At 33.5% G+C, this 144179-nt stretch overlaps 1 protein-coding gene across 1 annotated transcript; it reads right to left on the minus strand.

Moving 5' to 3' along the window:
- Positions 1-4170: 4170 nt before the first annotated feature.
- On the minus strand, positions 4171-116971 carry LOC129230613 (uncharacterized protein CG43867-like). Its single transcript, XM_054865032.1, has 24 exons — positions 116797-116971; positions 112838-112910; positions 112143-112234; positions 110508-110718; positions 108209-108333; positions 104814-104924; positions 104544-104630; positions 103302-103371; positions 103103-103191; positions 102938-103018; positions 98571-98744; positions 90094-90199; positions 88922-89034; positions 87432-87605; positions 83997-84232; positions 82544-82721; positions 80639-80794; positions 73757-73854; positions 71748-71889; positions 70135-70262; positions 68207-68336; positions 32986-33069; positions 17836-17985; positions 4171-8099 (listed from the first exon to the last, which is right to left on the minus strand). The coding sequence occupies exons 1-24, from the start codon at positions 116866-116868 to the stop codon at positions 7830-7832; spliced, it is 3150 nt and encodes a 1049-aa protein (XP_054721007.1). The 5' UTR covers positions 116869-116971; the 3' UTR covers positions 4171-7829.
- Between the last annotated feature and the right edge of the window lie 27208 nt (positions 116972-144179).

Here is a 144179-nt window from a genome sequence, read left to right on the forward strand (position 1 = left end):
GAATAAAAATGAGGAACTTGATCTTAAGAATTTAGTTGAATCGGTTTATCAGGACGATGAAGGGGTTCTTGTGCGAGGGTGCATATCAGCATTAGGACTTGGTAGTTTGGAATTTCTTGATGAAATAATAAATCATGCTGTTCATTTAAATATTTTGAAAACCAATTTTAAACTCTTAGCCAAAAGTTTGGTTATCGGAAACAACTGTTTTTTTTATCAAGATAATGATAAGAAGCACACGGTTTTCAACGTTTGCGTCTAGTGCCTCAAAAATTGTCCTAAAGTTTAGAAAATACCCCTTCAATCAAATGTAACATATTTAGAGATATCTGGAGGCTAGATTACTAAAATACGGCTTTGAGAAGAAAATAGAGCTAGAAACAGTAACACTCGAAGTGTGGTTGAACACTTGCTCAGAAATTACGCAAAAAAAAAAAAAAGAAAAAAAAAAGAAATACATTCCCAGACGTTTAAAAGGTGTTGTTGATACTGCATGACATTCTACTAAATCTCTCAGCGTTTTTTAATTTCTTTTATTTGTGGAATCCTTTTTAATGCTCGCTTTTTTTTCGCGGAACCCTGGTTTTTCGTTAAAAGTTTGCGATGGCGTGGCGTAGCCAGGATTCTGTTTCAGAGGGGCCCAGGTTCTTACCTCAAACAGACTAACGCATCACCTACTTTTTATTAAATCGTTAATTAAATAGACTTCATTAACAATCATGCTAATTATTGATAACTGCTTGATTATTACAGTGGAATTCGCTTAATCGGACCAGCCGCTTATAAGAAACAAATCTCATTACACAAGCCTAATATTCTTCGCTTATTGGGACCAAAAATCCGTTTAATCGGACCGAGGACCATGGAAACAAATTGGAAAAAAATGAAAATCGCCCGCTTGAAGCGAGTTTCAAGTATGTTTTAAGTAGTAAGTGCAGAAAAAAAAAAAAAAATAATAATAATAATAATAATAGTTCCTTGAAACTTGCTAATAATTTAGAAGTATTTACAGGAAAAAAAATGGTTAACGAAACTTCCATTGCACGGCTCCGTTCCAATGTGGACATATTAAACGGAACCAACTGTATTTGTTACTGTAAAACACCAATACACTCCTATTTGTACCTCTGAATATTTTTCAAAGGGGCAAATATCCTCAGAATTTATGAATGAGTTATATGATTAAAATATTTTTTCAATTAGGAAAAGAAATACTTACCTACAATAGCATTAATAATTCACTTAAATTTACTCAAAAAGAGTTTTGAACCTTAAAAATTGAAATGTCTTTAATTTTTCAACAATTTATTAATCGTTTATAAATCATGGACTTGGATGTTACTATGTGTTGACGTCAGACAGAGTTAGAACATTTAGATGCCTTTGACCAATACTGCTTCTTAAATTGGTCCTCACTCGCTAAATGCTGAAATCGTCCTTTCAACTGCTGCCATAGATACAGGGAGAGTGGCTAATATCAAAGAGCAGAAAATATGAAATTGACGTCAAAAATCGTAATTTTAGGCAATATTTTTTGTAATTTAGGGGTGATTGTGACTCCATGAAAAAATACCTGAACTTTTTTTTCCCCAAGAAGAAAAAGTGTTTTGGTGGGCATATATATACACATTACGTGTATGTACACATTATATTATGTATATAAATAATTTAGATTCATAATTATTTGTTGGGGCTAAAACTCGAAGTTTTAGTTGGACTTAATACGTCCATGTGCATGGTAGGAATTAAATTCTTTTTAATTTTTCTCATTTTTTAAAATTTTTCAAAGAATGTTTTATTTTCCTCCTTTGTATCTGAATCCTTAACCATTAATTACATTCATTAACTAATACACTAAACCCAAATACACCAGCATTTTTTAATGATTCCCGGTTTCTTTTATGAGTATTTGTAGAAGGATGTTGCATTGCAATAATGCCTTCACACCATCATTAGCATATGTAAAGGGCTTGTTGCAAAAAACACAATACCAAAATCCAGCCCTATCAATTTTTTTACACCATATTTCCATCTTTTCATTGTAGGAATCCACTCTGTTTAACCATTCCCAATTAAACTTGTTCTTCTTTCCTGCATCGATGGAGCCAACATCTTCAGATTTATCCATATACCTCATTTTTTAAATGAGAACATGCAAAGTTCAAATGAATAAATTTATCAACCAAAAAAAGTAGCGAAATGAAAAGTAAGAGTTAACTAGTAAAATTTAATTAAACAAACTAATTTATATTTACGAGTAGCATATTAATAACGATAAAGTATAATTAGAATTAGTTCAATAACAACAGAACGCACGCAGATAAAGATCATAAACCATAATATAAAATAAAGAAAATATATGCATACGATCAATTCCTCTAACTGCCAAAAAGAACAAAGACAGGAGTCGAAGCTCTTATCACTTTTCTCTTCCTACCTTCCCCAGTTTACAAAACATGACCGTAACTTACGCTTTATATGTCTTCAATTTGGATTTTTTCGTTTCATTAAACATTGCCCTAAATTTTACTAAAGTGGGTTTTTCTGAAAATATAGAAGTTCCGGTATTTTCGAAGATGAAGATACCGGAATTCAAGATGAAAATACGGGAAATCCGGTAAAATACCGGAACACAATCACCCCATAATGTTGTAAGAAGAAGTGTTTAGTGTACACTCCCAAAATATTTTCAACATTGAATTCACTTTTAAAATATCTTTGTTAATATTAGGAGATCAATAGCTTCTTCTGGAAAAAAATTTCGAAATAGAAGTTTTTAAAATGCAATTTTAAGCTATCTTTGGAGACATTAGGTGAGAAGGAGGTGGTTTGGAATTGATCTAGGAAATATTATAAATTGAAATCGTGAAGGCACAATTTTTGGCTGTTTTTATAGTCTAAAATTTGCATTATTGAAGGCACCAAATAAAATTATTCCTACAGTGGCAAACCCTGATGAATAATAACACTCAGATTGGTATATAAAAGTAAAATTCTTTTTAATTTTGAATAAGCGTTAGTTTTATCGATTTTTTAAAGAACAAATTTGAGAGGTGGGAAATGAAAGCATGCAAGTCTCGTGGAACCCTGGGGTTCCACGGAACACAATTTAAGAAAAGCTGTACTAAATATTAACTTATAATAAAAAGTTAGATTATTAAATAATATATAGGCATTTTTTAAAGTGTACGAAGACTTTTGTGAGATAAAATTTCCGGCACTTTTTGGTTTTTGATTTAAAAAAAATTAAGTTTAAATATTTTTTTAAAAATTTTTATGTAATTTTGTTGAAAATTGATCATAGATCTTATAATTGAATACCTATACCGAAATAATTATTCCAACCAATGGATAGGGTCCTATTTCATTGAAAGTCGTAGGTGTACGAACATTTTTGGGAGCCACTGTATATATATATATATGTTGGACGGTTTTAAGGTGAAAGACTAACATTAAGGACGAAAGTTCATCTTTTTGTTTAAAACACGTAAAAATAGCGTATTTTCTTTTGTTAATGTTCGAAAGATAGTTAATTTTTAAAATTATGGAAGTTCTTGACAGAATTTTAACTTTTTATGTCAAAAAAAAAAGGCTAAAAGTCTCATGAATTTTAATGGAAAAAAAGTCACTAAACTAATAGTTTACTCCTAGACCGGGCTGAGGTTGTTGTGAGAAGCAATCTTCTTGATTCTCAAGAATGACATTTAAAAATCGTCTATCAGTCGCCACCTCAAAAAAAAAAAAAAAAAAAAAGTAATGAGCTGTAAGTGTGCAAAATGAGTAATTGGTACAATCATTTCCACAAAAATTAAGATGTATCCTCAATGAACTAATCTCTTAAAAATATATAACTAACAAACTAACATATTGTATTTAGAATTATTTATTAACTTCAACGAATTATAAAAGCACTCTTTTCGCACTTATGAGTGAAAAAAAAGGCCACTATTACAAAAAAAGTGGCAACTAATGAAATTGTTCCTGCCGGCCACTGGCGAATAAAAAATTTCCCCAGTTCTGCTCATAAACTGAGGTAGCATCTGCTATGGAAAAAAATCTCATATTCGGACTAAATGAAATTACACTCGTATAGCTACTTTTTTTTGTGCTGTTTTTTGGAATAAGTACTTTATTTTGTGCGAAACAAATGCAAATAAAGAGAAACTGAACTTTTTATAAAACACACTTTATTTTTTACATAAAAACAAACAAAAACATGTAAGTATTGTTCATTGTAGGCAAAGTTCAAAACTAGGTATTCAAATTAATCTTTTGTAATAATAAAATAAAATTAAAAAAAAAAAAACATTTCAGTCCAAACGCCTGAATTATCAACTACAAAGGAAAAAAAAAGGTGACAATGTACAAGACGAAACGCTCCACAATCAAAAACAGAAAACTACGATATAAACAAATCAACAGGTTAAAGAAAATCAAACCTGACATTTTTTTTCTGCCATACTTCAGAATATTAATAAAAAATATCTATTTTTGCTAACAACGCTGAAATCACCACCGGCTATGAGGTTTGGAAAAGATCTCTTAAAACAAACAGAGCTGAAAAAAAAAATGTACGAATTGGTTTATCCCCAAAACATACTGTGCTAGTAACATTTTATATATTTTAAAGTTTAATCAAATTCTATTTTTAATTCTCAAAAAAAGAAAAAAAAAAGTAGTTTTTTTTACATTTTCTTTAAAACTGCATCATTTCACTTTTCCCGAGCACGTCATAATAATAATAATAAAAGAGAGGGTATTTTTGAAATGTTTCGTTTAATATAGTTTTATGCATCATTGAGATGCAAGGATATACATATTCATTCACTTAAACTGATGCAAAAATCTACTTCATCGATTTTTATTGATGCATTAAAAAGTATGTATGTACCATTATAAAGTTTTAAAAACTAATCTTCAGCAATAATCAGTTATCAACGTAGTTTAAGGCAAAAATAACGCAAAATTGGCACCCTTATTTAATAAATGGCGGAATGCTAACTTCTATGAACGTAGAGCAAAATCATTAAAAACTCTTGAATTCACTTAAAAGGATTTTTTTAAAAAAAATAGCATCTAAAAAATAGAAATATTATGCAATACTTGGTTAAAATCAATAGCTGCGAGAAAGAACAAAATAGCAGCAAATAGTTCACATAGCGGTTGTTGGACCAATAATGACGTAAATAATTCAAATATATGATGCATTGCACTAACTTACAAGCATCTTTTTCACCTATAAAAAGAATTTAAAAATATACGCGTCGATGAAAGCAATCACCCAGGTGCTAACTAGTTAAATTGACGCTGCTTTTTTTAGGACCAGGATTTTGATCGAAATGAAATGTTTTACTGATATTAAGGTAGCAGTTTTGACTTATTCATATAAAATGAAATCTGTCTTGAAATGATTGTTGACTAAGAGATAGTCAACGCAACGAGGTTGTTTCCTTCAGTCAAAAGTACTATTTTTAGTTACTAAAATTGATAGAATAAACAAAAATAAAATAAAATAAACATGGACCCAGAAAATACTTTCATTTTCCCAACAGTTATTCTTTAAAATATCCGATTTTTCAAACAAGGCGTGGCTTTTATGACGTCACACATGATGCACTTTGGTGCATCTTTCTACCGCGTTTCTACGTTATAATAATCAAGAAGCGAATTAGATATTGCGCTCTAAGCTTGCTATCAACCATATCGTTGCCAATACACGTGAGTAAAGATGCGAATTAAATATTTTGCTCTGTAAATGGCATTTCATCATTTGTGATATCATTGGCAGAAGCGTAGAGAATGAAAGCGCACCGATTTAAGTAATTTTTTAAAAATATTAAACTTAAACAAATTATTTAAAAAATGGTCAGATCCTATGTTTCTAAGTATGCTTTTTCAGAAAATTTTTTTTTTTTTTAAATTTTGGAAACGACCCCATTGCCATTTAGAAATGATCCGTTTTGAAATTCTGGACTGATTTGTTTCAAGACGATTTGAAAAGGTTAGGAACCACTGATCTAACATAGTTTTAGTAGAGTTTTTTTTTCTCACAACAATTAATACGTCTGTTGCTGAGAATTTATGATGGTGTGTGCGAGGAAATAATTTATCGACGAATCAGTTTCGTGCTGATTTTACGCGTTACAGTTAAAAATCTCTAAGTTGCCATGGCTACTCAAGGTACAGATTTCAGACCACCCAAATTGAGTCTACAACTATAAAGCAAATTTGCAACTTCAAAAAATGTAATATACTGCCGTGGGAAGGTATCGGGCAGTATCTGCAGAAATGAGTTTTCGAGATATTTGAAAAAACGCGATTTAGGTTCCATGCTAACCATAGGGAATGTTGGATTTAGACGTTTTTTTGCGTATTTTATTTTTAGCGGAAACCAAATAAGCAAGCTTGTACAATAAAGCTGAAGTACAATAGATTAAAAAAATAAAATAAATAAATTAAAAAAAAAAAAAAAACGAAAAATTTGCAAATACTGCCATTTACCTGCCCACAGCAGTATAGTCATCTCAGTTTCAGTCACTAGTCCCCATTTTTTTTACATACGTGAAGAAATTTCATGATGGAATTTTTACTACACGTTTAACTTTTTAATACGTTTTGGAAATAATAATTTTAGAATGAAATGCGAAGAAATAAATCTTTACATTTTTTTTTTCAATTCAATCAACTATATAAATGGATTGTACTCCCTAGAAGAAAAAAATAAATAAAGTACAATTAATTTAAACTAAACATTAGCTACAAATTGCACGTTAATAGTATAGACATTTGATCATATTTTTCTTTATAATAAATTAAACGTTTACAAAGGCAGTTCATTCAATGCTAAGGCATATGCATTTTTGTGCAAAATGAATGTGCATTTCTTGGCAAATCATGAAGAAAACCTTCCCCCAATTGTGTATGAATTTACATGAAAGGTTTGTATGCCTTTATTGCAACCATATGCATAAATTAATTTTTTAAAAAAATAAATAAAAGAAAAGAGAAATAACCACATGCCATTATATTATGCCTATATATTCGAAAATAAGCTTGTGAATAAAATGTTTTCGTGAAAACGAATGTATAGCAGTTGAATTGTAATACAATAACAAAATATCAGTACAGTAACAGTGCTCAATTTTGAAGTGAAAGCTAGAGTAAATGAGCAGCAGGAATGATAAGAACTAGCGCTTGGTAGTGGGTATTATCAATTACTTTCTCATGTCTGAAGTTACAATTAAAAACATTTTGGATAAAGAAGCATTTTAATGTTCTCTGTTTTGACAAAATGAAAGCATTGTCTTTGCCATTCTTTTCTTCTACTCAGTCTTCAAATGAAAAGTCGTTTAGTAATTTTACAGCAAATTTTACCAAAATGCGTGTCTCGGGAGGGGGGGGGGGCGATAAACGTAAGTTTAACATTACTTAATACTATAAAATTAGTAATATTCAATATCAGTAATAATATTGGATATTTTTGACACAAAGAGTTTCAAATTTGGGAAAAAACTAGTAAAAATGGAGAAATCAATGACAAAAACTTGCAGTTCTCTGTTGAGATCAACAATAACGCGCTTCTTCCTCGTTTCTTCCTGCATCCATGGATACTGACGAGCTAAAATGTTCACAATATCACGTCAAATCTTTTCTGGTAGCCTAAAAAAAAAAAAAAAAAAGAAAAAAAAACAACGTTTCGAACCTGTTGGATTGTTTTTACGAGTAGTCGAGACACTAGGAATTCACTCCAATTTGAGCACTGTCAGTGGGAAAATACAACCCCCTTCCCTCCTTCAAGTCCAGTTTTTCTTAAGAAAATTCCCTCCCAATCACGTGCAGTCGCTCCCAGCCCTCTTCTTTCCGAAGGCTCCTCTCCTGTTGTCGAGTTCCGCCGAAGTGGACATCGCTTTCGCGGGGTCGTAGGGCGCCTCGTAGATGGGAGGTCCCCCGCTGCGCGGGAAGGTGTCCGGCGCGGCGGAAGCCCGGAATTTTGAGGTGGACGACCGGATCTTGTCCAGACGAGCAAGCGTCGAAGAGGCGCTGCTAGTCCGGCCCAAAGCGTTCATATAATCGGCCACTAACAGAGTGATTTCTAGGATCTATTAGAAAAAGAAAAGATTGTTTCATTAGCTTTGTTTATATTTTATTTATAATTAGATTAAATATTTCATGCGTTATTATTATTTACAAATCCACCTGTTTTGGACCTGAGGGCAATCCATATATATATATATATATATATAAATGTCACACTTTTTTCGACAAATTCAACAGCCCCTCCTTCCCCGTCACACTCACCTTCTCCATTTGTGTCACATGTCATGTAGTTTTCATTAGAAAAATTTCTTTACAAAATGTGTGATGTCACACTTTTTGTGTGTTGGGGATAGGGGGTCTCCCTCCTTGTCACAGTTTCGCGAAGCCTCCCCCCTCAAAGCGTGACATCATTAGCGAACGGCCTTGTGTGTATTTTGAAAAAAAAAAAAAAAAAAAAAAAAATTTGAATTCACTTTTTGGTGTTGTTTACTACTGATGTCGCACTTTGAGAGAGGAGGGTAGGGGCTCATGAAATTGTGACAGTTTGGTACAAGGGGGAGAGGGAGGGGGGAGTACCATAAGTAACATCACACATTTATGTTGAAAAAAATCATTTTAAAAAATATTGTCTTTATGTCACATGACATCACATCACACATGAGGGTCCCCATTTCTATCCCAGTAGTGACTTGCCCAGATTAGGAACCGTCGGGAAGTATGTAGCATACATGTTAGAGGAGGAGTGAGTGAGGTGAAGAATGACACTTTGTGTTGACAAAGGGGAGGGGGGAGGGGTGTCAATTATGTCGAAAAAATGTGATATGAAAGGACAGCCCCTATAAAGTTTGTTAATTGTAATTTTGAAATGTAATTGTTTTTACATCTCTAAAATACATGACTTTAACAAGTACTTAATACAGTCAATAAAAACACTGGATACTAAAATGAGTCAAATTGTAAAACAATATCTCCCGAAACTAAAAGCAGGTGCTGAATTTTATCCCCCAAACACTTATGTTGGTAAAATTTAATTTTAACAGCATAAACCAGAGAACACAAGAGAATGGGATCTCTCAGTCCTATCGTTACAGTGCAATATGGTTTTTGGAAGCTCATGGACGGATTTTTTTAATTTCAAGGAAAATGAGAAAACGACTGAGTGAAGCAACGTTACTGCATCAATTTTTATCAGAAACTGAAGTCGAAAGCCAATGGAAAACCATTCGGAAGATGCAAATGGCTTTCGGTAACACACACAATTTCCAGCGGATTTCTCGCATTTGGTTCAAACTTTTTTGGCGAAAAAAATACTCCTGTAGTTCAAAAAGCTCCTTTGTCTCCTAATATGACCCCCTGCGACTTCTGGCTGTTCGTCAAATTTAAGAACATTGAAAGGAACGAGATTTTTGACAAGAGAGGAAGGCTCGGCAAACCTCCAACAATAAACTCACCGCTGTGAGAGGTGTGCAGAGTCCCAAGAAGAGAGCTTTGAGGGTGATTAGGTTTCCAATGCTCCATGTATGCCAGTTTTTTTTTTTTTTTTCGATTCTGCCAAAGGCCTAATGCTTTTTCTAAAAGGCCTTTTATTGCTAACCTTTGAGAAAAAATATTGTGATTTGCCCTTTACGGCCACCAGTAGGAAACAAAATGATTAACGATTGGTCAGGTAAGTAACTCTATATCAGATTTCTTCAGGTTCCAACACATTTTTAGGAGCAAATAAAGTAACTAATAGTTCCCAAAATACTTTCCCTTTTCTACATTGATATGCATTTCAAATTGTTTTTTTAAATTATTTTTATTTTTTACTTCATGTAAATTCTTTACTTTCGTAGAAGTATTATAAAAAGAATATTTGACATCAAAATCCAGGGCAGATCTAGCTTTTGGTTTTGGTGGAATCAAATCGGAAGGGTAGCGTGGCGATGTGTAATTTTTGGGCTGAGTTAGTAAATCTGGAGCGAATATTTCGAACTATAACTCCTAAAAATGCAGATTTTGACAATATTTCGCAGCTTAGAAGAGGGGGGGGGGGCGGAGGAGTATCGGGGCCTCTGCGATGTTTCTCTTTGAGTGGGCCTGGAACAAGAGTCACCGCCGCCATTCGACCCCTGCGCTAAGCGATGGGGGAAAATTTGTTTCTTCACTCTTGGTCAGCTTTGAGCGTTGTGTTGATTACTCATCGCACGTGTTTCGACATTTCGAGTTGTGAAATTTTATTTTAAATCATTTTTTTCTCCTTTGTTACGAATACAGAATTAAGTCCCAGGATATTGATAACCACGTGAGTACCTAGCGGAGTTAATTATGCTTCCTTAGTTCATCTGAGACAGAGAAGAATCTAGATTTGTGATTAAGTGCTCTTCAAAATTGACGGTAATATCATTACACCCAATCAATTATGAGCGTCAAAATTTAGGTTTGTTAAAAAGTTCTTGACGTGACAAATGCCCAAGCTTTCAAAAGGTAAAATGACTCTGCATCTAAAGAAACGACGGAGTTCATCCAAATAATTAACAAATGGTGGACATTATGAATGTGAAAAATCCTCACAAAGGCTATGAACATTTGGATGACAATAAAAACCTTTTAAGCTTATTTCAGATGAAAGATTGATTTTTTTAGAAAAAGGTAAATGGGTCAGTAAATGGAAAAGGGTTACGATTTCAGGACTGAAAATAAAACTTGGGAAACTGACATCGGAAACGTTTTCTTCATTTGAACATACCACAAAAAACTATCAGAGAAATAATAATTCATCAGCTAACATTATTCTCTGATAGTTATGTTTTAATAAGAAAGTACCAAACTCTGACCCTTTCGAAGGCGGATTTCGTCGATATCGCCATTTATGAGGTGTAAACTACAGCATTTCCGTAGAGAAAGTTTTCCAAGCTGAAAAAAAAAGATTAGAATTAACAGCTTATTGAAATGGCCTTCAAGAGAATGTGGCGATTTCTATTTGAAGGAATTTTTAAGCGGGTTTTCTGAAACAGAAACTTCAATAGATAAGATTGAAGTTTACATAAAAGGTGTTGACTTTTGTAACATGACTGAAGAAGATTTGATACCTCTATATTTACCTTTCTGGATAAACTGTTCATAAATTAAAATCTCATTTACAGTGCAGTGTTCAATCACTGCACTGTACTGTCATTTCACATCAAGGTTAAACTTATTAGCAGGACCAAAAGAGTTTTTATTTGAAATAACAAATTCTATGGCAAAAGAATATTTGTTTGATGTAGATAGAGGTAAACTGACTTATCCAGATTCAGACATTGTGGAAATATTTGTAGCAAGTTTAAAAAAATTTTTTTATCAAGCGATGAAAATTTTCTCCACTCAGAAAATATAAGAACAATTTTGAAAAAAATCTTATTGGATAAAATTCTTGATTAGACAATACAGGACATTGTGGAACATGCAACAGAACAAAGAAGAACACAGCAAAAAATTTATATGTGTTTTAAATAACATATTTATAAACAATTATTCGAAACTGAAAAATAGTAAGGCTAAATTAAGGAAAAGCCAAAAAAGGAAGTTTGATTTTATTAGTGCATCTCAGCAATAATCTTCAAAACAAGTAGAGACGTACCGAGTACTCGGTAACTACTCGGTACTCGGCATACTCGGCCAATTTGCCGAGTACTCGGTACTCGGCCAAATTCTGATCAGATACTCGGCCAATACCGAGTAGTAGCAAAAAATTGAATATTGTCCAAGACAGATACCAAAATTTATATTTAAAAAAAGAGCAAGCATTATATTCTGCAATAATTTACAATTAAAATTTATAAGTCAAATTTAAATTTTGAGAATAATGAAGTTTGTAATGCTTCAATGGTATAAATCTTTCTTTTAATGTCCCCAAAGTTTTTTAAACTTGTTTATTAAAAATTATGCAAAAAAAGGCAAGTATAGAAAACATGGAATTTTTATATTAAAAATGGATATTTGCTACAAGGGGCATTCCACGGTATTTTTGACATTTATGTAGAGTTCGTAACATGACCTTTTTGCCATAACTTTTTAATTTACTGTTTGATTAGCATTTTATTTTATTTTGATCTTTTCCTACCAACACACCAGCTCAAATTAAAATAATTTGCAAATCAAACAGTAAATTAAAAAGTTATGGCAAAAAAAGGTCACGTTACGGACTCTACATAATGTCAAAAATACCGTGGAATGCCCCACAAACAAAAATTAATTATAAAAAATGTAAAAATACCTTTGCTTAAAAAATTAAAGGAAATAAAACAATGTTAAAAGCACAGTGTAGGAACACTGCAGATACGTTTTGGCATTACAAGGAATTCCTTTTTCTATGCACAAAATGGGAGCTCGTGGATTTAAAGGCATCCGACAAAAGTTGGATTTTTTTGTCGAATGTCTTTACCTTCTTTAGCTCACATGTTATGCACTGAAAAAGACATTCCTTGTAAGGGGGGGGGGGGGCATGTGTCTGCAGTGTTCTTGCACATTTGTTTTATCTGCTTTTAAAAATATTTATGTTTGGTGGACTAGAACTATAATTGATTGGTATACAGTGAAACCCTCCTAACGGACACCCCTCTTATGCGGACAATTTTTAATTCCCCAGTTCCAATGCAAATAACATTATTAAACCCCTGTCCTGCGGACACCTCTCTATTGCGGACAAAAAAAATTGTCCTGTTAGTGTCCGCATTAGAGGGATTTTACTGTAATTTGTTTTAATTCCAACTTGATTAATCATACCTTTTATTTATTTATTTTTAATTTTAAAAATCATTTTTTGGTAAAATTTTTGACAAACAAAATTGTTTATATAATGCGTAATTAAATTTCAGCAGGAATTTAGTTTTAAAAACTATTATATGGACAAGGAGGTCTATACTACTATTCCAATAAGTTCAAAATTCATCACATGTGTGTCGGTGGTTCTTCTTAAAACATAATTGGTACTTCGTAACTCGGCCGAGTCGTGAAAGGCCGAGTACTCGGTAACTCGGTACTCGGCCGAGTAGTGAAAGGCCGAGTACTCGGTACTCGGCTACTCGGCCAAAGTGCTACTCGGTACGTCTCTAAAAACAAACTATGGTTACCAACAGATACGTTTTAATTATTCACAGTTTAGAAGAGACGATATAAAGGTCTAACCCATAAAATGGAAAGAAAATGAAAAAAAAAAAAAGGCGGGGGGGGGGGGGGACACATTATTTGCGACGCAAAGTCCAATCACACCTTGTGGTGCTTCTTGGGAAACACTGATTTTGAAAAAAATTAGACGGCTGACACGGCTCTGGCAGCTTTAGATTAAACTGAAACGATTTCTGTTAATTTCTTTCACAGTAATTTTCTTTTTAGGAATAGTTTTAAAATAATATTTTTACAAGAAAATGTTCTTAATTTAACCTCCTAATAGCAATTTTTATCGCAAAAAATCAGTTTTAATTCTTCAGAAATAAATAAATATTTATCAATCATGATTAAATTATAAATAAGAGTTAATTAAATGCAAACATAAATTCAAAAAAAAACGCAAACGTTTGAGCAAACGATACGAGACAGAACTTAAACATCAAGTTCGGCGAAAAGCAACCATCGCTTTGTGGTTTTCGCTTCTACTCTGTTCCAGGCCCACTCAGAAGGATCACGGAGGCCCCTATGATCCTTTCCCAGTTCTCTGGATTAGCGCCTGATCAAAATAAGCAGATTTAAAGTCAAAATAAGCGCCGAATTCTTTCGAAACGTTCTTCTGTTTTTGAACACAAATTTTCTAAAAAAAACAATTCTTATGTTTTCCTTTGAAGTCTTTTTATTGGAGAATTCAAGAGGAAAACGGTAGCAAGTGAAGCCTTATTGGATATTCAGAACCGCAGCGCCCCCTTCTGAGCACGCAGTCCTTAATGGCAGCATTAACAAAACGGCAACCTCGTAAAAATTCACTCCCACCTCCGGCGGGGGTGGTAGAGATAAACCTTCGCGTGGGCGGTCACGCGACCGAGATTATTTATGGTGTGCTTCTCTTTTTATTTATTTTGTCGGGGGGAAAAGAGGCGCTTCTTTTGTCATATGCTACTTTCGCGCCAAAGCCTGCATAAATGGGGTATTCGAAGTAAATTGCAAAAGTACGGAAAATGGTAATGCAATTCTTCGCTTTTGCGTTTTCAGTATCGTTATACTCGATCGAGTTGTGCTATTTTCTTTGTCGTGCTATATTTTCGGGTGAATAATAATTAAATTTTAAACATGTAGGAAAGGCTAGACAGCAGAGATATAAATGGTTTGAGGAAGAGTGCTAAATTCACATATATAAAAAAAAAAAGTATGTAAGGTATTCACCCTTTGTGGCACGGTGGCTTCATTTGAGGACATCGTTTTTTTCCATCCAACTGACACATGGCTTCAATAACTGTTTAAAAAAAGATAAAAAAAAAATGGTAGCCTCAACCAAAACCACCACGCCTCAAAAAGTTAATGTTGCTGCATGAACATATGTGCAACAGTTAAAACTATTTTACGATAGAGCACCAGCCAAGGCCTGATTATTGAATAGGCCAACTAGGCGGTCGTCTAGGGTTTCTGCTTTATAGGGGCCCCCAAACAGCTATAACTGTTTTAGCCAACAGCTAAAATTGTGAGGTGTTGACTACAAAAGGACCCCCCAAAAAGCATTTGGCCAAAGCGTTATCTTAATCAGGCCCTATCATCAGTCCATTCACAGAGAAATCAGTTCTCATGCTTCAGCATATTAGGAAGCAACAGGCACAGTGTTGCAGCTATTTTGAAAGGTCTTAAATAGGTTCATTCATTCGTTTTCGATTCGGTAACTAAACAAACATATAGGCATCCATTTCGCGATGGAACACCAACCCATTTCAGGAGAAATCAATTCCCATGCATCTGCATTAGGAAGCAACAGACGAGGAACCGTGACTCATTGGCAAGAATGATTCAAACCACCCTCCAGAGAGGACTCGATCAGGCGAGAGAAAGTTTGCCATCCCCTCTCCCTCAACAAGAGAACGGAAAAAAATCCCAGCCTGGATGCACCGCAGCCCCCGACAAATGATTTGTCAGCAGCAGTGCTTCACAAGCACTAAAGAGAATGAAATCAATGACGAGGCACCTGCTGGAGTCCTCATGAGGGAAGACGAACCTCAATGGTGCCGTGTCAATGGTAACGAGCTCGGGTATAACACGCACACACTACTTTCCGAGTCCACTACCCCCTTATAGCGACAACAACGATTATGTAGCAACAAAATCATTAAAAACTTTTCTTAGAAGGTAATATATTTTGAAACAGGACAACCATAGAACGTTGACCGAGGGATGACTTTAAAAAACTGTAAGGGACATTCATATGAAATCCAGTCACTAGTGTAAAGTAACGGTAACGATTTTATAAATTCAAAAATAGTCGCCGAAACTGTTGGCAATCAGGGACGTGTCCCGAGACTCTAAACCACCGACAAACACAGCAGTGAATTGAATATAAAATGATTAATAGTAAAATATGCTTTAAAAGGAATGGTGTACACATTTAGAAAACATGTATTTATAAAGTAGCATCTTGTCAATTCGGACAATTCATATTTTATGCACTTGATAAGAAATAAAATTGAAGCACTTTTCAAGAAATTTCAAAGACTTCTTTAATTATTTTTAAGGAGTCGAAAACAAAGAAAAATATTCAAAACACTTCATTTGCACTTTCCAGTCTCTGACATTTTAATACTTGATTGTACAGTTTTACGGAAATTGTTCGAACTTTGTAAGAAACACCTATTTTAAGTTTAATATGTACCATAGATTTCTCTTAACAATTTTTTCTTTTTCAAGTACAAGTAGGGCAGCGAACAAAAAAAGAGTAGAGCTAAAGCAACATTTTTTACTCGTGCTAAACAGATCGACAGCATGCATCAGAAGTAAGATAAAAGCAAGCAACAGAAGAAATTTTTAAACACTGAATTCGGGATCAAATCAATAGCAAAATATCGAAACTTGTGAGTGAGTCACAAAAATTTATTTTAATCAATATGAGACAGAAAAATGAGAACCATGATTTTTACATTTTTGCTGGATGCAGCAAAGAGCTGAATATGGCATATTTTGGCATCCCACCTCCCATTTGTTAAAAATTTTAAAATAAAGGGTCTTTCAGTTAGGGCGGGTAAATGTTGGCGGCCTATATGGCGGCTACGTTGTTTTGGTGACGCCTGTCTTATCTACTGTTTATTATTCTGTCACTGATGCCAAGTCACCAAATCTGTTCTTAGGCCGGATGTGACCCGTGGGCCGTAGTTGGAGATCTCTTTCGTTTTAGACAATGATCGAACGCCTCCCCCCTCCCCAAAGGCATTTTTTCGTTTCTCATAAGAGTAGATAAGACAGTAGTAGGTTCAGTGCTGACTCATGTACATTAACTGTCTCTTTAAATTCTGTTGCTCCGTCTACTTTACACAAAGGCCGACTTGAGCACAATCGTATTTTATGCCGAGAGATAATTTTCCAGGTTGCGGAGTCAGGCTGGTTGGAGTTGGGTGTCGAAGGTTTACACTTTCAAGAATCGGAGTCGGTCATTTTCCCTCTAAATCAGCAACTCTGCCAGTGCCTGCGAAGTCGAAATCGGACTGATTTTGGCGTAAAGGAGTCAGAGTCGAAGGCTCTAAAACTCCCAGAGTCGGCCATTTTCCCTCCGACTCCGCAACCCTGGTATATTTTACGTTCATTTTATAACCTTGCATTTATTTTATTTTATTTTATTATTCCAAAAGTCGATGTACAGAATAAAATATACCATTCGTATACTTTTGCCGACTAATCTGTCGAAAATACTGACTTTCGAAAAAATCTGTGGGGGGGGGGGGGGGCAAACCCCACTCGCCTCCTCTCGCCACGTGTCTGGTTGGCATATTTATCCCATTGCGACAGGTCTATCCCATCTTTGAAGAAGCTAGTAGGTTGCTATCGGATCCATGCCTGGACCCAGTCACACACTTTGTCGTCCGTTGTGAATCGATTTCCGCGAATAGCTTGTTTAGAGGTTCAAAAACATAAAAGTCATACAGTGAAACGTATGAATTGTACTGTGGCTGTTCTGGCGTTTCCCACCGAAACTGATGCCATGTCGTCTTCACCGCACTGGCCGTGTGTGGACGCCATTGGACAATGGCCGTTAAGTGGCTTGATAACGCTGAGCATTGATGGTGGTTCTCCGTTACATCCAGGAACTCGTCAAGAAGTGGGTTCAGGGAGTGCACCCCCCCCCCCACCTCACTGACCGGGTTTCATTTGAATGAACTTTATAATATGGGTTTGGTAAAAAATTCTCGGAAATGCAACTCGAAGTTTAATGATTAAAAATAAAAATTTAAATATTCGTATTTGATGAATATAATTTATTTGAAAAAAAAAAAAAAAAGAAGCTCAAACTAAATTTCTTAAGAGTAAAATTACTCCACAAAATTAATGATGAAAAGAGTATACAGGGAAAGTAAATAGATATGATTGATTTTCCATGACTGACGTTTTCATAACTTTCAACAACAAAAAGGCACAGTAAACAGTGATTGTAATTGAAACTTGACAATCGAACTCTGCAAAACTAGAAAAGATCCGCTTCTGATTTCCTTAAAATAATGGGCGTGTATTTCAATCTCGATTTCGTACGTTTTTCGCACGTGTTAAATGCTACACGATGAAAACAGTATCTATATTAATTGAACCAGAACCAGGGCAAAAAAGAAATTGTTCATTTTAGACGTAACAGGTACATAAATAGCTAAAGAAAAGAAGTCTAACCTTCGGCTTGGGCATGGAAAATAGGAGTCTCTCCGTGACTTCGCCGGCACACTTCTGGTCCGACGTGGTCTGACACACCACCAGCATGAAGTCGTCTCGGCAGCCACCGAATGTTACCACCACCCCGTAAGGGTACCGGTACAGGGTTTGCTAGAATACGAGAGAAAGGGGGGAAAATTATAAATGGAGTGATTGCGAAAATAAAGTCTGTCCGCCTCACCATGTTGGCACTCGATGGAAGTCAAAAACATTGAATTCGTAAGAAAGGGGGAGAGCAGCAAAAAGCGATCGCATATCAAAACACCCATAATTGGCGCATTAGCTGGGAATTTAGTGCAAGCTTTTTAAAATTTGTTTCTAGCTTGTTGGATCTGCCAAATCGTAGCGTACAAGAAAAAATAAACTTGCTTCGCCAGTGCTTGATTAATGCAACCCTTTTCTTTGCTTGTTTTCAACCGGTTTTGAAATAGACTCGTTCAAGAACGAATGCCAACAATCGTGAGGAGGACTACAGTGGTGACCAGAATTTTAAAGACAAAAGAAAAATTGCACAGGGGGAAAAATGAAATAATGCAGTGAAATTTATACAAAAAAAGCCTTTTTATGCTAGAAATCATGGCGGAATGCAGAACATTTGAAAATAAGACACATAAATGTTTTGCCGTGATTAATTTTAAAAAATATCATTGTTAAAACCGGACAAAATTGTAAGGACAATAAATGTTTTGTCCTGAAAAATCCTTGTAATCAATAATATCCCCTTTTTTCAATTACTTTTATCAGTCTTGATGTCATGGAAGTTGAAGAACGTTCTTGGAAACTTTTATCGTGGCTTTTTGGATGGAGAAAATGAGTTCTTTCTTGCTTCGATATTGAATACCATTTTTTCATACTTGCCAGAATGTCTTACTAAGTTTCCACTAAACTTAGATCGAGCCTCTTGTCCGGCCAGTATAATAATTTCACGAAATAAGCATCAAGAAATGATTTTGAGGTTTAAGAAACATGTAATTTGGCATTATTCTGCTGGAACAAATAGATTAAACTCGAAAAAACGGTGGTTTTTGTTTAAAAAAAATAGCTCAGTACATCAACATTACTCTCAGAATTCTTTCTGCCCTGCACAAAAAATATTCGTATAGTTTCTGCCCGTTGCGAAACTTCCTCAGGCCATTACTGAGTCGCCTCCAAATGTACGCTTTGAGATTTTTTTGTTCATATACCAGAAGCAGCAAAAACCATTTAATCCATTCTAATTAAACTTTTTGTCAACGGAAAACATTACATTATTCCACTTTTCCACATAACAACACATTTTTGATACTCTCAACCCTTGTTGGTCTCTTATGAATGGTCAAAATTCACGATGTAATTGAACGAAATTTTGTACATATGTGCTCCTACGTGAACTCGTTTATTTATGCAGCCCAGATATTTATCCAAGGCCTTTCCGTACAACTAATTTTTTTTTCCAATTGAAAACCTGTGTTCTCAAGACGATTCTTTTTGTCGATATTCTGACGTTATATTTGAAAGATATTTTAGCGGATCTCAGGAAACTCCTCACATTTTTACCATTGCCATCTTCTTACAAACATATGGCGGATTTATGGGAAGTGACGTCACTACCATTAAAGAATTACCGATTGGCTTGACACAAAATCCAAGTAACTCTTTTTTACTAAGTTGAACACGAACGCTTTTAAGGGAAATAACGTCATCATAGCCATTCCGAATGGCTCTGATACAAAATCCCGAGTACTTTTCAAAACTGTTCCAATCTGAACAACTTTTAAAACACAGCAATTGGAAGAGGATTGGTTGATCGAAACAAATACCAGTGCAACTTTCTCAAGCAATGAAATGTTACACTCGGGGTGTTTTCATCATCCTTTTGGAGAAGTTGTTTCCAGTGCGGCTGTATAAGAGGTTCACCAGAAGATGCGGCTAGGCCTTTACCAGACCTAGTGCGCTCCCCGATAAGGCATCAGTCTTTCATGTACCACCATTAAGGCGGTGATGCATGACACAAGTAGTTTTTGCCGCCCAGTTTCCACCAGATGGAGGCACCTGGGTTCCTTTTGATGCGAAATTGCACTAGGAATTAAATTTTGTCGTGGAAGTTTCAAGCCAAACGAATACCCAAGGGATCTTTTACATGCCGCATAATCATACGACATGGGCGCTGGTGATTTTCTGCATCTCGAAAAGGTCAACAACCGGGTTTAAAGGCGTAGAAGGCCAGCGTCTTACCATCACGCCACCAGCCCGCTCCTTTTGGCTAAGTAAACGTGAAAGTTATTAATTTTAACAACATCACTACAATCATTCCGATGGGCAGACACGCAAAATCCGCTCTACTTGTGAAAGATTCTTACGCATGCAGAGCAATAGGAAGGAAGTCGGTTGCGCGACAAAGATGCCCGAGAAGATTTTGCGTGCGGTATATGCACTCTCGCTGATCATCTCGATTGCCTCCAATTATTGCCCAAGTAGGGAAGTCTGACAGCCCGCACAGACGATTAATCAAAGTTAGCAACGAGCTATGATGGGTTCTCCCTGCTATTCAATTCGTTTGATCACGTACACTGAGAGACGAACCAATATTCATGAGAGGGGCAAAATGCTATCAATTACAGGCACGCTAAGCGAGAAATTACAGTGCAGAGTGAGCGTTCTAATCCCATTTTATATGTTAGCACATTATGTTAAAACTGCTGAAGCATCAAAGCAACCGTTTTAGCAACTTAACACACAAATATTGTTCTTCATTTGGATCAGAAAAAACTCAACCACAGCCAAAATTTCAAGTATTTTATTACTTTACACCCAATTATTGGTGGCTACAGTTTAGTTAGCATTCAGTTTTTTTTTTTTTTTTTGTAAAATTCCAGACACATGTTTCAAAAAATGTTAGTATGTTTCACATAAAAGACAGTATCTTTATTTTCCAATTACATTAACTAACTTCTTTGTTGTTTCTTGATTTGTCATCGTTTGGTCACAAAGATATTTCGATCTTTGGGGGGGGGGGGACAATTACATTCCAAATTAACTCTGTTCATTTTTTTTAAAGCTACGTATTAGTGGGTTTTTTTTGATAAAAACCGTGTTTTGAAATCGAATAAATAGCTTAGTTATCTAATATCTGTATAGCTGAATCTTTGATGAGCACTGAACTTGAATGTCTTGTGCGTTTACCATTTTATCAGTTGTCACCATTATTTATAACACCATCTTTATCCTGTTATTATTATTATTTTTTCATCTACGAATCAACGATTTGACTAATTTCAGTTCTTTTCACGTTCACTCACTTATGTTCTTTCCACTCCTCACTGTTCGATGTAATTCATTAGTAAATTGCAGGGTTGTTTGGTTTAACCAGGTGTTTTTTTTTTTTTTTTTAAATTTTTTTTTTTTTTTTGAGCAATGACGATTGCTTATTGTTCTCACTTGACAGTCCTTGATGTTCCGGTTCCTTTTTCAGCTTGGACCAGGCCTGCAGCACCACCGTCCACCGGCGGCGGCGCGGCTGGCCCTGAGCACTGTCCCCCGGAATCCACTTTTGTTGGGCGGTGGCGTCCATGTCCTACACACGCATGCTCATACACAGTCGCCTACGCGCCCACGCCTTTACACACATACACACGCCTACGTGCACACACGTAAGCCTACACACACACGCACACAACTATATACACGTAAGCACCCAGGAGGAGGGACATGCTTGGGCGGGGGAGCCATTTCTAGAAACAATAACTCTAACCAGTAGAGTCTTGTCGCAACTCGTGATTGCGAAAAACATAATTTGAATTCAAAGTTTCGGAATTCAAATTAGAGTTAATTTTTTTTTTCTTCAAAAATTTCATTGTTTTCCCCGAAATGTTTTCACACATTTTACACATTGTTGCAAAGAGTAAAATCTAATTGATTCGAAATAAATAACTAGGAAAGCTTTATAGATAAATTACAGATTTAATAAATTTAGAAAATTCAATAAATTTTTTAAGGTAATTCAAGTTTGCTTTATTTATTTTTTCTTTTTTTTTTTTTTTTTTAAATCTATGCAGTTTTGCTTTTCTATTAGGTACATAAATATACAAGGCAGACCAACTACGATTTTCTAAAACTATATGGAAAAAAATCTAAGTAGCTCTTTTATAATTTTTAATTATCATTATTTTTCAGTCTTTTGCATTTCAAAACAGTCCAAAAAGCATATTTCAACCAAAACTTCATGTACTACCTAATTTGCTTGATTATGTAAGATTTATTGAGATAGATTATGTACCATTGAAGCGATGCGTACTGTAAAAATATCTTAACACTAGAATATTTAAATGACGAGAAAAAAAAATAAATAAAACGGAATAAGTCCAAGAACACTTAGAGTGGGCATAAAATTGCGCTTATACCTGCACACTTTTTGCATCCCCGATAGACAATGCAGTCAGATCAAGAAAAGAAAATGTATGAAATTATGAAAACAGAAAACATTCATGTAACTCTGTGCTCTTATCTTCTTCTTTATATATAAAAATGGAGTTTGGTAAATTTGTTCCCTAAGATCTCAGAAACTACCCGGCAGATTTGGCTGAAACTTTCACCGTTTGTTCAGTTTGGTACTGGGAAGGTTTATAGACCAGTTCGAAAAAAATCCGATTTATAGTTCCCTTTTTATTCCAATTTTAGTCCCAATTTTCGCATAAATGCCCCAATATGGGGGTGGAAAAAAACGTGCACATATTAACGTTATATGTCCATCGAAAGCGCCAATTTTTCTGCTGAATATATCATCTGCTCGAAGTTTCTAAGTTGTATAAAAAACGAGTTATGAGTTTTTTTGTTCCCTGTTCGAAGGCTTTCATCAACCCAAGTCATTATTTAGTGTGTCATCTCAACTCCCAAGAATTGTTGTATTGTTGAATAATTTTGCGTTTCTTCTGCTTTTTGAGGCTTTTCTCAAGTCAAATCTTAAAGTAACGTTTTTCCACAAGATTGGCTAAAAATAAATGGATTTGGCTCATCATTTTACTTTTAAACGGAACTAATGTAATTAATGGTTTATTATTATTATTTCTGCTGATTGGACACTTGCTCACTATATCCAACCAACCAGCAGAAATATCGCCAGAATTTTTTCAAAAAGATTTCAGTAGCTGGTGCATTTGGCAGTTTTTTCCACTGTCGCTGTTTTTGAGCCCAAAGACTACGTAATAATGTTTCTTCCATTAATTTTTCTTTTTGCACGATTTCAAACAATCGCCAAATTTTACTACTTATTTTGGAAACATTTCGGATGAAACCGTTTAGCGCCATTTTATTTTGACCAAAAGTATCTCAGCATCTGGCAACAATATTTCTATAATAAAAATTAGTAAGGAGGGGGAGTATTTTCGAAAGTGTCCCAAAATAATTCCCGCAAATTTGGTAAGATTTTAAACCGCACCAAGTGCCCACAAAAATTGAAATTTCCCAAAATAACTAAAGCAAGTGTAAGGGGACCACGGGCGGCTACATTTTTTAAAACAGTTCGTACATCAATAGCCATACAGAGAAGGTTTTGGATTTAAAAAAAAAAAAAGTACTAACAGATAAATCTTTTTAAACATGTCAAGTTTAATTTCATATTTCGGAAATTCTTCAAATTTGTATACGCTTAAATTTCGTGTTTTCGTTTCTAAATGAATACTATTTTGCTCTTTTTACTTACTGCTACTTTAGTTTTATGAGTAAGGAAGAAGCTAGATTTTAAATCACGTCAAAAAGGTGTGTTTTAAGTTCTTTCACTTAAAGCAGAAAACAAATGCAAGTAACGATTGTTTCTCATAATTATTGCTGACCCAGGCAACGCCGGGTATTTTTGCTAGTATATATATATATATATATATATTTGCTAGTATATATATATAAGCCCCTAATGCCAATTTTTCACCCTTTCAAAGAACTTTTTTTATTCCAATATAATAAAAGAAGTCTCATGTATGAATGGAAGAATCAATAAACATAAATTTTTATGACAGTCTTTATTATTAAAATATGTTAAAGAGTTTTCATTAAGTTTGTATTGAGGCTTTTAATTAAAATGATTTTCTTTTCTTTGATTAAAAAAAAATTGTATTCTAAACGCATTAAACCATGAGAAATAATGTCTACAATGGAAAACATGATGCTTTTCTTAAAATCTACTTGTCCTGTTTCTATAATTGTTGTCACTGATACGTTAAGTAAATAAACCCCCCCTTTCCCCCCTAGAATAACACCATAATTTACTTTGCATTACAGGTGGTTAGTTTGATCGGGTTTAACGGCTTACTGGTATAACCTCACGAAGCAAAAAATTCGGAACTCGCCAAACAGTTACTAAAGGTCTCTCTGAAAAAGAATATAAGAATTACATACGAGAGAATGGTGCAGCAATTTCAATTAGTAGTTCGAAAAGCAACGTAACATTTTGCCCATTTAGGGAATGAACTTTCTGCCCTCGTTATTTTCACCCTAGCCAATGCGACAGCAAATAGTCTTTTTAGGGCAGCAAAAACCCTGAAAATTAATCTATTAGACCGTAAAACGCAAAATTCGCTCTATTCATTCATTCTTTTCTCGAGACGGACCTGCTGCATGAGCGAACAGCCCAGCTTCTCAAACACCAGAAAAACAATTCTCGTTTCGTTTTATATAATAACACTGAAGGAAAGGAGAAAAAAATCGCTTAAACAATGACAGTTCCTTATCGACGACACGGCTACGCGTATAAACAATGCCCAGAACGACAAGGCTAGCCAACAATCCAAAACTCCTATTTCAACCGGAATGACTTGGCGCACAGCCCTCCGCCTGACATTTACGCTCCGGCATCGTGACTTTACGGCAGAAATTTACGGAAATTACTATCGAGCTCGAGTCCGTGTTCGGGCCATCCAATTTCGGAAATGGCATATGTGATCGTTTGTCTATTGGTGCACGTGGCGCCATCTAGCGGCAATGGAGATTAATTGACAGGGGAAATGCTTGCGTGGGTTTCCAGTACTTTCAGTTTGCATAAAAACGAACAGTTGCGAACATCAATCAGCATTTTTAAAAAGAGCATTTTTTTATTTTTTAGAAATTTTTAAACTTCAAGCATCGAGTAACTTTTTAAAATGCTCTTTCTGGTTATTTCAGCTCTTTCTGAGATGCCTTTTGTTAAACTTCAAGTAGCTAATATTATAAAGTGATTGAATGCTTAATGTTCAAGATCATTGAAGAGTAAAATAAACTCAGATTGAATGATCAGCTAGAAAATTACCAAATCATTGACCACTACAAATGTTGATAGAATATTTTACGCTTTTCATAATTTTTTACTTTTGCTCATTTTTTGTCCTTCTGCCTTTAAATTTAAGACCCATTTTATTCATAATTTTGAACCGGGATTTGGAAACGTTCTCCTGTGTTATCAACTTTTAAATGAAAACAACTCCAAAAGGAAAAGTACTGTTCGATGCATACTCTTCCGAAGCAGGAAAAAAAGATTAAAGGCATTGGATTGAGGAAGTACTCAGTTAAGAGCATTTGGGTTAAGCAATTTTGAAGGAAGGAAACATCATGAATGGAATTCTAGAGAAGAATTAGAAGAGGATGGCGCGGCCCGTGAGGATGCGATTTTGTTTGCCACCATATGTTCTATGTTTTTACTTCAATTTCAAGTTTATTGATTCTAAAGAGTAAAATTAAGCTTTGAAATTAATACAATAATTGTCTATAATTGTTTTTCAACTTCTCGTTGGCTAACATTTTTTAGTCAAACCGTACTTCAATAAAAGTTTATCTGATGGGAACAAAATTCGATGAAAATATTAAATATTAAAGAAAAAGACCCGTCCAAATATGCAAACTTTAATTCAATGAAGAAAACCACTCCCACTCGGCAATAAACTAAGAGTTTTATAGGCGCACAAAAGCTCAAAAGCAGCCAAAAAGTATATAATAACAATAATAATGTAAAAGATAACATCAAAAAAGCTAAATGGTACTAACATTTGCATAGTCCGCCTGTAAATCTTATGCAGTGGCGGATCCACAGGGGGGGGGGCGATTGAAGCGATCGCCCCCCCCCATTTATATAAAAATGTATATAAATGGGGGGGGGGTTCAAAATTAAAATCAGTAGAGGCCGGCAAAGTGAGGGCACACACACACAAAAAAAGTGTCTACTGGTTGACAAGATTTCAATTCAATCCTCCTGGTAATCTGAAACATAAAATTGAGGTTCATTTCAATAAATAAGGATGTAGAATTATCTGGACGTAGCTGATTTGGAAGAAAAAAAATTGCGCTTTTTTTTTGGGGGGGGGGGTAATTCTTGGCTATTTTTTTCAACTTTGATAATTTTTTAAAAATAGTAAAAAAAATTAAAAAAAAGAAAAAAAAAAAAAAAAAAAAACGAAAACTCCTATTTGGAGACAATTTTGATAGTAAGTAAGTCGGTACGAAATTTCAAATTATTCGGTGCATGAGAACTTGAATTATCTTGTCAACCGTATTGAAAAAAGTAGTTTCGAGAAAAACGCGTTTAAAGTTTGGAATCGTATTTCGGGCAGTCTGAATGGTTTCATAGTATACTATACTTAAATTTTTTTGAACAGCCATCTCTGCCTCATACATTGTTCTTTCCTATACCTCAAAAGCTACATTTTTGGTAGATCTTTCAGCCATAAGAACAGTTCTACTTTCTTTTGAAGCTTCGGAAGCTCGTATCTCGGAGCGTTTGTTACGCTGTTGATCTTGTTTGTTGGCTTTTTCTTTGTCTATCTAGATGCAAATTACTTTCTCTGAGTTTTTTTAATCCGTTTGGTATTTAAAGTTTGAATTTAACACTGAAAAAATACCCAGGACACGGGGAACGTACATACGCGTCTTGATGGTTGTTTGTCAGATATATATTGAGAAAAAAGAATTTATCTTAGCAAATTTAACTATAACGCCGAAAATAATTCGAATTTCCGTAAATTCTCTTACAGGCCTATTCTTAAAAGTCTAAACCTTGAAAATATGGAAAGAAAAAAATTCCATTTTTTTGAATTTCTAGACTAGAAAATACCACATTAAATACAAAATATTCTTTCAGACTCGCATTTGTTCCAACGTTTGAAATCTATTGCTAAAAGCCAAGTTAAATGGCGCAATTAATACAATGTTTTAGCAAGAAGAGGAATAAGGAAAAAAAAATTAAGTAGAAAGCGACTAGTTTAACAGCAAAAGGATTCTTTATACCTACGAATATTAAACAACATGAATAAGGAACTGTTCGACGAAATCATTGTGACACCTCAAATAAATCATTTCCATAGTTCAGTTCCTCGTAAAGAAAAATATATATATATATAATAAAAATAAAAAAGAAAATTAATTTGAATTCTGAAATTTTGAATTCAAATTATGTTTTTCGCAATCACGAACTGAGACAGGACCCTATCCATTGGAGTTATTGTTTCTAGAAACAGCTCCTCCCCCCCCCCCCCATCCAAGCCTGCGATGGCGATAGCCAGCTCTACGCATGGGCGTATCCAGAGGGCGGCAAGGTAGGGTAGAATCCCGCCCTCCCTCCAAGCCTGCCCCTCCTCCTGGGCGGTTACGTGTGCATTGTTGTGTGTGTAAGTGTGTAGGCTTGTGTGTGTGCGTAGACCTGTGCGTATGCACGTAGGCGTGTGTGTGCGTGTGTGTAGGACATGGACGCTTCCGACAAGGAGAAGCGGATAGCTCAGGACCGGAGCAGCCGCGCCGCGCCGCCTGCAGAGGACGGTGGGTGGTGGTGCTGCAAAGGCTTCTGGTTCAAGCTGAAAAAGGCACGAACCTCAAAAACGGTCAAATGAGAACAATAAGCAATCGTGATTGCTCAAAAAAAAAAAAAAAAAAAGTGGTGTCGTTTACTTCAAAACTAGTTTGAAAAGAAATATGTTTCAGCATGAATGTTAGTTGAAGATCCTATGCTGAAGAAATATTTTACCTTTAAAATTATAAAACAATATTTCAATATTTAAACATTTTGCATTAACACTTTCACAATACACTAATAACGTTAGTGCGAAAATTGCCCCTCCGTATCTGTAAATTAACTTTTTTAGCAATGGTGCTATTTATGCAGTGAAAATATTATTAGGAAATTTAATAGGCAAATACTATTTACAGACATACAGCGAATAAAACAAAGACACATCAAGGACAAATACAAGGGAGAGCCGATGAGGGCGATCGTGCACTCCTTGATCCAAGATGTAGGAACGTTCCCTCGACGTATTTTCGATACTGAAATTCCAAAACCGTAATTGTAGTCTTGAAAACGTAATTGTAGCACATGTCTTAACACTTTAGTGATAGGGATGCGAACTTGGTTTAGGAAGTTTTTCGAAGTTCCAAAAACTCAATTTTAGACGATCTTAGATGATCCTAGATGGGTTTTGTGGGCTCTCCCCTCAAAAGTTTTTTCTATTGATGTCCAAAAAAAAAAAAAAAAAAGTAGCAATTATAAAACACCTCAGATTCAGCGTTTCCCAACCGATGGTTCGCGAGAGCTATGAAGGGGGTTCGCGAAAAAATATTGTAATGGTGGAATTTTAACAAATTTGTTTGAGATAAATTCTTAGGTTTAAGTGTTTATTATTATTTTTTTCGTTCATCCTTTATTTATTTGTCTCTGCCAAGGTGCGAGTTTTTACCTGTTTTATCGAACATTGAACATAAGCCATACCGGAGAAGTTCAACCTTGAATACTATGTCTTCAGTTGAAGATGAAAATATATGAATGCTTTGGTTTTCTCAGAAGCTTTTGACCGGAAAGTTCGATTTAACTTCACAGAAACATTAAATGGAACATTTGCAAACGCCTGCTGTTAGGCGTCGATCCAAAAGGGAAGACATAACTCCCCCAATTAAGCAATCAAATGTAGCCGAAAGGCATATTTTGGAGACCCGTATTTAGAAAAATTTGCCTCAGACTCCTTTTTGAACCCAAAATTACACGTTCACTTTCTGTTTTCCTATGATTACCCCTATCAAAACCAGGAGCGGGTTCCGCCGTTGCCTGCTTTACCATTTAAATGCAACGAGGAGCTAAGCTATCGTGCCTCTCTTATGGAGAAACGAAAATGCGCTGCGCAAAAGTACAGTCGTACTGCTGTTTGTTGCAATACCTTTCACAATACCTAAACCACAATTTACTCCTAGCTTTTATTGATGAAAAAGAGAAGGAATGGTTAGTAACCCCAAAATACAAGAAGTATGTAAACATACTTTTACTTATGAAAAATTTCCTGGGTGAAGCTTGTTTAGTCCAGTCAGTTTAGACATAAAAATAGTGATCAAATAACGAAAATTCCGACAGAATCAAGTTTTTGCAGAGACCTTGGGTTTAAAATTACAAATAAAGTGCCAAAAGTCCTCATCGATCCCATGCGAGCTAAAAAAGTTATTAGGGGTCAAAGGTCAAAAATTTAGTTTTCTTGGATTTTTCCCGGAAACGGCAAGTTTTATCGAAAAGTACCTCGGATCAAAGTTGTAGATCTGAAAATGGTCCTTTTGATATTTTTCTCTAAGACCAACCATTTCAAAAGACAGCCAGTCACTTACGGATTCTCCTCTCTCCCAAATCTAGTTCTATGGCGAGCATTATCTTGTTGAAAAATTGCCCCTGGGAGAATATTTAGGAATGGTCTTACATGTGTTTGCAGAATTTCATTAACATAAAGCTGACCAGTTAAGGTTCCACGTACCACAACTCGAGTGGACTAGCTATCATAGGCTATGGCCCCCAGACCGTTATACCCGCGGTGAGGGCAGTGTGTCGCGCGATAAAATGGGTGGAATGGTACACTCTTAATTCAAAAGAGCGAAAAAATAGCTCTTAAAAAGAGTGAAATCTATTGCGGGTGCATTCATTCTTTCTGAGTGCTAGCTTTATCGAAAAAAGACGCTTTACGAAAAAACCAAGACTAAAACTTTTCTTTATTCGCGTGAAATTCGGAAACACTCTGTTGGAGAGCGAAATATAAAAACATTCTTTAAAAGAAGGACTCAAAAACATTTTCATTGGTTCGATTCTGTCACGTGATTTTGTTTAGGGAGAATCTTCTCTACCTCCACGTTAGGCTTACCCAACGTTGGTCGCGAGTACGAAGTGAATGTCGCTATCTAAATGTCTTCATTTAATGAATTTAAACAATATTTGTTGCCGAATGAGGTTTCTGAAGGAAGTGCACAAAAACTGCATGGTAAGTGCGAAGAATTTTCTTTTTTATTAAAACTTGTAACTGTTAATATTTCTTGAACTGCTCGTATATCATTGCAAATCATCCACGTGCAATGCTACGGCGAACTTTTTGTAATTTTTTCTTCCAAATGAATGAAACTTTCATCAACAATTTTATTTCGATCATCGAATCAAAAATATGACATTTGAAACAGTCGTTACCATCTTTGGTGTGTGTGTACTGTATATATATTTTAGGCAGGTGTTACAGACCCGACCATGCGCAAATCTATAGGTCGGATACCGAATCCGCTCCCGATGGTCGGAGCTCCAACCACTGCGTATATTTTAAATTAATCAAACATTGTTTTTGTGTATAATAAACTTTAAAGAGTATCATAAACTTTGTATAATACACTCATTCATATGTGTAACGGGCCATTCATTAATTCAGGGTCCTGAGGGGGAGGGGGTGGAAAATTCTCTACATACCCTTGCTTGGAGAGGGGGGGGGGGGGTAGATCCATTCTTACGTAATATTTTCCAAGCCGATATTTTATATTAGAAATCCGCGGTCAAGTGGTTTGGCAAATATTATATTTCTTTTGCTTCAGGAAGGTAAAAGTATGTATTATAGGATGAGCTGTTTTTTACTTGTGTTTCAAAGAATGAAACGTGTAAAATATAATAAAAGAATCGCACTGTGTTTTGCATGTCTTATTTTTAATTATTATCGCATCATATACAAAAATTATTTGTCAAAAAACATTCGGTCTAGATTCCTTACAGTAAACATTTCTTTACTCAAAAATGTTTTTAAAAAAATTAAAAAAAAATGATAGTTAATTTAAGAACGATCCCAGTGATGTAATATTTGTTATTTTATTATTGTGAAGAAAAAAAAGAATCTTACCTAAGATGGGGGGGGGGGAGTCTTACATACCCTTACATAGAGGGAAGGGAAGGTCAAAAATTGCCAAAATTGTCCTTACGTAATTAATGAATGGCCTCGAAGAAACAAAATTGAATTCAAACGTATCTTGTCACAATTTATGAGTGACTTTTTAAATTAATTTGAACTGATGTAACTTTTAAAACATTATTAATATTAAAAGGCACACCGAGAATATCAATATAGAGTTTCAAAATTTTAAATCTATTTATTTGGAACTGTGTGGGTTTTTTAGTTTTATTTCAATCTTTAGATTAGGAAATGTACGTAATATTGCACGTGGGTGATTTGTAACGATGTACCAGTAGTTCAAGAAATATTACCAGTTAAAGTTTTAATAAAAAAGAAAATTCTTCATATTTGCCATACAGTTCATGTGAAACACTAAAAACTTTTTTTTTTTCATTTTTTAAATTAAAAAACTAATTTTTTTTTTTCCAAATGAAATAAGTTTTAAAAACAGTTTTAAATTCAAATACACAGCATAAGCACATGAAAACACATTTAAAAAACAATTTCACCAAAGGAGAGTGAAATGATTTTACCTATTTTAGTCTAAAAAAAGAGTGAAATAGCGGCTTTCCAAAACAGAAAGCAACCACTCATTTAGGATTTTAATTTAGTCTTAAAAAGAGTGAAAAACACTTATCAAAAGGGAGTGAAATAAGCTTATCCAAAAGGAGTGAAAATAACCGCTCCGCAAAAGGAATGAAATTCACTCCTATAAGGAAAGTGCGTTTTCGACACTGGAAAGGAGTTAAAATTTACTCAGTCTGAGTTAAAATCGCTGGAATTTTTTAAGAGAGTACCTTGCTTAATCCACACCCGTGCGCAGTTATCATTTGACCCCAAAATGAATGTTTCATCACTGAACACCATCTTTTGCCAGTCAATGACATCCCACATCACTCTGGCTTCGCACCTAGACGGTGTTGCCTATGTTTTGGCGTTAAAGGGAGTACACGAAAAGGACGCTTGGATTGCAGATTCGCGTCCACAAGACGTCTAGAAATGGTTCGAGGAACAACTGCTACCCCTACGTCTGCTTGTATAGTGGAACGAGTTACTGTGGGATCCACGGACGCTTCCTTCGGACGATCCTTCGATCCTCTCTCCTCGTCGCTCCAGAGCCTGTTTTTCGCACGTGGGTCCCATATCGTGTCCTCTGCCTCCAACAGTTTCTAACGGAACACTCCGAACGATCCACCTGGGCAGCAACACGGCTCGTGAACCAACTCGCAATTTTCATGCCGATGATCACAAACCTCTCTCAAACTCGCTCAACTGTGAGAAACGTTTTCTAACTTGCCTACCTGGCATCCTTCACTCATTAAGGTTCTCCAACAATCGGGATGTAATCGTAACATTTATAAATCTTAAACTATGCACTGGTTTATATAGCACATTTTTCCCGACTGCACCGATACTGTGGGAAAACGGGCATGCGCCTTGACACCAAACTTGAACCATTTGCATATCAGATGTCACTCTTCTTATTGTGCAAAGTTTCGCGATTCTACCTTTCTTCTTTCTTGGGGCGCTATTTTCAATGTTCCTGACTGTACTTTGATAGTTGAAATTTTAACTCTAATTGCAGTGGATTAATCCTCAGCTCCAGTAGATAACGTTCATTACTGACCACTTTTTTGTTTCTTCATTCCCCTGAAATAACCCAGTCTTACCAAGTAAAACAGTAAAGTTACCGGATCCAGTTCAGCCTTGTCATAATAAAGCCTTTCCCTGCCATCTTAAACATAGCAAAAAAAATTATCCAACCGTGGTGCGAGTTCCATTGTTGATGACGTCAGGAGCGTTACTCGATCATTGGCTATTATATGTATGAGGATTACACAAAGAATACATTTGATACTGATATAAAAATAAAACTTTAGGGCGGAAATATGATGGTATTATAATTAGTAAAAATAGGCACGGACGATAAAAGTTAGAAAAAAAAAAAGAAACTCACCATTGTCGTGAAATCTAACAAAGTAATGGAATCTTCTGATACAGCTAACCAGATAGACAAAGGTTCACCTTGTTTTAGCTGCGTCTGAAAAATAAAAATAATACAATGAATAGTTTTATAAACCTGTAAATAATAGAATCTGTGAAGCAAACGCTAATTTAAAGCCCTTTCAAGCTACGTGTTTGAAAAGCAGCAGGGCGTGACTAAATTGGAGTCGTCAATGTCATTTTTTGATGCTTTAAAAGTTTCGGAAGCAATATTTTACAGCCTTTCCCACAATAAAAATGTACTTCAAAGTATTATAATTAGAGAAAACAACAACTTATCTTCCCTCAATGAAAAAAATAATAATAACGTGTACCCCACACCGCTTCGTTATTCGTTATAAGCGATACTTAAATGACTATTGACTACCTTTCTCAGACGTTTCCCTAGACATATTAAAAAATTTAAGGCAGAGAGGTGATGTTTTTAATAGCGTCTGGGATCGAAAATGGCGTAAAAACTGTATGGAACGGATATCAAGAACAAATATACAATACAATAATAGTGTCTTAGAGTGAGCAAGAAAACCCTTTAAAGAATTACACCCAAGCCCGACGAGAGGTCATGTCAGCCTAGTCGGAAGCTAGGGGCCCGGGCATTGGGGGGCGGGGCGGCGACACTGACGCAAAAAAAGGAGAAAAAAAAGAAAGAGAGAAAAAGAAGAAAAAAGGAAAGAAAGGAGGCAAGAAAAATGGGGAAACTCCTGTGGGAAACCCATAAATTCATCAGCAAAAGGAGAAATCCTAATTGCGCCATTATGGATACCCAATTGTGCAACCACTTGAAATCCCACAAGGCTAACAGAATCTGCACTGGCAGGCAGAAGAAGATTGTCGCTGGAAGAGTGAACATGTAATTTCATATATTAAACAGTGATTTAACCAAAAACTGCTGATTTTACAGCTGAATTGCATGGAACAAAATATTTTAATCGAATTGACTTAATAAAAGCGTACCATCAAATTCCTATTCATCCAGACGATATTCACAAAACTGCAATTTGTACCCCTTTTGGCCTATTTGAAAGTACAGTGATGCATTTGGCCTCTATAAAGCGAGTGCGACATTTCAACGTTTTGTTGACGAAATTACTCGAGGATTACAAGGAGTTTACGCCTTCGTCGATGATATACTAATAGCATCCAAAGATTCTGAACAGCATCACCAACATTTTAAAACATATTTTCAAAATTAGATGAATACGGCTTCTGTATTAACGTACAAAAGTGCATATTTGGGGCATCAGCTAGACTTCTTAGGATTCAATCTTTCGGAAACAGAATAAAACCTCTACCCGATAAGGTACATTGTATCCAAAATTTTCCAAAACCAGATACCTAAACCTAGTTGCGTAGATTTTTAGGTATGCTGAACTTTTACCGATGTTTTATGCCCGAAGCTGCGCACATACTTGCTCCTATATTACAACTTTTAGAAGGGCATACAAATAAAAAGAAGCCTTATTCCAATGTTCGCAAAGCGGCAGAACAACTTAAATAGAATATGAAGCAGAAAAAGCCTTTGTTGACGCGAAAAACGCGATTGTTAATGCCACTCTTTTAAGACATCCCATTCCAGGAGCCCAGTTAAGCTTATATGCAGACGCCTCAGATGTTGCTATAGAAGGAGCCTTATCTCAACTATCGCATGAACTGTGGGAACCAATAGCCTTTTTCTCAATGAAACTTAACAAAAGTCAACAAAAATGGTCAACCTATGATAGGGAATTTGCAATTTACTCTGCTATTAGAAAATTCAAACACATGTTAAGAGGGCAGAATTTTTCCTATATATACGGACCAAAAGCCACTTACTCATGCTTTTAAACAAAATCCAAATAAATGTTCCCCAAGGCAATTACGTCATTTAGATTTCATTTCGCAGTACTCCACAGACATTCAGCATGTGGAAGGTTTAGGAAACGTGGTAGCAGATACTCTCTCGAAAATCGAAGTTGAGTTGATTACCAAATCTGCAAACTTAAATTTTTAAAGAATTTGCAAAGGCACAGAAAAGTGATCCAGAAACTCAAAAATTTCTCGAAGACAATACATCTACTTTAAAATTGGAACTCAAACCATGCCAAACTGCGGACTGCAATAAACTTTGTGATACTTCAACTGGCGTTCTACGTCCATTCGTTCCCGCTTCATTTCGTAAACTAATATTTGATCATCTTCATAATATGGCCGGGAGTCGCAACTAAAACCAAGCTCGTGTGTTCGCGATACGTATGGCCTAATATGAAGTGCCAAATTAAGCAGTGGGTGCAGTGCTGTGAATCATGACAAAAATCAAAAATACACAGGCACACCAAAATGCCTCTACGTACATTTTCTCTTCCTGATGCCAGATTCTAGTACATTCATGTGGATATCGTAGGTCCCTTGCCACCATCTGACAGTAAAACATATTCTCACTATGATGGACCGCTTTTCCAGATGGTCAGAAGTAGTACTCATATCTGAAATTAAAGCACCAACCGTATGCCGTGAAATATTCAACTCTTGGATCTCTCGTTTCGGATATCCATCGATAATAACTTCTGATCAAGGATCCCAGTTTCACTTTTCAACGTTCACCGAATTTACTCGCTTACTGGGTACTCAAAAAATCGGACCGGCATTTCAAGTCTGCTTTAAAAGTTCATGAAAATAGTGACAGATGAGCAGAACTAATACCCGAAATTCTTCTGGGTATCCATCCGAACAGCCATTAAACAAGATTTGAAATCTTCTTGTGCAGAACTCGTTTCCAGCACGACCTTGCGTCTTCCTTGTGACATCATCGATCCTACTGATACTCCTGCATGCGACTCGGATTTCATAACTGATCTTCGCGACAGAATGAGACAGCCGAATCCTGTTGCGACATCTGCTCATTGCACGGATCAGTATTACCACCATCCATTACTAAACTCATCTTCGCACATTTTTCTAAGAGTAGACAATGTTGAACCACCTTTACTTTAACCATATACTAGTTCTCATAAGTGTTGAGTAAAACGGACAAAACGATAACTATAGACATCAATGGTCGACGCACAACAGTTTCTTTTGACCGCGTTAAACCGGCTCATGTTATTCCAGAAACTGTCGATTCGCCACCTCCAGTAACAACAAAATTAAAAACTATCAACAAAACATCAGAAAACGAACCTGCAACATGTCACCAGAGACGGAATACGAGTACATTTTCGAAAATACTTAGCTACTTATATAATTTAATATATTTTCTTTTCATTGCAAAATATTTGAAAGATTAATTGTATATATGTATCAATCTCAAATTTTCAATAATCATTGTATTCATTGTATACATGTATCTATTTTATATTTTCAATAACAATGTAAAATCTCTTCCAGTGTTGATTCTCAAAAAAAAAAAAAAAAAAAAAAAAATCTTTACTTTGGGCTAACAACCTTTAGTCACTGGGGGGGGGGGGATACTCTATGGGAAACCCATAAATTCATCAGTAAAAGGAGAAGTCCCAATTGCGCAATTATGGAAACCCCAATTGTGCAACCACTTGAAACCCCAATTGTGCAACCACTTGAAATCCCACAAGGCTAACTGAGAATCTGCACTGGCAGGCAGAAGAGGATTTTATCACTGGAAGAGTGATTATGTAATTTCATATATTAAACAGTGAATTACCAAAAACCGAGTTGTAGTCAATGTCTCACTTCTGACCCTACTAAACTCCGAATTAGCGGAAACGTAAAGATAAAGTAAAATTTACTCTTTTGCTATTTACTGCTGTGCCATAACAATAATAGAGTTAATTATTTTATACAATACATAGAGTTAATTATTTTCTAGAAAGCAGTTTCGTTTTGTTTTTTCTTTTTTCCCTATTTTTTCCCCTTTTTTAAAGGGGGGGGGGAGACAAAAGTGACAAGAGCCCTGCTTTGGCTCTCTGCGGCCCCGATTACAGCCCTAGTTTGTCGCGAACCGATTGAAGTAAATGTTTTTCAGGTATTCATTTTCTAAATATCGACAATATATCTAGCTAAATATCGCCAAATTGAAACCAGATTCGGAAAACCATTTTTTCTGCCATCTTGGCAAATTTTGCCAGGTGGTCACCTAATTATAATGTCTCTTAAGTCTACATTGAAATAAACACCGCTTTACATCAAAACAGTCCGAAGACTCTTTTGGAACATCTGTTATCTGAATGCAACTAAAAGGAGAGGAGCACAACTATAGTTGAGGCAAACCTTGAGATAAAAACAGTCGGGGAAAAAACAAAATTTCCGAAAAACCCCCGGAAAAAAACCGTTTTTTTCCCGAAGGGGCTTATTTTCCCTCCGGAAAAATTGAAAAAATGAATTTTTTCAACTTTTCAGGAAGTTTTAATTGAAATTTTCAGCAAAAAGTGATTTAAATTTCTCATACTTAAATTACAATGCAATTTCCTCCCCCACTCCCTCCTTGTATGTTAAAATACTGTCTAACTTTGACAATGAAAGTTGTTATATGATAATATAATTTGCACATAAATAAAAAACACATTTAATTCTTTTAGCAAAAAAAAAAAAAAAAAAAAAAACAATATCCTTAGAGAAGAATTTATTTTTCTTCTTCATGAAACAAACAAGCATAACTTCCTTCTGGTACACTTTTTGATTCATTTTACGGCCCTCATCCACTTTAAAAAAAAAAAAAAAAAAAAAAAAAAAAAAAATTTTTGTCGTTTATGCTGATTCTATCACAGACAAATCCTGACTTCGGATTTTGGCGATGTTTAACATTTTCTAAGGTGCTTGGAGTGTCTACAGCCCAAATCCTATTTTTTGGGGGGGATTACGAGCTGGTTGAACGGTAAATCAATAAAAGGTATCCCCCCTCCCCTCTTCCAGCGTGGACTTGCGGCTTGCTCAAACGTTTCTGGCATCTTTGTAGTCATACGAATGCCTAAACTTTTGGAACTCGTAAAACATCTGCTTGAGCTGTTTTTGCCCTTAGTTGCACTTATCGGTCACAAATTCCCATCTTACGAACGATTTCTGTCGTGGAAACCCAAGGAAATCATTGAACTCACTTATGGATGTCCTGCCGATTAACTGAAATGTTCCCAGTTCGTTTTTGTACACTTTCCGGGCATCGACTATTATTTCCAAACCACTTGAAGCGGCATACCACATCAAATACTGTTTGCCGAGGTACAACAAGCAAACGAACTGTCGTTCTACTTGGTTAAACAACTTTAAAATAGCAGATCTTTTGCTTAAAGTTGTTTTTTAAAAAAACGAAAAACAATGCATAAACTAGAAGATACCTTATAAATTATTTTCTAATAAAGTGAGAGACAATAATAAAGAAGACACACATTAAAAATAAATTACTTCCATTTTTTAATGCTTAACTCTTTATATGTTCCAAGAAACACAGAGCTACTAAGAAACCCTATTTTTATTCATAAAAAAATCAATTTTTCTATTTTTCCCGAAAAAAACCGGTAAAAAACTAGTTTTTTCCACCACTTCAAAATTTCTGGAAATTTTACATCTCTAGGCAAATCTAACCTGGCAGCGTCTTGATGCCGTAATTAGGATCTGCGTAGCCATCACGATGCTGCCAAGTTAGGTTTGCCCTGACAAAAGTTACATTACTCAGTTTTGCTTTATGCAACGCTTAAAATTTTAAATTAAACCAACGATTTATTTTACGGCGAATCAGAAGGAGCAACGCTAACTTTTGCCCCTTCTGATTCGCTATGTTTAGGGCATGTAATTGTTATCTAATCTGTCACTGGCTATGTGTGGAGTTTATTTGAATTTTAAGTATTATAGAGAAAAATATTTTTACCTTAAATCCCTTTAAAGGCTTTAATTATTATTATTTTTCTTTTTTTCGACTGTTGCTGTCAGCCCCGATAAAATTGTGCTAAGGTCAGCAAATTGTTCGAGCTGAAACGACTGATGCAAAAAAGGGGGGGGGGGGATAAAGTAAATCAATCTCAGCAAATTTATTGTTCAAACAACGTTCTCGATGGAACAGTTAATTAAAAAGACGAATGTTATAGAACGAAAGATATAGGTATGATGGATTGATTTTGTGCCAGATATTTTAAACAGGTCCTTCCATGAAAATTGGACCTTAAGCTTCCCTTCGTTCTCCATGAACATTTTAATTAGCCCCAACTAATTATTTCTATCGACTTGGCTAAAAAGTTACCTAATTATAAGGAGAAAATAATGAGATGTTGTCTTATTAAGTTAACACATAAGAACCTTGGATGATCAATTTTACCCATCAAATGTTTAATCACTTCGATGAAAAGTAATAGAGCGAGAACAAAAAGAAATGTAAAGAAGGAAAATCGAAGTTTGATCCTCCAGGGGTTACGTCGCCGTCGTACTGAAAGGCAGCTAAGAATATCGATTTGCCCACGCAGTTCTATCGAATATACAAAGAGTGAAAAATTATTTCTTTCAGTCTGACATTTTTGTCCACAAGGATGGCATTTGAAAAGGTCAGAATCGATCTGGTGTCTTGAGGGCCGATGTCAACGAGCCAGTGTGGGAGGACGTCTTTTTTTTAATCAGGAGTCAATTAAAATGAAGCATTCAAGCAGAAATGAGTTAGTTTTAATGAGGTTATTTCAAGCTCCAATTGAAAAAAAAAAAAAAACATAATCGTTGATAATAAAAAGTAATACAACAGCTTTTCCAAAAAAAAAAAAAAAAAATGCCTCACAGGCACGCAAAGTTTTCAAGTCTTTTCTTTGAGTTTCTTTATTTTTTATCGGTAAAAATACTTTTTTTTTCCAGGTTTGCAAATCAATATAAAATAGTATCAGGAATTCGCTATATGGTCAGTTCTTCAAAATTTTACAATAAATAAAGTTGTCGTAAATATCGGCAATAAAACTCCAGCTTATCCGTTTGGCGGATTATTTGTGACCTTTCACACTTTCAAAAAAGAAAAAAAATCGGCGATGGTATACTGAATGTAGATAAACGCGCACATTTTAAACTCAACGAGTGCAAAATCTATTTTTAGACATTCCTATTTACTTTTTCCCCCTCCCTTTCTTAAGCGTGTAAACGAGTTACTGGACCAGTAACCTAGTTCCATCTGTTGCAGATAATCTGATTGAACGATTTGCTCGTACAAGTTTATAATCCGTTAGTAATAATGAGCGGTCCTTTTTTTTTTTTTTGCTTTTACATGCATTTTTTACATACACTCTTACCATTTTAGCTGTAGTTTTAATGTATACGAGTGTTATTGTTATTTTAAGCTATTGTATAAATTAGCAGCTATTAAGCTATTGCATTAGTTTGCGGATCATCCACGAATTCCCTATTCGCGGTAGCTGAGCCACCTTATCCCGGGGATTATCTAGAGTTTACTGTAGTAATCTTTATTGTAAACTCCTGGATCTTCTCTTAAATAACGACACACTTTGTGCCATGCACAGCGTGCCGCTTTTGACCGCGATTGGAGGCGGGCAGTCACGTGAAGTTAGCCCGCCATTGTGTGTGCTGCTTGTGTGATTTCACTGAGCGGAATACTAGATATTTTCTGTTTCTTAGCTATTCGTATTCTTCATCAAACGCTATCTTTAATGTGAAAATGCCTTGGTGTACTGCATTTGGATGTTCTAACAGTTCAAAATTACTATATCGAAATACATTGAAAGATTATTTATGTATTTTAAATGTTTTCATCAATACTGCTGTGCAATTTCAGATATTTTTTGAAACTTTTGTTGAAATTGTAATATTTTTTACTTTTCATGAAACTGTCTGATAGCTTGTTAATTTTTATGGGATAATAAGGACATTCACTAAAATCATCATGTACAGTTCCTTCAAATATTGCAAAGCTCAACTAGGTAACGGCACCTAATAAATTGCGAGCAGTGGTAAAATATTTGCCCTGTTTTTAAAACTGATTGTTCTGAGTTTAAGATAATAAAACCGTCAAAATTTAAATATGTTAATTATTTTAATGTAAAGTTTCTATTGTTTAGTTAGTTTCAAAATGTCTCAATAACTGTAGCAACATTATTTTAAGAACACGTCGTTTTGCTTTTAATTGTATCATAGCCATGAGTTTCAGTGTGTTGCCAAGTTAATTATTTATCTATTTTGTGCATAAAAATTAAGGTGTTAAAAGTATGAAGTCATTCATTAAAAAAATTAAGCTTATTTGAAATTACAGCAACATGTAACTCAAGTCAAGTTATACAATTATCTGAAGATTTTTTTTTGTCCGGAAAAACTCTGTTTTCGTTTAGTTTTTACTTTGATGTGAAAACCTTTTTAATAAAATATATACGTATGATTTATCCCAGTGTCCGTTGATTTATAAATTCATTATTGCAATTTATAACAGTTCATCACAGATGTAATTCCTATTGGTATCAAATGATTCAATTATTATTATTTTTTAAATATTGATTTAAAACTGGTTAAAACATTTTTTCTCAGAATCAGTTTGTTGAATTTTTAAGAACTAGTAGTATCCTTAAAAATCTGGTTTAAATGAAAAGCATTTTTTAATGTAAAATCGTCATGAGAAACAAGCAAGTGTTGGTAAAAAAACATGGAAGAGTCTTAATGAAAATGAAACCTTATTAGTTAGAACAAAAAGAAATTTTGCAATTTTTTTAAAAGTGAATAATTTTTACAAATACAAATACAAATGTGACGACCAGCAACAGGCTCTGGGCCCAGCTAGGCTGGTCCTAGTCAATTAATTAGTCCCCAATGAAGATCAATGGCCCTCTTAAAGCTATCCACTCCCTTGCTCATTACCGCCTCTTCCGGTAAGCTATTCCAAGTGCCCACGACCCTGCTAAAGTAGTAGTTTTTCCTGATTTCCAAGTTAGCCTGAGATTTAAATAGCTTAAAACAATGACCCCTTGTCCTGCTTTCCCCGCAAAAATTTAATCCATTTACATCTTTCATTTTGATAAATTTAAATAACTGAATCATGTCCCCTCTGACTCTCCTTTGCTCCAGGCTATACATGTTAAGCCTATTAAGTCTGGTATCTTAATCTAAATCTGAGAGTCCCCTTACTAATTTAGTTACCCTTCTTTGAACCCTTTCCAATACAAAAATATCTTTCTTCAGATAAGGCGACCAAAACTGAACAGCATATACTCCAAATGAGGTCTTACTAAACTCCTATATAAAGGCAGAAGAACTTTCTTAGATTTGTTTGAAATAGATCTATTGATAAACCCAAGCATTTTGTTGGCTTTGTTACTAGCAATACTGCACTGTTGACTAAACTTGAAGTCCTGATTAATAAAGATACCCAGATCCATAACATTTTCTGCCTGATTTATGACTGAACCCTGTAAACGATATCTCATACGTTTATTTCCATGACCTAAGTGTAGCACTTGACATTTCCTTACATTAACTGCCATACCCCATTTATCTGCCCACTTAGTAATATGATCTAAATCCTCTTGCAGCTGTTTTACTTGTTCTTCATTTTCGACAATCCCCATAACTTTTACATCGTCAGCAAAACAATTCATGCTTCCAGAAATATTTTCATTGATGTCATTCATAAATATAATAAACAAAAGAGGCCCTAACCAGGGGCGTAGCCAAGGGGGGGGTTTTGGGGACAAACCCCCCCCCCCCCCGAAACGTTAGTCTCAAAAAAAAGAGAAAAAGAAGAGAGAAGAGAAAGAAAAAAAAGAAGAAAAGGAAAAAATTCCAAGCGATCATATATATATATATATATATATATATATACAGGGGCGGATCCAGACTATGGATTTGGGAGGGGAACTTTTCTAGCAAGTATGTTTATTGGGGTGGGGGAGTTATATGAAATTACTCATTAAAAAATAACCATAAATATTGAGTTTTACAACGTATCTACTGCTTCTTAATGCCTCTTATGAAAAAAATGTATTCATTACAAATTCTAAAAGTACAATTCTTAAATAATTAGTTTAAAAAGTTTGTTCATTTTTCTATTTGTATGTGCTTAAAGGAAATAATATTTGCACCAGTGGTTCAACCACAAAAGTTTTATAGAGGGTGCACTTTTAAAATTTTCACCATCTGATAGGGCGGTTGTTGAAAAAAAAAGTTGAAATTCTAGTCTTAAGGACGCAGTTTTAGACGGCCTCTGGTAATGTTACGAAAAAGAAAGGTTTGGGGGCCGCCTGCGGAAATTAAAGTTTTAAAAACACAATTATAGGCGATATTTATTGACAATAGGGTCAGAGATGGGATTTTTTTGGGGGCTGCATCCGTTTTTTTGTAAAATAGATTTAAATCGAAAATCCCACCGCTAAATTTTCTGAAATTGAATTTCCAAAAACGCAGTTACAGACTAACTTTGACAATACTTCGAGCAGTACGGTTCTGGGGCTTTTCCCAAAAAATGTTTCAAAATTGAAGTCCTAGAAAACGAAGTTTTTGAGCAATATTCTGTGATAAAGGATTTAAACACTTTCCCCATTAAATTTTTCAAAACCTTAATTTTTTAATGTTCAGATTTTCTACAGGAGCATTCGGACCCTTGTCCGGAAATTTTTCGTTATCGACATCTTAAAAAAAATGACTGTAGACCATATTTGGTAACGTCAGGGGTTTGGCAATTTTTAAAAATTGAAGCTCCAAAAAAGCAATTTTAAACGATTCTCGATGTTATTAGAATGCGAGGTGTTAGGTAGTTCTCCCCTTTAAAATTTTCAAAATTGAAGTCCTGAAAACAAGATTTGAGACGCGCTTTAAAGGTATTGGCAGAGGAAGCGGACTTCCGACATTATGAAGACTTTCTTATTTTTAGACCGACTAAAAAAGGCGACTATTTCCAAGGTACGTTCTATTGTTCTCTTTAATTATAGGAAATGTTTTACAAAAACATTCTACTCGGCCTTCTGGGGGATCACGGATCCTGTCGCCCTGTGTCCCCCCCCCCCCTTCAGCCTCCACCTCTAATAGCGCCACTGAATTGCAGTAGCTTTAAATATAATGATCAATCCTTCACCAAATAAATGCAAAAAACAGTTTAAACAGGTTTGTCTTTATTTATTTATTTATTTTTATGCAGGGAAGAGGGGAACATTCCCCAGTTCTCCTCTTTAGATCTGCTTTTGCAATTCTCTCCTATCTTTTTCTTGCGCCTTTCTTCAAGCTAAAGTTCTATATAACTGGAGAACTTCGCTGTAATACATTGTGAAAATTTTTAAGTACACATGAGAATTTAGAGGAAGGGGAACGTTCCCCCAGTTCCATTCCAGGGATCCGCCTCTGCTATTGTTTGATCGAATTTTCTGGAGCTTTTCCTCGAGTTTAAGTTCTATAAAACAGAAGATTTTTTCTACTCTATTGTGAAAATTTTTAGGTATATATGGGGGTTTTGAGGGGAGGAGAAGGTTCCCCCAGTTCCCTCCATGGATCCGTTTCTGTTGTTGCCTAATTGCTTTTCCTGGTGCCTTTAGTTCACGTTCTAAAGTGTGTGTGTGGGGGGGGGGGGACATTCCAGCAGTTCCTCTTTTTTGATCCGCTTTTGAAATTCTCTCCTTACTTTTTCTGGCGCCTTTCTTATAGTTCAAGTTTTGAAAAACGGAATTATTTTCCCGTACTCTCTTTTGAAAATTTTTAGGTACACTTGGGATTTTGGAGGGGGAACGTTCCCCCAGTTCCCCTCCCGTGGATCCGCGCCTGTATATATATATATGTATATATATATATATATGTAAAAGAAGTAATCCCCCCCGAAAGTCGGGTCTAGCTACGCCACTGGCCCTAACACTGATCCCTGAGGAACCCCACTTAAAACATCACTCCAATTAGAATGATATCCTCTCACAGCTACTCTTTGCTTCCTACCAGTAAGCCAATTTCTAACCCAAAATAAAGTTTTTCCTCCTATTCCTATGTCAGCTAACTTGCTGAGAAGCGCAACATGCGGTACCTTGTCAAAAGCTTTTTGAAAATCAATATAAACAACATCCACACATTTTTTGTTATCTAAAGCTGAGGTAACCTTGTCGTAGAAATGCAATAAATTAGTAGTACAGGACTTACCTTTCCTGAAACCATACTGCAAACTAGTCAACATGCTATTAGTCTCTAAGAACCTCATGATCTTAATTTTGATCAAAGTTTCGAAAATCTTACTAATCACCGAAGTCAAACTTACAGGTCTATAATTCCCAGCAATACCTTTAGACCCCTTCTTGAAGAGTGGCGTTATGTTAGCCAGCTTCCAGTCCTCTGGCACCGTCCCCGAGTTATAAGAAGCATTGAAAAGATTCAAAATAACATCCACTAATTCCTTTGCACATTCAACTAAAATTTTTGGATAAATATTATCTGGTCCCGGAGCTTTAGTTGCTTTAATCTTTTTCAAATGAAATAAAACCTCCTCCCTGGAAAATACAAAATCTTCAAGCTGTATAATAGCTTGTGTCTTGTTAGTGTCAACTGTTGAGATACAGTTATCGTTAAACACACTGGAAAAAAAAGTTATTTAGAACATTTGCAATATCCCTATCGTTTTGGATTAAATTTCCATACTCATCAACCAAAGGCCCAATTTGACTGTTTCGAGTTTTCCCAGAATTAGCGTAAGCAAAAAACCTCTTAGGGTTCCCATCAATGTCATCATGAGCCTTTGCTCCAATTCCCTTTTCTGAATCCGTACCAAATACTTAAAATTTCGCCTTGCCTTACCATACTGGAGTCTCTCCGCACTCTGACCAGTTTCTTTAAACTGACGAAAAGTGGCTTGCTTATAATTAAGAGCTTCTTTAGTCTCCCTGGAGAACCACATGAGCCAAATTTTGGTACTAACACCTTTTCTCCTAAATGGAACATAGTCCCCAACCGTTTTAGCAAGTTTATCCTTAAATTCCGTCCACTGCTGTTCTACGTCGCTATTTTTCAATCCTGACGAAAAAACCTCTTTCAAGCTCTGCCTAAGTGCAACAAAATCAGTGTTTCTGAAATTGGGCACAAACCTAAAATTATCATCTTTGCACACTTCAAATTTAACCCGGAACCTAATGCTGTTATGATCACTATCTCCAATATGCTCCCCTACACACAACCCTTGAACAAAACTACCTATGTCACAAAAAACTAGATCCAAAATCGCCTCCTCTCGAGTTCCCTGAGTTACAACTTGATCTAAGAAATAGTCAGCAATTACTTTTAAAAATTCCTCTTCTTTGCCATTACCCGGATAAAAAATTATTCCAATCAATACCCGGAAAATTGAAATCCCCCATTATGATAACGGATCCCTTACTGGACCCACTAATGATACGGTACATCTGTTCATCTTGTCCCTGGTTTTGAATTAGGTGGCCTATAAATGTTTCCAAAGCGTAGCTTTTTTCCCTTACTGATCATCAACTCCAGCCAAACCATATCAATATCAGTAGGCTTATCATTTATGACCAATTCATTGCAAATAAAATTGTCTCTAACATAAAATAAAAACCCCACCACCTCTTTTACCTACTCTATCCTGTCTGAACAAATTATACCCAGCAATATGTAATAACTCTGCATCAGATTCGGTAGCCCATGTCTCTGTAATTCCAATAACATCCAACTTCTCATCTATAACTATGCTTTTCAATTCATCCATCTTGTTCCTAATACTGCGAGCATTGGTATAGAAAACTTTAAGCATGCCTAAGTTGCTTTTATTTAACACCCTGAAATTTCCTAAATTACAATTGTTAACATTACTACTCCTTGTTCGTCACTTTATTTCCATTTCTAGCAATACCCAAAAAAATTTCATTCTCTCGATACCTGATGCTTGAATCATGCCCCCCCATTCCAACTTAGTTTTTTGACTCCGAAGCCCCTAAAATTAATCCACTAACCATTTTGACCCCTGTAGAGCTCAGATGCAGGCCATCCCTAGCAATCCAATCCCGTTTACAATGACTCCATACATCAATGAACCTGATACTGCACATAATTAAAGTACACACATAGGTAATATAAATTATGCTGCTTTGCATGAATAAGTTCAAACTGTTGCCCAAGTTACAAACAATTTATGACATAGTTAATTTTGCTCACTACTGTTCTACTTAGTAGCGAATTTAAAGGAGGGGCTGCAGGGGGCTTATGAAATGTAAAATTTATGAATTTATAAATCAACAGACACTGGGATAAATCATATATATATATATATATATATATTATTATTATTATTTATTAAAAAGGTTTTCACATCAAAGTAAAAATTAAAACAAAAACAGAATTTTTCCGGACAAAAAAAAAAAAAAAGATAATTGTATAACTGGGCTCGAGTTACATGTTACTGTACTGTTGACAGGGGGCTCGTGCCCCCCCCCCCAAAGGATTAATTTCTTTTAATATTTTTATTCACAATTTTTAAACTGACTTATCCATAGCATTTTTTTACATATAGTTAATTAAAAAGAAAACAAAACACACATAGAGCATATTTTGAATAACAGCATTTTTGTTTGCTTAAGAAGTAATACTGGAGTCCTAGAGTTTCGGAATACATTTATACATTTAACTCGCTGGTTTCAAATTCAAGGTTAAGTAATATTGTGATTCGTGCATTAATTTTTCTTATATGGAATCAATAACTAATATTCTTCAAAACATGTGTAGGTGTGCCTAAAAGTTACTTTGATCCAGAAAGCTATTTGCGAAAATAATGGCTTTTTCTTTTTTAGCTTATAAAAAATGCAAAATGAAAGAAATCATATCGTAGCTTCTTAGGAAAGCCATGATATTAATGGAGACCAGGCTTGGAAAAATCGTCGATTTCGTAATCGTAATCTGTGTAATCGATTACGTTTTTGTGTAATGATAACCATAATCGTAATTTGTTAATGAGATACTCTTGTAATCATAATCAAAATCTTAATCATGCTTTTTTTGCGTAATCGTAAATGTAATCTAAATAAAATAAATCGTAATCTCGTCTTGTAATCGTGTAATCTTGACTTGCTGAAAGTGAAAAAAATGTAAGTGACGTTTCTACTATTGTATGGAGTAAGGGCTTTTGTACACTCGGCGTAAACACACGACACGAACGAGTAGCACCCACTTCATTAAACCTCATTAGAAGCGGGGAGGGGGGTACCAAAATCACCAGACAAGTTCCTGTGTGAACTGCTCTGGCGACTTAAGCGGCAACACCAAACGGCGAACGAGCCCTTACTTGAAACAGCGCATTTGTATGTGTTATGAAATTTCTACGGCAAATTTTCAGTACTATTTTAAATGTTGCCTCCTGTTTGAAGCATGTAGTTATTTATTTATTTCAGTAAAATGAAATATGTATATCGGATACCATACTATTCTGGCGTTCAATCGATTTAAGCAGTAATTACTAATTTTATATGTTTACATTTTGAAATACAAAACATATTTCAGAGCTTCAACTTGGTTCAATTTATCTTAACTGCTTGTCTTGAGAGAAAACAATGAGGTAAAATAATAGTTATAATTAAATGCTATTATGACTTTTTTGAAGCTGATTTGGGGTCCCAATCTCATTCTGTAGGTTGAAAAAAAAAATCAGTTACTAATGATACTATGCAACAAAAAAGACTTTTGCGTTATGACTCTAACTGTGCAATACTTCCAATATATACTGTCAGCCCCGCTTAATCGGGTAACGGATAAACGAATACCCCGCTCATAGAATAAAATCTCCCGGAACCAAATATTTCCCCATAGATGCAATGTTAAAGATCTCTGCTTAATTGAATAATTTCCCGGATAATTATATAATATTTATCAGCTTTCGCATATATTTTTGATGAGAAAAATTGTGAATAAATTAGAAAGATATGAGTAAGAATTTGTGATGCTAAAATATAAAGTAATATTTATCGCCGACAACGGGCGAGAAAAACAACATTCATAATCCATCAAAACGTTTCCACTATTCTATCAAATTTCTTTTATTTCGTCACTACAAAAAAAAAAAAAAAAAAAAAAAAAAAAATGCAGTCGATAATTAAATTGCAACACACAAATAAATGTACATAATTTAGACGAGGATAAATTGACAAATGTTAAATGTAAGATACGGTAGACGAGGAGTGGAAAAAGGGGTCCAAATGAGGTCTTTCCAAACTTCTATATAAGGGCAGAACTTCTTTAGACTTGTTTGAAATAGATCCATTGCCCCACCCAAGCATCTTATTGGCTTTGTTACAAGCTATGCAGCACTGTTGACTAAACTTTAAATCCTGACTTATTAAGACTCCCAGATCAGTAACTTTGTCTGCCTGACTAATGACTGAACCTTGCAAATAATAACTTGTACACTTATTTCCATGCCCTAAATGTAAACAACATCTACAGGCTTTGCACATTACTTAAAACAGAGGCGTAGCTAGACCCGACTTTCGGGGGGGGGGGGGGGGGTTACTTCTTTTATATATGATTATATATATATATATATATATATATATATATATATAAACTTTTTTTAGCATTAAAAAAAATAAAAGGGAGGTGAATCTTACATACTTTGGAATTACTTTGAAATGGAGGGCCCCAAGTCCGACACTTGTGTCAAATAAAACAAAAGCAAAGAATTTTTAAAATATTTTTTTAATGTTATGGAAAATTAAACTTTTTTTTTATATTTTCCCTCCATTTAATTTAAAGTGAAATTTTCTAGCAACGGTCTTGTCAAAACCAGTCAACCCAAACCAATGAGCGTGTTCCGTTCATTTCGGTGTGACTGCTTAATTTAGAGGCTAACACACATCTACAAAAGCTGGCACCCCTGAAAGCTAATAGATGCATCCATTTCCGCCTGTAAATTGGATGTTTGACTTTCAATCTCATCGGTGGTCAGATTATAAAGACTATTTTTACTAACTTGGTTTGCACTAAAAGTATGAAATAAAAAAAAAAAAAAAAAAAAGACTCCTTGAAATATAACCCACAAAAAATGAAATTACTTTTCATATCATTATATTTGTATGATGCTTTTTATGTATTTACATTTATGCTAATTTTAAAGCAGTTAATAAAATTTGAATTAAAAAAAAAGGGAAGAAATGTAGGCGGTAGAAAGTTATTTGCTCAAAGCTGCATATGTGTTCTCCTCTCAAGTTTTTATTTTTAATTATATTAGCTGCTTTAGAATTTACATAAATATCTATTTGAGAGAGCAACAGCAATTTTCGAGTGTTATAAACAGAAGTCTTTTTTATTTTCTACTTTTTAATGCATAACAAGCTAACAGAAATAGTCTAGATTTATTTCGTTTTTTAACATTTTATTCATGTAATGCTATGCAGTTTTTCTGTTGAATTAAAATAAAATTACCTTCAAAAGGGTCCGATGGGACTAATGCTGCTTTGCAGACTGTACTTCGTTTTCTTCAGTCGACGTTAACTTTCTCTTTTTAGAGCAATTCTTTTCGTCACTTTTTTTTTGGTTTAAAAAAGCTTGTTATCGGTTTTTCTCGCTTCATTATGCAACAACTTTCACTTAGAATGTACTATTTTAAACAGAATGTACGTTCCAAAAGAATACGCAGTAAATACTGGCTGAAAAATCAATAAGATTGCAATGGATACTCTATGGTTAGCAAAAGGTCGTTTTGATTATGACCTATGATGACACACACGAGACCAGACCAACAAAAACCTCTATCGTTTCGAATTCCGGTCATGCTATCATTTTCGGATTCGAAGCCCAATGATCTTTAAAGCGGCAAACAAAAACATTTTCTTCAACTCAGAAACACAGGAGTTGTCTTCAAGATCTGAGGGGGCAGTGGAAAAAAGGGAGAAGTGTGTTCCACGAATAGGCTTTCTTGGAAGATTAACAAAAGGACAGTCGCTTCGCGCACTTTCTTGGAAGGGGTGAAATTTACAGGTTTGATATTTAAGATGAACATTTCAAGTTCATGATTAAAGGTCATTGAAGTTAAAAGCCATTTCGCTCTGTTATCTGGATTAGTACTGTTCTTTAGTTGCTCTCTTTCTTATAAAATTGTGATTCCTTAGAAAACTGAAATGATAGGAGTAAAAAGAAAGTATAAGATTTTGTCAAGTGATGAAAAAAGGAAAATCGTAGAATATTGGCCAAGTTAGATTTGCAGCAATTGCTAACTTCAAGAAGATAAATAATGAATCAAAAAAAAAAAAAAAAAATAATCAGGGACCAAAAAGCAATAAAAGACTTTTTCTTGAAAAAAATATGCTTAAAGTTTCTTTTAGTGTCAAAATGATTCCTTAAACTCGTAATAAAGCACTTAATAATGTGATAACAGAATAAATACCTAACAAAACTAATACAGAAGAATTTTAATCAAGAGCTCATATTGTCTTGATTTCAAATTTTCACCATCATATTCCCAATTTCTATAAAGTTTCTTAAAGCCCCCGTATATCTCAAAACCTCTTTATCTCGATTTCTTCTTTCCTGTGAAGTTTGAAATCTACAGATTCGACTGTATGCAATATTCCCACTGCGACACTCACAAAATTAAACATGTTCAACAATTTGCAGAATCTATGTCGAAGAAAGGCTACATATACATGGATTTAACAAATCAATCTCATTTCTAAAGCGAAGTGTCAAATTTCAGTCAATTATCAAAAACTTGTCGCAGCAGAGGGTCTTTACGCTTGAGGGTCACTCATGGAGCAGATTTTCAATGGCATTGGGGGGGGGGGGGGAGAAAAGTGAATTTTTGACATTCGTTACTCAGAAAAAAGTCATTTAATTTTTTTCTTTTTCTTTCTCTTCTCTTTTCTTTTTCTCTTTTTTTTTTGAGACAAACGTTTCGGGGGGGGGGGTTGTCCCCAAAACCCCCCCTTAGCTACGCCCCTAACTTAAAAGAGGCCAAGTAGACTGGATAAATACCTTAAAAAATACAATATAACCATGTTTTATTGAAATACATTTGCAAAATGTAATTTTAAACAACAAACAGCTTTCAATTTTTATTAACTTTACTTACAAAACATATTTTTTTACCAAAAACAAATGTATTATTTAAAGATTTATATCTCTTCTACAACTAAAAAAAACTAGTCAGTTTTTGTTTCGTTTTAGAGGGCAATGTAACGGCTTCTTACTCTAGCATTTTCAAATTTTTATCACCTAACAAACATCCCGTTTTTAAGGGGTGAAAAATATCATTTTTTCTTAAGTTTACGCAATTTTTTCGTCATGAAGAATTACTAGTATCAACCTATTTTTTCCCGTGCTTCTAATATGCAGAACTAACTACAACAGGAAAAAAATTAGCTTCCTTCTGAAAGTCTCTCATCGACTTTTTTAGGCTCAAAATGACGAAAACGACACTTTTTCAGCTATGATTTGACAACCAAAAATTTCTAATTAGGCTTAACTTAAATCTTTTCTTTTTATGCACAAATAAAATTTCATTCTTTCACCTTTAAAATAAGACGTGTTTGATCTTCTTACTAATTTAAATAAATTTATTAGAGCTTTTTGAAAAAGGATAAAAAATACCAAATTTTACTCATCCATGGAGCAAAAAAATAGCTATCTCTCAGGAATAAAATTTTTCCAAGAAAAAAATATAACAGTTTAAAGGTACAGAATATTGGTACATAATACCTACCAAATTTCATCAAAATCAAAAATGGTGCGGCACAGCCCATTTGTTGATTTAATATGGAATGACCCTGCAGTGAAAGTAAAATTTTCAATTGCCACAATTTTTGTAATTTCTAAATGATTGCAAAGTTTTCAAGAATAATTATTATCTGTAGTAGAACTTCCTTTATATACTCGGCCTTCATTAATCCGGATAATACACTCCATGGAGAAAGTGGGACGGGGGATTCGGGGTCTCCTTCTACAATATTTTTCTAAACTGAAACTAGTTTTCGGCAATCTTTAAAAAGAGAGATTCTAGGGCTTGCCCGAAGAATTGTCTAAATACGAAATTTTAAACCATGTATAGAGATATTAGAAGAAAGGGCGAGAGGGTCCTTCTCAAGGAATTTTTTCAAAGTTGAAGCTTTAAAAGTGCAACTTTAGGCTACGTTTGGAGACGTTAGGTTAAAGAAGAGGGGAACAGAGGTATTTCCTTCGGAAATTTTATGGAAATTGAATTTCAAAGACGAAATTTAAGGCTAACTCTAGGAATAACATCTAGGGAATGGTAGAAGGTACTGGAACACAAAGGCGTATATAAAGGAGGGGCCCAGCCCCCCCCCCCCCCCCAAAAAAAAAAAAATCTGGAAAAAAAAATTGAATAAAGGTAGTTATTACTTGACTTAAGTTTGCTCACAAATCATTTCCAAACTTTTAGCTACAAAATAAATAAATAAATAAATAATAGTGATAATAATAATATGTTAGATCAGGGATTTCCGAACTGGGTGCCGCGAAGTGTCCATCGTAACAACAAATGCATACAAAACTGGACTAGGATGCTGTGTTGTGAAAAAATTCTAATTCTTCAAAGGGTATTGCGAATCGTTACAGTTTGGTAACCTTGCGTTAGATGGCACCAGGCAGCAGTGTTGAGGGTCAGGGGATCCGTACCCCTTACTCAAGAAAAGAACGTGTCTTGGGAATGCTAAGTTATTTAACAAAAAGAAAAGCAAATAATGTTGGGGAAAAAATCTCAATTCTTTCAAAACGAGAACTTTAAATCAAAAATTCTTAACAGGAGCAGATTATTGTTTAGCAAATTAAGTTCCCGTCTCTTACTTACCTTTAGTTTTCTCTAGTCAATCTGAAAGAAGGCTCTACAAAAAAAAAAGTTTTCTTTCCTTAACTCTCGTCCCTTGTAGCCCAGTAAATTGAGGATCTTTTGCACCACAAATTTATAATTAAGAAATATTTTCAGAATAAGTTCCTCATAGCATGTAGAGTAAATCCTAAAAAGTCCCCTAAGATCTCATGAGAGTTTCCATCCAAAATGGCAGTTCAAAGATGGCCGCCTAGTACTTTTTGCCTTCTTCATATCTCGGTCAAAAATAAAGATTTTTCAGTTCTAAAAAAACCTGTATGCTCTAAAAGTAATACTGTTTTGATATATACCCTAAAATAACCAATAAAAAAGTTCAAACAATTGTTTTGACATCAAATGCTAAAATTTATATTTTTTATGTAATATGCAGCAGAACAAAAAAGCTTTTAAAATAAAGAATTAAATTTTTAAAATATGAACTGCAAAATGATTGTTATATTCCATTTATTGAATAATCAAGTAGCTTTTATTAAATTTCTGAGAGAAATCTTGCTATTTCTAGCTTTGGAATGAGAATATGAAAAGAGAAAAAAAGTGACCTTATAATAACTTTTCAAAAAAATTGCTGAATATCATTTATTTTGTACTTTAAAAACTGAGATATAATATCTTTTTGAAAAGCATGTAAAATATATAAAGAGAAGATAGTAATGTCAGAAAAAAAAGCATCAACATTCAATATCATCCTCCTCATCTTCAAAACTGCGCACCGAATTTGAATTTTTACATGTTTCGCCTAACCTTGGATCTTCTCCTCTGCCTAACATCGCCTAAGATGGTCTAAAACAGCGTTTTTAGAACTATAATTTCAAAAAAGTTCCATCGGAGAGCCCTTGAGAGAACTCTCTTTTCCTTACTATTACGAAAGATCATCTAAAGTACTACTGGAATTTTGATTTCGAAAAATTGCTGCAGAATGCCACTGAACTTGCCCCTTCTAAACATTACTCAAAACCGTCTAAAACTGCATTTTAGAGTAACAATCTCAATAAAGTGAGAGAGCACCCGAAAACCCCCCTCCTCTCGTAACATCATCAAAGGTTGGCAAAATTTGTGTTTTGGGAGCTTCAATTTTGAAAAACTGGTTGCCACCTCACGTTGCCAAAGACGGCCTACAATCGCGTTTTTAACCAAAGATGGTCCACAATTCAGTTTTTTGGAAGTCTCTATTTTGTAAAGCTGCTGCAGGAGGGGCATCAAGCCTCTCTTCTGCCTAACATTACCAAACAGCGTTTTTCGAACAACAATTTCAAAAAAGTTACGGGGGAAAGCCCTGCCCCCTATTTTAACATTACCAAACATTATCTAAAACTTCCTAAGCCATAGTAACCTTGTCATAGAAATAAATGCAATAAATTAGTAGCACACGATTTACCATTCCTGAAACCATACTGCAATCTAGTCAGCTGACTACTAGTCTCCAAGAAGTTCATGATCTTTATTTTGATCAAACTTTCAAAAATGTTACTAAGCACTGAAGTCAGACTTTCAGGTTTTTAATTCCCTGCATTACCATTGACTCTTTCTTGAAAAGTGATGTTATGTGAGCTAGCCATATAAAAATTATGAAATATATATTCCATAAACCCATAGTGAGAGTTCGAAGAATGAAATGGAAAATCTAGTCTGGATTTAAAATATTGATCAGTTATAACTTTAAAAAGTTTCTCTTATTTAATCGTAAAATGAATATTTTACTTTTGAACATCAATCTTCCCATTTTTTTTTCTTGGAATAGGCAGAATAAATGACTAGACTATCCTAGATTTTTAACTTTAATGGATGCTATCAGCTAATGAAAAAAAAATTATAAAATAGTTGTTTATAGATACTGGCAAAACTTTTCAATCAAATTCTTTCTTTGGTACTCTTACAGATAATGAAACAGAGGAAGGGGTTTCTACGGCTGTTTCCGTAGGGTGGAATCATATAAGGAAAAGTGTTTGATTTTTACCTGCCTGCATTCAAAAGAATTTTTACTTAAAAAATAAAAAATATTTATAAGATATATTTTATTAGTTTTTAGATTACTTTCCATAATTTTGTGTGATTTTCTCAAAGGATTATTTAGATTTATTTAGGTTATGTACTGGGTATCTGCTACATTTCAAGTTTTGAAATCTATGACTTTCCCTAACTTTTGCTCCTAACTTTCCATGACTCATGGGATGCGATTTTTCCAGAAGAAACGTTGATTTTTCACAAGAATATCTAAATTTGTATTTTACGAAAATTAAATTTCAACCATCTGATCTATGCTTTGGACATATAATTATAAAGATACAAGTTAAAGTGAAATGTAACTACGAGTAGATCAGCGACTAATTATAACCCATAAACAATTTATGCAACAATGACTAATGATACACATGAAATAATTAAGAATTTCAACTTAATTACTTTGCTACCAAGGACATACATTTTTTAAATCTAAAATTTCAGGAATTATTGTTTGGATTCCCATTAATTATACATGAAAACAAATTTATTATTTTTTCTCAGAAAAATCTGCTGTGACACAGCAGATAATTTTTCAATACTCACAAAAAATTTTCAATCACTAAAAATACCAATAAAAAGTTTTAGTTGCAAAATTACTTTTCAAAATAAAAGCTTCAAACATGCAGCAAAAATGATGTAAAACTACTGGTGAACAGCAAAGCATTTAAGCTTGATCTTTTTTTCTTTCACTTTGAAAATAAATATTTTATTTCATAAACAAATAATGAATCTACAATTTATTAATTTTTTTAGGCTAGTAATTTTTTTTATAAATATCTGTGACTAGCAATAATTTAGTAAATACTAAAATTATGTTTACAAGAAATAAACTAAACAAATAATCAGAAAAAATAAAATAAAAAATTAAATTAAATACTTGATAATTACCATAAAATGGTACAACTTTGTGCCAAGGAGGCAACAATGGGCCACTGTTGCCATGGTGATGATTTTGCTCTCTCCTTGCCTTTTTTTCAAATTTACGAGCTCTAAAAAAATTTATCAGGTAGTGTAACCATTTAGGTAGTTAAAGACGCGTTATCAGTTATTCGTTCTTAGTGCGTGATTCAACTCATTCGTGGAAGAGCCAAGTCTCCTTTGGGCAGACTACTTATACTGTTTTCCAAGATCTGGTAAGTTCAGATTTGCTTTACTATTTCGTCAGTTATGTAAAACGCCACTTGTTGATTTAAAATGTTTCGTAGTTTTCACAAGATCTCAACTTTTATCGAAAATGGGAATGTTGAGGTAAAAAAGTGGGCCACCTATTTTTCATGGTTTTTAGTGGCTTGGAGCTTCATTCTATTCTCTTTAGTTATGCTTTTGTCAAATATTTTTTGTTATTTACAGTAAATAATGGCAAGAAAAAAACAGCAGAAAGCTTGGGGGTTGCCCTATCGTGCATATTCATAGGGGTTTTTGCAGAAGGTGCTGATGAAATCCAGACTACATATAAAATCAGACAATTTTTGATAAATATTTATTTGATGAGATTTGGAATGTAAAATATGATTTCATATTTCAGTTTTCAAAAAACTTTTGTTCATCTTATTTTAAAACTTGTCAGACCTACATATTTTCGGAAACCTAAAAAAAAGTAAATAACCTTTAGTTGGTGAGATTTTTCTAGTTTTCATACAATTCTATGTCAAAACCTAGGCAGATAATAAAGAGCATTACCTACATTTACCATGTTGAACTTTATTAATCACTCGAGACGACAAGAGATGATTAAACTTTAAAACATTGGAAAAAAAAAAGGTAAATGATGGACTAAAAAAATCTTTATACATTTTCCAGCAGAGGGCAACTTGTAGCCTCAGACAACAATAGGACAGATCGAGCTTTCAATGTGCTTTCTAGTTTAAAATGAGGTGGCTCATAGTTGTACTCAGTAGGGGTACGAGGAAAAAATTTCCCTTCCTCTTCTTTCCAACTTAAGATTTTTTTTAAACATTTCATTTGAAAGACTAGATGTATAGCTAACATTGCTGAAATCCTCAAATTTCTAATTCAAAGATGTACACGGAATTTTCATTGAAAACATCAAAAAAATGCCCATTTTATGGTTACTTACCAGACATTTATTAGATATACTACTGCCATAAGTATTAGGGCTAGTTGCAAATACAGTAAAACCCATGAAGTTGACCGCCTGTCTAAGTTGACCCCTTCTTTCAGGCACGGAATTAGCCCTTATCATATAAATCAACCTTTGTAAGTTGCCCACTAAATTGTGCACTGCAAGTGGTCAGCTTACACAGGTTTCACTGTATTAAAAAAAAATCCCTGATTTCTGTTTTTATCGATGTTTTAAACATTCTTAATTCTTTAGATCAATTTTATTTTCTAAAATATTAATTAACTTAAGACACTGCTAAAAATTAATGATAATTTTTATGAGTCTCTTGAATTAACTCAGATGCAAATGACTTAATATTTTTGGGTCGAATGAGAGCGGAAAAATTAGAAATGCACCTCCAAAATAAATATTCAACTACACAATTAGACAAATAAGGAGGTTAAAAATAATGCTAAATACAAAATTATAAACGTCAAAACGGTAAAATAACATCTTAAAGAAAAACGAGCAAGTATTTTTTTCGCCGCTAGAGGGCGCTAGAGTTGCTGGGGAGTATTTTTGCTGCTCCTGAGATAAGTGATTTTTTTTACTCTAATTGCTTATTTTACTACTTTAGTTTCAGTATTTTTATTGTATTTTATCATATAATTAAGTATTCCTGTGCTTTTAAGTCTTATTTTTGATTTACTTGCTTTCTTTAAGCGTTTTTCTATTCTGTGTAGCTAAGCCTAAATTGTGCTGATTTCTTGTTTTAAGCCTGAGTGCTCTGTTTAGGGTGTAACTTGTTTATTTTAAACTTACTGCTTGTCTTAGGATTTAGTAATATTTGTATCTTTTACTTCCAATGCTTTCTAATTCTAATAATTAGCATTATTTCTCCAATTTTGTATTTTTGCATCGACTTTTTATGTGTACCATTTTGAGCTAGAATGGGAGTTATATGCATAATGAAGGAGGTTAAAAGTGGTAAGGGGGACAAGTGGATTTCTTGTGACCTATGTCAGATGTTCTGCTTGTTTAAGGGGAAGGATGAGTCTGAGAAGGATTTCATTTGCACAAATTGTGTTGAACTCTCAGAAATCAGAGTTAGGATGCTTACTTTGGAGGGTGAGTTAGCATTAGGCTGTAGGCATATAGATGGGGTAAACACTCCAGAGGGAAAGGTGGAAGTTAGCAAAAAGGAGGTAGGCATAAGCTGTGTGTTAGATAGTGGGAATATTCCAGAATTAAAGGAGGAAGTTAGTAAAAAGGATGTGAGAATTAGCTGTGTGTTAGCTAGTGGGAAAATTCCAGAGGTAAAGGGGAAAGTTATTGCTGATGTGACTGACTGGGAAACAAAGGGTATAATTTTGGGAGATTCAATGGTGCGTGAGGTGGGAAACTCAATAGGCAGAGTTAGACGTAAGGTGGCTAGATGTTGTTTGCCAGGGGCTCGGGTGAGAGATGTAAATAGGGTTGCTGAAATGAAGGAGGTATTTAATAAAGAGGATGTAGTTACTTTGTGGGTGGGAGCTAACGATGTAGGCCATAGTAACACCGATGGAGTTTACAAAGGAATGAGATTCCCTGTTGGACAAAGCAACCAACTGTTCGGCAAATGTCCAAGTGGTTGGTTTGCTTCCTAGGTATGGTGTGCATAGGAGTTGGTTAAACCAACGGGGCTAGGTGTATGAACCTGGTACTCAAGGAAATTTGCGTTAAGCGTAGTATCAGGTTTATTGATGTGTGGAGTAAATGTAAACCCGATTGGATTGCTAGGGATGGCCTGCATCTGAGCTCTACAGGGGTCAAAATGGTTAGTGGTTTGATTTTAAGAGGCTTCAGAATCAAAAAACTAAGTTGGAATGGGGGGCATGGTTTAAGGAGCAGAATTCGAAAGGGTACTAACTATTGGGATTTTAGTAGAAACGGAAATAGGGTGGCTAATAAGAGAAAAGATTTTAACAGTTGGGATTCAAAACTATCGTGCAGCATTAAATAAAAGTAAGATGGGCTTACTTAACGTTTTTTATACAAATGCTCGTAGTATTAGGAACAAGATGGAAGAATTGAAAAGCATAATTATAGACGAGAGGTTGGATATTATTGGAGTTACTGAGACATGGGCTACCGAAAGTGATGATGATTTATTATCTATTGCTGGGTATAATTTGTTTAGACAAGATAGAGTAGGTAAAAGAGGTGGTGGGGTTTTATTTTATGTCAGAGACACTTTAATTTGCAATGAATTGGTAATTAATGATAAACCTAATGAGATTGATATGATTTGGCTGGAGTTGATTAGTAATAAGGGCAAAAAACTACGTTTAGGGAATATTTATAGGCCACCCAACTTAAGCCAGGGTCAAGACGAACAGATGTTTAGTATTATTAGTGACATTTCTAGCAAGGGGTCAGTCATCATAATGGGAGATTTTAATTTTTCCAGGAATTGATTGGAATAATTTTTACCATAGTAATAGCAGAGAAGAGGAATTTTTGAAAGTAATTGGTGACTGTTTCTTAGATCAAATTGTAACTCAGGGTACTCGACAGGACGCGATTTTAGATCTAGTTTTCTGCGACATGGAAGGCTCTGTTCAGGGGTTATGTGTAGGGGAACACATTGGAGATAGTGACCACAACAGTATTAGGTTTGGGATTAAATTTGATATGCACAAAGTAGAGAATTTTAGGTTTGTGCCCAATTTCAGAAATACTGACTTTGTGGCACTTCGGCAGAGTTTGAAAGCAGTTTTTTCTTCTGGATTGGACAATAGCGATGTGAATCTTCAGTGGGCAGAGTTTAAGGAAAATCTAGCGAATACGGTTAGGGATCATGTTCCTTTTAGGAGAAAGGGTGTCAACACTAAAATTTGGCCAATGTGGTTCTCCAGGGAAACTAAAGACGCTCTAAATTACAAGCAAGCTGCTTTTCATAGGTTTAGAGAAACAGGTCACAGTGCAGATAGGCTCCAATATTGTAAGGCAAGGCGTAAATTTAAGTATTTGGTACGGATTCAGAAAAGAGAGTTGGAGCAAAGACTGGCAGATAACATAAACAAGAATCCCAAGAGGTTTTTTGCATACGCTAATTCGGGGAAAGTTCGAAATAGTCATATTGGGCCACTGGTTGATGAGCACGGAATTTTAATTCAGGACGATAGTGATATTGCTAATGTTCTTAATAACTTTTTTTCGAGTGTTTTTAACGATAACTGTATCTCAACAGTTGACACCAACAAGACACAAGCTATAGTACAGCTTGAGGACTTTGTATTTTCCAGGGATGACGTTTTACTTCATTTGAAAAAAATTAAAGAGACTAAGGCTCCGGGGCCAGATAATATTTATCCGAAAATTTTAGTTGAATGTGCAGAAGAATTAGCAGATGTAATCGCAAACATTTTCAATGCTTCTTATAATTCGGGGACAGTGCCAGAGGACTGGAAGCTGGCTAACATTACACCGCTCTTCAAGAAAGGGTCTAAAGGGAGTGCGGGAAATTATAGACCTGTGAGTCTAACTTCGGTGGTTTGCAAAATTTTTGAAACATTGATGAAAATTAAGATAGTAAATTTTCTAGAGACTAATAATCTATTGACTAGTTTTCAGTACGGTTTCAGGAAAGGTAAATCTTGTGCAACTAATTTATTACACTTCTATGACAAAGTTACCATGGCTTTGGACAATAAGAAGCCTGTAGATGTTGTTTACATTGATTTTCAAAAAGCTTTCGATAAGGTACCGCATGTTGCTCTACTTAGCAAATTAGCTGATATAGGAATAGGAGGGAAAACTTTCATTTGGGTAAAAAACTGGCTGACCGGAAGGAAACAAAGAGTAGTTGTAAGGGGAAATTATTCTAATTGGAGTGAGGTCTTAAGCGGGGTTCCTCAAGGATCAGTGTTAGGGCCTGTTTTGTTCATTGTCTTTATGAACGATATTTACAAAAATATTTCTGGGAACATGAATTGTTTTGCTGATGATGTCAAAGTTATGGGGACTGTAGAAAATGAAGAACAAGCAAATCAGCTGCAAGAGGATCTAGATCATATTACGGAGTGGGCTGATAAATGGGGTATGGCTGTTAATGTTGGGAAATGTCAAGTGCTACATTTAGGGCATGGAAATAAGTGTACAAGTTATTATTTGCAAGGTTCAGTCATTAGTCAGGCAGACAAAGTTACTGATCTGGGGGTCCTAATAAGTCAGGATTTAAAGTTTAGCCAACAGTGCAGCATTGCTAGCAACAAAGCCAATAAGATGCTTGGGTTTATCAATAGATCTATTTCAAATAAATCTAAAGAAGTTCTTCTGCCCTTATATAGAAGTTTGGTAAGACCCCATTTGGAGTATGCTGTTCAGTTTTGGTCTCCTTATCTTAAGAAAGACATTAATGTATTGGAAAGGGTTCAAAGGCGGGCTACAAGGCTAATAAGTGGACTTTCCCACTTAGATTATGATTCCAGGCTTAGAAGGCTAAAAATGTAGTCTTGAGCAAAGAAGAGACCGAGGGGACATGATTCAGCTGTTTAAATTTATTAAAACGAAAGATGTTACGGGGCTAAAGTTTAGCACTGAAAACAGGACAAGGGGTCATTGTTTTAAGCTATTTAAATCTCAGGCTAACATGGATATTAGGAAAAATTATTATTTTAGCAGGGTAGTGGAACCTTGGAATAGCTTACCGGAAGAGGTGGTAATGAGCAAAGGAGTAGACAGTTTTAAGAAGGCCATTGATCTTCACTGGGGATTGTAAATTGACTAGGACCAGTCTAGCTGGGCCCAGAGCCTGTTGCTGGTCGTCACTTTTGTATTTGTATTTGTATTATAGTACAGTAAAATTAGGCCAAAAAATTGCCAAACCCAAACATCCAGAAAAAAAGTTGAAACATGTTGCAAATTACTTCTTACCCTTCCAGCAGAAAGGGGTAAAAAATCCCAGCACTTTGTGCGTCGGGTTTGGGGGAAAAGGGGGGGGGCAATCCTCTTTTTAAATAAAAATAATCATTATTACTTAAAAAAATATATCCAAAACTCGCAGAAACCTCACTTTCATTGTAAAATAATAAACTCGCACAGAAAAAAAATCTAATTAACTGGAGTGCACAGATGGGGGGTGGGGGGTCCATGGCGCAAATTGCGTCATTGGAATTTGTAAGGAAGTTTTTTCAAGGAGTATTTTTTTCGTTTTTGAGGGCTTTTATTCTGGATGGGTACTCTGTCACACTTTGGGGGGGGGGGAGACCCTGAATTTGCATTTTAAAACCAATGATTGCAGTGAAGTTCACGAAAAAATTTCACTGATTTTAAACTTTTCCGAAGTACAAAATGCCACACAATGACACATTATCCTTCTGGCTAATGTCAGAAGGATTATTCTAAAAGATCTAAGCAAGCTCAGTTTCCAATTTATTTGTGAATGGAATTATTAAACTGTTTAGAGCGCTGGAGTGATATCTAAAATAAAATCCCTGTGGAGCATAAAAAGAAGTCCAAATTGACCGAAGTTTCCCTCCTTCTTAATTTATTTACTTCAACTTTTCTACAATCTTTTGCCATCACTGTAAAGGAGGATAAACTTAAATAGCCAATAGTGAGACGGGCAATGCTGCAAATCTGCACCCTCTAAGTCGGTGGGAGTTCTCATTTGCAAACACCAAGCTGCCTCATTTTTACGCAGTTGGTTATGTGAACTATGCTAAATATATGCACATATACTTGCAACACTATCTAAAACTTTTGAGTACATTATGCGATAAAAAAAATTTTGATCAGATAAAACATCAGCTATCCAATGATCCAACGCAGTGACAAATTTAGGTGGTCCAGAACCTGTAGTGATTCAACGATATTTCTATTGTTGAATCACTACAGGTTCTGGACCATAATCTTGAGAGCAATGAGCAACAGTAGAATGCTAAATACTGCTCTTCCCTCTCAACAGGTGTTGACTCAAGTTGGTGTTGCTCGCTGTTATTGGTCGGTTGCTGATAATAAGGTGAGATGTGATGAGGCCTTTAACGTTGGGGTAGTAACATCAAAGGATATTGAAGGCAAACAATTTAGTGGCATTTCTTTTAAAGGACTTATAATTTTTTTTTATTAAGCAGTTATGTCTTTAGCTTCTGTTAGTAGTTACTATCTGTAAAGATGTGTAAGCCCAAACCATCTTTTACACCGAATGGTGTGAACAGTAAAGATGGAAAAAAAAATTGCTAAAAGCTTTTAGTATGAGTTATGCGCTAATCCTCCATCAGTATTCGATGAATATGTTTTCAGAAGGAAAGAAATCCTGTATCATTGAAGTGTTATTATTTGAAGCAAAATATTCATCCACCATCACAGAACAAACAGCCGGTGTCATATATGTAATAGATGGAAGATACCTGCTCAATCATATTTTTTGGTAATGCTCTGCAAGCTTCAATGAAATATGCCAGCAATGCAGTGTATATGTCACTTTTAAGTATGGGAAAGTTTCATTTTTGATGAATACAAAGAAGGAGAAAGCACCACTGAAAATATCATCTGCGTCTTATTACAACAGCCAAGCCTTCTGCTCTAGAAGACTTTCTGCGCCTCAAATCTTGTGCTTGCTCTGAGGGGTTCATTGGATATAGTGAGTGTTTGAAAAGTTTGAAAGTGGACTGAAGTGAGTAACTATATGCACAAACTGTGGCTGCAACAATAACGATTTTGCTGAGAATCTAGATTCTGAAAAAGATTCTTGATAATGAAAATTTTTTGTTACAAGCTTAGGAGAAATCATTTGAAAACAAAAAACAGTTCAGCATAATTTTTCTGACCATTTAATCAAATGTGCCGTGGGGGGGGGGGGTCATCTTTTAGTACATAAGTTCGTTTTGAGAGGTGAGCTACTGTTCTTATGGGGTGGACAGTCCTGATTTAATGCATTTTAGATTTGCATAAAATAATACTTCTACTTGAAATGAAAGGGGGGGGGGGAGGGGGAATGAGGTATTATTTTATTTGGCGGAGGGGGGGGGGGTATTCTGTAGCTTTAGGAGGAGGTGCACCATTGCACTTGGAGGATGGAAAACCTTGATTTCTAACATAAACTTTGCATAAAATAATATTTCCATACGAAATGTATGAAGGGGAGTTCCAGGGTACTGCTTCGTTTTACGGCGATAAGGGGGCTCTGTAGCATTGGTGGGTTATGTCATCCCTCTTGGGGGGCAAACACCTTTAATTTCATGCTTTTAAATTTAGTATGACATAATATTCTCAATTTAAACTTACTCTAAAAATTCCGGAAAAATACCCAAAACAGCAATTTTTAGATGCCTTCATTCCAAAACCTGACGCACAATGTGGTGGGACTTTTTACCTGTTCTTATTGGGAGGGTAAAAAACAATGTGCACTAGGTTTAGCTTTTTTTTTTTGGATGTTTGGGTCCGACCCCTATTTTTACTGTACTATTATAGCAGCGGATGCAATCGGACTTCGAAATGTGTGAAAAATCGGGACTGACGGTAAAAGCGTAAGGAACGGATACGATGCATAAATTCTGCCCTTAATTTGTAGAATTTGACAAATATGCATGTTTTTGAATTTAACATCTGTGCACAAATGTCTGTTTCCATGACTTTTGAGTATTTTTTGCTGAAAATCTTGATTTTCCATGACCATTTTCGATCATTGTGGAAATCCATGACTTTCCCCAACTTTCCATATATATGACATGCATGATAAAGGCATCAATTAGATAACTTTACTTTTTAACATTAGTGCAAGTAAATCATTATAAAAATCTTACAATTAACTTATGAAACATTTCTTTAAAACAATTTATTTTTACTATCATTATTTTTTGTAACGAAAGTAAAGAAAAGAACAAAACTTCAGCAGTCATAAAAAAATTTCCAATTTAAAATGGCTTGCTGTCCTGAAAAAGTTATGATTTGCTGGCATACAGCATAGTTTGAGACGATTGATGAAAACATGTGCTCTGACTTAACTGAAATTAGTTTCACTAAAATTAAATAATTGTGAACATGTTGAAAAAGATTCCCATTAACTTCATTACCTTCTGAAACAGATTTTTCTTTTCTTATGCTAGGTTTTAGCTCAAGAATTTTGATCAAAAAGGATGCCTCTTGGATATGTGTTTTTCTTCATAAACGTTGGTCATTGAAACCCTATATAGAGCGCCCTCCACCACCGCTACCTGGTATACAAATTGTGCATAGAAGTCTTTAGCTAACTCAGTGAATCAGAATAGAATTTAACGCTACATATAAAATCCCCCCCCCCCTTTTTTTGAGAATGATGGATTGTTTCATTTTCCCCCTCTAGCTCTTTTTCTTGCAAGTTTTTAATTTTTTTAAAGCATTTTTCTACTTATATGATCAATTTTTCAAATAAAATTTAAAAAAAAAAAAAGTTCAATCAGTTGAAATAGCACGCAAAGGCTGCTGTGCCCCAGCCGAAAGTCAATCACACTAACTCCTAGTTACGCTCTGACTGTCTTTATACTAATAATTAGGACTCGATCGATGCATTGGCGCCGATGGTTCAACAATTTAGCCATCGGCATCGGTGGCCGATGCTAACTTGGAGGAAACATCGACCCATCGGCCTTAAAAAACATCAAAAAGCCGATGGAGTTGGCCGATGTTTTCGAAAAAAGGACCTTTAGTGTTTTACTTTTTAATAGAAAGTAAAGGGAGTAAATCATATAAAACTTTCTACTTAAATTTCAGTATAAATTTCTATTTTAGTCACCCCTGAAAGAATTTTCAATACTGCATTCAGGTACAAACAAGTTAATTATTGCGTTGTTTTTTTGCGGCTGGATGTATGTATCTCTCATAAGACATAACTCAAAAATGGTAAGCTGTAGAAGGTTAAAATTTCAAAAGTGGGGTCTGAGTACGTTCCAGTTGTGCACTTCCCTTTTTGTTTTCAATCGGGTGTTCTAAAAGGCCTATTTACTCTTTTTTGTGTGGCTATTAATTACTTATTTCAATACAAAAATAATATAGAGTCTTAGACTGATAGATTTGGTGATATACGTATTGCCGAATTGGAGACCAACTTGGAAACAAATATGAGATGGCGAAACCGGTTTTTGTGATATTTTGTGAGATTCCCGCTGAAGCGGCGATAATTTTATATTTTTTGATATTTGTAATATGAAACACAGTGATGCACTATTTTTTGTATTGCTTTGGCGGAGTCACAAGTTTGGGGCCCGTCAAAATACATTTTGGGGCCCTCTTTCTCTATCACAGAACTTGTAAAAGTCATGAGTATTTTCGTAACTATTCGAAAGTTTGAAATTTTCAGCTTCAGATGAAGCTTGTTTGCAACTTGTACAAAAATTCAGAGAGCTGCAGGAATCGCTTAAAAAAAACAAACCCCAAGGTTTACATTAAGCACTGCATACTTATTTTTACAATACAAATCCTTTTCTTCTATTGAAAAAAATCAAATTGAAATATTTAACTGTTAAGAAAAAATCGTCTGCTTTTAAAGCCGTGCGGGTACCGTGGTTTTAAATAAAATTAAACCCCAACTTAAATATATTATAGCTATGAACCGAGATGCCTAACTTTTTTTTAACCCGAGGGCTGCATCTCTTGTTAAGATTAATTTCTTGGGTCAGAACACAAATACAATTTATATATATTTGATTTTTTTCTAAAGAAAAGACAGAAACAGAAAGAAAATTGAATTGTTGTAATCATTGCAACATGGTTATTTTATTAATACAAACATTTCTCTTTGTTTTCCGGAAACTAATTTCTGACCAAACTGCAAAAATCATCCTTCATACCAAATGAATATGATTGGCTTACAATAAATAATTTCCGATTCGTAACATTAAACATAACAAAGGTTCATAGACCAGTTACCGCTGACTAAAAACTCTCGATGAAGTCACCTTTCTAACACACAACCAAGAAAAAAGCTAAATCAAACTCAATTCATACATTAAGGAGCTATGATGCTACAGACACACACACAGATACACACATATCAATATTAAAAACCCTCCCGCCCCTCCGTGGTTTTGAAAAAAAAATGGCCACAATACATGGGTGCTCATCCCCCTAAATATTGCAAACATCAAAAGCAAGAGCCCCTCAAAAAAAGAGAAAAATACCCCTCAAACAACACCCCCTAGATATTTTCAATGGCGCAGTCTGCGCCATGACCCTCCCTAGGTGGCCACCCTGCAATACATGCAGCATAATAAAATAACTTTTACAAATGCATGGCAAAACAAAGCACTTTTCACATGCCCATTTAATTTTCAGAATTTTCTGCAATGTGATTAGGATGTTCCACAACGCTTAAAAAATATAACAGTAACAAAATAAATCAAGTTACTTAAAGGTGTAATTTTAATGAAACATAAATACCTTGGCACTAAACAGTTTGGCACCACACAATGACCACCTCCTTGCACAGTTGAGGTATATTCTAACACAATCCATCACACTTCGACCTCGTAGACCAGACCACTTCTCTTTAATACTTTCTAATAATTGCCTGCAAAGTAAAGCGGTTCATTTTAATGTTGCCATTGAATTCATAAAATACTTTAGAGAATAAACTAAGAGGATACAAAAATAATTTTTGCTAAATTAAATGAATAAAATTGTTGTTCTTTCTTTCTTTTGACCATGATTTTAATTCTAAATATTTTCAAGTATCTTATTTATTTAAACTTTGCAATTACAGGGTGGGGCAGGGTCAACAAATATAACAAAGATACAGTAGAACAATTCTTTAGAGACATTCTTCAAAGCAATCAGCTTTTCAAAAAAAAGAAAAAATGCTTTCACTCCAAGTAAGATGAATATTGTAATACTTATAATCCCAAATTCAGTTCATTTTCTTTTGCTATTTTTAACCTCTCATATTAAACTAGATCATTCTTAACCTGACGCAAAGAGAATAATAGTTTGAGTACCTTTCTAAATTCTGCCGGGTTAAATTTATCAGACAAACCAGGGATTTCTAAACTTTCCCCTTTTGCGGCATCCTTCAAAGTATTAGAATAACATTTACATGGCTCGATATGGAATAAGATTCAACATACAATGCACTAAGAAACGGAGAATTGCAATTTTTGGACTTTTGTTAGTCTGACTCTGAGGTACAGAAATTATGTTATAGACTACGAATATTTAAAATGCCAGTGCAGCAACGTAAGTACATAAAATATTAAGATCTACTTATTAAAATATCTACTTTGAATAAAATTATGGAGCAACTAAATTTTGAAACAGGATTAAAAAATACAAAAATAATGCCAAAAATGCACAGTGGCTTCCAAAAATGTTCGTACACTTAAGATTTTCAGTGAAATACAAACAAGAAAATTTCTGTCAGAAGAGATCTTATTTAATCCAGCTAATCAGAGAACTTGGCAAACAATATTAGGTGAAAATTACACATAAAATTTTTTATTAAATTCTGCAGAAACTTTTACAGCATTCAAATGTGTATTTTTCATGAATTTTTTAACTATAAATCTCTGATCACGCTTTGTTAACTTTGCCGGTTGACCTTTTCTTACCCTGTTTTTGATCCATTTTTTTTTCTTTAAAGCATTTTATCAAACATTCACTATAGAGTAGTATAAATTAACTAATTTAGAGACATTTCAAACCAATTTACCGTTACTGTGAGGAAAAATAAACAAATTTCGAATAGTGTTCGTTGTTTTTACGAATACCAGCCATTTAAAAAAAATAAGCCAAATATTAGGGAAGAAATAAACAAAAAATTAAATCCAAAGGACTTTACACTGCTAACAAAATGAAAAATTATTTAAAAACATAACGACATGTGATAATTTTAATCATGAATTAATTCAAAAATATGTCAGTGTACGATGACTTTTGTGGCGTATTATTTCTCTGTCTTTTTTTTTGACAAATTTCAAAAATAAAATCAGGCAATATTTTGTAAAAACTAATGGGTTTTATTTAGAATGTTGTATGGGAATGATGTGAAAAAAATTGGACATCATATTCGAATACAGTTTCTTGTTATTTGGTTTTGCTACAAAATTTCAAGGTGTACAAACACTTTTGGAAGCCACTGTATGTACAAAAAATGTACAAAATAATGCGATTCTGATGCAACCAACAACAAATAAACTAACTTAGCACAAACACATATATTTTTTTAAATACATTAATATCAATGTGAATAATTTTAAAAAATCTTTCGGTCAGTAACAATCTGTAAGACTACACCCCAACCACCAAGCAACTGAACTTACAAATATTATTTACTTCAAAGAAACAAAAAATTAGTGTAAATAAATATAACTTACTTCTCATCATTCTTGTCTCTATAACGAGAGGGATAAAACCTTTCCAATATACATTGCACTTGCTGCTGAGGAGTAGTAGGTCCTGTGCTACAGCGAACTTTGTCACCATTATAATCACCATACTCTATCTGTTGATGATTTTAAAATACATGTATTTAGTATGATGGTATTCATATTATTTAAGAAATGGCACACATTAAGAATAGATTGCTTTTGAGAATAATATGAAAATGTTTCACAAAACATCTAAGCAACTTGATGAACTACGCAAATGTGAAGGACATTTTCTTTGTTCTCTAAATGTTTATGAAATTGCATGGGTTATGCTAGAGAAGCATTTAAATTGATCTGAACATCTGTGGTGAATATTTTAAATCTTTAAACATTTTATTTGCAAAAAGCAATGCTTAACTGTATCCTTTTATATATATATATATATATATTCATAAATCTTATTTTAGTTTCAGTCATATCCGAAGAAAAAAGAAAGGTCAAATAACAAGGCCTTTACATTACTTGCTTCACTTTTCTGCTGTCATTTTAGGTATTCTTACATTTTAAAAACCGCTGCTTTTACAACAAAATGCTATGATCCGAATATAGAATCATCGGATACCACCTGACAAGTGAGGAGTCAAGTGCCCCTTCTCCTGAAAAACGGACACTACCATGAACCATCAGGTTTAGATTGGGAAATTATTGAAAATGAATCACATAGGTTGCAAGATATAATTATAAGCTGGAAAGTGGTTGAAAATGTGTTGGATTAGAAATGGGTTCATTTAAAACATTCATTTGATTATTAATTGATCGGATGAGTGGATAAAATTTAATATGATAACATTGGCCCAACGTCGGTGTGTTAAGAAGGGTCTATGAACTTAAATTGATTTCTGTGCCAAATAAATTTGTTTACAATTTAGAAAAATGTTCTCCTTTTCACACATACAAGAAATAAATTATAGAAACAAATGAAAAGGAAATAAATAATATTCAACAGAAAAAAATATAATAGCTCAGAAAGTTAACACATGCAGCAGAAATTAAATAAATAAATAAAGCAAACTTCATGCCATAATGCAAAATACATTTACTGTAAATTTTGAAGAAATTTAAAAAATGATTTTTTTTTATAGCAACCAGAACACATTTCTTCAAAAATGGATCTTCATTTGTTCCTACTGCTTCAATGAAAAAAAAGAAAAAAGAAAAAGTACTCGAATTTTGTAACACTAAGTGTTTATTTATACTTTCAAATAAGATTTCTAACTAAATTTATTACTTTTGAATTTCACATTCAAATTACTTTGAAAAAAAGACTTGTAGCTGCTTAGCTAAATTACAATTCACAATTTAGAAAGTGTTTGTATTTTTACTGTATGTCATATGATGCCAATTATTCAGTCTTATTCATCAATGCACACAAATAAAAGACTATATCTTCATTCTTTTCCTTGTTGTCAGAATTAGTAAAATAATGATAAAGTATACAGCTGAGGGTAAAATAGGTTTTGCAAAATTTTAAAAAAGCAACATTAATTTTTTAAAAAACACAATGTGTGTGCAGAAAGAACAAACACAAAGTTCAAAAAATCATGGACGAATGATCTTACTTGAGCCATTAATACAGCTAACTCAAGGGATAATTCTTTACTAAGGGGAAATCTTCCTGTCACTACATCTTCATTAATTTGATATGCAGTCAAAAGGCGCTCTTTGTCAGTTTCAGCTTTTAGTAATTGTCGAAAACATAACCTGCAATAAAAATTTTGATTGAATAAAAGGAATATCAAAATTAATGTGGAGTGCCAGGTTTCATTTCATACTACAGTATCAATTCTGATACTTTACACTCAAAATAAGGCTTAGAAGAATCATTGATGCAATCATGAAGCACATGTCACATCTTATAAATAGAAACTTTTTGCTAGAACTTAAAGATGCCACATAGAAGAAAAAGTAAAAAGTAATTTATCCTTTAGTTTCAAAAAAATTTCTGTAAAACTGAAATTATTTCTGTAAGTTTTTGTACTTTTGGAATCAATAGAACATGCTTTTAGGGAAAAACAATGAAAATTAACTAAAAATTTGACTAGTTTAATATTTAATTAGACAAAACGTGGTGATCAAGCAAAATCTTTAAAAAAATGTACATTCTTTTGTTTCATCACTTTTTTAAAAATGAGAAGAAATGCTTTATTATTATTCAATTGAGAAATTGCGATCTTTCTTTACTCCTCAATATCTATCAGCCTTTTTTCTCAAGCATTTTCTTGGTTCCAGTACTGTACCCGTGAAAACATAAAATAACTAAACTTTCAAGCATCTTAGGCTTTGAATTACAAATATTTGACTTTTTTTTATAAAGTGATTCATAATAAAACATTAAAGAATAAAGCTTTTTGAGAAGATAAAATTCTTTCATTTCAACCAGAATATTGAAATTTTGTCCTCAAAAACTCTCAGGTTATTTTTAGAGTAGCCTTACAGGTCAAAAAGCTGAGTTGATTTGCTTGTTCACATGCAAAATGTAAGCAAACTTTTTACAAGTTCTTTTGATCAAAACCATAAATGAATTTCATTAAATCTAGATAGTCGACTCAAGATGTGAAGATAGTTTACTTTATCAGTGTAGTTTAAAAAGTAAATTTAAATAATGAAAACAATTTTGAAAAATATTTTCATTTTTTTATTTTTTTTTAAATGTCTTATAAAAGGGAAGAAACTTATCCTGAGCTTTAAAATGCCCATTTGTCTTGAATATGACATACGAGGGGGGGGGGGGAATCTTTTTTATGATTTTCCAAAAATTTAATTTGCACTTTCAGCAATAGCAGAGTTATAAAAATAGACCTCTCATTTTTTAAAACATTTGTTTCCAAAACTAAATAAATAACACAGCAAAAGCTCCTATACCAGAGTGGTGAAATTCAAGAAACCTAAAAATTAGAGTTTTAAAATATTTTTTCTTTTAAAAAGGATACAAACACTAATAGTGCATAAATATTTCAGTTTACAGATAACTTGGTATGTTAGATGTAAAAGATCTGTAAAAGACGAAGCTTTACAAAGGTCTATTCGCTAAACTATAGTATTATTAATGTATCACAAATAACGGCACTTTTCCTTTGTTATACAACCCACCAAGTGATACTCTTCACTAAGTAAAAGGCTCAGATCTGAAATCCAGAACATTCAGAATTGAGAAACATTACATTACATTACACTCCAGGGTCCCCTGGTTCTATCACTGCATTTGGCTCAACTGGTTGAATGGGGACCTTGAGACAAGCTATTTTAGGATCCAGATCAGGAGCTAATCAACACCTGATCCAACACCCCCAAAGTTATTGATTTTGGATGGGAATTTGGAGGACTTGGTGACCAAGCTGTATTTAATGCTCCCCAGTCACCATTGGCAAACACGGGATCTTTGACCGGCTGGCATCGAACCTGGGATCCTCTAGTTACAAGTCCAATTACAAGGCAACCATGGCCTGAATTGAGGAACAGCAGTCATTCTGATTGTGCTGAACTTCAAATCTCTTGATGAAATAACTCAAGCGTAAAACAAACAAAAATGAACATTTAACATAAGTAAGGAGTAAAAAATTCAAATTACCTATTTTTGTATGTCAGCTTTACAACTTTGGTGCTTTCAAATTTGCCTAAATGTTTTTCCCTAAGAGCTTGTTCCCATTTAGATATCACATCACATAACTGCAAAACAACAATACAGTTAACAATAAAAACGAAAAAATATACACATTCAAAACCAAAGGGAATAAAACCAAAAAAGAATGCAATTTTAATCTTTAAAAATGTATTTTTTGACTAAGAATTTTAGGTAATTATAATAATTTTCAAAATTGTAAAATTGACTAAACTGAAAGAAAGAAAAAAATATCAAGCAAAACTGCTTAAAAATTATTATGTAAGTAAGTCTTAATATAGCAGAAGAAAGATACAAAATAAGGCATTATTACCAAAAAACAATATTATCCAAATTTAAGGAAATTTTATTGAAACACAATATTTACACATTATACATGATGTGATTCTACATTGATTTCAAATTAAGAGGAGAGATAGTAAAGTTTGACCACAGAGATGGCAGATGACTTTGATGATGGCATTGACAGCAGACACATCATTTGTATCACTTGTAACAGGTTTGTTATTATTTTGTACCAGCAAAAATACCTGGCGTTGCCTGGATCAGTAAGAATTGTGAGAAACAATCGCTACTTCCATTCGTTTTCTGTTTTAACTGAAAGAACTCAAAACACACCGCTTTGACGAGATTAAAAATCGAGCTTCTTCCTTACCCATAAAAGTAAAATAGCATTAAGTATAAAAAACAAAATAGTATTCAGTTACAAACAAATGAACCAAGTTTAAGCATATAAAAATTAGTAGAATTTTTAAAATATGAAATTAAGATTTGTCAATCTATATTTTTTTTTTATTTTTTCTGAACATAGTCTAAAACTTTCTCCATATGGCTATTGAAATACAAATGGTTTCAAAAAATGTAGCAGCCCACAATCCCATCCTACTTGCTTCAGTTATTTTGGGAAATTTCAATTATTGTGGGTTCTTTGTGCGATTTAAAATGTTACCAAACTTGCAGTAATCATTTTGGAATACATTGGATAATTCTCCCCCTCCCTACTTTGTAAAACTCTCTGTTATTAATTTTTATCAAAGAGATATTGTCGCCAAATACTGAGATATTTTTGGTGACCATAAAATGATGCTAAACATTCTCTTCTGAAATGTCTCTGAAAGAAGTAGTAAAACTTGGCGAAGTGTTTAAAATTGTGCACAAAGACAAATTAATAGAAATTTTTGCGCTGTTTCGGAATTGGCCTAATTTAGTTAGAGGATTTTTTTACGTTTTATCATGCATCCTATGTAGAATAATTGGACGAGGAGGCACTATTTAGAAACACAATAACTAATTTATTTACAAGACGAAATATCATTGCTATTCCGGAACGTGCTACATGGAAATCAAACCATTTCGAGCTGGCATACCTTTTGAGCTTGAGTTGAGTTGCAACACAACATTGAAAACAATTATTACGAAAATAAAATACGTGGAGTGAGAAATTATATATACAACACATTTTAAAAAAAGTTTAAAAGATTCTTTTAATGGAGATATTTTGGTTATATGGTGAAAGTCAAGAAACATTATAACGTAGGCTTTGGCTTCTAAAACAGCGTCAGTTGAATAAATTGCCTTATATTATAATTGAATCGTTATAAATAATTATTGGAAACTGTTCTAATTACTATCAAATTTATATATATATATATATATATTTAGTAATGATTTCAAATTGTATGTTTGATGCATAAACTCGTTTGAAAGTAATAAACTTACAGATATTTTGAAAAGACTTTCTTTATATCAGAACAGGAAAAAATAGGCTTTTCTGCCTAAACATTAAAGCCCAATTGGGAAAATCACTAATGTGATTGAGAAAAATCGATGTCATATTTGAAAGCAGCGCACCTAATAGAAAAAAAGTCACTCATTACTGAACAATCACTTTTCATGATCCGAATTTTTCAAGCATGTGTAATTTTAGATTATAAACAATTTATATTTTACAACTGTTGCCAAAATCAATTGTTTTTTTACTTAGTACAGTTATTGATTATTGGCATAGATGAGGACAAAAATCCTGAAAAATCAATAAATTTCATGCTTGCTCCAGAGAAGCTTTGATTCAAAAATTTTCATTATGATCACTACAGTAAAATGCCTATAATAAGGACACTAACGGGACAAATTTTTTTGTCCGCAATATAGAGGTGTCCGCAGGACAGGGGTTTAATACTGTTATTTGCATTGGAACTGGGGAATTAAAAATTGTCCGCATAAGAGGGGTGTCTGCCTTTGAGAGGTGCCCGTTAGGAGGGGTTTCACTGTATTATCATTGCTGTTGAAAGGCAACGATTTTTTGTAACAATTGGTTTTATACTTAATCATTTAATGGGGAAATTAGATGAAATTTACTGTTTCCCATAATAACTATTTCAAATTAAGTTTTTTAGAAATAAATTATAGCCTAAGTTTTTTCCTGATAATATAGCTATCTGTGGTGAAAAAATGGTTAAAATTGGTCCAGTATTTTTGAGCTTACCCCGGACATACATACACTAACATACAGAAGTAGCTATTTTTGTACCTATATAGCTTACAAGGGCTCCCATATACGGGGGCTTGAGCCCCCCGCCCCACTAGAAATAAGAACTTCCTTGCTTTTAGTGCTTATTTTCTTTGCAAAATGTAAAAAAATTTCTTTTCCAGCCATTAATAAATAAGATATTAAAAAATGTCCAACTTTAAAATTTCTAATCTGTACTAAAATTGGTTTCCAAGGGGAAAATATTCTGCTAAAGGATGGGGAAAATTTTTGAGTCCCCCCCCCTCCCTTAAAATTTTGCATATGGGTGCCCTTGATAGATTAGATAAGATCAGCAAGAATGCCCCTCTTACTACTTGGCCCTTTCTGGCTGATTCTACCTATTACAAATGATGTTTCTGCTTCAAGGTCACCACCAACAAAACTCAATGGTAGGAATGAGCAAACTACTAACCACAGATTAAACGTTTTAATTGGCGCATAGCCAGTGAAAAATACAAAGGGAAAAAATCTTTATGTACATCCAGAAAATTAACGCCCATTTTTGAAATATCTATCATGTATTAATCTTATCATTCTTACTGTATTTGATTGTCATGAACAGTGCATCTACAGAAAATAGAGTGAACAGCAAGCTGAATCCAGAAAGGATGATGTAAATACTCACGAGTGCTTGTAAGTAATTAGGTTAGTGAAGAGACATTTTTTTTTTCACATCAGAATTTAAGTAATTCAAAGACTGGGGACAGCATAATGGATGAAAATCTTTCTTTTGTTTTGTATATTTCTGACACTAACTCAAAAAAAAAAAAAAAAAAAAAAAAAAAAAAACATCAGGTAAAACCACTAGTATCAACACTTAGTCTGTGGTTCAGCTCAAAAAATATCTCTAAAAATCAAGTTTGCTGACAGAAAATCTCAGAAAAGAAAAGTTTGATTTTTTGTTAAGTATTGCTCTATAATTACAAGAAAAAAGTTCTTGGTTTATTTCTTGCATTTTTATGTGAAAACTAAAGTTAAGAATTTTTCTGTATAAATTTGGATTTTGGCGAGTATTAAAAAAAATATCATAAAACAATACTAGTTGGAATAATGTTATAGGGAGGGTTAATCAAAAAAAGAAAAAAGAAAGAGAAAATAAATGATAAAAGAAGAGGGTTCAAACAGAGGAATATTAGACTAAGCACAGTTAAATACAAATACAAAAGGGACGACCAGTAACAGGCTCTGGGCCCAGCTAGACTGGTCCTAGTCAATTTACAATCCCCAGTGAAGATTCAATGGCCCTCTTAAAACTATCTACTCTCTTGCTCATTACCACCTCTTCCAGTAAACTGTTCCAAGGTTCCACTACCCTGCTATAATAATTTTTCCTAATATCCATGTTAGCCTGAGATTTAAATAGCTTAAAACAATGACCCCTTGTCCTGTTTTCAGCGCTTAACTTCAGCCCCGTAACATCTTTCATTTTAATAAATTTAAACAACTGAACCATGTCCCCTCGGTCTCTTCTTTGCTTAAGACTGTACATTTTTAACCTTCTAAGCCTAGAATCATAGTCTAAGTGAGAAAGTCCATTTATTAGCCTTGTAGCTCGCCTTTGAACCCTTTCCAATACATTGTCTTTCTTAAGATAAGGAGACCAAAACTGAACAGCATACTCAAAATGAGGTCTTACCAAACTTCTATATAAGGGCAGAAGAACTTCTTTAGATTTGTTTGAAATAGATCTATTGATAAACCCAAGCATCTTATTGGCCTTGTTACTAGCAATGCTGCACTGTTGGCTAAACTTTAAATCCTGACTTATTAAGACCCCCAGATCAGTAACTTTGTCTGCCTGACTAATGACTGAACCTTGCAAATAATAACTTGTACACTTATTTCCATGCCCTAAATGTAGCACTTGACATTTCCCAACATTAACAGCCATACCCCATTTATCAGCCCACTCCGTAATATGATCTAGATCCTCTTGCAGCTGTTTTGCTTGTTCTTCATTATCTATAGTCCCCATAACTTTGACATCATCAGCAAAACAATTCATGTTCCCAGAAATATTTTTGTGAATATCGTTCATAAAAACAATGAACAAAACAGGCCCTAACACTGATACTTGAGGAACCCCGCTTAAAACCTCACTCCAATTAGAGTAATTTCCCCTTACAACTACCCTTTGTTTTCTTCCGGTCAGCCAGTTTTTTACCCAAATGAAAGTTTTCCCTCCTATTCCTATATCAGCTAATTTGCTAAGTAGAGTAACATGCGGTATCTTATCGAAAGCTTTTTGAAAATCAATGTAAACAACATCTACAGGCTTCTTATTGTCCAAAGCCATGGTAACTTTGTCATAGAAATGTAATAAATTAGTTGCACAAGATTTGCCTTTCCTGAAACCATACTGAAAACTAGTCAATAGATTATTAGTCTCTAGAAAATTTACTATCTTAATTTTTATCAATGTTTCAAAAATTTTGCAAACCACCGAAGTTAGAATCACAGGTCTATAATTTCCCACACTCCCTTTAGACCCTTTCTTGAAGAGCGGTGTAATGTTAGCCAGCTTCCAGTCCTCTGGCACTGTCCCCGAGTTATAAGAAGCATTGAAAATATTTACAATTACATCTGCTAATTCCTCCGCACATTCAACTAAAATGTTTGGATAAATATTATCAGGTCCCGGAGCTTTAGTCTCTTTAATTTTTTCAAATGAAGTAAAACATCATCCCTGGAAAATACAAAGTCCTCAAGCTGTACTATAGCTTGTGTCTTGTTGGTGTCAACTGTTGAGATACAGTTATCGTTAAAAACACTCGAAAAAAGTTATTAAGAACATTAGCAATATCACTATCGTCCTGAATTAAAATTCCGTGCTCATCAACCAGTGGCCCAATATGACTATTTCGAACTTTCCCCGAATTAGCGTATGCAAAAAATCTCTTGGGATTCCTGTTTATGTTATCTGCCAGTCTTTGCTCCAACTCTCTTTTCTGAATCCGTACCAAATACTTAAATTTACGCCTTGCCTTACAATACTGGAGCCTATCTGCACTGTGACCAGTTTCTCTAAACCTATGAAAAGCAGCTTGCTTGTAATTTAGAGCGTCTTTAGTTTCCCTGGAGAACCACATTGGCCAAATTTTAGTGTTGACACCCTTTCTCCTAAAAGGAACATGATCCCCAACCGTTTTCGCTAGATTTTCCTTAAACTCTGCCCACTGAAGATTCACATCGCTATTGTCCAATCCAGAAGAAAAAACTGCTTTCAAACTCTGCCTAAGTGCCACAAAATCAGTATTTCTGAAATTGGGCACAACTCTAAAATTCTCTACTTTGTGCGTATCAAATTTAATCCCAAACCTAATACTGTTGTGGTCACTGTCTCCAATGTGTTCCCCTACACATAACCCCTGAACAGAACCTTCCATATGACAGAAAACTAGATCCAAAATCACGTCCTGTCGAGTACCCTGAGTTACAATTTGATCTAAAAAACAGTCACCAATTACTTTCAAAAATTCCTCTTCTCTGCTATTACTATAGTAAAAATTATTCCAATCAATTCCTGGAAAATTAAAATCTCCCATTATAATGACTGACCCCTTGCTTGAAATGTCACTAATAATACCAAACATCTGTTCATCTTGACTCTGGCTTAAGTTGGGTGGCCTATAAATGTTCCCTAAACGTAGTTTATTTCCCTTATTGCTCATCAACTTCGGCCAAATCATATTAATCTCTTTAGGTTTATCATTAATTACCAATTCATTGCAAGTTAAAGTGCCTCTGACATAAAATAAAACCCCACCACCTCTTTTACCTACTCTATCTTGTCTAAACAAATTATACCCAGCAATAGATAATAAATCATCATCACTTTTGGTAGCCCATGTCTCAGTAACTCCAATAATATCCAACCTCACATCTATAATTATGCTTTTCAATTCTTCCATCTTGTTTCTAATACTACGAGCATTTGTATAAAAAACCTTAAGTAAGCCCATCTTACTTTTATTTAATGCTGCACGGTTATTTGAATCCCAACTGTTAAAATCTTTTCTCTTATTAGTCACCCTATTTCCGTTTCTACTAAAATCCAAATAGTTAATACCCTTTCGAATTCTGCTCCTAAAACCATGCCCCCCATTCCAACTTAGTTTTTTGATTCTGAAGAGTCTAAAACCAAACCACTAACCATTTTGACCCCTGTAGAGCTCAGATGCAGGCCATCCCTAGCAATCCAATCGCATTTACATTTATTCCACACAAGTTACTTATATTAAAAAACAAAGAAATAAACTAATAAGAAAGAGTAATTAAAAATGTTTTTCTTTGTAAAATACCTTAGCTGTACTATGAAGGCAATGTTCTAGAGATTTGTCTATAGGATCATCACTAAAAAGGGCAAAACCAGAATGTGTGGAGTCTCTTATACCAGCTTCTTCATTTACAGTTTGTATAAACTCCTCAACAGTGGTTGAACCATCAAATCCAACAACCTAAAAGATAAAAACACACAAATAGAAGAAAGAAAGATTAAACTATCCACTGAAATGATTACCTTTATGAGAGCTGAATACTTTGATAAATAAACATTTGCTAGGATTATTAGCATAGTCAAAAATTCGCTATTCCAACAAAAGCTATATGGCAATCCTAAGGCTTCATGTTGAAAGGTAGGGAGCTTGAATCAGTTATTTAAGAAAAATATTTCAAAATCATTCTCCTAAATGGAAATACTCAGCCTGCATGCAGCGCAGCCACCTTTTGTAGTAAACACACATTATTACCATGGGGGGGGGGGGGGCAGAGCCTTTTAGCATTACAAAGATATGAGAAGAGTCTAAAAAACTCGCAGTTTATGTTGACCACCATACAGTGGGCTTTGTGCCATAATATCTTAAAAGACCCTAGGGCCACGAAGCAGTTTTCAAAGCATAAATAGAGCTTTGAAATAAATTTACAATGCAGCAGGAGCACACAGAAATTGACGTCTAATGTTCTTAAGGCTATAACTTTCTTTTTGTGATAGCAAAAAATTTGAATGCGAATGCTATATACATTGTTTCACCACTGTAATGAGTCTCTTGTGAATCAACTATTTTGAATTAACTGAAAAGTTTGTTATTGTATTTCTATAGTTTTGTTTTCAAGGCTAATAACCTGAACAGTCTGCTAAACAGTCCTAAGCAAACTTTAAGTCTTACTCAGCTTGTTTGTCAAGGCTACCTTAAAGTGAGAAAACTTGTTACTTTGTGTCCTAAGTTTTCATGATTAAAATGCACTGTTTCAAAATGTTACCATGTCCAAGTGTTGTCCAATGATGCAGAACTTGAAGAAAAATTAATTTTAGTGCTGCAGCGAGAAGAAAAGGAAAATTTTGGTCGTCACTTCCACTGGAGTTGAAGACACAAGAATCAAGTTAATGGACAGATGAAAACGCCTCAAAAAGTCAGGGACAATTCTTTTTCTAGAAAATATTAAGTTATCAAAACATGTTATTTTTGTTTTTGTTTTTTCAAGAATTCATTAGTGACTTTGACTGACACTTTTCTCCCTGTTAAGTTCAAAATGTTACTTTTTAAATGCTTTTAATTTTTATAGATATACCCCATACATTTACAAATTATTTTGGGAACAATTTGAAAAAAAAAAAAAAGTGTTGATAAATATACATTAAAGTGCATAAGCAAAATATTCATGTTGTGTATACAAGTTATTGATTGTAGTCAATATTACATCAACTTACTTCAGCTTTTTGAGATAGAACAGAATAAGTTTTTGAATAAAAGTTTTTTTGATCAACAATACTCAAGAGGGCCCCCCAAAGACCATGGTAAACATCACCAGCAAATTGCACAAGCAATGATATAAACTACTTTTTTTGGGGGGGGGGGGGCGGCAAGTAAAGCTTTAAAAAACTCCTTCTTCCTTCTGGCAAGCAATTAAAATTTGGTTTGATCTTTAAAAGGATTATTAATTATTTAACCTTGGGATAAAAGTTTTTAGTGGCAAAACTAATACCTAATTATTTGCTAGTAACAGCTTAGCAATGCAAAGATTCAACGTTACAGCACAAACAACATGAACTTAAAAGGTTTTTGAGCAAAATGGCATTAATAATCCATACTAAAATCTACAGATTGTGTGAAATGTTTTATTAATTTCATTTATTTTTAGAAAAATCAAACACAAAACTAAATCAGAAGAAAAAAATTCTTATTGATAGTTGAAACACAAGAATATACCTGATAGGTTCCATTTAAGAAATGCACTGGAATGCTGTGTGGAAGAGAATGATGATAGGGGTTCTTAAGTAATATACTTAAAACTTCCATGCGAGATGGTTTGCTTTCCCGTCCTCCATTTAGAAGCGTTCTTTCTAATGTTCGCTGGCAAAATATTGCATATTTCCCAGATTCAGTCCTATCCAATAGAAATTATAAGATCTTCAATGATATTTTAGATTGCAAATACATAATTACTTTATTTTACATCAAAAGATGCTTGGGTAAAATATGCAATACATTTAAATTTGAATCAAAGAAAATATGCAATAACAATTTGATTATTCAAAGAAGTATTCAAATTTTAATACCCATTGTTTTTACAGTTAATTTTGATGCACACATTATCTCTTTTCAGTTTTAGTTTCTTTTTTACAGACAACAAAAAGAATAACTAAGCATTTTTAACATATTTTCAACTATATCCATGCATTTTAGGCAGCGAACAGAGAGAATAATACTAGGGGAAACCAGGGCAAGATGATGAATGTCTTAATTTTTCCATTTTCCACTAGGAAGCAGCATCAAATGGATACTACTGGCTCGCTTATTGGCTGTTCATATAGCAATAGTATAGAAACGTTGAAATAGCAATTTTTTTGTTAATTCTGAAGCTCTAATTCTTTACGGCTGCCACGTTGTCACTTTTATGCGTGTGTAAATAAGCTCTGCTACAGATACGGGCATGATAGATAGTTTCCCTTGAGTATTTAGGAGTAACAAAGTTTATACACTGCCTACTACCATGAATAAACATCAATTATTGCCTTACTTTATGGCAATGAAAATGAATCCTTTCAAACAGGCAGTCCGGGGCGTGATGACGGGCTGAAACATTTGACAAGATGAAAAGACTTTTTCTTTATAAGTTCTGCTTGAAAGAGGAATATTGTGACCCTCTAACAGGAGAATGGATCCAGCGCTGCAATGCCAAGAGTGGGGGGCATGGGGAATGTTCTAATTTTGGAAATGGCCTTTTTATTTGTGACTATTGTTAGCTGCATGACTAAACACTTCAACATAACATTGGTCAAGCATTACCCTTAATTTGACACTTTGTAAGATGTAAAAACACAGTTATTATTTGTTAAACTATGTAATATGTTGAAAAGATAAAATATGTTCAACCTTTTACAGCGGTGTCATCTTGCCCCAGTACTGGGGCAAGATGACAATTTGTTAAGGTTATGAAAAAATAAAAAATTTTCTTCATTTATTTTATTTGAAAAATTAAATGGTCAAAAGTAATAATACTACAAAAGACTATTATATAAAGGAAAATTAATCAAAGCCTGTTATTGATTTTACTCAAATTTGAAATATGGAATATTATAACATGGAATTGTTTGAGAAAATGTTTTTCAAACGATTTCTTATTGTAAGTTATTCAAACAACAATAGCTATCAAACTTACTTTGGATCTGCATTTCTAGATAAATGCATTCTTAAATACCACAAAGTTCTATTTTTTGGAACAAATAATGATAAAGCTAAGGCTAGTAGCTGCCAACTTTGAACGAACACAAAAGGTGGAGGATTGAGCTTGCTTTCAGGTGGTGGTATCCGGTCGTGGGAGGTAGTTGAGGTAGGAGAGAGTTTTTCAGAAGAATCACATAGAAACAATGACTGAGTAGCACATAGTAGTAATTGCTAAAAAAAAAATTGAAATACACTTATACAAAGCACTCAAGCAATAAATACTGTCGGCCTCACTTAATCGAATATTGTTGGTTAGAAGAAATATTATTCAATTAAGTGGGGAAAATTTCTTTACCTTTATAAAATTTGTAAAACAGTTTTGAAATAAGCTAAATAAACCACAAAATAGTTTACGAACTTAGTCGGTATGAAAATTATAAAAAACTAACTTTCAATTTGAGTTATGAAATGTTTGTCTAAGCACTTTATTTCAGTACAATATTTTTTGAAAAAAATTCTTTACTAGTGGATTGCTTGCTCCAAGGTCATTTGGGAACACTTTTCCAAGTCCGCTTCTCCTGTCTCGTCTGCCGTGTTTTACATTTAATATCTTACAATTTATTGTCGTTTGAAATGTGTATATTTCTTTGTGTTATTAAATTTAATTATCGACTGCGCTGTTTAATGTTTTTTGTAATGGAAACGACAAAAGAAATTAGATAGAATGGAAGAAATTTTTTGATGAAAAACAGAAGTTTTTTCAAACGTGTTGAAGACCAAAAATATTGTTTTATATTTTTGCGTCAACAATTGTTTCTACTTAACTTATTTATAATTTATTCAAAAAACAATTAGCAAAAATATTTGCAAAAGTTGAGAAATATTATTTGATTATACAGGGAAATTATTCGATTAAGCGGGGATCTTTAATATTGCGTCTATGGTGAACTATTCGGTTCAAGAAAGGTTTTTTTCCTATAAGCAGTTTATTCGTTTATCTGTTACCCATACCTGCCAACATGTCTACTTGGAAAACCTTACAATCTCCCGTTCAAAACCTTACAATGATTCAAAATTACAATAACACTCTAATTTCCTTTACATTTTTATTACATTACAAGAAACATAACTGTACTAGAAAACATAGAAGGCCATTGAAAACTAAAAATAGAAATGTTCAAAAAATTACAATATCTTGATGAGGTACTGGGGTACCTAATTTTGGTCCAACCTCATACTGCAAATTGAAAAAAAAATTATTCTGCCTCCATACTTTTTAAATGTTTATACGTAGCAGATTTAGCCAACAAAGCTTATTGTTTATTTTTGAACTTCATGATACCAATTTTTGAAAAAACAAATGTAATATTGCAGTCTGCAGTACCGAAAATTCAAGAAATGTTTAAAGATATTTTATGCAAATTTGTTCAGCCATTTGTTCTCAAAAGTTGTGTATGTATAACTGATGTGAAGTATGCTGAGAGATGCAACCAGAAAAATGACCAAGATTTGTTAATTGGTAGTGCTACCTTAAAAGTAGTCAATAAATTAGAAAGTAAGGAAAAACAGCAATTTTATTCTGATGTTAGACAGTACTTTTCTGCATGCTGCAATTATATCAGACTCAAGTTTCCTGTTAATAGCGATGTATTAATGCATGCTGAAGTTACGGACATTGACAAAATTTCCCAAAAGTCTTTCATGGATGTGCATTATTTTTTGTTTTAGTCCGACCACATGCAAATTTTTTAGCAATTTCACATTTAGGAAACATTTTTTTAAAGAGTTGCCCTGCATGATCAGCTATTGCTATAGGCAGATTATGCTCTAATATGAAACTGGTGAAGAGGCACTCCGCGCGTATGACATCACTTCCCGCAGCGTCGTCCACACGATTAAAGAATGTCCCGAGTCTCTGAGATTTTTCTTAAATTGCCATATAATCTTGGTGCTTTTTAGTTGCAACATGGTCCTTAATATCACTTTTGCCACCATGTGCAATTTTTATATCGCAACTGCAAATGGTACAGAGCGCAAATGAGGGCCCTTTCCTTGACTGTTTTATGCAGGGGATTTCTTGTGCATAGGGTTCCAGAAACACTTGATTATAACTTTTTCCTTTTTTCTTTTCCATTTCACGGTAGTGACGATTATTCAATCCAGAAAGAAAGAACACTGTTACGGAAGCAAAATAATAGCATAAAATAAGCATTAAATAGCACGAAGCATAAAATAAATTCACACGAGGCGAGCAACGCCGATTACGCTATTGCTGCACGTCTTTCTAGCCGGCAGGAGTGGATGCTCAACGAGTTGCTAAAAATCACGATCGACGCATGGAGGCGGGCTTAACAACTTCCCTCGTTTATAAACAAATAGCGCATGCGTAGAGGCTAGGAGAAAAGTGTTGGATGGTACGTTGAAATTGCGAACTAGATTGTTTTCTACTGAACTAAAAGCCGAACTAGTTCGATTGAAAGACCCGTTCACTGTGACCGGGTCCGAACTAAACGTTCCATCCCTAGATTGTAGATAGATGGGCTTGAGCGCGTTCGATTGTTTGAACGAAAGTTTTGCATTTTCAGGTTTTGAGGGAAATTTTACGCGAAACCGTACAATTTTAGTACAGAACCTTACAACCGTACAATTTGTACCAAAACCGTACAATGTACGGCCAAACCGTACAAGTTGGCAGGTATGTGTTACCCGATTAAATGGGGCTGACAGTATACATATTTTTTAATTCATGATTTAAAAAACTATTTTCAAGTTCACTCTAATAAACTTTCTAATAAACAAGCAATTAAAACACATATAAAAGATTAGATATTGTGACTGTTTTTAAATTTTTAAGTTATGTTTATAGACAATTATAACCTTTATGATTTTTTTGTTGGTTACAAACTTGATGAGAATTATGAATTTCACTAACTGTCTAGAAAGAGACAATTGTCACTACACTGGCCAAAAAGGGATCCTTAAATACCATAAACTAAAATAAAATTGAAATTAGTTTTCAATATGTATTTCTGAAGTTACTTCTTTAGTTAAATGTACACACTGTTTGGACAGATAGCAATTTGTTACAAAAAAAAAAAAAAATGTATGCCATTTATAACGATTAGAGACATCATGATTTTAGCCTTTAAACAGCAAAAAAAAAAAAACTTCCTATTTCTTAAAATAAAAATAATAATAATAATAATAATAAAACCTATAAGGCTTAAAAATCATTCAATTTTTTTTCACTTTTTTGACATTAAGAAAATCAAATACCAGATGATCGGTGATTAAATTTCAGCGATAGTGCCAGTAATAGGAAGAAGTCATAATCCATAGAAAGAGAAAAACCTTAAGCAAAAAATATCGGCATTGCTTACAAATTATTTATAACACAAAGGGGAGGGGGGTGGCAAGAATCAATGCTAACCTGAACACCTGGTTTGTGGTAAGAATGGCGTGATGTTTGCTTCATCAGTTGACAAAGAAGTTCATTTTGCAGTTCTGTCTGCACGAGGCACTGGTGCAAGGCATTTTGGGCCAGAGCTACATGATAATCAATGCCTGATGCATCAAGAGGCACTGAGATGAACAACTGGATGGACTATGTAAAAAAAAATAATAATAATTAATCTACCAATATCATCAAAATAGAGATAAAACATAAAGAGCTTGATACAAAATCTCTTCATACTGTGACGTCATCTCACACATGTCTATAACACTTAAGAGTGGATTAAGTCTGCTTTGCGTTTTTCAGTTTCCAGGCAGTTTTTAAATAACTAACCAACGGTTTTAAAGCATTGTAATTTCATTTAATATCATTCCTAGTACTATTTTACAAACTTATTTATTAACAAGTCGAGCGTATGACAAATAATACTATAATTAATGGTAACTAGGGGGAAGAAACATAATGTGTATGAAATGAAAAACTAATGCAGCGTAGTAAAAATTCAGGCAAATATGTAAATATAATTTCAAAATGTAAATAATCCAAGGAAGTCACAGTGGAAAAATGTAAATTACATTACATGGCTATTAAGTGCTAACATTCTATTAGAAAAATATTGAGCACTATGTTTTCAAAAATTTCCTTGCAGGAACAATAAATTATAATTTCAAGTGTTTCCAAGATTTTATTTAATATTCTTAAAACCAGGTGAAATTTTGTAAAGTATTAATTTAACTACTAAAATAACTTTCAAACCTGTCACACATTAACAGAAAATTTCAAATCTTAGAAAAAATGAACCAAAGAAAAAATAAGAATGCAATCAACAGTTTTTTTTTTTCTTTTGCTTCTGCATATGCATGCCAAACTGATAAATTTATGATCCAGACAATCTTAAATGATGTTTTTGAAAGAAGTCATTAAATTAACTTTGTAATGCAAAATAATGTTTTATAACTCAGTCGTCAAAATTTGCTTGTTGATTAATGGTCATTGGATCAATCCTCCCATGGGGCAGAAAATGTAGTGTTTGAACGACTAATTTTATTTTGCTGAATTTTGATCGAAATTCAGATAAATATATCGTCAAACAAGTCACATTTTGGCTGTTGCATGAAAAATTACCCTTAAAAATCAGATTATTAAATTTCTATTTTCCAGTGCAAAAAGTCTACCACTTGATGTATAATTCAGAATGAAACCAAAGAAAATTATTTTAGTTTAAAAATTAACTAATAATTAAATATGTATTTGTTTTACAAGTTTGCAGAAATGAGATTTTTTTAATGGGTGTTTTTTGAGCCTTTTATGAAATTTTACACTAAAAAGTCAACACTATTTTTCCACAACAACGAAATTTCAATATAATTTTCAGACATATATTGAAATTTTAATATGACAACCCCCCAAAAAATTAATATTAATTCAATAAAACACATATTTTATTTTCTTAATATACAACTCACCTTAAAGAGTTTAACAGCCTCAGTTTGAAGTTGTTCGGACGGCAGACTAGTAAGGGGTTGTGTTAAGCTGTCTTTAGAGTATAATAACAGTGGATGTTTCCAAATAACACAGTCTACGAAAATATATTAAATATTTATTAAATTTAGATAACGTTATTTATTAGAATATTGTATTTTCTAAGCATCATTTTCTGTAGATCAAAATTTGACTAAAAAATAGAAAATTAATCAGAACTTTATAGAAATGGAAAACATAATGCAAAATCATTAAATTCAAAAAAAAAAATCAAATACATTTGAATGCAGAATATTTAACATATTTATTTTAAAAGTAGCACTGAGGGAACTTTTTATTAATAGTAATGAGAAAAACAAAATTTTAAACGTACATGCATTTTAATACTTAATAATAGTTTCTTCATTAAATACTGAAATATTGCATAGAAGAAATGAATCGTTTGCAGAAGCACATATTTGTGACTAGTTGATACAAGTTACTTAAATACACGTAAAGGTAAATAGAAATGCTCATTTCTTTCGGATCCTGATGTTGGATCTTGAGTTTCCACATATCCTATACTTCCTTATTTATAAAATTAAACTCAAAATGTAGCTACATCATGTTTTGAAACCAAATGATCAATTTTTCTGACTTGAAAGAAGATGATAAAATTATGAGAAATTCTCTTACATTTGGCTGAGATTATAAGTTATACTCGCACAATATATTTGAACACATAGCCATCAATGTAGGATGCTTAATTATTGATAAAAATAAATACATACTGTCTGATCATGGATAAGATGGAAAGACAAACATCTGGTTTAGAGTTGGGAATGGACAAATCTATTAGTTTACCTTATACAGATGTGTTAGCCTCTAAATTAAGCAAAGTCCCACGGAGATAAACAAAACACGCTTATAAAAATTTTCCTTTCCCCCCTCATTCCATTGGAATTATCTTAATTATGGCCACTTGCGAGTTCCATGGCAACCATGGTCAGATAGTAAATATGTTATTGTTATAAATATTTTTTTTTCTTTCTACATACTGAAGAACTTGATATCATTGGAAATATATATTCAACTCAAATTACGATTAACCTTATTTGTTAGTATCTCATGTTGCTAACAACATAAAAGTACTCAGTGTTGATTCAAAAATACTTACTTTCATCACCATCTACTTCCATGAGTCTAGCCAACAGCTGCTCATATTGGGTCCCAATAAGATTGTCTCCACAAGATACTACAGTCAAATGGTACAACCAAGCATCCTGACAAAAAAAGAAAAAATACATTTCTTTGTTTTTAAAAAAATTCAAGTCAATTAATAAAAATGACATTTTTTTTTTCAAATGCTTTAGAAATGATAAGAAAAACATTTTAATTGAAAATAATCATTTTCCTACAGTTTACTCCGAGAAAATTAAATTTATTTCAAACCTCAAATCAGAGACAGAACCATGTTATATCTAATTTTAAGTTACTATTATTATTTTTTTTTTAAAGTTTACTATTGAATTCCCTAAACATGAAGTTTTGATAGTTTCTTTAAATGTTTCCATTGCAACTGTACATGTAGTATTAAAGTTCTCTCTTTGTGAGTTTATATTTTCGAAATTCCTCTGCAAATAGAAAATATACAGTAAATTTTTTGTTAGGGGCTGCTCATACATTATGTCACACTTTTGTTTTTCAACATATTCAGGGCTCCCAACACATTTTAGCCATAGAAAAGGATAAAAGAAGACCACTTTCACATAGGCGGATTTAGGACCGAGTTCCGGGGGGGGGGGGGCAGGATTTTTTTTTTTTTTTTGGAGCAATATTTTTACTGCTCCCCACTCTCATGTTTTTGTCTGTTTCCTGTGATGCATAAGTCCATGCTTTACTTTTTGTGTGTCGTTTTTATTAATGTCTGTTTTCATGCTGTCCTTTTTTAATTGACTTGAAGAGAGGGAGCTAGTATCAAGAGAGTGACGCAAGGCTCTTTTTTTAAGTGGGAAATAGAATATCTCCAATTTTAGGGGGCCGGGGGTTTCTCCCCCGGAGGGTATTTTGTATAATGGATATAAAATTCCGCAAAATGGATATAAAATTCTGCATTTTGAAGCTTTATAAAGGTTAACAGGATAGACATAGAAATTGATAACTAGATTATACAGTTGTACAGTATTGTTCAAACTTTGTAAGAAACAGCCATTTTAAGTTTGAAAGAAAAATAAACTATAGATTTCTCATTACAACAATCTTTTTTTTAATTATAAGTAGTGAAACGAAAAGGAATAGAGGTAGTGTATCATTTTTTTCCCCGGCTAAACAGATTAACAATATGCAGTAGAAATAATTGGAGCCCACTTTGCTTAGGATTTTCAAAGACTTATCTTATTATTTTCAAGGACTCTAGAATAAATAAAATTATTTAACACACTTCATTTGTACTTTACAGTCTCTGATATTTTAGCACTTGATTGTAAATTTTTGCAGTCCTGCTCCAACTTTGTAAGAAATAGCTATTTAAAATTTAAAAGAAAAAAGAAACCATAGATTTTTCATGACAACAACTTTTCTTCAGTTGCAAGAGGGGCAGAAAACGAAAAGAAATAGAAGTAGTGTGTATTTTTTTACGTGCTAAACAGATAGACAATATGCAGAAGAAATACGATAAAAGCAATCAATACAAAAGAATTTCCAAAATACTGCATTTGGGATTGAATAAATAGCAAGATATGAATCATCTGAGTCACAAAAAATTATTTCAAATAATATGTTACAAACGTGAGAACCATGATTTTTACATTTTTAATACAGGATGTGGCAAGGAGTTGAATTTGACATATTTTGGCATTCCTTCCCCCTCTACCATTTGTTAGAAATTTTAAAATTTAAGGTTTGTAGCTACACGTTTCCAAATATTCAAGGTTTTCAAGCACTTAAAAATTAAATTAGTTTTTTCAAGCAATTATTTTTTAAGAGGCGATTCATGATTTTTTTTTTTTTTTTTTGAGAGTTAGGGACCCACTTCAAAGCAATGGCCCTAAGCAATAGCTTGTTTATCTTATAGGCAAATTCGGCCCTGTTTGTAATTCACTCTTGCCTGCAGATTTTTGCTTGATTTTTTGTAATTTTTACGAAAATTCGTCAGTGTTTACAGTTAAAGGATTTTTATGATTTTACCAATCTTTGTAAGGTTTTTATAGACTTATGAAATTTCAGCAAATTTTTCCAAAACTTTTGATGACTCACTTAGACGTAGATGATTATGACTTACCTTAATTTTTAAACAGTATTTATAAAGTAAGTAAAATTGTACTCTCCCTTTAAGTAAAAGGATTCATTTAATCAGAACACTCAGATAACTGAAATTTATTCAGTTTGCGATAGTATTTATTTTCTCTCTCTCTTAAAAAAGAGAGAGAGAGAAGGGAAAAAAACTATGTTTTTTAGAATTTCTCAAAAGGCCAATTAATCTACTAAGAACATAAATATTATGCACAAATATACTTTAAATGTGGACACAAATCATAACGAGTAGATCGTTCTGTTAGCGCGAATGGGGGACGGGGGGGGGGGGGGGGGGGTCCCCTTTGCTTTAGGTTCTAATTTGTTAAAATAATGGTCAATTATTATAAGTGTTGCAGCTTAATGTTTAATGCTCGTTTAGCCTATATTTTAATTCATATACTTGCCCCAGGGCCGTGCCAAGCCTGATCGGTGCCGTCGTGCAAATGTCTTTTGAGTGCCCTTATGCTCTGGCATTCGAGAAAAATGTAGTTAACACCTGGAGAGAGGTTTTGTTGACAAATATAAAATGAAAAAAAAAAAACTTTTGGCATTTAGTTTATAAAAACATAATGCGTGAATATTTAATTTTGCAATATGGTGTACGTTTTTACTTCATATCTCGAAATTATTCTGAGTTCAGCTGCTCCTCTGATATGCTAAGAATGTGTTTTGGAAGAAGAAAATATTTTAATATCTAAGTTAAAGCCACTTTGAATATCTATCTAAATCTCTAAGTGATAAACAATTAACAAAACTTTTATGCCTGTCAAAGGATGACAACAGGAGCAGTAGCGCAACTGGAAAATAGTTTTTTTTTTTTTTTTGGGGGGGGGGGGGCACAAATTGAAAAAATTTGTCTTTTAATAAGAGGGGTTGGGGGTTTGTCCCCAGGAAATTTTTGAATCTTGTAGTTTGAAAAACGCAATTTTAGACCGTCTTTGGTGGTGTTATGGAGGAAAAAGGTACAAAGGGCTCCACGGAAATTTATTGAAGTTGAACCCTTTAAACATAATTATAGGCCATATTTATTGATGTTAGAATGAGGGATGGAACTCAGGGATTCTACCCGATCGGTTTTTTCAATAGACAGAAATCAATTCCTTTTCTTTCCTCCAATTTTTTGAAATTGAACTTCCAAAAACGCAACTGTAGACAACTTTGAAGATTTTTACAAGGAAGGAATTCTGAAGCTTCCCCCCTGGAAAAATTTTCAAAATTAAAGTCCTAAAAACCTAAGCAGTATTCTAAGGTATTAAGAGAAGTGGTTCAAGTATTCTAACTTAAAGTTTTCGTAAGTCATGTTTGAAAAGCCTAATTTTTGATTATAATAAACGAAGGAGGTTCGAAGGGCCTTGCTCGAATATTTTCTGAAATTGAAGTCTTAAAAACGTGATTGTAAGACAATATTTGGTAACATTAGGACTGGCAAGCATTCGAAATTGAAGCTCTAAGAACGCAATTTTAACTGATTTTTGAACGCAGTTTCAAGCAATGTTGTTTCAAATTCGTGAGCTTTCCCAAAATTTTGCGAAATTGAAGATCTGGAAAGGAAATTCGAGATGGTTTGTAATGCTGGAGGGGGAGGGGGGAGGGGCATTTTGAAAACTATATTTTTAAGCAAACTACAATAATAATAATAATAATAATAACAAGGAAAAAAGAAAAGAAATAGGAAGGAGTGGGAGTAGTTGATCACTTAGCTGAAACTTTGCTTTCCAAAAATGTGTTCCCCCCCCCCCCTTTAATAGTAAATATTTTTGAAAAACATTCAACTAAGCATTCTGTAGGGGAGGGGGCACAGGGCTGTGCAACCAGAAGGGTGCCTCTTTCTTTAATTTAAACATAAATAGTTGATGAAAAATGTTCAACCTTGTGAAATTACAGACATATCGAAATAACATTCATGGCTCCACACATGAAGAAAAATGCTAATATTTGCATTTATTAGCATCGTGTGCTTTCAGTGTAAAAGATTGCGCTTTAGTATATTTAAACACAACAAGGCAATAATTTTTCCTTTAGATAGGCAGCAAGGAGGATTGCTTGTTTTAATGAGCAGTACAATTTCACTGCTACTTTTACTCCGAAAAGTTCAATTTTATTTTTTTAGTTGGAGATTTCTTTTTCCTCCAGTTGGAGCATTTTTGATTGGGACAGCGCGGCCCTGACTTGCCCAAATGGTTTTTAGTCCAAAATAGTGAGTTTAGACACATTTTCAGCACCCCAGTGACAGTTGTACCATTTGTACTTAATGCTTTTTATTTCCTTTTCTTTTCTCCCATCAGAAAAGGACATTCGCTTTTCTCTTCATTTTCATTAAACTATTCAAAAAAGAAAAAGTCATGATTTTTTTGTTTTAAGATTTTGAAAGATGTGTTGTTACTTTTTAAAGTCCTCCTAAAACTGGGGGGCATTGCCCCCCTCTGCCCCGCCTCATAAATCCGCCCATGCACTTTCAAGCAAAAAGGGGACTAAAGAGGACCAGTTAGGATTAAAAAGAGGACCCTTGGGACCCATTCATAGTTAAACCCAGGGAAGGACCAAAAGGCAAATTAGCTGCCTGCTGGCTAAATCTGTGGAGACAATTCGTTAATTAACCACAATAAGGATTTTTAATGATACAAATCCTTTATCACCTTCTGTACAACTGAAATTTTTATCCATTGAATTATTATCTACACAAACTTTTGGATGGGGGGGGGCGACAAACAGGCATGTAACTAACAATCTTACAGAGTAATTTAAATTGAAAAATAAATTTTCTACTAATAAACAGGTGAAAATGGGCTGATTATAAATATTCAGCAAAGTGACCGATGAATCAGTGCATACCTATTAAGACCTTTTAGATACAATTATTGCAGTCATTTACAAAATTTCTCATGTAAACAGTTTAAACAGAATTAATTTTGATATAAGGTACTTCAAGACAAAAAGATATATATAGCAGTAAGTTACCGCCCCTAAGCAGTGCCGGATCTAGAACTCAAGCAAGGAGGAGCTAACCTTAGTCCAAGTGGTGAGTCACTGTTTTAAAGGGGCTTTTTCCTCGTTTTTGCAGATACTCTCAATCTCTGGGGAGGGGTAGACCTGATTACTGAATAGGTTGACTAGGCCGTGGCATTGGGCCCCCACTTTTTAGAGGCCTCCAATTGACTTAAAAAATTTATCCAATGACCAAATTGTGTGGTTTAGCTACCGGGAAGCAATTTTTCGTGATGCTGCATATCGAACACAAATTCAGAAAATTGCACTGATTCAATGACTTTCTACCGATTTCAAGCACTAAACTCCTTTTTTTTAAGGTTTTAAAGCTTTTTCGAGGTTTTCAAGCACTTAAAAATGAATTTCAAGCACTTTTCAAGGGCATACGAACTCTGGAGAAATATCAGTAGCACCCTGCTTCGATTTGACGTCATAACTCCTCCCCCAAACCTCTCCATTTTCTAGATTTCCATGCTGCAGCGGTTGAAGGGGGAATAATGTCATTCTGAAGTGAAATGAGGGATTGTCTGATTCTATAGAAAATATACGCCGTGGCCGCGTGTTTGGGCGTAACTGAAATCAGCACACAATACCTTTTAACGTAATGAAAACTTTTAAAATCTGATTTTTAAGTAAAAACGATATAAAAATGGACTAATCGGACCAAAATGTTAAAAAGCGGTCTAAAGCAGACTTTACCATAAAAAAGACTTTGGCGGGGAAAGAGGACCATTTGGGAGCACTACATATTTGATCCCTACCCCTTGTCACAATCTTAGAGCAGGAATAAGTAAATGGAGGGAGCTAGTCTAATCATTAGCTTAGCTAAAGCTGGGGCAAAAGACCTCAAGTCACGTGACTCAACAGCAATGAATGGTTGACATCTTTTGCATGACACTAGCGAAAAAACTGATTTCTAACAACGCTTTGCTTTAAAATCTATCACGTAACTTGGGGTCTTAGCTTCATGAATGAAGGTTTTCACTCCCTTCATTTTATCTCCTCAATGGTCCCAATGTGTCACACTTCCCTTTACCCCCAACCCCCTCATCACATGTCACGCTATTTTTCATAAGAATTTTCTAATTAAAAAAAAAATGTGCAATGTCACATTTCCGGGAACCAGACATCTCCCTCTTGTCGCAAATTGTCAATTTCAAGAACTCCTCCTCCCTCAAAATGTTACATCATTTATGAGCATCCCCTTAATGCAGGGGTTCCCAACCTGTGGGTCGCGACCCCCAAGGGGGTCAAGAAGCAGTTCTTAGGGGGTCACGATATTATCGATATTATCCCTAGATTTTAAAATGTATCATTTCATAGTTAAAAAATAAAAATACATAGGGGGGGGGGGAATAGCATCATTTTCGAGTAGCATCAATATTTGAGCGTGATGATGAATTCAGGAGTCCAGCTACGGGGATGCAGCAACTCCCCCTCCATTTCCCTCTCATGCCAAAGTTCCTGATCCCCCCCCCCCCAATATCCTCCAAGATTATCTAAATCTTTGGTTTAGGGACTTCATTGTCTAAAAACTCTAGGGGAAGAGTACCGAATTCACTTCTCTATAACATCATTCTAAATTGTGTCAAATTTCGATTTTGGAATTTAATTTCGAATAATTTCTGTGAGAGCTTGTCTAAATCCCAACTCTTATCCTGAAAGATGGCCTGCAGTTGCGTTTTTAGGACTTAACTTTGAAAATATCGTGGGAAGAGCCAACCCCATTTCGTCTCCTAACTTTATCAAAAATAGCCAAGAAATGGGATTTATGATTTTAATTTTGAAAAAAAAAAATCTAGGGCAGTGCCTACTCTCCCCCTTCACATAATTAAAGATCGTAAAAAATTTCGTTTTTATTGCTTGAATTTCAAAAAAAATCCTTGGGAGGGTCTCTGAACATTTCCCTTTGTCATTAGAGATAACCTACTATTCTGTTTTTTTTTTTTTTTTTTTTTTTTTGACATAAAATTTCGAAAAATTTCCTTGGGAATAACTCCCAATCCTCTCTCTCCCCACATCAGTATAACTCGTCTACAATTTTATTTTCAGAACTTTAATTCCGAAAAAATTTCGGGGGAGAGGCTTCGAATCCAAACCTTTTCCTAACGTTTACAAAGATGGCCTATAACTGTGCTTTTAGAGCCTCAAACTCAAAAATTTTCCGGGGAAAGATTGCCCCAATCTCTTTTCTTCTCTTAATTTCAGCAAAGATGGTCTACAACTGAGCTTATTTCGGACATTTCATTTTCATTTTCAAAAAATTAGAGGGCATCCCCAAACTTCCTCCCCCCTCCCTATCGTTGAAATCGTCTAAAACTTCCATTTTTAGGACTTCAATTTCAAAAAATTTCAAAGGCAGAATCTCTGAGTTTGAACCGTCTATCCTCTCCTCCTTCAAACATCATCAGAGATCGTATAAACTGCAATCTTTAAACTACAATTTTGAAAACTTTCTGGAGAAGGACCTCCGTGAATGTTACACCTAGGATTCTATAGTTGGGGCAAACCTAACCTGGAAGCACTGTGAAGGCTTTGCCAGGTTAGGTTTGCCCCAACTATAGGTTCATGTTTTAGTTCTCTTTCTCCGCTTAAATAACACAGTTCTCTTACTTTGATTGTATGGAGGCTAATAATGACACCCCACCCCCTTCAACGAAAAATCTGTACTTTCTCTTGCTATATATACGTTTGAAAAAATTGAAGGGCTGAGAAACAACCTCCCCCCAATTTTTTGAACTTGTGATGGCATTGTTGAAAATTTCATTCAATCCAATGAAAGTTGGAGACGTTAAGACTATATAAGACTTTTATGACATCAGCTCCTCCGAAAACCAAATCCTGTATTCACCTCTGCTAGGATGCAAGAATTTTGAAAGTGTCGAAGTGTATGTTTAACTTTATTAGTGACTCTTTGTTTTCTATTTCTACAATCATTGTGTGTTACCTCCAATAAGCATAAATAAAGTATCTCAAGCATCTCTAGTTATTATGGTAAATATGGGCATTGTCACACACACACACACATATTTATATATTATAATAGGGACACATAGCGGGTTCATGGGTTGTTCAGTTGGCAAAAAAGGGGTCGCCACTTGAAAAAGGCTCGGAACCACTGCCTTAATAGGAGTTTTAATTTCTTTTTTTCTTTTCTAAAGTAAGGTATTGTTGTGGAAAATTTCAACATTAATTTAAACTCCAATGAATTTAACATGATTTTCAATTCATAAAATTAGATGGAATCTTTTTCATTTTAATACATTTCCCAAGAGGCATTTCTATCTGACTGAAAACCTTTTCCCCTTTTTCTAGCATCTGCATATTGAACACATAATTAACAAATATCATAAAGAGAAAAGAAAATATTAATACCATTTCTTGTTTGCCAGGCATTATTAAATAAGTAGGACCCTGCTGATTTGGAAAAATGCCAATAGTATACTCAGACTTTGACATTGAATCTTCTTGATCTTCTTCATCACTGTCTGAAACATGCAGTACTTCTTCAACTCTTGCATCTCTCATGTTAATTTGGCCTAAAGGTTTCTAAAGGATAAGAGCATGTTATCAGTCAAACTCAGAAGAGGAAAATAAAAACAGTGCTGAAATGTGTAGTGGGAGGGGGATACATATGTGGAGAATATATATTTATGGAAACATTGAAACTTCTCAGGAAGGACCGACCACCAGCTGTTGCAAGAAAAATCGGTTGTTAATAGTGTTGACATTGAGTTGCTTAACCTTTAGGCTACGGCAACTATACAATTATCTTTTCCCTCTCCCTGCGGCTCAAAGCTTTCTTAGTTCCTTCCCCCCCGAATAGGACAGCATAAAGGGGGCGATGTCCACTTTGACCGCTGAGCTCTCCGCAATACAGGGTTACTATAGTGGGACACTATACTTGGCTAGTCATCACTTATTCAATGGTTTGAAAATAATTTTTTCCCCTCCTTGTTCCTTATGGGTTATCTAGGTTTAGATTTTCTGTAAGTATATTTGGTTCAGTTTTAAAATTGAAATCACTGAAATAACGCTTCTCATCTAACCTAAGGCTAACGACAACAAAATAATAAATATCAAACTCTATTTGTGAGGTACACCACTGGATTCAATAAATGCCAGATGTCCTTATCTATGCGCTAAAATGCGGAGGTAAATAGCGTTCAACTGAGACCAAAGCCATTGTAAATACAATGTAGAATACCTTAGATTCAAGGGAGGCAACTTTGCTTTTCAGCTTGGCTATTCAGAAAAATGATGACACTAATACGTGTGTCCAAGAAAGAATCCACAATAATAGCGAACAATTCCTTGCTTTGCTTTTCTGAGCAGGTGCAAGTGGAATATGCTTGAACACCGTATTCATTTACATAAAGAACGTTAGCGCTTATCTATCTTTTAGAGCATGCAAGGCACCCTTTTTTGTATGTGAAGCTGGCGTTTCAAAGTCAATCACTGTCGAGTGAGATAATATGGAGAGACAGCCTACAAATCCCCTGATATCCCCATTCACTCTTTCTTCTAATTGTGGTTGAAATACCTCTAGTAATTGTTGAAGGATTAAGTTCCGCTCCCTTCACAATGCACAAGAAAAATATCTGGGCAAATTTGTTTTAGATTCCAAGTCTTTCCTCTTTTCAACATTTCCTATTTATGTACTATCTTTATAATACATTTTCACTACCCAGTACGTTGTTATTTGTGAGTAAGAGAAGATAAGTAAAAAAAAAAAAAAAAATACGCATGAGTAAACAGAAAACCAATTTCTTTCTTCCATTTTTTACTGGCATAAACAGTTCCAAATGTAAGAATTAATTAACAGAAAAAAAAAATAAACAGACATTAGACTCTCATTGAAAACTGAGTAAGATATATCAGGTGCTCTTATAAATCTTTTCACTTAACCTCTTTTTTTTTGCGCAAGGAAGAAAGAGGAGCAACCGACTTTGACTTAAAAATTAACATTTTAAGCCCCTTAAATACAAACAGGGGGAAAACTGAATGCACAAATTTATACTTTATTAACTGCTTTATAAGGCCATAACGTTTAAGAATTCCTAAGTTGAACCATAAAATTAAAAAATTCAGCGAAAAAAACCCTCGTAAATGTGCCCCGGTGTACCATACTTATTTTGTTTCATTCAGCATATCCTTAGTCCTTTTGACTATGTACTGAAATAATATTCGCTATAGACAAAATATCAAGGAAATACATTTATATTTTCTAAAATATCAAAATTAAGTTTTTATGCTTTTCACTCAATAAGTGATCAATTAGATAGATTTTTAGGCGTAGCGAAGGGGGGGGGGGGGGTAAAAACACCCCTCAGAGCCCTTGATTTTAACATTCTTGCCATCCCTAGTGCAATAACTTTTACATATGAAAAGGCTCGTTTTGAACAGAAAACCCCCTCCAGAAGATAATTCTGGCTGTGCTAGTGACTCTTTATATATATATATATAAAAAAAATGAGCATTTAGTCTAACTTTCAATTTTCAAACCAAAAGATTCACGACACAGATTCTTAATTGAACCTCTCTTTCAAATTTATTGATTTTAGAATGTTTTCCATGTTTTGTTGAAACGGTATTACAAATAATTTTCAGTTAAAATGTAAATAAAGAAATAAATGAAACGTGGCAAATCGCAAATTGATAAGTTGTTTCTTATTCAGCATGATATTCATTTTCAAAAAGTTAGCAAAATAAGATATGCTTTTCAAGTGTTTAATTATTTTTATAAAACCATAACAAAAGAAATATTTTGGAGAATGATGTTTCTTGCGCTCTGCTCCCTAAATATCTACACTGCTTAAACTAAATAGGTGTTTTGTACTCAGTAAAATATGCTGTTATTAATTATAGGAAGCCTTACTATTGGGTTATTAAACAGAAAAAGGCTATCAAAAATTTTTCTTTCCATCAAGTATTTTATTTCTGCTTAACTTTCTCCCCTCTTTTTCGAAACTTCGCCACACATTCCTTCACTGGGAACAAAACTATGCCAAACGCCTTTGATTGACAGACCCCCAAAAGGGGTGTAGTGCGTTTCATTCATTTTCTCCCTGTGTAGGCGTGTGTGAAAGGATTATCAACTGCGGGAAGTAACTGGAGGGGGAAGGGAAGGACTGGTACAGACGTTGTACCACAGCCGTAGGAAGAGAGCACTTTTTGTCGGTACAGCATATGTACCGCCGTTGGCTAAAGGTTAAACAACTTAACAAAACTCTACTATTATTAGTAAACAACACTTTAAACAAGTGTTTGAGCTTTCATTTACTGAATTTTCCCCAATAAGTTTTATTTTTCAGAAAGACAACTACTAATGCCAACTCAAGGACATATGATGAAACCTATGTTTATTTCTTTCTTTTTTAATCACTATTTTTTGAACACAAGGTTTGTACACAAATTTTTTTTAAAAATTTCAAGGACTTCTCAAAGTACATGAAATACACCGTTTTCAAAATTAAAGGACTAAAGACGCATTTTAACATATTTCTAGGTTTCCAAGCACTTGAAAATGACATTTTAATCTCAAGCAGTTTTCAAGGTTTTTTTTTTTTTTTTTTCCCTAAATTCCAAAGAATGAGTAGTTATTTAATGTATTATATTCTCTTTGAATTGTTTCAATCAAGTTTATTTATTAGATTTGCTCTAGTTTCTGGTCAGGAAATCAAAATTGAATAAAGTTTAATTTCTGACTTGTAGCAGGTAATAGATAATTTTTGTGAAGAAAAGTAATAAGTAACAAGCAGGAAGAATTCAAAAAAAAAAAAAAAAAAGAGAGAGAGAGAGGTTATCCTCATTTAATAAAATATCGTCAGTTTTGTTATTAAAATTATTTGTGGAAAAATGAGGGAAACCTTTATATAGATTCAAAAAAAAAAAAAAAAAAATTCGTTTTATTTTAATTTTTTAATAAAAATATCGTCTGCACTTTGCCAGTCTTAATAGCTTTTGCCTTTTGTGGACATAATAGATTGGCAAAATTTTGTTAAGTTGGTGCACAATAGTTTTAGAATTACTTTTAGTCTAAGTTCTAAATATTTTCTGAAATTTTGCGAACATAATTCATTAATATGTGTTGCTGTCAACATGGAAAGATTTTGCCTGATGTTGGTTAACATGTAAAAATGACTGAAGCTTTGGGATTTTTAAAAAATCCAAAGTGGTCTAAATTTAAATTTTTAATCATAAAATTCCTTTTTTCTACACATTTATGGGAAATTTTACAATCCCCCCCCCCCCCTCGCCTGATTGCTGAACAATCACTTGACAAAACTTTTATTTTTGAGGTGGATTGTGCAACAGCGCACAATACAGCTGGTATGCTTTTATTTTGTTTTCCTATTTTTCACAAATAACTTAAATTCATGAATTGGTTGAATTTGTTAATGGATCAAGAAAAAAAAAACATTACATTCATACCATTAATATTTAAAAAATATTAAAATATGGCAACAATTTTATTGATGCAAATCAACAAAAAGTTTTCAAGTGATGTCAAAATGACTCCTTGGTAAACCTAGCATTAATTACAACAAAACAAGTTCAGAAGAAAGTTTTTTTTGGCACAAGTATTTTTATTGCACTTTATTAAAACAAAATAAATAACACAAATTCTGTAAAAATTTAAACTTTGGGGTTTATTGTAAGTGCTTAGTGAACATTTGCATCTAACTTGCAAATAGGTTAAAATTAAAAGGACTTTGTCACAAAGCAAAGCTACAACTTACAGAGTCATTTGGTGTTTTATAATACAAAAACATTCTTCCTACTAATGAGCACCAACATTTCCTAGAATGTCCATGTTTTACCTATAAAAATCAGAAGAATATTCGTCAGGCAAGAGTTGAAATTTCAGTGCTAAAAGAATAAAAAGGTAACCTGAATCTTCATACCTTAGTGACCCATCCCTGAATGGAAGGTTTGTTGTCATCTTTGCTAACTGCTAAATGGGTTGTATTTCTACGAATAACATTTTGAAGAACTGAAAATAAAGTTTAATCTCAGTGAGTGATTAAATGGAAAAGACTAAGAAGCATGATTTTCAATATTGTTTTAACATGAATAAGAATTATCATTTTTGTTGATGCTTACCTTTTATCCATTCTTCCATAGTAGAATTTGAATCTGCAGTTAAATAGTAAGTTCTTTTTGATGTAGCAACCTAATGAATGTTATGAGTACAGATTAAATGTTACTTGATGATTATTTCCTGATAATATTTAACAATAAATTAATTACACTTTAAATGTAATAAATCCAAAATACAGTATTACCATAATGAACAAACATGAAAATCAATTTTGCATATCTCAGCTCATAATGTAGTAATTAAAGAGCAAGTGACGGAAAATATTCAGCAAGAATTATAGTGTACAAGAAATATACGAAAAATCTGTGATTATATTGCATATTCATTTATACATACTAAAAATATTTATTTTATTTAACAGAAAAGAAACACATCAAAACACAAAATAATGATCTCTTAGCTAAAATTGTTCCAAAAAGTTATAAATGAAAACATTTTATTTAAGTTTACAATTTGCTGAATAAATCATCTCAAGAATGGAATCAAAAAAGTAAAAATCACCCTTTTAAGTTAATAAGGAAAAAACTACCCAAATTGTGGAGTACAGCATCAAAAATGGAGACAAATGTCCACAGTACTTTCTCCTTACATTTCAAAGTTCCATTCTTAATAAAATAAGAAAAGTTCCTTTATTGGGAATTTTTAGTTTTTACCTTCCGAAAAATAAATCAATACACCAAATAAAAAATCATTTTTCAATCAATCATTAACTTTTAACTAAGAAAAGTGAGAGGGCAAGGTCCCTTTACTTTTAAAAGTGGGGGGGGGGCGCAGTTGCCCCTTTTGCCCTCCCGCCTCCCCCATACGAGCTGCCTGTGTTTATATTTAAAAGATGTGGGAGGTTCTTCAGATACATTTAGTGTATTCATGAGATAAAGGTTCAAGCTAGTTAACAATATGTTTTAAAAAATGATAAATGATTGTAATAGCTATCGCAATTAAACAAAGAACCAATACTCGTCACTTTCAACTCTTAAGACTAAGGAGAAATTCAACTTTGAAATGATTTGCTATCACCCTAGTGTTAAATATAAAATTTTTGGTGTTTCCGTTCAGCATCAGCCAGTTAGCTCAATGTACATCCAGTTTGAATTTCTTCTTTTTTAAATGAGTAATAGCAGAAGTTTTATTTGATGTTCCTGTTTAGAAATATTGGCATTTCAAAAGTTAAGGAAGTGTTAAAAATCTTGGAAAATAAAAACTTGTTAACATATTATTCTGTAGAGAATAAAATTCCCAAATACCTCAAAAGTTGAAGCTCCTTCAGCTCTATTTACACGTGAAACATCATCTAATAAAATCTGACCTTGAGGTTTTCGTCCAACATCATTCTGAAAAATTCGAAAAAATATTAAGTTAGTTTCTAACATTTGAAACAAATCTTAAGATGAACAACTATGGATCTTCATAAATCAGGAATAATGTATTTAAAGAAGTAAAGCCTCTTGGTCATAAACTTTTATCCTTCATTTTAAAAAAGTACTAAAGGGAGGAGGTAAACATTAAAATAATACCTGTGTTTTGTAATAACTAAGTGTTCCATTCTTCAAAACAAACCATCTTCTCCTCCAAGTTTTTAGCTTTCCACCAAGTTTGGTAAGATAACCACATTTTTCAAAGTTATCCTAAAAATAACTTTCAATTAGTAAAATATTATTTATCATCATAACTTTGCCAACTGTACTACAAATAATAACTTTAGAAAATTTGAAGCATAATTAACTAAAACATATTTAAAATTCATTTTTGCTTGATTTAATTTATGATAATTATATCTCAAACCATTGCTCTTCTCAATCTTTATAACCAGTGGACTTCTTTCATAGACCAATGTTCAGTGCGGACCTCAGTCATTCGATTGTATAGATACTTGTAGCTTATAGATAATCAAACTTAATTAAATTAACTAGTACTAATTATAGGGGAATATCACTATTTAAAAAAAGGGTAGGTAATTTATAGTGCTTCACTTTATTTCCGAATTCCGGCATACAAAAATCAAGTTGAACAGACAGAAATCAATAGGTAACAAAACGATAAAAATTGCTAATTGAACATTGAATTAATGGAAAAAGTGAGGTTGTTTTAAATGAAAATAGTTTTAATGTATTGGCTTCGATTGTCAACAGCTGGATTCTAACATCAAGATCAGCATCTAGACAGCTTTGGTATTTAGTTTCGGTGGCTGCATACATTTAAAATTGTGTTTTGCATCGGTAAAATGTGGGAATTGGAAGAACATGATTTTTTTTTCCAACAGTTGGCCTTTTTTGTTTCCCAGATGAAGACAAAAATGGGGGTAAGCAGAGACTGACAAAAACTGTAAAAACTTAGAAGAGAGGTAAACATTTTAGGCTCCAGTCAAATTTTTTTTTTCGAATGGACCTTATTCACGGTTTGGCAACGCTCCCATCAGCTGTCCGCCTGCGGGTATTTTGACCAATTACGTAGTGTCAGTAGTGTGCTAAAGAAACTCGTTTTATTTAAGGATTACTGGACTTCATGCGCATAATGAACATGTTTAGGGCTTAAAAAGACTTACGAATGCATGAAAAATGGCGAGAAACGGGGAAAATAAAAATAGAATTCGAGTTTTCACCATGTTTCTGATAAGGAACCAAAGAGGCTTAAACCCATGAAAATACGATAATAAAGAGAGTATTTCGTCTCAAATGAATCGTTCATCATTCTTTTACAACGTTTCTTAGTTAAAAACGTAAAAAACCAGCCATTTTTAAATAGAAAGAAGAGTTTATAAGCCACACAAAAGCAAGTGTTATTATACGTTGTAGTGCCGGATTTTCGTCTGCTACAGTTCCCACAATGCACTGCAGTGAGGGGTTTTTACCCGCAGTGACGTCAGGTGAATACTGTCCATTTGTAAGAAAGTTCAGTGTAACATGGTTTCCAAATTAATATTGTTCTGAAAAAACTAATTGCCAAGGTGCTTCTCCGTTTTTAGTCTGACTTGTTGAACCCTAGGAAGGTAGTTTTAAAGTGCAGTTTAAAGTTAATGTCTATCAAATATTCATATTTACATGACAACATACTGCATAGTTTTTTGAAGCAGAAAACGATTTGACGACCTATGCATGATCTTGCAGCATTGTACCTAAAGAAATCAGAGAGCAGCGCTCAAAATACAACTTCACTTCATACTTTGAAGGTGAAAATTCTGGATTTCAAATGCAAAAGCATTATTTAAGTATCATGTAATGCTTTTCATTTTTTTTTTTTTTTTTTTTTTTTTTTTTTTTTTTTTTTTTTGAAGTTTGCTGTGAACTCCCTAGGGAGCCTGGATCAAAGTTTAAGAAGCCTGACTTAAATCTATATGTAAAATGCTAAACATTCTATAATACTTATACCATTAAAAAAATTAATTGTTATCAAAAATAAAAGGAAACATGTGTTTTAAGCCACAATTGGAGCATACTTGCAGTATTTTAAAATATGTATGAATTATTAATGTGTTAGACAATACACTCACATGTACACTTTTTTTTTTGCCCAATTTTTATACAAAAGGGGCATCATTTTAGTTGCATAATTTTATAGCTCAGTTAGCCAATCCTAAGGTGCTAACCCTTTTGTGAACAAATAATCAAACATGTAAATGGCTCTGAGCATCTGATAGTTGATTCAAATTTGAAATATTTCAGAATGAAAACGAATAGTACACTTTTCCTTTCAAAATATTTATCCTCTATTAAAGCACAAACATAGTTAAAATAGTTCTCATTACATTCTTTATTAATCTTTTCACAATCAGATTGTCCTATTAATTTTTTCTGAATCTTCTGTGTGAAAAACTGTTTTTCCATCATAATACGCATCGCATCTTTACAGTGCTTTGAAAACTTTTTCATGGATTTTTTTTTCTAAACAAAAAAGTTTGATAATAGGTTAATAATTATTTAAGTTAAAAGGGGGAGGACTACAAATTCAGGAAATTTTAATAGTGGCTCAGAGATTTAAGGTTCAAGCTGACCTGTTGATATCTTTCTTTGAAACTCCAATTAAAAGATTATTCTACGAGGGTTGTTTTTTTTTCAACTTCCGATCATTCCGCTAGACGGCAGGGCGAGCGGCATCGGCCAGCAATGCACGGCAGTCGCGCCGCGCACCTCTCCCACTACAACCTCACTCATTTTCGGGCGTCCGACGCCATTACCAGTTTATCTGGCGACACATAAACGTGTCTACCATGATAGAATCTCCCTCCAAGTGTGAGTTGCGAAGTATCATTCGCTTTTTGCAAGCTAAAGGATTATCCGCAGCAGAACTTCACTGTAGAATGAAACGAATATACTGTGAAAGCTTTATGAGTGACAGTGCAGTGCATGATTGGTATAGAAAATTTAAAGATGGACGAGGTGACATTAATGATGAAGGGGGTTAAGGACGAAAGTCGGTGGCTAACGAAGACCTCGTTGATCGAGTTGACCAAACTGTAAGAAGCAATTGGAGGTTTTACGAGTTCGGATCTATCCGATCAGTTTCCTGAGATTTCAAGGTCAGCCTTATACACTATCAAAACTGACAAGTTAACAAAAAAACGCCGTGAAAACCCATCTCAAATCATTGGCAGCAAACTTCTATGAAGAAGGTATTAAGAAGCTTGTACCCAGGTATGAAAAATACCTCAATTTAAATGGCGATTATGTTGAAAAGTAAATAATAATGTACCTAACTTTTGACAATAAATTTATTTAATTACTCTCACTAGTTTTATTTTTACACCACATCGGAAGTTGATAAAATAACAGCCCTCGTAAAAAAGATATTGCCATTAAAAGATTGTCATTAAAATTAATAATATAACTACATGAAAGAGCTGTCAACGACAAATTAAATCTTAAAAAATAATCAGTCTTAAAAAAAAAGTCTATTTAACCAATTTAATACTAACTCTTCTTGTGTTTTCTGAAATAATAGACATTCTAGGCTGCTCTATAGAATTCATACTGTATGTATCTGTATAAGCATCTGGAGGTATGGCATAATCATCAGATAATACTGAGTCAGCAGAAGTATCTGAAATCATATATGAAAAATAAATAAACATGCACCATATTCAGCTGAAATAAATTATTTCCCAGATGTCACAATTAACAGATTAAAATTTTTATTCTACAGAAGCACCACCAATGAAGTAAAAAGGTGAAATTCTTTCGGAAAAAGATTTGGTAGTGCAGTAAAACGTTTTTAATGCAGTCACTAACAAACAAGTTATTCCAACAGTTTGACTGAAATATCAGTTAATGTCACCATACAGACTTAGAACTGAAATCATGTAAAATGATAAAATAACATCTTTTAGTATGTTAGTCATCTTAACCCATTCATTCCGGTTGGTACAGAAATATACCAATCGGGAAAAAAATTATAATTCGTCCTTAAATGATGCTATTACCCCAACAGCTGTGCATTATACATAGTATAATAATCACAGAAGGGGGAAAAAATGTTTACTGTATCTTTGTTAAAAATGGCCGTATTAGTAGGCTTAAAACTTGAATAAATCATAACTCCAACAGTATTCCTCTTCTGTCAAAAAGTAAAATGCAAGTTTTGCATGTATTTTAGTAATTTCAAAAAGGTTTTAAAATTGTACCATAATTGTATCAGTGTATTTGATTCAGATATACTTTTAGAAAGTTGTTTTTATCTTTGTTTCATGTTATAAATTCCCTTTTACTTTCAACGGTAGAAAATTGTACCAACCGGCGAATATGTAGTCACTGTCTTGCTTCGGACAAATGAAGTGTTTGATCTAAAATTTGTACAAATAAGTGATTTTTTACAGATTTTAAGTATTTTAGTATTGTTGTTAATTTATTACGGATGTCATGGACGCAAAAAGCTGATAAGAGGAAATTCGATTTGATTTGGATATAAGGTGTGGGTGTTATTCTTGTAATACGGACTTTTATTTTTTTCGGTACCATGTTGCGGCACCTAGATGAATTGGTATAGACTGACGTTTCACTTGGATTTTTGGAAAAAATAATAAGTACCTAAGTACCAGAGGAAACAAATGCCATTATGGGCAATTTTTTACTTTTATTCCTGTGCTAAATGATATTCTTTCAACTTATGCATTGAAAGAGTATAAAAATGGATGCTCCATTGGGTTCAAGAAATGAAATGAAGAAACACACACACACACAATCAACCAAGAACAGCATGTGGTAATGCTGCAATAAAGATGATGCTGTAAAATAGAACGACAGTACTGCAGCAGCAATTACAAGCAATAAAGTATTCAGGACACGATGTGAATCAAGCAGTAAATGAGATGCTTTTGAGAAAAATAATTTAATTATTTCAATGTCGTAGTTATGGAAACACATAGCAAGTGCATCTGTCGGATAGACCTTTTTGATCCATAGAAGAATACAATATTAGAAATTGTTACGAAAAAAAGAAAAAAAAAATGTGGTGGTCACTTTTTTTTTGGAAAAATTGTGCAAAGTACTGTAAAAGAATGGCGAATGTTCCAGACTTTTTTGAAAGAAGATTTGCTATTAATTTCGAGAAGATTGTGATGCATAAATATTCAGTTTAATTATTTTCGAAATTTTACCACATTTTTAGTATCGATTTTTTCAAGTTCATATTTCATAAAATTTTATTTTACGAAATGAACACATTTCTTTCTTCTTTTGAAATAAATAAATTGTAATTAGAAAACTCTTTCATGTAAGTGTAAAAAATATTTTACAATTATAAATATTTACAATCGATAATCAATGCAATTATTGCAATCAATCAATAAATGTAAAATTTACAAAAAAAATGTGCTCAGACCATACAAACGCCGGTTGGTAGAAAAAGCTACCATAAAAATAAAAATAGAAAATTTAACGGGAAAAATTTAATTTGTATATGATGCACTTACTAGACATAAAATAAATAAATACTAATAAAATTATCATAGCTTATTGTTTTTTTTTTTTTTTTCGAAACCGGCATTAATGGGTTAATATCAGTTTTAAAAAAAGAATAGAAAAGGGGGGGGGGGGAACATAAAAAATATTGGATGAAATGACATTATTCATAATTCATGTATGTAAACGTAATGATTTTACATGCTAAAAAATAATAATAACATGGAAAATTTTTACAACTCTAAACCATTTTTGAAGAAAAAAAAAAACAATACAAATAGAAACTTGAAAAAAATAATCAAAATTTTAGCCTGCTACCTCTTTTAACCGATTTGGTAGGTGAAGTGCAACCGTGCTTTGCTGGAGACTGATTCAAGCTTCCTTTGTTGCCCCGGCCTGGACTTCCGGTTGATGCACTGGATTCTGTTTCCCCACTGGTGGTATGTGTAGATGTTATCCGGGTATCTTCATTGTCAGAGGAATCAGTGGATTCTCCAGTAAAAGGAACAGATCGAATCTGCGAAGCTCTCTGTTGAAAACAAATTAAAACTCAATTCCTGAAAAAATGAGTCAGCTTTTTTTGCATCAGAATTTTTCAAAAGATTTTGAATATATGAAAAGAAAATTGTTCTTGCACATTCCTGATTTACTTCATGAAAGCAATATAGTTATAAAATAAAAAATATGTTCTGTTAGCTAAGAGCTTAAATGAACTGAAAAAAAAAAAAAAAAAAATCAGTGTTCACTGAGATATTGTAATTTTTTTTTAAAAGTACTTTCACTTTCTAAAGGCAAACACCTGTAATTTAATAATTTTGTTAATGCAAGTAAGATACTGTAAAAAAGGGAAAAAAAAGCATACATGAAAATATGCCCTAAGCTAGGAAATGAGAATGTGAGATGGAAGGCTTATCCTAAAAATACTGCATGCCTCTTTTGTATCAATGCTTGATTTTCAGGTATCAGTCCAATGATTCTTAATTTCTTGAGGTAATTATATAGCTTAATTTAATAATGATGAAGCACTTATTTAGGGGTCTAAGAACTCAACCTTCAAAATTTTCAATTTTCTGGAAAAATTATATGTTATGCATAATTTAATTCTGAACAATTTGATACCTTATTTATTACCACACGCAAAAAATTTTTCCAAGTTATCATGAAAATGTGTAAACTTTCCCCATAGAAATTTATGTTTACAGCAGTTGTTTAAGCCTCTTTTTCTCAAGCTCCGGTTTCTCGTTTTGCGCGCATGATATCTTAAAAAGTTTCTTATGTATTTCCGTAAAACTTTTCATGCATGTTTGTCTGGCTTATTTTTATGATCTTAACCTAAATTTTAACTAAAAATAAAAGTAAATATTAAAAAAAAAATTTCCCCCAAAATTTTGGAAAATTTTGATATTAACTTATAAAATTTCAAAAAATAATAAATAAATTTAAAAAAATAAATAAATTTCCCTTCAGATCATAAAAATAAACCAGACAAGCACGCACAAAAAGTTTTGCGGAAATATATAAGAAACTTTTTGAGATATCATGCGCCCAAATGAGAAACCTGAGAAAACGCAACCTGAGAAAAAGAGGCTTAAACAGCTGCTGTTAACATAAATCACTATGGGGAAAGTATACGCATTTTTTCGATAACTTGAAAAGTTTTTGCGTATGGTAACAAATAAGGTATCAAATTGTTCAGAATTAAATTAGGCATAACATATATTTTTTCCAGAAAACCAAACATTTTGAAGGTTAAAGGTCCTTAGACCCCTTAAAACCACAGACACTAGAACAAAGATAATTACACAAATATCACAGTAAATTTTTATGTTTAACAAAACATGCATTTAGCACATTAAGTCATAATATCAAATCGAAAAAAAAATCTATGTAAAACACATTGTACACTTTAATTACATTGCAGTTTAGAAAAAAGGGAAAATCTTTTATACTTACACCTTTAACCATTGCATAAACTGGAATGCTCATATCGGTAAATGAATCTGTAATGTAGTTATCTGGGGTCTTTTTGGGTTTGTGAGAAGGAACTATAAAATTTTTTTTAATTAAATTCATGTTCAAAATAAAATCACACATTATGATGCATTCTACAGAGTTGTAACAAACATGCAAAAACAAAATGCTTCACTCTTAACAAAGCAGCAGTAACTACAGGCACTAATGCCTCTGAAAAAATTTAGATAAACTTAAAAATATGAAGTACACTGCAAGTAGCATTAAATAGTTGTATAGGATAAGTATATAACAATATATATATTTCTTTTTCTATTCATGATTAATTCAGAAAATTAAATATGTAGCTAAATGTTTATTAAACAGTAAAACATCTAAGTTGCAAAATTCTTTACATTTAAAACATAAAAATTGACCAATATAATTTCTAGAGGTTTAACAGTAAGGCATGTACTGCTTTTTAAAAACATTTATACAGAAGTTGTTATTCATAAAAAGAAACAAAATTCTTTCAGGATAGCACTGCCCTTTCCTGCTAAATTTAAATCCCAAAAGTTGTTCATATTTAATTTAATGATAACTACAGAAAATTGTGCAAAACCTTCTTTGAAGTCATATGTTAGTTGTTTACAAGAAGTAAAAAATGAAGTCAGAATAATTTTAAAATAAGAACTTACTTATTGGACAAGTGTGAAGAGCATCACGAGATAATGAAATACCATTCATAGCTACTTCATAAATTCTTGATTCCTAAAAATTAGAGAATAAAATGTTTAATTTGCTTCCATCATATTACTAACACTATTGCAACTATATTGCAACACTATGAATTATAATAGCTAAAATCTAACGTCTTTGTCAAACTCGTATCTGATTCAATAGTCAGATGCTAAAAGAATTTTTTAGAGGAAAATGGATAAATGCTACTCAAATTTAGAATTTTTTTCCTTCTTCCTTCTAAGCAATATTTTCAAATTTTGTCTCTCACAGACTCGTTTATTCATTTTTTTTTCAGTACAAAAGCAAAAAAAAAAAAAAAAAAATATATATATATATATATTATATATATATATATATATATATATATACTATATATATATATATATATATATATATAATAGAGTCATTTTGCAAAAATATCAACCTGTAGGCCAACTTAATCAACTTTAATGTGTTATACCTCCTTTTAAACATCACATTTTGAATTTTCAAATGTGACAATAGTCTTTTCAAGATTGATGCCTTGCGTAGAATGATTACTGCTTTGAATATCTTTAGGGACAACATGTAAATATTGCCTATAAACCATTCCAAAAATGCGTCCTGTAATTTTTTAAGCATACATTTTATGTAAATGATATTTTTTACAATTATTGCTTACATTTTGGAATTCAAGTTCCTTGAATTTCTTTCATTGGGTTTTTAATTTTTTCTAGTTGAGCCTATTTGGAATTCTGTGTTGAACAATAAGTTATGTTCAGTGGGCGGCTCGTGCCTTTTAAAAGTGAGGGGGCCAGATCATAGTTGCACTCCCCTACAATGGTTTTTGAAGAAAAAAAAAAAGATATTTTTTCCTAAATATTTTTTTAACATTTAAGCTTTCTTAAAATAATTATTTTTGTTGAAAAATAAAATAAAAAATTCATTTTAAACACAGAACAAGCTACAAAATACTTAAACTACTAAGTAAATCACGAAAGATATTAATATTATACTTAAATACACCACCAGCTCAGTTATTCCATCTGAGGACTGAAATTTCGTGCTTCTTAGCACTCATCAGTCTGGAATAGGAACTAACTGAACTTGAGGCGAAAAACCTCTTAAGGGAGCCAAGAGAGCCTAACAAACTGGCAGCTAATGTAGCATTAGCACACCAGATGAGTGACCGCAGAAATAGTGCAGTTCAAATACAAAGATTGATGGCAAAGCATGGTATTTTGTAGTAAGTTATCTCCCTAAGTCAGGGCTAAGGCAGAAATACTTACTACAAAATATTAATATCATCTTTATATCCATGATTGACGGCAGGGTGGTGAATTTTCGCCTCCTAACTTTTAAAAATAAAATTTAACTAATCAGACAGGGAAAAGCTATACAATACATCACAAAAATTACTCTAATCTGACGTTTATTTCCAGTCACTTTGCGGTGCTGCAGTACTCCTCCATTTACAGCACCAGTAAGGCGCTGCAAGGGAGGCACTTTCACCCTCTGGCTTTTCAAAATAAATTTTAAAAAGCAATATTAATCTAATACTTTTAATAGTAATATTATTTTTAATCTTTTAATAACTAATTATTTTGAATCAGTAAAATTAATTTCATTTCAAGCAAAGGTCAGATAACATAAGTGCAAAAATATTGTGATCAGAGAAATATGTAAAAATTATAAACATCCAAACATTTAGAACTTCTGGTGTGAGTATTCATCACAATACTTTGATGCTTTTTAGCATTAAACCTGCTTTTTTCCCCCCTCACTGTTTCAAATATGGTTCGGCGACCCATGCATTTTTCACCACTTTGCAATGATTTTCAGGACAATATGTTTCATCAAAAAGAATTATGTATCAGAATATTTCGGCGGCTCCTATAAAGATATCCAAAATGTTTATCTTTTTTTTCTTAAACTGAAGAACTATGAAGCATGGTTTCGTATAACCAGGGCCGCCAAGAGGACAAGGCGTGCACGTTTTGTCGCCGGTCCTCCCTCCCATTATGCTAATTTTACTCTATGCAAAATACTTTAACCTGAGCCAGGCCCATAGCTTCTGACTAGACATACATGCGGGTCTAGTGAATAGTGCACTGAATACTTTTTTTTTGCGTTAAAAAATGTTTGAAGCGCACATTTCTGGGGCCCTTACTTTGATAATCTTAATAAAATATAATCATGGATGTTCTTAAATCGTATTTTAAGATTACATTTTCCATTCACATTTCACAGAAAAAAAATACCAAGGGGGGAGTAGGGGTGTAGCACCCCCCCCCCACACACCCCTTGGCATCAGTCCTGATAACTTGTCACATTTTCTTTAAATGTACATGAGCAGTTATTTAAAAACAAGTAATAATTTCTGTGTAACAATGGGAAGACATTTTTTGAATTAAAAAAATAATCCTGTAACGAAATATGCACATAACTACATACAACACACAACAGCGAGGCAACTACAAAATAATTGATAAGAGGGAGGGTATAACAGAAAAAAAATTTCACCAATTTGATTGATTTGATTTGCTCATCAAATCTCTCATTTTTGAAACTTGTAGTTTTTTAAAACTAACGCAATTTTAGACGTTTTTTGGTAATGATAGGGGAAAGAACAGTACAGGAGACTCCGAGGAAATTTGTAAAAATAGAAGTTTTAAAACGCGGTTATAGGCCATATTTATTGACGTTAGGGTAAGAGATGGAGCTCCGGGACTCTCCCCGATCGTTTTTTTTTTTTTTTTTGAAAAATAAATAGAAATCCTCTTCCCCCCTCCAGCTTTTCGAAATTGCAGTTCCAAAAACACAATTGTAGACAAAATTTGAAGATTTTTTTTATGGGAAGGGGTTTTGGAGCTCTCCCTTTAAATTTTTTCAAAACTGAAGTCCTAAAATCGGCCTGAAGGAAAAAAAATCTTAGTATAATCCGCGCATAATAAGATGCAAAAAAATCAAGTTTTGATTTAACATACAATTTTAGTAACTAAATTTAAAACGTGAAGTAATAATTTTTAAGGAAAATTCAAAACTAATATAAAAAATAATCTAAAAAATAATGATCCTCTTCTCTGAATAGTCATAAAAGTACACTAGTTACTTCAAGATAAAGAGTCAAGAAAAAAGCAAATGGTCTAATCTTGTGCAAATGAAGGGGGCTTCTTCCTTTACTGTATGTTGTTTATTTTTACATAGCCTGAATCGCAAAAGAAGAACATTCAAGCTATGTAAAATAAACAACATACAGGCAGGATAACGGTCTCAGTGAATCTTGCTGAAAATATTAAGGTTCAATGCCTTTGTGGTGGGGGGGGGGGGGCAACAAATAATCCATGGCAGCGTATAATCCGCACCTCATTAATTTTACTTTTTTAATAGATAATCTGCGGATTATATGCAGGAAAATATGGTACAATCCTTTTTTTTAATTTCAAGCGTGTATGCATTAAAAAAATGGATAATATATAAAAAGTTATAAATTAATGTCTGAAAAAAAGTGAGGGGGCAGGGCCAAATCTGGCCCCTCCCACGAGCCGTCACTGGTTATGTTTGTTACAAAACGACATATATTCCCTTCCACACTTTTTATAGCAGTAATAAAAATTGTTCTTTATTCTGTTCCGAAGAGCCACCTGGAATGCAATCAAAATCACAATTTTTTAAGTACAAGTTATCTTGTTCTAATAAAATCGTGATTTGAACATGTTGCAGGTGTGACGGAACAACCACCTCCACAACATGTACAAATCATTATTCTTCAAGCACAAAAACTTTGTAGAAATTCATTACTTCATATTATGACACATATTGGTTCCTTATTTTTGAATATATATCCCAGTTAAAAGCCTAAATTTAACATTTTGCGAAGAAAGTGCCAAAATATAAAAAATTATCATTAATACAAATGGATTGAGCAAATACCTACCCAAGATGGAAACCTATGCAGAGGAGGAGTAGGAGGCCTTATATCAAGATCAGGATCTAGTCCCCCAATCATTTCTTTACTAGGAGTGTATATCTCAGCATAATCATGGAGATCATTACTAGTCTGGACAGTTCTCCGCCTTTCACCACCTGCATGCCCGTTGCCAACATTTAGCATTTTTAACTTCCTATCTAAGCTACCGTAAATGTTTCCATACGTGTTTCCTGTTGCTGTTTTATTGCTGTTATTCAAATCATTTTCTATGCTTGCTTGAGCAGTAGTTGTTCTTGGAACAATTGCTGAAATTCAGTCAAAAATGAGAATGCATTATATAAAATATGCTACTGTTTGTTTGTTTTTTTTTTTTTTTTTTCAAATGTAAAAATATTTTGAAAGTTGTAATAAGAAGCAATAGTAGGGAAAAAGTTTTATTGATTTCCCGATGTGCTTCGCAATGTGTTGCCAACAGTGCCAGATCTAGGAATTTTCCGAGGTGGGGCAAAGCTTCAAACTGATCCTCCCCCCTAAAACATCCATACATCTTGCTTTAAATTTTTTCTATCAAATTGAATTTTAGCATTTTTAATTAACTGTAAAGTGCAATATTGTTTGAATAAAAATTCGTTTTGTACTAGAAATGTCATTTATATATATATTGTTAAAATGAAGGTCTACTGTAACACAAATTGGAGTTAAAAAAAACTTCTCCCTCTCTCCTTTTTTCTGGAAACGAGTTCAGTGTGTTCGAATTCAGATCAGTGGTCGGATACAAGGGCGCCTATATAAGGGGGTGGGAGGCTCAAGCCCCCCCCCCCCCCCCCGCTTGAAATTAGAACTTCCTTGCTTTTAGTACTTAGCCAGCAATTAATGAATAAGTTATCAAAAATGTCCAATTTTAATAACTGTAATCTGTACTGAAATCGGTTTCTATAGAAAAAATATCCTGCTAAACCATGGGGAAAATATATGAGCCCCCCCCCGCCCCTAAAATTTTGCATATGGGCGCCCTTGGTCGGATTCGAAGATTTTTTTTTAGGTATATATTTTACATTAGGGGAGAGAGGAGGTTCTGGGGAGCCTCCCCCGATAGTTTTTTTAAAACTCAAGTTGCAAAAACACAACTGTACATTATATTCGATTATGTCCAAGAAAGAGGGGTTCGGGGGAAATTTTTTAAGATTGTAGTTTGAAAAACCGTTTTAGACTATATAGATCGCTATATAGGTTCTTGCTTAAGTACATGCAAGGCCCAACAGCCCCCCCCCCCCGGGAACTCTCGGAAGAAAACACACTGCACATTAATTAATTTTGTGTACATGATGAAGTTTATATTGCTACAAAACTGTTTAGTAAAATGCAATCTCAACACAGATTGTGAATGCAACACAGATTTTTAATCACAGCATTGCTACACTGTTAGGGTAGGTTTGCCCGAACCAGTTAATAATTAAAATCCTAATACACCATAAAAATACAACTCATACGAAAAATTAACACACTTAAAACAGGTGCTTTGTTCACTAACTTCAAAAGTTAATTTTTATAAGTAAACTCATTTTAGAAATTTGGTGATAATATTTTTATTCCTAATTGAATTTCAAATGAAATTTTACTCCCAAAAATCAAAGTAATAATGCAAGAAATGAAAACCAGACAAGAGCTTTGGAAAATATACAGAACAATGAATAAATGAAGGAAAATAAATGTAATAGAAAAAACAGCATAAGAATATATTAGAAAAAAAATATATTTAACTGTGTAAAATCTTTTTTTCTTTTTTTTTTTTTGCGCACGTGGAGGGGATGGCGGGTCCTGCGAAGTTCGTAATTTTTCCAGTTGGGTCTGCGGAGGTCTGAAGGGGGATCCTCTGAACTAAACAGTTGAAGGATTATTTTGAGTTTTAAAGCAACTGTTCATCTTTTTATGTGTTTTGGCAAATAGTTTTAAATTCCAAAAAGACTTTAATAGTTTTTTTTGAAAAGGTATGTACACCATTTTAGTTGAAAAAAAATGATCATTTTACATCGGAAGGGGGGGGGGCGTAGATTTTTTTTATTCAAGGGACTCCTTTAAATTCTTAGCACTGGCATCGCCGTGCGGGTTATGCTGCTGAATAATTAGAACATAATGTATTAATATGAAAAATTTTACTGAAACCTGAAAAAATCCATACTTTTGATCACTATGTGGTGGACTTAGATATTACATGAGAGCAAAAGTTTCTATTTAAAGCTAATTGCCAACGTTATTGCTTATATTTTTCAGCTTAATAATTTCTTTAAAATTTCTTTACATTTTTAAAAAATATATATACATAAAAAAAATCAATTTTTTAAAGAAAATTATAAATTTTACGCCTATTGCGGGATACCTAAATATTTTTTATTTGGATAAACATTTTTGTGGTACATGTGGGGCTTTAGGGCAACGTTTTATGAACATGAAATTTCAAATTTATAAAGGAGTTTTCTTTTTTCAAATTATATGAAACTTTTTTTTTCCAATTGCTTTGATATAAAAAGAAAAATATAAGGGACTTTTAAGAAAAAAATCAGCAACTTTCTTGTTCTAATTTCAACAATGAAAATGTTCTGCTCCAAAATACATATTTGATATTGAGATTTTGCTTTGATCTGTTAGTTTTCAAAGTCTAAAATTTAGCAGAATTGTGCAACATTCTACTATGTTTTAAAATGTGCAAATAATTTTATTCAACGTTAGCTTCTTTTTGTCTATTTTTGTCAAGTGAAACAAAGACCATTGAAATAAGTAAAAATACTTTTTAAGCAAGTCTTCAAATAACTTTGAGTCTATAGTTGGGGCAAAACCTAACCTGACAGTGTCATAATCATAAAGTTGTGATTAGGATCAGAATAGCCTTCACAATACTGTCAGCTTAGTTTGCCTCAACTATAGTCAAATTATCAGTATCGTACATAGACTTTGGTGCGCTCCTACCCCCCAAAAGATTTAAAAGTGCAACCCCTCCCCCATAAGAAATTTTTTTGAAATAATTTTAACATAGGGGTATTTTTTCAGTCAGTGTGCTGTCTCACCTCTTACCCTCCGCCCCCTGCTTTGCGGGGGTTGTGAGGGTGCTATGTATGCCACTGCAAATTATCCTCAGGCATTTAACCCCTTGAGGACCCAGCGCATGGAAAACGAAGCGCAGCTACGGGACCGAACGTTCCGAAATGGAACGCCGCCATCGGCCCGAGCATTTACAGCAGTTAAGCCTAACTGAACAAAAAATATTCATATAAAATCAGCATATCAAAATAATGACTTGAAATTTTAAATTTGCTGTAACAATGTACAGTGAAACCTCCCTTAACGGACACTCCCGAATAACGGACACCTCTAATTAACGGACATTTTTGCAAGTCCCAGTCCCTCAATATAGGCCATTCCATGTAATTCACTCTGAATAACGGACACTCCGAATAACAGACAGTTATTTCACAAAAAAATTTCCCTTGCGAATGTAGCACTTTCGGTTTTTTTTTCTTTTCACAGAATATCTTAGTAACTGCTTGCCTTACAAAGCTTTTCATCCTCCACAATTAACCCTCCCCCCCCCCCCCCATCATTTCCTTATCACTGTTTCTTGGAATTAAAAGAGTGGTAATGGGCAGACGCAGGGATTGGGGCTTAAAAGTTGGGGGCAGAAAAAAATAGAAAAAGAACTAAAAGACATGGTACTTTTTGCGAGCAGCAAAAAATGAAAAAGAAAAAAAAAAGTCATAATTTTGTTATGGCTAGTTTTGAGAGTATTGAAGCAGATAAGTGAAAACTGATATCAGTCTAACAATTAACGTACGTTTTCTTAAGATTTTAATGAATTTTGTACACAATAACTATTCAAAAGTTAAGATAAAGAAGGGGAAACTGGGTGCTTTTTCTAACTGGGGCTCTCGGGAGATGCAATTGAGCAGACCGGCGCCGGCGGCTTTATGGCGCCATGGTTTCGTTGGGTTGTTCAATTTTTTAGATATGACAAAGATTTGCCCATATTCAAGGTCATATTGCCAACTGTCAATCATGCAATAGTGATACTCCAGATAAAATAAATAAATTAACCATAAAAAAGTAGAGAATTTTCGGAAGCACTGAAATACAGTAAAGAATTGAAAAACTTTTTCCTGAGCAAAGGGTACACTGAAAGACTTGCTAAGGTAAATGATTTAAATATTTATATTGAGAAACAGGCTTGTAATGCAAAAAAGAGATGACAAACTGTTTTAACTGATTACTTTAATTGATTAAATGCTTTTTAAGACAAGTGTGTGCTGTCAGTATACCTTTATTAAGAAAAAACAGATTAATTACTCTTGACGTAAAATGTAGTAAACCTTTCGCAATTGTTTCGATTGTGTTCTACAAAGGAAACAACAGCCCATTTTGAAAAAGGTAAACTAAGTAGTTCCTCCTAATAGCGGACACCTCCCAATAACGGACAAAACTTCTGGTCCCTTGACTGTCCGCTATTCGGAGGTTTCACTGTACTACTGATTACTAATTATTAATATAAAGACTATTACATTATTAGGAGGGAGTGAAATAAGTAGAATACTAAAACTTTAACTATGTGCACAAAGTTAAATAAATATGTGCACAAAAACAAAGTTAGAGTTAGACATCTTGAGTGTGCAATCAAAGAAAAAGAAATGTAGCAAAAAAATATGTAAATTTAATTAAAACAACTTAGGTCAACAAATTTAAAATAGTTCAATTCCCACGCAACAAATCTCAAAATTGCTTCATAATTCTCTCGAAAACATTCAATTTCACTCACTTCGCTAACCATTTTTATTGCAATTTTCCAGTCTCCAAATGAAAAAGAATAAATAAAGAAGAACAATATCAGAAAGGATTCAAAAATAATCATAAACTTCAGTGCCGCTTGAAATCATTCCTGTACTCTCATCGAACCGGGAATCCCAAAAGTCTGGAACACATAAGCAAAAATATTTTAACCATCCTCCCCTCCCCCATAATTTATTCAGCTAGATGTATATCTCTTTCAATTACTCATAACAAAAAAAGAGAAGCAAAGATATAAACAAGAGCAATTGAGACCTCATAAAACATTCGCGCAGAGCAGTGATTCACTGATGTTTACATAAAAAAAAATCTATCCCATTGAGAGGCCAAAATAAAAAACTAAAGCCTATACATGAAGGTCAAATACCATGTGACTCGAATAAGATCAAAGTTATAGCCATTTAGCGCCATCTATTATCGTTTAAATATTCATTTAATTCGTTCCATTTCGAGAAAGCGTATATGTGACGCTGGGACGTCAGCGTCGATCAGAGCGCGTAGCGCTTACGTGCTGCTGGGCTGATAAGAGAGGAATTGTTGCGTAGCGTCTGCGTGACGCTGGGTGCGAACGGGTTAAGGCATAGATAAAAATTGAATGACTATATTTTTCTCTAAACTTTTAAATTCTTTAAATATTCAAATCTTGTTTTAAGTTCTAGTAGAGGTGCATTAAATACCTTGTCCTGAATGTATGCTTAAAATCATTCAAAGATACTACTACTAGTTTTCCAGTACTGTTTATTTAGATGGGGACAAAGAGGCAAGAAGTAAAAAGATATTTCCATTTGAATCCTTATTGCAACAGAAATTTAGTAACATTGTTAGAATTAATTAACATTATCTTTACATAGTATAAAATGAAGTCTCCAAAAAGCATCTGTGTGTTTGAACCCTCAAAACTCGAGAACCCGGTCGATTTCGCTGAAATTTTCGTAGTTTGTTTCTTTAAGTCCTGAAAAGGTTTGCAGACCAGTTCGAAAAAAAATCGATGAATAGTTCTTTTTTTATTCCAATTTAAGCCAAATTTTCACATAAATTCTTGAATTTGTGGGTGAAAAATTACTTGCACATAATAACATTACATATCGTTGGAAAGGGTAGAATTTTCCGCGTTCTACGCAATTTGTTTCAACGCTCTAACTTAAATACAGAGGGAGTTATTAGCGTTTTTACTTCGAATTCATTAAGGCTTAGCTGAAATTTAGGCATTACTTTCTGCATTACATCTGTCAATAAAAGATGAAGGAATGGTCCCACAGATTTCCTTTTGACACCATTGGAAAGAACGACATTTTTTACTCCAGATCTATCTCAACCTTTGGTTGAAAAACTGAGCTTCTATCTCTAAAGGAAAAAAAGTTACAAGCCTTTTTAAGTCAAGTTCAAAAATTCTCATATCCGTTCAAATTGTTAACCATTTTCTTTTGCATTTTAATTCCTTAAACTTATTTTATTTTGTGTTTCCATGGTTATGCTTTTTGAATCCATCTTTTTTGATTGAATTTCTTAAAAGTATTTTAGTTTTAAGAAATAGTTTTTAAAAAGTTTTTTTTTTTAGTTCAGCCTGATTTCTGAATATACGTCACTTGACACAATTTTTATTTTCAAGGTAAACCGGGTGAAGACGGGCAATGCCGCTAGTATTATATAAGCTGCAAAATATTATTTGTATGGTTTCTAGTTATATTTATTACAGGTTTTATTAACTAAACAGGTAGGAAACACATGTAAAATTTCTAACAGATGAAAATCTCACGATAACTGAAATCAAGTAGATATGGCTCAATTTGTAATTAAATACTCTCAGAACTGGAACTAAAACAATTCAGAAATTATATTTTAGTTTAAAGGGAATTTAATAAAAGTGATTACAAAAGTTGATTAAAGAAAGGTGGAACTTTCAATTTTTACTTTTTTTTATATCATTTTTGTATCATTTGCTTTTTCTTTAAAAAATAAAACACTTACGTGGAATATCTGTGACGTGCACAGTGGAATTTTTTGTAGATTCTCGAGGAAGAGACCGGGAATGCTGCTTTTTGGAAGGTTGATTTTTTGATTCTATGGCTGACCTGGATGTACCAGTCTGCAATGGAAAAGTTGAGCTAGATATTATGGAATGAGGAGGAACCATAGGTGGAAGACCAGTCTGCAAAAGTATCGACACAAATTGTTAATGAGTTATCAAAATTTCATATATACAGTAAACTCTGGATTATGTGCCGCATTTCACACTTGCAAAAAATAAAAAATAAAAATTCTGATAATGATTGACTGAATGTAGAGTATTGCACACATTTTAACTTAACAAGTGCAAAATTCCTATTGATTTCTTCCCTCTCCCTTGGAATGATTTCAAATCTTCTAAAGGCACTAAAAAAAATTTTAATTTACACTACTTACCGATTTTTAAGTTTACACTTCTAGTGGAAACCTGTTTTTTAGATCTGCTCTACTTCAGCGTTTCAATGAGTGATCAAACCAGTTTTGTTTGGGACACCCCCCATCCCCTCCAAGGGTGCCCATATGAGGGGAAGTAGGGGCTCAAGACCCCCTCCCCCTAGAATTTAGAACTTCTTGGCTTTTAGCACGTTTTTTCTTTGCAAAAATGTAAAAACATTTCTTCTTCAGCTGTTAATGAGCAAGTTATTAAAAATGTCAAATTTTAATAACTCCTGTATTGAAATCAGTTTCCATGGGGAAAATATCCAGCTAAACCCATGGGGAAAATATCTGAGACCCCACTTACAATTTTGCATATGGGTGCCCTTGCCCCCCCCCTCCTCGCCATCAGGGGCGGCAAATAGGGGGAGCGAGATGGGGCCGTTGCACCACCAAATTTTTTGCGTAGATTGACCAGAAACAGGCAAATTTAATTTATGTAAATCGCAAATCACTGAGCATATGCAAAAGGAAAGCACAACCAAAAAAAAAAGAAAAAGGCCAGCTGATTAGCTGATTCTCCATAATAGATGATGAATCTTGAAACATTTCCAGATACAAGCAAGTATTATTCACTATTAGAATGATAACTTGGAAAATCTTGAACCATTTGCAGCCCTTTTCGGAACAGAAAACACTGAAGGAGGATCAAAGTTTGTTTCAACTAAAGAGGTAATCACCTCATGCAGGCTAAATATTTCATACTTGTGTGCTCAGTGCTATGATAATGCATTCAACGTGAGAGGTCTGCATGATTTTACAACAAATTCGTTGACATTTTGCATACGTTGTTACCTCATATTTCAAATGTATGTCTAGTTAGTGAGTGAAAACTAATTCATTATATTAGAAACATTTCAGCAACTCAATACATTGAATACTTTCATAGAAAACTCTTACAAAAAACATGCTTTTTTTGAAAAAAGTTCACGTCAAACAAATGCATTTTCTGGGTGCTCTATAACTTGGTCATCTTTAAGTGACACACAAGATGGTCTCCAAGAGTTAAAGCAGTAAAAGCCTTCCTTGTTAAATTTGAATATTTGAAAGCAGCTCTTTCAATGGTGGTAAAGCTGATGTCCTTTAATATGTATGATTTTTGAATTTTTATTCGCTTTGTTTGTACTGTGAAGGGTTTTTGAAAAGCGCTTTACTTCATCAAAACATCTTCAGTCCACTAACCTGAATTTCCGGATTGCCCCAGCTTTAGCTTAATCTAAAATTAAGAGAATTTGTAATTTTTGCACGGATGTATATTTTAACCAAGAGAGAAACTTTAAATTTAAAAAAAAAAGGAAAAAAATCATACTGAGGATCAATTTTAAAAAGGCGCAAAAAGAAAAAAAAAAAAATGAATTTAAAAGAGGTAACAAAAATCTACATGATGATATAAAGTCATAAAATTAAACTAGTATTTTGTATAAGATAATAGTACATCTTGTCTTACGTACATCTTTAGTACATCTTGATTACATAGTATATCTTGTTTTAGTTTCTAACGAAATTAAAACAAGATTTTATGTTAAATTTGTATTTGTGTTGTTGGCCAATAAGTTCAATATTATACTGATAGGTTATTGAAAAGGAGAAAAATATATTTCAATTATAAGTAAAATTTATAGCACGAAGCAACAACTATTGTTTTGAGAATAGCGAGCGACTATACAATGATTAAAAAACGAAGACTAGCACAATGTTTCCTCGGTTATTTTGAGGAAAAAAATCTAGGCGATGTATTTTCTATCATAACTTTGTTGTTTGAACTGTTTTTTTTTTTTTTTTTTTTCAATTATTCTAACTAGCTCAACAAGTTGTGAAAGATTTTTGTGTGTTAGGAGGATTGAAAATTATCTTCGGATCACAAAGGGGCAAGAAAAGACTTATCTTCAGTTGTACTGAGAAAAAAGTACAACATTGATGGAATAAAGTAACAAGATTTTGAGATTCTAAAAACTTTGCATTAAAACTTTAGTTTCTAAAAGGTAAAAACTGTGGTATCAAAATATTTTCTGATATAATTTATTACAAAGTAAGTTAAAAGTGTAGTAATTAAAATTTGAATTATTTTAATAACCTTATATTTTATCCTGTGTTAACCAAAATGTACAGTAAAACTTCCCTTAAGGGACACCTCCAAATAAGGGACGCCTCTATTTAAGGGACATTTTTTTCTGCTCCCAATCCCTTTGAATAAGGACTTTCATGTATTTGCCTCTAAATAAGGGACACTCTATTTAAGGGACAGTCATAGAAAAAACAAAACTACAAAAAATGAGGTACAAGTGCATAAGAAAGAATGAATTTACTGGAATTCAAGTTTCACTTTTCCTTTGAAAATTAATTGAGGAGAGTTGAACACTAACATATACTGAAGAAACAAGTATTCTACATTATAAAATCTTGCTGAGAGTTACATGCATGATTTGCCCACCCAGATATTTATTCAAGTAGTCTCAAGGCCAAAGAAGGGGGCACAGAAACTGACTAGCTTTTTATTTAAAAATTGAAATGTGAACACTAATTGTAATTCACAATGTCTTACATTGTAAATTACATGACATGAAGCAAATTCATTAAATGAATTACTTCAAAATAAATGCTTTATGGGGGAAAATTTTGGACTTACCAAATTTTTAACTCAATTATAATTAATAAAATAATAAAAATTAAAAAATCATTAAGTGTGAATTTTATTTAGTTGTGTATGAAAAATGAAAAGTATTCAATCTGAAGTGTTAAAAGTGTTTGTAAGTTCATCACAAAATTATACTGAGTTAACACGTTGCATGTATAAACTAAAATACCTCCGAAGAAGGAACACCTCTATTTAAGGGACAAAATGTTGGGTCCCATTAGTGTCCCTTACTGAGAGGTTCTACTGTATTTTATTTCCTACTGAGGTAACTCATATTTAAGAAACTTGATCCCCCCAAATGAAACGTTGAAATGCCGCCCCTGCCCCACATATATGTTTTGGTGTAATCAAGTTGATCTGTTTTTAGTTAATCTGGTTACATGATTTGCTCACATGTGTGTAATCCATTTGCAATTATGAGCAATTTCTTTTCTAACTTTTGCATACATTAGTTATCATTTTCAGCAAAATTTTAAATATATTTAAGTATTTTCGATTTTTTAAGCTATTGTATACACTATAGGGCGCGACTGATGGCATTTTTTGGCTGATGGGCCGATGCCGATTGTTAAAATTGCCGATGGCCGATTGTTTTTCTCCAAATGGCCGATGCCAAAGGCAAAAAAATAAATAAATAAATAAGCTTTTAAAAAAAATTAAATAAATTGAAAAAATTGCCAGGGACTTGGGGGGGGGGGAGTCTTTGTGATATTTAGGGGGTAGACACCCCTGCTACTGCAATTTTCCACGGCGCCCGTGTACATGAGACTATCCTTTTTTTCTCAATAACTTACAATTTTATGGTTTTAACAAAAGTGATTTGGGGCACTAACTAGAAGTTTTTATAATAAATATAAGCAACCAATCAATTCTCGATACATTGTTTCATAAAAAAATTCAATTGAAAAAATAAAAATAAAAGAAGGAAACCTATTGAAGTATAATACTCTACCTCGTTTACGGGATGAGTACTTTCAGATCCAGCTATGAGAAGTACATCTCCATCCTCTGAATCTGACCTCCTCGCCAGAGACACTTGACAAGAGCTGTCAATCCATTGGTCAACTCGAGCATGCTGTGCAGAGGCCCAAGAAGATTTCTTGTTACCATCTGGTACTGAAGAGGAAGAGTTAAAGGACGGTTCATTGTTGTTGATATAGTTGGCACGTTGATTGGCGCTTGACACAGAACTCATGGGTGGAGCATCATCAGAAGAGCCTTGATCTTCCCAACTGCCTCTGGAAGAATCCTGCAGCAAAACATCAAAGTCAAAACAGGATTAAAAAACAAACTTTAAACCTTTTCTAAAAAAGTGAAAATTTCAGAATAAAGAGTTACTTGCTAAGATTTTCCTTCTTTTTAACTCACAATACAGCAGAATCAGAGACAACTATCCTTGGCCAAAACACATAACAAAATAAGCAATACAAAACACAGCACAGGTGAAGTAAGACAAAACAACGTTAGAAGAAGCACAAATTTACAAATTTGTGCTTCTTCTAACGTTGTTTTGTCTTACTTTACTGTTCAGCACAAAGGTATTTATTTATCTTACAGCATAGGTGGTTAGTACACAAAAGAAGTGTGGGGGTCAGGGGGCGTGACGCTTGAAGCTGATTTTTTTTTAATTTTTTTTTCTGGTAACGTTGGGTTACATTACTGGCTTTTTATATAACTGATTTAATAACGACAAAAATGTAAAAAATTGGGACGGATTACCACTGCAAAAGTTGCCCTTCTATTTTAAAAGTCGCATTTTTATGAAATAAGATGATACAAGTTCATTCATTTGGAAATTTTAGTTTTTATGTTCGTGAAATAAATCAATCCTTATTAAAAATATTTTTTCAATCAATCATTAATTTTTAACTCTGAAAAGTGAGAAGGCAAGGCTCCTTTGCTTTTAAAAGTAAGAGGGCAGTTACCCCACTCCCACCCCTATGAGCCGCCTACGAAACAAAAAAAATAAAAATAAATAGTTTTCTAGCTTCTCTGTCTACTTGCTAGTAGGGCTGGGCCAATATACCGTAATGTATCGATATATATTTATAACCACGGTTCACGATATTCAGATTTTAATCTGTCCGATATATCGTCTGACTGGACTTAACTAAGAACTAATTGAAAACGAGCTGATGTGTGAATCACATGACTTCCTTTTACTCCAATTTCATGTCATTTTCCCATTATTGGTAATTTTAATGTGATTTAATAGTTTACTCTGTAAATATTTCCTACAGTGGCCAAATTGAAACCAGATTTAAAACTTAAAAAAAATCGCCAAATTTGTCACCAAGTTAGCGACAAAACTTGGCGATCAAAAGACTGACGATATATCGCCAAGTGTTCGCCAAATTATAACACCACTTGAGTTTACATCAAAATTATCAATGATTTCCCCCAAAAGGGGGCAAAAGACCCCCTTAAGAACATCTGAATGCAACCAAAAGGGGAGGTGCACAACTAGATCCCACTAGGAGTCTACGTACAAAATTTCAACTTTCTAGGACATACCGTTCTTGAGTTATGCGACATACATACGCACATACACACATCCGCACATACGTACATACGCACATACATACATACGTACGTACAGACGTCACGAAAAAATTCGTTGTAACTAACTCGGGAATCGTCAAAATGAATATTTCGGGTGTCTATACGTTCTTAGGCACTTATCCATGTGGTCGATTTGAAAAAAAAAAAAAAAAAAAAACTCAACATTCATTCGGGGGTGAGCAAAATAGAAATTAAGGTTGATTTTTGAGTGAAAATTCTTTCGGGAAAATAATACTTAAGTAAAAAAAAAAAGTAAGAAAAAAGAAATCGTTTGTTTTTCCCCTGTTGCCAAAAAATAATTTTGAAAATGAATTACTGTACTTTCAAAAATAAATAAAAATAATGTGATTCAATGATTAACTCTCTAAATATTTCCATCGGTGGCCAAGTTAATACCAAGTTATTTAAAAAAAAAAAAAAAAAATCGTCGCCAAGTTGGCGAAAAAACTTGCCGACCAAAAGCTTGGCGATACGTCACCAAGTGTTTACCAAATTATAACACCACTTAAGTTTGCATTGATATTAACAATGATTTCCCCCCAAAAAGGTGCAAAAGACCCCCTTAGGAACATCCGAAAGCAACCAAAAGGGGAGGTGCACAACTAGACCCCACTACGAGTCTATGTACCAAATTTCAACTTTCTAGGACATACCATTTTTGAGTTATGCGAGATACATACGCACATACGCACATACGCACATACACACATACGCACATACACACATACGCACATACATACAGACGTCACGAGAAAAGTCGTTGTAATTACCTCGGTGATGGTCAAAATGGATATTTCGCGTGTCTATACATTCTTAGGCACTTTTCCGCATGTGGTCGAATCGAAAAAAAAACTCAACATTCATTTGGGGGTGAGCAAAATGGAAATTAAGGGCGATTTTTGAGTGAAAATTTTTTCGCGAATACAATACTTCCTTTTTTGTAAAAGGAAGTAAAAAATGACTTAAAAATGCATATTAGTTCATAATTCTTAGTGCTAATGAGTGGATCATACCTGCAAACTCTTCCAAAGTTTTATGGATTTTCATGTCTTTTTCCATTGTTCTGATTACGAGCAAAAATGTTCCAGTATTTTTGTTCTTTGCAGAACAAAAAAAGTATCTCGTCAGTTTTTGGCACTAAGAAGGCACCAATGCAGCACTGCGCCATGTCTAAAGCCAGGGTTGCCATAAGAGAATTCACTTGCTTCATTCAGATAGAATCTAAGAGACGCATGTTCCACTGGATGAATATAATTCCGGAAGCTTAAGCAGTTTTTACAAGTACGGAGATCTGAGAACTTCCAAAATATGTTAGTTTCTGTCCTTGAGAAGTAAAGCGGTTTCATGACTTTCGATCCTCGTTTTTTGCTCGTTTGATTTCAAGGAAATACTGACTGCATTGCTGAGTGTTGATGTTGAAGTGGTATCGAAACTAGCGGGGTTATATCTTTTTCATTTAAGATCCGATACTTTTCTTAATATGACTTATCATACATAGGTTGGAAATGGGGGTAGCATATATTAGAATTTCCGGTTCTCGGGGAAACATCGATTGTCGTAGAAAACCGAAAATAATCCTTTCTGAACTTGTATGGTTTTTGAAACTACGTAAAGAAAGAAAATTTTAATGTGCAGATGATTAAAATATGGGCGTCACCCCCCTCGAAAATTTACATGGCACCTTCCTCCCCCCTAAAAATGTTATTCACCAATAATGAGGTCTGTCTCACAAAGACTTGAAAATTTTAAAGTACCCTTTGTAAAATTTCAACAATTTGGTCTGTGCTTGCGACCCTACTCACCACATGAACAGGAGGAGGTCATTGTAGCGAATATTATTGAAAAAATTACATTAATATTACTTACCGACGGCTTTTATCAATTGCAGATCTTGATATGCAGAGATATATGTAAAAGTGCCCCCCCCCCCCAAAGATGTATTCCTCACATAAAACGAACCCCCTCAAAAAATAAACATGACCTCTCATTGAGAAGAAAATCCGTTTAAAAACCTTCATTATTTCAGCAATAAAGTCTGTCTCATGCCCCCCCCCCCCCCCCCCCCCAAGGAAGAGCAATTCTACTTCAGCTATTATTAGAATAAATTACTGAAATATTTACAGATCAAGATTTACAATGATTTTTTTCTACTGCAGATCATGTAGCTAGGGGTGCCAATGCTCCCCAAGTGCATTGCCCCCCTCCCCATCAATTTTACCAAGCCTCCTCCCCCCACCCCCCCAAAAAACAAGATCCTCAAAAAAAAAAAAGAAGCTAAAACCTTTTGAAATAACATCTATAGTTCTTTCAGTTACATAGTCTGCCTCATGCCCCCCCCCCCCCCTCATGGGACTATCCCTGCTTTAGCAATTATTATTGGGATAAATTACTTTAATGTTTAGCTTTCAAAATGTCCGATAGCTTCCCTCTATTGCAGATCTCAATATACAAATATTATAGTTAAGGAAGCATATCCCCCCAACTGCGATGCAAACCCTCAATTTTACTGAGTGTCAACCAGCCCCAAAAAAACGAGCTCCCCTAGTAAAGCCTAAAATCCTTTAAAAATAACTCCTCTGATAGTTTCAGTGGTATTGTCAGCCTCATTCCCCCCTCCCATCCCCACTTCAAATTGTCACCCCAGCTTTATCATTAGAATAAATTGCTGAAATATTTACATTTCAAGATTTTCGTAGGTTTTTCTCTATTGCAGATCTTAACATATAGATGACAATGTTAGGGCTGCCAATCCCCAATAAGTGCAATGGCCTCCCTCATTTTTAATTTTACCAAAGCCCACCCCTTCCCCCCCCACCCCACCCCCCCAAAAAACAAGAGTCCCTACTTAAGAGACTAAAATACTTTTAAAATAAGTTCCCTGATTATTTCAATGGCATAGTCAACTTCAAAACCCTTCTCCTCTCCCCCCACCGAACGGGTACCCTGCTTTAGGTATTATTATTCGTCTAAATAGCTGGAACATTTGCTTATCAAGAAGTTCAATGACTTTTCTGTATTGCAGGTCGTATAATGTATTTGATGTAGTTAGGGGTGCCCATTTCCCTCCCCAAGTATGGTAGCTCCCCTCAATTTTATCACCCCACCCCCCAAACAAAAGAAAAATGCCACCATCATTTTAATAGATTAAAATCCTTATTAAAAAAAAGTCTGTAAAAAAATTAATGGCATTGTCTGCCTCATGATCCCCCCCCCCCCCCTGCAAGGCTGTTATTATTCTTATATACAGTAGAAGACCATTATAACGCACACCTTGGGACTAGAGCTTTTGTGTTATACAGGTTTTTGCGTTATATAGATCATTTCACAAATTTTGAAACATTTGCAGAACAGTTGCATTTGCAAGAGTCATCTGGTATTTTCTGTTTACTGTAAGAGGGGGGTACTAATTTCCATTTAAAAGCTTTGGATTAAGATGGAAAGATGAAAAACTGTTTCAAAATAACAATTTTTATGTTTTCATAACAAAACAGAGGTATTTTTTAAACTTCAAAACCTATTTGTTTACTTCTGGAAAGTTGTACGGTTATAGAGAATTGCGTTATATAGGTCGGCGTTATAATAGTCTTCTACTGTATTGCTATTGCTATAATTATTTGCATAAATCCCCCTCCAAATTTATCTCGCTTCCCCCAAAACAAGACAATTATTGAAGGGACTAAACTCCTTTTAAAACAACTTCTCTGATAATTTCAATTGTATACTCAGCATCAAGACAATAATCTGCCTCATGATCCCCCCCCCCCTGACACAAACAAATGAGAATCTTTGCTGCAGCTATATTATTAGAATAAATTGCTAAAATATTTATTCACTAAGAAGGCCTATGGCTTTTCTCTGTTGCAGATACTTATGTAATAGGTTTTGCAGTCCCCCCTCCCTCCCATAAAATGTTGAATTTAACGACCTAAATATATCCATATATCGAAAATATCGATATTTGGAGAGCGATATATTGGTTGCGACATTAAAATTTTGATATCGCCAATCCCTACTTGCAGGGGAAAAAGGTTTAGGTTGACCTGTTTTGTAAACTAGTTTTATTCAAAACATTGGAAGGCACTTGAGAATGTAATAACTGGCAACCAAAACTTGAGTCAAAATGTGTAGGCACTTACCCTCGGTATTATTTTTCTCCTTTGGTTGTGTTATTTGACTAAGTCTCTTTTTAAACAGCTCTAACTGTGCATTGCATTTTTTATTTTCTTCTCTAAGCTGGTAATTCTGTTCTTCAAGCTACAATAAATAATGAAATAAAGAACAAATAAATATTTTTAAATTCATTGTGTGATCATTTATTATGTAAAATCTAAAAATTCCTTACACCACAAAGATTCTCAAAATAATCGATTAAATGGTTGCAGAAAAAAAAGTTAAAGTCTAGATGAATGAAAGAAAAGGGGGTCGAAATCAGAAGTGTAGTACATAACTAACTCACAGAAAATTACTGCAAAAACTGAAAAGTGCAGACGTCAAAAAATCAACGGAAAAAGCACAAGGGCAAATGTCATATGTTACATTCAGATTAATAAAAATATAAAACTATGTAAAAATTTCTATACCAACACAACAGAAAAGCAACATACTAACATTTTACTTAAGATGTTATGTGGATTCCCATTTTTATTATACGTAATAAATAAATATATAGATCGAGAGTTAGAGAAAAAACAGTATATTAACAAAATATTTAAAGTAACTTACTTCTTTTAATTTATTTGTAACCCATTCTTTTATTTTTGAAGCCTTGGCTTCAACTTTCTTAGCATCTAAAATTCTAAGCTTTTTCTAAAAGAGAAATAAATTAAGTGGCAATATAATTGGTGCATGGGCATTCAAAGTAATATTAAGAGTTAACAAATTACCATCATCACCATAAATAGAGATGAAAATTATGTATCAAAACATTCTGTTTGAGAACTACACATCGCTCATTAATAAACTCGATAAACAAACAGTTCTTTTCTGAAATCCATTTCATTAGCCAATGCAAAATTTTCATTAAGACACTTGTAATTTTACTGGATATATTACGATAAAAGTACCTCATATGTGTCTTGTAACATAACTACTCCTTGTTCACTCACAAAAAGGATGCAATTTCTGAACGCTTTAGTGTTAATACTTCATTAAATTATATAGTTGGGGCAAACCTAAACTAGCAGCACTGCAAAGGCTAAGTAGATCCTAATCACAGCATTATGGCGCTGATAAAGACAGTATTATTGCGACAACTATAGATTTAAACAAATCTTCCGCAGTTCAGCAAATGACAACTACTGATTACACTGTGTGACAAGATTTTTCTAACACATGAATTCTATCACGTGCATTGAGTTACTTATTTCATTCTAACCAAAATTGCCAAACGATATGGGTGTCTAACACGTCACATTTCTTTGTTATAGCCTCTATAACTTTTCATGCACCTTCGCTTATGATGTAAAAAAATGAATTTAATTATATACATATTTCAATAACTGAAAGTATAAAACAACTATTAGTATGTACTGAGAAAAATATCATCTGCACAACAGTTATTCTTTAATAGAATATTTTCATTCAATAAGAATTGCTGTAAGTTTCTAAAATGGAAACACTTAATTTTTTAATTTTCCTCATATTACACAAGAAAATAATTCTTCCATTCGAAAATATAAAACTCGGTTTGACAAAAAATGTTGTCAAACTTATATATAAAAATGGCAAAGGATTTTTGTATTTGAAAAGTATTTTTCCCAAATGGAGTGAAGATAAATTAAAAGAATGCATTTTGTCGTCACACAAATAAAAATACTTATGAAGAACAATGACCTTGACTAAAATCTCACCCAAAAAGAATTATCGGCTTGGCTGCCTCTAAAGGAAGTAGCTCAAGGATTTTTTGTGAGTCATAAATTTAAAATGCCAATATTTTTGTGAAAAACTTGTTGCAAAATTGTGAAGAGATGGGATGCAGAATACCATTGAAGATACATTTATTGAATCCTCACTTCGATTGTTTCCGCTGCAATGGTGAGTTATGGGCAAGGTAAACGCTTTCATCAAATTATTAAACGTATAGAAGAACGTTTCCAAGGAAAATTATCTCCAAACTGTTGAGAGATTACTGTTGGTTTCTAACTTAAGAGGATTTCACTATTCACAAGAGTTCACACTAGAGGTGCGACATTGATTGCAAAACATCCATTTTTCAAAATATCGATGTTAGAAATTAAAACATCGATAATATTGATACATCAATCAAAACATCGATGTTTTAAAACATTGATCATTTAATCAATGTATAACATACATTTTTGAATATACTACACTAATTTAAGCAATACAAAAGAATACGTACCCGACGAATATATAGAAAATACAGAACCTCAGATCATGAATATAATTTAATAAGAATTATTTCGCAACATCTTGGTATTATAGTAGGACAAAAATTGATAATAAGACAAGCACTGATTAATACAAACTAGTTATAGTAATAAGGAAATATTTTCAAATTGAATGAAACTATAAGTAAATTTACATTAAAAAAGAATCTAAGATAAAATGTATCATAGCACTTAAAGTCAGTTGAATGATGAGAAAAAGGTTGTGCTAATTATTTTAAAAATACATAATTAATTCTAAAATTATTTTTTAGAGCAAGAAATATGTGTTGTACTGTTAGTTAATAATGTTACAAATTCTGTAAATAGTTATTATTTTTATGATTAATTTGTTGTAATCTGGCTAAATTTGGCATTTATTCCATTATATTTACTCTAAAATAGTCTTAGTAACGTAACCTGTGAATAGTTTCTTGTAATGAATATTCAACCTCCTTACATTCGAATGAAGTATATGGTCCCTCCATTTTCTGACCGATAAGCTTTGTGAATGGAATAAAAAAGAAAATATGAGAAATTTTTAGAACATTGTAGGATTATCTGGATATTTCTTTGCTGAGTATAAAAGCCATGTGGCATTTGAACGGGAGAGTTAGTTTGGCTTGTGAATCGTATCAGCCGTGCGCTGGACAGCATGTATTTAGCTCTGTGTGTATTAGCCTTTGCGCTGTGTTTTTGCATATTTTGAAGTACATACGTGATTGACCATTGAGTTTATGGTGTTGATTGATGTTTGCATAATTGCTATGGTTAATTTAGCAGTTACTATACGATATTTCAATACATAATTGTAAATAAAATCTCCTGTGTTTTCTCAAGAACTGTGTCGTCATTTAAAGAATTTCTTGAAGTGGCTGGGCTCATATCAATAATTAAACATAAATTGTAAGTAATAGAGGGACGACTTGTTGGGGAAAAATCGATAAGTAACCCCGAATATTGGTGTTGACAGTTTGAAAGAAGTTTGTTTATTTTGTCCCACAAAGAAAGAAGAGAAAAAGAAATTTGTTTAACTTTGTTCCCCAGAAGCACATTTCTCTTTTCGCAGACTATCCCACCAGTCAAAAAACATCTCTTTCCGTTGGAACAGAAGTTGCCATCACTATCAAATACTTTAAAGCAACTTTTATCAGCTCTGAATTTTTAAAGTTATAATTTTCACCGTAGTAATGTATAGGAGTATATACCATATTTTCCTGCGTATTATCCGCGGGCGGCCTATAATCCGCAGGTCCTAAAATCGGCCTGAAGAAAAAAAAAAGCTTCGTATAATCTGCGGATAATAGGATGTAAATAGATAAAGTTTGAATTTAACATGCTATTTGAGCAACTAAACTAAAAAACATGAAAAAGTAATTTACTTTGAAGGCATAATCAAAATTAATCTGAAATATAATGATTTCTTCCTGAAATCTTGACTATAGTACGCTAATTACTTAAAAAACAATGAGGAACAAACGGTCTAATCTTGTGCAAATGGCTACCTATTTCACTGTAATCTTGCTTATTTTACATGACCTGAATCTCCAAGAGGAACATTCAAGCAACGCAAAATAACCAACATACAGGCAGGCAGCGAAGAAGAGCATAGATGCTTCGTAAAATAAACAACATTCAGGCGACGTACGGTCTGGATCGGTGAATCCTACTGTAAAAATATTGAAGTTCAATGCGTTGGTGCAATGTTCAATGCGTTGGGGAGAATCACAGATAATCCGTGGCTGCGTATAATCCGCACCTCATAAACTTTGCCTTTTTTAGCAGATAATCCGCAGATTATACGCAGGAAAATACGGTATAGGATATCCTTAAGTTTAAGAACTGGAGCCTTGAAAGAGACTGCAAGTTCTGGCACCAGACTACCAGTGTCAGGTTCTTCCAATAGCTTTGACATCTTCCTCACTCTATTTAATCTTCTACTATCTGGTAGTGATTTTCGCCAAAATCATCCTCTACACAGAAAAATTGATCTCATAAAATGGGTGCAAAAAAATGCTTTTTTTTTTTTTTTTGGCAACTCCATGAGTAAACTTAATTACATAGCGAGAAAATTGGAGCAAATTTTATGATAATTTTCAATTAAAATGCAAAAACATCAACATCAAAACCAAAGCATTGAAGGTCCAAAAACACTGAAATTGATGTTGCACCCCTTGTTCACACATTAATTTTTTATCATTTCTTTTATAACATATGGCTTAGTTTTCTACTCAATAATAAAAAACCTGCGCTATTTCTCCTCACAATGTATGTACATTATTACTATATTTGCATTAAGATTCAAAATTTAAGTAGATGAACTGATAAACATGTTAAGATTTGTTTTGAAAAATTCAGTTTTTAGCCATTTGTGGAAATTCAACTTGTCGTAACTTTAAAATGGTACGTATTACAAGAATTTAGTTTATGTATTTATGTTTAGCAGGCCACATTTATGTTTGACACAAATCAGCTACTTTTTTCAATGTTATAGAAAAAATAAAATCTTGTCACACAGTGTTATCAAACAAAAAGAGCGTGAGACAGTAACTTTTATAGTAGAAAAATAAGGGGGGCTATTTTGACTATTTTCATTTTGTGCTAACATAACCATGATAAACTTTTACCTGTTCTTCAACTTGTTGCTCCAAATTCGAAATAATTTGATCTTTGCAAGCTTGGTCAGCTTGATTTGCTACACAGTCTTTAAAGTTGTCGCCACTAACACTTTGCAACCTTTGCTCCATTGTTTGCATCTGTAACAAGAATAAATGAGGAGTTTACTTTTCAAAACGGATTATATCCAATTTTGGATTTTTTTTTTTTTTTTTCGTTTTCAGAATCTCTAATATAAGCCCGATCAACCAATGAATTTCTTTCTTCTCAAAGTGGTTTATATCTACTGTTAAAAAATGCGTAAACATTGGTCTCACCACATAATCGGTGTATATCCATCCCCTTATTTCTCTTATTTCTTTTACAGCAAAGTGGAACTTATCCCTTATTTGCTGGTACCCACTCATTCACTTTCATATCAAAAAAGCACATATCCAACTTTGAATTTGCTACCTCTAAGTTAAAAGTAGTTCACAGATAAAATAGCGGAGCGAAGCATTGGTTGAGCATTTCTAATCAAGCATGGTATTGTCCGTATTAAGAGATTGAAGCACCTTGGACCTTGTGCAAGGCTGTTATCAATTAGGCAAGTGCGACCTCAAATTGTGATTACTAAATTAATATTAAATAATTAATATCCTTATACATTATTTCTGCAGCCTGTTTTTTTTGTTCTTACGTGAGATCTTCTTCAATTCTTGATCGATCTCATTTGATTTTACATCTCATTTTAAAGCTTATCATGCAGGCTAAATGACGAAAAATAGACCCACGGTCTAAAAATTCTTTTTTCTATCAAAATAAAACCTGTTTTTAAAACACTGGACTGAGGTTTTCGGTTAAATTTATAAGTTTAACTTGCCCTGCGACAGATAGAGCTGAATAGTTCGATTGGCAGAGCGTTCGAATGGTAACCAGAAGAACAAGCGTTCAGGCCCGACCTGGACCATCTGCATCAAAAGATTAGACAACTATCACGCAGTATATGAACACATAAAAATAATACATAATACAACTGAAGTAGTAAAATAAATGAAATTGATATGTTCCTTGCTATTATGAAAACTGGATGCAACATGTAGCTATATCGATTCTTAATTGTTAGATTTTTTTTTTTTTAGAGCTTTGCGCTCTGGTCAGAAAACTAAAGCACTATGTAAGCAAAAATATAAGTATCAAGTTTAAGATAATAGACTACAATGGAATAGTTTTTTATTCAGAAATAAAATAACGTATACTGAAATGCAGATTCTTCTAATGACAGTTTTTGACCCAGACCCAATACAATTTGTACAAATAAAAAGATTTTTACCACAAATTGAAATTACGCTTTTTATTTACTTGAGCTATGAATATTTATTAGAATATGAAGTAAAACATTAAACTTACTAACAACTTGATGGGTAAAAGATTTTTCTTTTCTTTTGGGAAAAAACAAATAGTCACATTTTTACTACATTTGAAAAGTTACGCTTAAAAAACGAACTTAGTTCAACTGATTTTGTATTTTAACCATTTGGTTAAATTATGAACACGTGCTGCCATCTTAGCCATAACGATTCAAGCAGCCTGTGATAACAAATTGTATAAATTTTCAAAAATAAAAACATTTCTCTTCAATATCTTATCTTATATATTATTTCTGTGGATTGTTTTTTGTCGGTGTGCGAGATATCTCTTATTTCTTGAAGAAATTCCCCCCTCATTTTAAAGCTTATCGGGCGGGCTAATGATGAAAAATAGACTTATGGTCTAAAAATCAATTTTTAGGAAGCTCCCCATGCTGTTGCAAAACCTTGATGCAGTCTGTAGTTCTTATGCAAAATTTTTTTAAAGCACAATTTTAATACAATTTTCCAACTTTTTTGCTTCGCTTTTGGCAGAAAAAAAAAACATGCAATTAACCCTTTTTTAAAAAAAAATAAATCTCAAAAGCACTGAATTTACTTGTACGGTTAATTGATAAGGAAATAAAATAAATATGACGGGAATGCGCTACTTGGCGTTTCGACTCCTTTATGCAGGATACAGTTATTATTCAGATAAGTTAACTACTAATTGAAGTGTGCTCTTTCTTTTTTTAAGCTTTGACTCCGTTCAGACCACCAAGCAAAAAATAAGTATTAGATCTAAAAATTCAGTTCTCAAGGGAATCCTTTTTGTGCAGAAAAACTTTTTCGTTGTGTGCAGAAACGTATATTTTTCTCATAGCAGTGTTCAACCTTTAGTACAAATGAAAAAATACTACCCCAAATTGAAATTAAGAGTTTCATCCAGTAAACATTTAACTATTTATTCGCGAATACGATGTAAAACATATAAATTATTATCAACTTCATTAGTAAGAAATCATTTTCTACTCCTCTGCTTTCGGTGTGGGGGGGGGGGAGCATTTTGTCTACGTTAGAAAAATTACACTTAAAAAATGGACTCAGAGTTCAGCTGGTTTTGGTTTTGAATTTTAAATGTTCGATTAAAAGAAAGACATGTGCTGGTATTCAATCTGTAACGGTTTAAAGCAGCCTGCTATGCGAAATTGTATCAATTTTCAAAAATGAAAACACTTATTTTCAATCTAATTTATTACTTCTCTAGAATGTTTTAATTGCTAAGCGAGATCTTCCTCATTCCTTAATCAAATTCCATGTTTTAAGAATAATTTTACAACGTATCAATCTGGCTAATGACAAAACATAGACGCATGGTCTTTCTTTAAAAAATTTTTCAGGCAAAAAAAACTTTTCTTGCTGTTTTTTATTACACATTGTTTTTTGATTCTTCTTCATAATGTTCTTTCTTTGAAATTTTTAAAGAACGAAATGCCACATGAAACGATTCGAAGCACAGTGCAGAGTTCTGCACCAGTCGACTAGTTACTATTAAATTTTGATTAATTATTGATTAAAATGTGATTAGTTGTGATAAAAATTGTGATTAATTGTGATAAAAATTGTGCTCTCTTAATATTAATAGCGATAACGTTGTTATTTAAATCGGCTTGAGTGGTTTCATTGTTCATACTTAATAGGATCGAAGGTCCTTTTTTTTTTTGGAAATGTTCAGTGAAAAGAATAAAGTAAGTAGAAGGAATTAAGTAGAGTAAAAAAAAAAAAAAAGAACATTAAAAATTGTTGAATATTTTGTTTCAATCTAATAAAGTTTATTTCTGAAGAAAATGTGCGTTTTTTTTGCAAAAGGGATCATATCCACTGTTTTACCCCATAAGGGAATATATCCAAAATAAAATTGGCAATTTTGGTCGGTAAAATTCCGGAAAGATTCCTAGTTTTATGGCAATAGTCATTTGTTATCCTACCAAACAACGTGAAAAATTCGAAATTCTGACAGTTAGTGTTTGTGCTTAAAACTTTTTTTTTTCGTTTTGCCTAAAAAATATAAAATTGGATATAATCCATTTTGAAAGTAAACTCCTTAAATGCAATAAATTATACCTTTTTTTTTTTTTTTTTTTTTTCAAAGGTTTAAAATTCCAAGGGTCTGAGTCTGTCATTTTCCCCCGAAGTCTGCAACTCTGCCAGTGCTTGCAGAGTCAGATTGATTTTGCTCAGTCATTTTTTCCTCTGACTCGGCAGCTCTGGTCTTTGGCCTAGTGCACAACCACTTAGAAAGACAGGAGGTGGTTAAAATGAGTAACATTGATTTTCAAAATTTTGGATAAAGATTTTAAATACTATTTATTTATTGGCATTATTTGAAAATTAAATTGTGTGGACTTTGATACCTATATGAAAAGCAGATTGCTCAGCAACTCAACAAAAAATTAAACTCAATCTAACTGATTAAGCTCAATAACCAAAAACAATCAATATTTACTTACAAAAGTAACAAACCAAGAAAGAAAGACTGAAAAAGCAGAATATTAATCTTATATTGATCGTAAGCTTAAACAGCAGAGGTGAATCTATAAGGTTGATTACAAGTTTGCCTTAAGGAGGGGGGGGGGGGGTCATGTTTTATTCATAATTATTTCTTCATGAGGCGATTTTTATTCAGAAATGTATATGTTCTTAAAATTATTTCAAGCTATTACAAAAATATTATGCAAAATAAATGTTTAAAAAGTACTTAAAAAAAAAAAAATCCTGCATATTTTGAAAAAAAAAAGGTTTTTAAAATTTTATCTTAGAAATAAAAATAAATAAAACATAATTTCCTTACTTATATTAAAATTTCAAAAATTTGATTGAAAATTTGTTTTTAGCTTTTCACTGCCATGTGTAAAGTAATATATATATATTTGTTCTTAAAGGAAAACCTACTTTTTGTCGAGCTTCTTCCGCTCTCCGTTCTGCATCAGAAGACTTTTGTTCTAATTCAGACAACTAGAAAAATGTAAATAAATGTTTTTAAAAAAAATTACATAAGCATTTAAATGAACATATTCTTACAATTGCTTAAAACTTCTTATCAAGAATAAATTTTAAATTCTAAGTAATTTAGCAAATAAGAGTGTACATAAATCCTAAATATATACTTACATTCAGTGCTGTAATTGGAGGAAATATTTGGTTTGCTATTGTAAAATGTAAAACAGACGCAAACTAATTTCAAATTGGTTTCACACCATTTTTTTTACCAGTAGTTAAAATTAAACTTATGTGAGTCATCCAAGCTGACTCTTCTTCACCTAATAAAAATCAGTTAACCATCACATTTATCCTGTAAAAAGACGAGTTCCTTCAAATATTTCTAACAAACCACAGTACTGCTTACATCAAACACTACAATTAACTTAACAAGATTATATCTGAATAATCTGAAGAATATCTTCTTAAAAGATAATTAGCAGAACAAATGGTTTTTTGAAATACCATATGTTTCAGATTTAGTATGTACTTTATTGATTTTTAAGTAAAAAAAAAAAAGTATGCAGTAAAGTTTAAAGTGATTGTGAACAAAGGGATAGAATTGTTACAAAATTAAAACTTTAAACAGTTGGGTTGGAAAATTAAAAGTTGATGCAAAACGATTGAAAATAAATGCTTGGTAAAAGAGAAAATGTAAATTTCAATCAAGATGAAAAAGATAGAAAGAAAAAAAAAACAAAGTAAATAAAATAAAATAAAATAAAAATGTAAAAAATAAGAACTATATTTCAAAGAACAAGATCGTTTTTGCTGTATATTATTTTTGTTTTATTATTTTAGATTTTCTGCCAACTTCAAAAATGTTAAACTTGGTTTCAAATGTAAAGTAAGCTAAAATGCACAAGATTACAAAATATGGCAAATAAAATATTTCTCCCTCCCCCCACGCCCCAGTGGATTGAATTTCATTCAATTGTTCAATCGTTCAATAGAATTTCATTCAATCCACTGGGGAAAGTTAAATAAAGCTTTAAAGCACATTAATAAAGCTTTAAAAACTTACAACTCCATCATTAACAAACTAAGCACAGTAATTGCCATTTATTTGAAACATGTTTTCTCCAATGAAGGTTGCAGCACTCTTCGCCAGTCTGACAACAAAAGATGCGAGTTTTGGAAGCTCACTCACATCTTTTTTAATTGACAGTAGAGCTCCTGCAGAGCCAGACTAATACTCCGTCAGTCCGTGCTCCTGCACGGATTAAAAATTTTGAGGAGCGCAAAATTGCCAAATCAAAATGAGAAAAATATTGCGACCAAGCGGTTGGAAAAAAAAAATTAGTTCTCTTGAAAAAAAAAATGACATCTACAAACAGGGGCGTGCACAGAAATTTTGAGGTCTGTCACAAATGATTTTTCCGAGCTGCCCTCCACGTTGTTTACCCCTATATTTCACGCCTAATTTTTAAAATATTCAGCGCCCTTCAGGCTCGGGCCCGGGCCAACAGGTGTCCCCCCCCCCTGCACGCTCCTGTCCACAAATGAAGAGTGCGATCTGCGATATCACCATACCTATTCTAGAAGCGTAGT

This window comes from Uloborus diversus, chromosome 1 (genome assembly GCF_026930045.1).
Source record: "Uloborus diversus isolate 005 chromosome 1, Udiv.v.3.1, whole genome shotgun sequence".
In the NCBI taxonomy this organism is placed as follows: domain Eukaryota; kingdom Metazoa; phylum Arthropoda; class Arachnida; order Araneae; family Uloboridae; genus Uloborus; species Uloborus diversus.

Bases quoted from the DNA above. Each gene is read 5' to 3' on its own strand.
- LOC129230613 (XM_054865032.1), bottom strand. From the start codon at position 116,868: ATGATTGGGGGACTAGATCCTGATCTTGATATAAGGCCTCCTACTCCT. The intron at 112,235-112,837 runs GTAAGTTCTTAT...AAAATTTTATAG, and splicing joins TCTTCACACTTGTCCAATAA to TTCCTTCTCACAAACCCAAA. The intron at 90,200-98,570 runs GTATTAATATTT...TTTTTTTGTCAG, and splicing joins TGCCTGGCAAACAAGAAATG to GATGCTTGGTTGTACCATTT.